At 45.6% G+C, this 144179-nt stretch overlaps 1 protein-coding gene across 2 annotated transcripts; it reads left to right on the forward strand.

Annotated features, from left to right (window-relative positions):
* The first annotated feature begins 37069 nt into the window (after positions 1-37069).
* Positions 37070-113739, forward strand: LOC119436322 (NCK-interacting protein with SH3 domain). Of its 2 annotated transcripts, none has more exons than XM_037703141.2 (12): positions 37070-37282; positions 37568-37686; positions 38144-38187; positions 47347-47582; positions 48446-48580; positions 48809-48970; positions 66636-66722; positions 66986-67124; positions 74984-75064; positions 80134-80346; positions 106396-106571; positions 112645-113739. In XM_037703141.2, exons 1-12 carry the CDS (start codon positions 37094-37096, stop codon positions 112828-112830), a joined length of 1767 nt encoding a protein of 588 aa, XP_037559069.1. In that variant the 5' UTR covers positions 37070-37093; the 3' UTR covers positions 112831-113739. The 2 variants fall into 2 exon arrangements, with proteins under 2 accessions (XP_037559069.1, XP_037559068.1); XM_037703140.2 differs by having other exon boundaries at positions 37071-37282; positions 37568-37704.
* The last annotated feature ends 30440 nt before the right edge of the window (positions 113740-144179 follow it).

Genomic DNA, 144179 nt, shown 5'->3' on the forward strand with positions numbered 1-144179 from the left:
CGGGGCTGCTTGTCCTAGTGCGTATTACGTCACCTGTATTTGTTTGAAGCTTGTATTCTCACCTCGCCATTGCAGCGCCATTCCTATCTGTGATTACTGTTACGGTGGCTACTAGCACTGTAGTTACGCATCCAATGCGATACATTTTTCGTGCTATTTAAATTACAATCAGACACTGGTAGCTTTGATGGTGGTAACAAAAGCAAAGCAACGCGCGTTAGCAAGCTGGGTGCGTGCCAGCTATATCACACTACAAATGTAGCGATGGGTTCTAGCCACCATAACAGTGTACTGCCAGGTGGGTATGGCACTGCTGCGGAGAGGTGAGAAAACAACTTTTGGACAAAATACGGGTGACGTTTATCGCAACTGGGCGAGCAGCGCTGCACTCTTCCTCGAGAACTACATCCCCACGCACGTGGACAACGAATGGCCGACGGCATGCGCAGTATACCTTTAGTTATGCTTCGGCCACACACTCCGCTGTTCGCATTTAATTTGTCCTCGATGGTACATCTGCTGAGGCACAATAATGGCACAGTTACCCCCATTGTCGGCATGTAGCTGGTGATTTTGCTTGAAATGTTTTGTTTACGTGTAAACGTGTGAATGTGAAAATATAAACTGCAACGCTTAAGGTGAAATCCTTAGATGGCTCAATGGTCGAAAAATCCGACGTCCAGCGTCGCAGCACCAAAATTCAATGGCACCGAAATTGGGGATTGAACCCTCGACCTTTGGTGTTAATTAGGTCGAAGCGAATTAAGGCATAGTTCATTAAGATAGAGTTAATTGAGGCACTCTAACCCACAGACTTTGTTGGGAGTCGAAACCACTTGGAGATATGGAGGAAACCGGCCACATCTCCAAATTATCTCCAAGTTGGATTCCAATTGACATGGTGAAGGTAGAGTCAAACCCACTACCTTGGGTGTTCATTAGAGCGAATTTACTTACGGCAAGTTAATTACGGCAGAGTAAATTAAGGCACTCGAACTCTCGACCTTTGGTGGAAGTCGAACCCACGACTTTTGGTGTTAATTAAGACAAAGTTAATTAAGATACAATTAAGGCACTCACACCCTCGACTTTTAATGGGAGTATAGCCCGCAACCATTGGTGTTAATTATGACGAAGTTAATTAAGCCACGGGTAATTAAGGAACTCGAGCCCACAACTTTGGTAGGAGAAAACAATAGAAGTAACAACGCCTGCGAATAAGAATGACAAATAATTTAATTAATACTTCGTGAGTGCGCAGGCTTGTGCCTTCATCCTTTTCAGTGTTCGCTAAAGTGACTGCCAACTTTTCTATATAGTTATAGCGCTCATCAAAATGTGAAAACTGTGCTAAGAAAACCGTAAATCCGCATTTTGATCATTATGCATCATTACAAATCCTGCAATGGATAAATGAAAAATAGTGAGTTCAGTAAGCACTAGGTAAAGCACACCAGTGAAACTCACAATGTCATACCAATGTTACTTTTTTATTTATACAACTGATAAAGCTTTATTACAAAAATGATCGGCCCCCAGCCACGCACATGTATGAAATTATTCATTACATGTTCTCGCTGTATACAAACAGGTTAAACGCGGATCCAAAAAAAAAAATCACGCGTAATCAAAAACAGATTCTTGAAAATTAAACTTTATTAAAACACAAGTGACGAGTAGGCACAAAATGACTAGTAGGCACAGTGCCACAATCATAATTAAAAAGAATAAAACTGATAAGTAAGAGGTAGTATCACACACTAATTAATGACCAAAAGTGCATGGCCTGCTTGCCAGCACCTGCTTCTGGGGCCACCGGATCCAAGATAGAAAGCCAGTACTTTCTAGCTGCATTGAAACATATATGGTAAAATAAATTCCACGCAAGCAGAATCCAGAGATGAAATGTTCATCTTGATAGGCAACTTGGTCAGGCAGCTTCTCAGATCACAAAAGTGCCAATAACATAATGCTGCCAGAGATTTAGAGATAGGCATTGCAAATGAGAAATATCCCTGACACTTGAAGAGGAACGCCGGAAACCAAGCGATACAAACATGTGCGAAAATTAACCATCAAAACATTGCCTCCAGAACATTCCCGTAAGCGCTCCGCAAGGCGAACAAACGTACCACAAATAGCAGTCTGAAGCACAGCTCTAAATTTCAGCACGCAACTGTACAGTTCTGCCTAGTATATACGTACTTGGGCCATGGTCAACCGCACAAAAGTCGGAAAGACACAAATAAAACACACGCTGCTCGCGCCCAGAACATTGCTGCGCACTTGCATCGAGGTACAGTGTACTAGAAGGTGGTACACTGTAATACGAGACACGTGTTCAGCGTGTTGCTGAATTGATATCAGTGGCGATGCGAAGTTAAAGCTATTGCGAGTTCAAGCTTCTTTTTTTCTTTATAAACTGTCGTAATACATCAGCAAGTTAAAGGTTACGTATTTTCAACAGTGTGCTATTGATATAATTGAAAAATAAAGCATCTTTGTATGAGAAAGAAAATGACGTAACCGAGATCGAAAGCATAGCGAAAAAAATGGCGAAAGTATTGAATTTTGCGCGCGATGTCCGGCAGCAACGTTACTAGACCTCCAGCAGTGCGTGCAAAGGTCGTGCTAAATTGCAAAATAATTAATTTAATGCTTTTGCTCTCCTAGCTTTCCATTGTTAGGCATTAGAGACAATTTGCTTGTATTTCTGCGGCATAGTGCGTGCATCGACTCAAAACGCACAATGTACGATCAATGCACGAGAGCTTTGAATGTGCAAGAGATGTCCAAATCATAAGGACATTCGACGTCCTCTGGATGACCCTCGACTGCTACGTACTAGTCGAACACACTATAGATGTAAACTGGACGTCGTTAAATGTCTTGGATATTTGGTCTTTTGTGGTACATCCAATGGATTTTGTGGTTCACTGGGAGGTGACGAAGAGTTGTTTGCTCGGAAGGAAGGTGAGGGGCAATCATCTTACAAACATCGTCCGCAGGCGTCGAGCACGAAGGAGTGGGTGAAAAAGGTCCGTTGGTACTCAGGAAGGATTCAGAGGCCAAAGAAGAGATCTCAAATTTTCCCAAAGGAGTGATATGCACTATGGCGATACCGTGTGGCAGCACATGCGTCGAAAATACAAAATTGAGGATGGGCACGCGAGCGCAGTTTTAGAAGATCTGGATTATGGTGCTCGGTAGGGCAATATTGCCCGACAAAACCACGTCAGTAAGCGGCGACACGACGTACTCGCCCTCAGGTACGGGAGGACAGGTCGTCAGGAGGACATTTGTAGCCGCCTGTGGAGACAGCCGTCCAAACTCAGCAGAGCATAAGCGGTGAGAAGTAGTGACTCGGAGACGACCACCGAGGAGGCGACGACCATCGGTGCGGCAATGACGAGTGATGTGTCCAATACCGGAACAATTAAAACAGAGGGGTCTATCATCCGCTGTGCGCCAGTCAGCTGGGTTGCGACGGAGTGGCGGAAAGCTTTGCGTCTGGGAGCGAGCGGCCGGAGAAATCTGGTGGGTGTTCGTATGGCGGACCGAGCAGAGAGATGGCATGCCCAAACTCGCTATTTCTTCCGAACGACCGCTTGTATAAGCGAGATAGCGGGCATGCTTTCCCAACAGTCGGAACAAACTGGAGCGGGAGCCATGGCCTCAAGCTCATGGCGAACGATGCGCGTTGTATCTTCCGGCCCTGTCGGCTGAACGATCCGCGGTGGGTCATCGCACGAAGATGACGTGGTGGTATTGGGCAATCTGTCTAAAGCGAGCGACGCGGCGGCCCTTCGCTTGTTCGAAGCGCCGGCACTCCTTTATAATTGCATTCACAGTGGCACAATGCTTACACATCAGGAGATTGAAGGCATCGACTGCAATACCTTTTAGTATGTGACCAATCTTGCCTGCCTCGGTAATGTTGTTATCAGCCTTGCGACAGAGGGTCAGGACATCCTGTATGTACACGACTAAGGATTCAGTTGACATCTGAGCGCGGCACGCAAGTTCTTTTTTTGCTGCCATCTGACGACCGACAGGTCTGCCAAGCAGGTCTCGCATTTTTTCTTTGCAGACATCCCAGCTCGTTAGGTCAGCTTCATGTGTATCGTACCATTGCTTCGCAGTTCCTCTCAGATAAAATATCAGGTTTGCTGGCATCATTGTTGGGTCACACCTGTTGTCGCACACTCGCTCGCACACACACTCCACGAGTGTAGAATAATGTATATTTCCAACAGATGTATATGGCTAGATGTAGATGTAGATACTTGAGATATACTGGCACGTACCCACTCCGGGGGATTGGCCAAGAACCGGGTACGTAGAAATGAAATGTCTAATGTGAGGCGTCAGCCATCCCGCACTGCCTGTCTCCTGTGTCTCTGAACAGATGGCAGCACCCGCAGCTGCTCCATTTAGCAATTTCGTCCTCAACCTACTAGAGGGCGCCTGGTGTGAGACGCCAGTAGGGTGCCTCGATGCTCAGCGCCGCCGTCCAGGGTGGAGACAACCCCGCTGGCGCCGCCATATTGAGTCACACGAGCTGAGACTCAGCTACGCTTGCGTTCATAAATAGTGTTATTCGCGGCGCACTTCCAAGTGCTTTGCCTTGATGAGGATTTTTTTATCGGTATCGCATCTGCACATCTTTATAACCAATAGCCGTTAACTCGTCGAAGGTCCAAGACGTAAATGTATGGCGCCGGGAACATGCCCCAAGTTGCCTAATTCAATTTACATTCAACATGCCGCGTGTATGTTTGAAATACGCACTATTTTTTTTTTTGCGCTTCGATGCTTGGTATATAAGGTTCGCGACCCCCTGTGTGTGGAAGTTTTTCTTTTTCGCTGTTGTATTTTGGTTTACACGTCACGCCTCCTTTACCGTAGCCAGCCACTCGCGCACGGCGGTTAGTTTCCCTTGCATTGCGCGTGCTCTTCGCGTTCGTTGCAATTATTTGACGATATCTGCGCGCAATTTTGCTTTTTTTTTTTGCCCACAAAACTGTTTGCTGACAGGATTAAGCTGGTGTAAAAATAACTGCGATGTGAAAATAAGGTTTAGTTAGTGCTGTAGAGAAAAATGTAACGAAACTTCTCTGTGTCAATCTTGCGTAGTACACACAAGAAACCAAACGATGCACAAAATACATTTACTTAGTAATGTGTAGTACAGTCAATCATGAAAATGATATGTACATGAAAAATTATATGTACTGTGTGACGCCTGAAGGTTAAGTTGAAAGACGAGATAAAAAAAAATCGCAAGGTGGGCTCGACACACACAATTCGGGATAGGGAGTTTTTTTTTATTCATTCATTACATGGGGGGGGGGGGGGTTTCAAGTGACTACATCAACCTTATCACACACAATATAAATCGAAAACAAGAATACAAACAATAAAACGCAACCGCGGGTAATATTAATCAAGATATCCCGCCAGAATACATCAGCTACCATCGAATACATCGCATCAGCCAAACACATCGATGGCGAGTACAGAACATTTTATAAATAACCATTATAACACTGATAACTACATTGAAAAAAATAAACAACACTCCATACATATCGCGTACAAAAACCGTAAATGAAACTAAGACAGTCAAATACAGATTAGCAATGTTTTTCACTTCGAAAATATAGTCCATGATGATGTAGGGCTGTTGACTTTAACAGACGGCGCCTATCCTGTCGATTTCCCTCGTACTGGTCCTCTTCAAAGTGTTTCTTCTAAGTACAAGTAAAACAACAAAAGTGATTATTGATATGAAAAGTTGCCTTGTAAATACAGAGAACCCATTACAGTGCTTAAAAATAAATTTTTGCAGACGTAATGCTGTATTACCTCGCTTCACACGTTTCTAAAAAAATGCACAGGCTACAACAGACACCATGCCAGAAAGCGCCGAAACATTTTGATCCCATGATGCCCCTTAACTCTACTACACCTGCGCATACCGTGCACAGGCATTTAAAGGCCGTCACAGTACCCACTACGATCGGGAATGAGCAAGAATGACCATGGGCTTACGAGCACCACGCTACAAATATATTCGTCTAAAAAATCTGCTATATAACGTAACAACCTGAGATCCGCAAGATATCTGCTGAGAAATCAGAGAAAATCACAATGCTTCGCTTGCCACGTACACAACAGCCGCTCTCCCCAGAAGAAGCACTGCGTTCTTTGGCCCCAATTACCAGTAGCGAAAAAAGAAACTGAGAAAAAAAAAAAAGAAACAAGAGTACTACCTGGAGTTGGCAACTCTGTGCGCCTCGGAAACGGCGTCAATGCGGACGCTATATTTGACCGTATTTGACGATGTTTTTCCCCGTCAAATTTGGCAGGCAGTCTGGCAACATTGACCCCAAAGACTGGCAACATACTTATACAACACCAGTCAGAACTTTGCCGGACACACGATGTGTGCTTCCCGTGAAAAAGTAAAATAGGTGGTTTACATGACGATTTGTAGCTAATGTAAGACTATTTCGCGGCGAAGCATTTTCGTCAGTCCTTAAAATAAGAGTACTACTCGCATAGACTGCGCCGATCAAAACGGCAAAAGCCTATGCGACGCGCGCTCGCAAACCATAGGCTATTCAGGCAGCATCGGTGCAGTGCTTAGTTCGTGAGCGAACGTAGGTACGTGAGCGAGGATGAGAGAATACTTTCTTCTTTAAATGAAAAACACGGTGCGATAGTCTAAACTTTCTTGACACTTACCTCGCAAATGTAGGAGGTATCCGTTGCCTTCCAGTGATACCGCTTTACTTGGGCTTCCCATCTCTTCCTTCGCTCTGGGTCCCGGGGGAAGCGTATACAACGAAGCCCTTTACGCGTCGATCCGGTGCACTTGGGAACACAACAGCCCGCCATGTCGACTCGATGCACTTGACAAGCTTGTCATTCATGCGGCTGAACACTGTCCAGCAAGTAGAAGCGTCAGCGAAGCATCCGCGCGCACTGTGTCTCGAACTAAGCACCGGCACCAAGCACTCGCAACCGCTCGCTGTGACTCAAGATGGCGTCGCAGCGAGAAAGCGGTGGCATAGAGAAAGAAAAAAAAGTTAAAGAGTGGACACTCCCATAGACCCCGGCGCGTATTTCTATTTCAGCCCCCGTACAGCGCTCGACCGCTGGCGCCGCGCTGCGCCGCTCGCGCGTACCATGTTTCTAGCCGCCGCCGTTAGAACGGAGGAGGCGTTTACGGAGAACACGCTGGGTTGGGGCTGACTAGCCTGCTGTTAGGGGATCGGTGGTATTCCTAAATAAACGCATCACTGTTGTGATGATCCAAATATAATCTCCCTATCAGGGAGGGAGCAGTCTACCTGACTGGAGCAGTATTTTTTTATTTGGGGTGTTGCTACGCTGCGCTCCGCAACACCCCAACGACCGCCGCTTCGCGTCGGCGCCCGGCACCACGGCTTCCGCCGTGGCGCCGGGGTTCAGACGACCGCGCTGGCAAACAGAGAGGAACACAAAAGGAAAAGCGTGATATTAAGATTAAAAAATAAAAGAAAAAGAAAGAAAACAGCGAAAGCTGGACTCGAACCCGCGTACACATAATCCCGAAGCGAGCGCCATAACCACTCGGCCATATAGCCACACTTGCAAAGCCGGCAAGCATGCCAACCATATGATTGCGTTCGAGCGCCCTCGGCGAAAGCAACCACCTAAAAACGCGGTACGCACGAGCGGCGCAGCGTGGCGCCAGCGGTCGAGCGCTGTACGGGGGCGCAAATAGTAATACGCGACCCCGGCGGCCCAATCGACTCTAGCGCACCTGGTGGTTGGTGAGAGCAACTGGCCTGCGCTTCCCGTTTCGGTTTCACTGGCGCGAATTTTGGATTACTGTGCGCAACCGACGTTTGGCTATGGCGAAAGTTAATGATTTCAGACCACTTTTCTCCGCCCAAATAGCAATGCTATTGTTTGTCATTTTGATTTAGCGATTCCCTATTTGTTTTAGCTCAAAACTGTGCTTGCGAATTGAGGTCATGACGTAATCTTTATTTCTACGAAGTTATAATAGAAAGATATGCAGGTAATCATAATTCACTACGGCTTTATTCATCGCGCTTTTCTTTTGGAACAAGCGGTCAATCTATATATCAATCAAAGAGACAGAGTACCCGCAATGTTTTTATTCCAAGGCAAGGTAGAGGCTGAGCATATAAAAAGCACAAAATGAGAAGAACATCGCACAGAAATGCAAAGTAGACAACAAATGCATCTAGACTTACAAATAAATTCTAACAAATAGAGTGAGAACACAGACAACGCACACATCGCTAGAGTTGGCAGTAGCCGACAAGCTGGTGAAGAATGACGCACTGGGCAAGTGGGTAAGGATCTATATGGATCTATGGCAAAAACTCAGCGCACAAAGTTGATAAAGAAGGAAGAAGTGACGTATACACAGCAATAAAGTCCCGAGTCACGACTCGGGTTAACAGAAGTAATGCACAGAAAAGAAAAAGCGTACAGAAACCACACGACACAATATATCAGAAAAGCAAAAATACAGTGTGTTGGCTGTTCTTAAGAGCAACTTGCCCAAAATGAGAAAAAAAAGCGAACTTGATGCTTCAACGTTGCCTGTTCGTCCTCGGAAAGGTAGGGCAGCTTGCCCACAATGTGAAAGACAGACTTTATGCTACAACACTTGCAGACCTGTTGCCTCTTCTTATGTGTCGCTCTCATCAAAAACTTAGAGCCCAAGTTACTTGCGTCTGGGCGTTGCTGTGACGCTTCCAAGTTGAAATAGATGGTAGTCATCACTTATCCAAAATTGTGGACCTTAATTGGTGCTACAAAGCGGTATTAGAGGGCTAACAGCCGATGGAAACCACTTTCGCTCATTATTTTTCAAAAAGGCTGCACACAGTGCATTATCACTGTCATTGTTTTTCACAAAGGCTGTACACAGTGCGTTATCACTGTCATCATTTTTTACAAAGGCTGTACACAGTGCGTTATCACTCATTTTTTTACAAAGGCTGTACATAGTGCCTTATCACTGTCATTGTTTTTCACAAAGGCTGTACATAGTGCATTATCACGGTCATTGTTTTTCACAAAGGCTGTACAGTGCATTGTCACTGTCATCATTTTTTACAAAGGCTGTACATAGTGCCTTATCACTGTCATTATTTTTCACAAAGGCTGTACACAGTGCGTTAACACTGTCATTATTTTTCACAAAGGCTGTACACAGTGCGCTATGACTCACAAGCTATGATAATAAAGGGGCAGCGTCCGCAACCCCATCAACAGCTGCAGTTTTGGACAATCTTATGAAAAGTTTTGATGGGCGTGGTGAGGAGGTTGACGAGAAGCTAATATACGAAAGGCATGAAAATGTGAACCATGCCCACTTCATACTGTGTTCCTTACCCGCTTGAATATATTTCAACACGCGCTTTTGCTATCGTTATATTACTTGAGCTGGAGAGATAAAGTGCACATAGTGACCGACGACCCACACTAACGTGCAGAGTTCGCCCGCATATGCTACAAAAATACAGAGAGGCTACCAAGCATAATTTCTTTTTAAGGTCATACTCTTCATAGTGGGTAAACAAAAGAATGGACATACATAACGAAGGAGTGGTTAGTCCCGTTGAACTTGATAGAGGGCCATAATGAGGTCTGATGTAACGAAGTAATGACTATAACAAAGCTATTGCAGGATTCGGTTCAACTTGAATGCTTTTGTGTAAAGCAGCCGCTAATTGCTAAGCTTTGAACTTGTCAAGCTGTATACCTGAAATTGAAGACTGGAACCTAACCCTATCTAAGTTTCGGTTCACAAAACGCACATGCCAACATAAACGAACCCGGCAAAACATTTTCAGAAACTTCTCGCGACACCCAGCAGAGCAGAAATGAAAATCGCCAACACTTGAAGTCAACTCAAAATCCAATATTTTGGAGGAGGCAGTTGCCTCTGTGGTGCTCTCATCACCGGAAGGTAGATGAGGGTACTACAGTGGAACTGCAGATGAATATTCGCTGCTTCTACCGATTAACGTTCTAGCTTATCAACTTTGTCCAGATATAATTCTACTGCAAGAAACTTGGTTATCTCCTGAAAAATTATTTTGTTTACGTGATTTTCGATCGTTTCGCCTAGATCGTCCATCTAAACGAGGGGGCTTGTTAATTATGGTATCAAGCAAGTTTTGCCATAGGGCAAATATATCATTCCAGCTGATGTCTCCAGAATGTGAAATTTTAGCGGTAGAAATTACTCTCCCTGGCAGTAGGCCTTTCTCGGTGGCTAATGTATATTTTCCTTCGGGTGTTCAGGATACACGCTCACTAGACTTAGTTCTGGCAAAATGCGGTAAAGAAATTGTATTGGCAGGAGACTTCAACTCGCATCACATATCCTGGGGAGACAGATTAGACCAGTGGGGTAAGCGTCTGTGGGACTGGGCAACAAGTAATAATTTTCTATGTCAAAATTCGGGATCAGTTACATTTCTTCACGGACAGTTTAGATCTGTGCTGGATCTTACATTTTCGGGTCCAGGTCTTTCCATATCATCATGGGAAACAGTGGATGTTGGTACAAATAGTGATCACGTTACAATTGGGTTTGAAGTCATAGGTTCGCAGTCCACCGTGGAGGCTCGAATCCACTCAATTGTGGATTACCATAGATTTAAAAATGTCTGCAGACCAACAATTGAAAATCATGCATTGAACGCTGAGGATATTTGCTCAATCTTAGAGACTGCGCGCGAAACATCGGAATTCCAGTTGAAAGCTAGCAAGAACACTACTGCTACGCGTTGGTGGAATGACGACTGCTCGCGGGATTACAAGCGACGGAAAGCTGCGTGGAAACAACTCATGCAGAACCAGTCTCCGAGAAACTGGAATAACTATAAATTTATGGCTGGAACCTTTAAAAAAACGGTATCTAAGGCAAAAAGGTGATTACAATGTCCGACATCTTAAATTTCTTTCAAAGTCAAATAACAAGCGTGCACTGTTTCGGTTTTTAAGATCACAAAAATTTATTCCGCGTCCCTTGAACTTGGAGTCAATAGTTTTAACCAAGAGTGATAAAGTATAATCTCTATAGGTAATTGCGATAGGTTTGGAGATCCGATTCTCCACCTGTTTTGCCTCCTCTCCTCAAAGACAGGGCACATTTGAAGATTTCGAAGAGATTTCTTTGTCAGAATTGTCGGAGGCTGTTTCATGTTTACCAGCTGCAGCCCCAGGTCCTGATGGACTCACTACTAAGATGCTTAAACTTCTATTTGACATCGCTCCTAACGTTCTGTTAGATACTGTAAATCACTCAATACAATATGCTTCGATCCCTCCTGCGTGGAGAATCGCGAAGGTGATTCCACTGCTTAAAAACCAAAACAAAGGGTATGTACTAGACAATATTCGGCCGATCTCTCTAACATCAAATTTCGCAGAATTAATAGAAAGATTATTATAGACCCACATGATTAAATTTGTGACAACAAGAGAACTATTGAGCCCCTGTCAAATTGGATTTAGGCCAGGGATGTCAATCTGGTGCGCACACGTCGACCTAGAAAGCAGAATTCAATTGGCTCGCTACCACAACCAATGTGCAGCTCTAGTTACATTAGACATTTCAAAAGCATACCGTAGTGTGGAATACCCTATTTTAACAGAAAGGATGCAGGAAATTAGAAATCCCGGCCGCGGCGGCCGCATTTCGATGGAGGCGAAATGCAAAAATGCCCGTGTGCTGGCGTTTTAGTGCACGTTAAAGAACCCCTGGTGGTCAAAAGTAATCCGGAGCCCTCCACTACGACGTGCCTCATAATCAGAACTGGTTTTGGCACGTAAAACCCCAGAAAGAAGAAGAAGATTACCTGATTACTTCGTAACGTGGACTGCTGAGTTATTGCAGGGCAGCGAGTTTTGTCGCAAAGTGGAATTGCATCAGGAAAATTCAGACAAACACACGGGGTTCCACAAGGCTCAGTGTTATCGCCGCTTTTGTTTAATATCTTGCTAAGCTCCATTCCTTGTCATCAGAATATATGCACGTACGTTTACGCTGATGATATAGCGTTTTTTGCTTCGGCAAATGATATTCAGTCACTTTACGAGTACTTACAGGAATACTTATGCGAGTTGGAAGCTTGGCTGGATAGTATCCACTTGTCTCTTAATGTAAATAAGAGCGCTGTTCTTGTCTTTCCGGTACAAGACCCATTTACGATATCCCTTTCGTACCGCCATTCTACTATTCCACAAGTGGAAAAAATCAGATACCTAGGAATTATTTATGATGGAAACCTTAACTGGCGACAACATAATGAAAATATAACTTCAAAAGCTTCCCGTGCAATGGGGATATTGAGAAGGATTAGCAATAATCGATGGGACATGCGCAGAGACACACTTATAATGATTTACCGCATGTATATCCGGCCAATACTATAGTTCGGCTGTGTGATATTCTCTGGCTCCCCTGCTCATAAACTACGTCCACTACTTTTGCTGGAAAGGGAAGCACTTCGCATATGTCTGGGGCTGCCGAAGTTTGTAGCAAACGCCGTGCTCTACAAGGAATCACGACTTCCTTCCCTAGAAATTAGATTTAAAATATTCACTGTTCAAACATTCATAAGGCTCTATGAATCACCAATAAGAAGATCCCAGTCAATCTTTATTAGTCAACCAGCTTTATTTTTTGCAGTCTCGTGGCCTCGGTTTCACACGCCACAGGTGAATAAACAGAATCGTTATTAAGTCCGTTAAATGTACGTTTAAATGTTATAATCACGGTAAGCAGTATCCAAAATTCATTGGTTATTACTTATGATAACATATACCTCAACCATGCGAAGCAACTTCCCTGGCATATTCTTAACGGCTTACTCCAAGATCACTTGGACAAGCTCCAAATAAACGTAATTATAACTACAGATGCTTCGCAGAGTGAGGAAAAGGCCGGGGTTGGAATTTTTTCATCTGCATTAGATTGGTCTTTTTCTGTTCGGCTCCCCGACTACACGCCAATATTCCTAGCGGAATTCCTAGCTGTTGTCTTAGCTTTGCGTAAGCTACAGCCTCCCACAACAACCGCGTAGTATTAACAGACTCTATCCTTGCGCACCTCACTTACTGCTCCCGGCGAGTCACATATAGTAAAAAATTTGCACTCATTGGTTCCAAGTCATTTGCGGAGGAGGAGGAGGGAAAACTTTATTTTCGTCAGATGCAGAGTTATTTAAATTACTGGGTTTCTTCTGCTAGGCGGCGTGATCGAGGTGGCCGTAAGCCCTTGACTTTCGGCGACCTCCAAAGCCCAGTTGACAGTCCGGAGCTGGACCGCGGGATCCGAGCTGGACACCGCTACCTCCCAGTCTGAAGTGTTATTAAGTTCGAGTTCCGCCCTAGGTTTGAGCCCGGGGCAGTCGCTCACTATATGTGTCAGGCCCGCTTTATAGGCGTCGCAGTTCTTGCATTTAGGAATTTGTGATTAGTATGGGTACCTGGTCACAAAGGCATATTTATGAATGAAGCGGCAGATAGCCTGGCAAAGGCTTCTATTACAGGCCCTGTGTGTTCCCTTCTTCCAACGACGGGTTTCATAACGTCTGCCAGGTTTAGAAGGTACAGCCTTATGGCATCAAAATCAGATCTAGCATCATCCACCGAACTGCACCACTTACAATTCCCTTGGAGCAGGAACTTTTGCAAATCCAGACAAACAGAAGTGGCATTAACAAGACTGCGATGTCGAGTCCCCCGCCTAAATTTCTAGATGCACCGATCTGGTCTGGCGATTTCCCCTTTGTGCCATTTCTGTAACGCATTCGAAACGATCCACCATTACTTACTGGACTGCCGGCGTTTCTCCTCCCTAAGAAAAAGAACATTGCAAATTGCAATGCGACAGCTCGGCCTGCCATTGAACACTCCGGAACTGCTTTCTTTCGGAGCTTCTGTGCTTGGACACTCACACAGGAATGTATGCATCGCCATAGAGAAATTCATTGTTGAATCAAACCGGTTCGATTGTTAATCATATTATTTCATTTATCATTACCTTATTGCCTCTTGTACTATTATGCCTACTTTTTATATATTTATTGTCCACTGAATCGTATTAGAATTTATTCGCTTTAGTATATTTACCAAAATTAGACATTTACTAAATTTATTCACTTAGCACGTATATAAAATCTGCCCGACTCTTGGCCGATCCCCGTGAGTGGGTATGCGCCAAAGATGATAAGGTCATCATCATCATCATCATCTGGCGGAAGGCCGATTGTCTGTCTGCTTCTCTTCATTACAATGGCGCAGCCGCTCAACGAACCTCTGCTCGACGACCCGTCCTCGTCCACCGTGTTGCAGAGCGGGCGCGTCCTCCGGCATCTTGCGGCGCCTGCTCCAGCGCCGGCCGCCCCGCTTGGACGCGCACGGTTCCTCGGCCTCGCATCTCGTCTGTACCGTGCCTCTCGTTCCAACTCCTCAGGTCATGGATTCACGACCCGTCGCTATGCAAACCACATTGCCGCCAAGGGACGCCGTACACGCTCCCTTGGACGTGGATTCCGCTGCCGCGACTCCAGCGCCTACTGCATCATCGGTGGACGCTGTCCGTAACCTCTCGACTGCGGCCTCCAGCGACATCGCTACGTTCACACAGGTCATAGAAGCGCTGTCCAAACGACTGGCAGACGTCACGGTATCCGTCACTACAGCCCTTGCGCGTAGCGCACTTCCTTCACCATCGCCCCTGGAAGTTCCAGAGTTTCGTGGCTTCGAGGACGATCCAATTAACCTTGTGGGTACACGCAATTAATTCATTTGCCCGTAGACACGCCTAGCCGGAAGACGTGACGATGTCGCTCGCCTGAAAGCCGGCTTCGTGATGCCGCCAAGGCGTGGCACAAATATGACTGCTCTGCGTACACCTCCTGGGCCGAATGGAGTGCGGCTTTAGTGACTGCTTTCAGCCAGCTCCCTTCTGCCTATGACGATCGCTTCATGCGCACTGCGCTCTCACCGACAAGCACCAACCGAAGTAGTGGCTCTCTACGTGTATGAAAAGGTGAAGCTTCTCGAGGACTGCGGCATCACCTGGCTCTCTCCTGCTGCTCGACAGTATGTAGTCGACGACTTGCTCGACTCTACGCATGCCTGCCATCCTCTCTGCTCAGCCTCCGGAAACGTCACCTTATGTTTTTGCTCGAAAGGCAGCTGAACTGCAGCAGAGCACTCGCCGTCGTATTGCTGTGGGTATGCCGGAGGCTGGACCTTCACCGCCCGCCTCTACACGACGCGCTGCTTCTCTTACGGTCGTATTGTTCACAATGCCAAGGATTGCCCTCAGTCGACTAAAACCCGGATCCATTATCAGGCCTGCCAATCTCCCGTGTTACCGGTCATTGTGGAAGGGATAGGCGACCTGTTTGCGCTTGTGGATACCGGCGCTGCGAGGACGGCGCCACACCAACGTCATGCTCCCGACACCACCCGCCAATGGACGCAACCCCCGCTCTACGGACTCGGAGGCATCGCTATGCCAGTGGGCATGCTCGACATTCATGTCTGGACGTCGGCCGGGACAAAATTTTCCAGTGCGCGCATGTTGGCCCAAGTTTATAAGAAGATTAAACCCATAAAGTTCCAGAATTAAAAATCTAACGCACGCCTTTTGAAATGTCAGTGCACCTTTCGCGTCAAAAGTTTATGATAACTTCGTATCCATCAAGTTTCGGAATTGAAATCCATGCGCTCCTTAGATTCCGCGGTTGCTGCGAGATGCCGCGACGCGCCCGCGCGCTATCGAAAAGCCCTTGAAACTTAGTGCTCGGCTGGGCTCCTTGCGTTATGTGACTTCAGGTGCATGGGCGTTGCCACGAAATCCAGCCCGAGTTCACAATTTTTGCGCCGAAATGTCTTTTCAAGCGTCAAAAAGATATTCCAATAGACAAAATCCAGAATTATTCCTGGCGCCGGTAGTTGTTTTGGTCGGCGGTGAACGACAGCACGAAAAAATTTCGGGGGGAGGGCGTGAAGCCCCATAAGCCCCCCCCCCCCGGCTACGCCCCTGGCACGAACCTTCGGTCGCTGCTCGTGTCGCGCTTGCTCACGCCAGCGTTTTGACATTACTTGTCTGTGGTCATCGAGTGGGATCTATTCATGTTTGCTTGTGCGCGCTGACGCCATGCTTGTTAATTCAGTTAGTAAGCGGATGTGTCCAAGTTTATGCAGTCGATAAAACTACTATCCTTACTCCGTATACTCTACTAGTAAATTTGCTATCGCAAGTAATGCTTCACCTTTCGGGGCTAACTGCGACTTTTTTAAAGAGCAGACGATGATGGTCGTCACCAGGTGGGCGGCATCCTCAGTCCAGGACGCTGTGGTCCCTCGCTGCCCGTCGTGCTCTATCCACCAGTCGAAGCTGCTATTCAGGGCACGAGCTGGTCAGCAGGTTCTCCCACTGATCCGGAGTAGGGGGTTGGGGGGTCGGTGGCAGTGCGTTGTTGTGCGCACTCTCCCATACCATATGGTAGAGTGCACGGCGTTGAGCATTTCTTGCAGACGTAGTCATAGCATGTGGGATACATCGCCTGGAAAAATGTCCCGTGCGGGAATGTGTTTGTCTGTATAGCCTTCTCAATGCAATGGCGTCTTCTCTTGTCAATTTGAGGTGCGGTGGAGGATAGCGTCTTCTGCCGAGTCTGTAATGCGCCACGATGTCGATGTATCGTCTGGGTACGCCTTCGTCCGGGTCCCCCGCGGCGCGGACCCCCGGCGTAGTGTCAATTCAACAGGCGGCCGTTAACGCGCCAAAGTGCTCGGCATGTGGTGCATAGGCGGAAAGCTTTTATTGCGATAGCAATTATATGGACACGTTAACCGGACTTCTGCCGTCGGCGTCGCCATCGCCGTGAGGTTCCCTATAGATAAAATCTTCGCCGCGCGCAGTATGCCCGAGCGGAAGCGTGCGGGGACGCGCGCTATCGCGGAGAGCGAACGCACTCAATCTCCCACGCGCAAGCAAGGAAGCGGGAAGCCAGCGCCGGAGGGAGCGGGGGGGGGGGGGGCACTTCTTACTCTGCCAACAACCGCGCTCGTCGCTCGCCCGCACCGTCTCTTATCTCCACACTGCTCTCACCTTTATGCGCCGTGCATTCGCCGCTCAGTTTCCGTTGCAGCGATAGACCAGCACGTACCTTTGCCCGCTGCGGCGTATGCGCTTGCTGCCAGCGTTTTGACAGTCGTTGTCTGCAGTCATTAAGTGTGATCTATTCATGTTTGTGCGCGCTCACACCACGCTTGTTCATTCAGTTAGTAATAGTCGGGCCACATTTTCCCAACGCACGCTACACATGCAATGCTGCCCGGATCGGCAGTGCAGCGCTACAGGTTTGTCCCTTCGCACGCGCTGCCCACGGGAAGCGCTTCTCATCAACACCACCGTTTCACACGCGCCTTCTCGTGGTCATCGAGTCTCTCTTCATGTCGGTCTACTTACGCCGCAGCACACCTGCTTACTTAATCAGCTCATGTTTAATACAATTCATATTGCTACCAAAGCCGCTCACCTTACTTCGTATGACATTGCTGTGTTGCTATCGCATTCATTGCTTCGCCCTTAGGGCGCAACTGTGACATTTTTTTATTTTGCTGCGGGGGGGGGGGGGGGGGCCCTGACCAGCTTTCCGAACCGTACCCATGTATGCATATATATATATATATATATATATATATATATATGTGTGTGTGTGTGTGTGTGTGTGTGTGTGTGTGTGTGTGTGTGTGTGTGTGTGTGTGTGTGTGTGTGTGTGTGTGTGTGTGTGTGTGTGTGTGTGTGTGTGTGTGTGTGTGTGTGTGTGTGTGTTACCTTTCATAAAAAGTACACTGGAACCTTCGTGTGACCTCAGAGTAGGAGGCCTGAGTCCCCTCGTACCACCAAGAGAGTGGCATCTCTCCGATGAGCCATGAGACAGGCGGATTCAGTTAAACACGTTAGGGAATTATATTTGTTTTGTGCACATTACGTCACACAAATACACAATATTGAAGAAAGCCATGTAATGCTTCGTAAATGTTTTAATAGAAAAGATACAATGAAGAAATCTTTTCCTGGCGAAAGGTCAGTTATTGAGAAGATAAGACATATCATATATAAAAATTAAACGATATATAACAATTTCTGAACACAACTTATGATGAATTATTAGCATAAGTGTAATGTGATTCCATAACGCAATAGTTTAATTACTTGTCAAAGCATGCAATATGCCACTGGTTTCGTTTTTTTTCCGCAGGCCGAATAAAGGATTATAGAGAAAAAATCATCAGGTGACCAAACAAATAAACATATTTCCAAATAAATCAATAAGCCAGCGATATCTCAAAAGCGCGAAAGGACTCGATAGCAAATATAGGAACAGCGTGCATTGTGTTATTGAGCGGCAAATGCAGCATATGACGAATAAAAATTTATAAGGAAAATGCACAGCATGGACTGGCGAGTTCTGCAAATAGCGCAACCACGCGTCTTTTCTTACCCAAATGGCCTCAATCTGCTTGCCCTATTATGTACCCCATTTTAGTTCTTTTGTATAGCATTTTGCGTTGTTTTCTAAGCCAGGTGGTTTGCTTTGACTTGTAAGTTGGTGCCTTTCTCTCTCCTTTTACAGACATCAGTTCGTTGTCTGATGCGATGATTTCAACATTGAAAAAGTGTTTGTTTGGGCACTTGATCTGTTAATGAAGTCGTCGGCAATCTTATTCAAATTGATTTTGAGTGAGAGTTCTTTGTGGGCGTGCAAAATTGTCAGATGGTTCAAACGGGCTTGTCCTGTCATCGACCGCAAGTACATTTTCAGTCGCCGAGGCAAGGAAAGGACTTTCGGATGTGGTCGACGAGACCGATATGGCCAACGCAATTTTTTTAGCTTAGCCATTTCCGGCAAAGCGTTTAGCAGGTGGTCGCCCTTGCCCCCCGTAAACATGTGTACGACGTCCTCGAATGTGTGCAATGATGCCGACCTTTCCTGGCTTAAAATGTCAATCAACATATCTCTGTGCAAAATCAGGCGTCCTGGTTCAAGTTCATCACCGTAGAACTTCCCTGTGGCAAACTGCTCAATGTGGGACTTATGCTGCCACATATCACGTGGATACCTGGTGTTTAACGAAGGCAGCACTAGAGTCAAGTACTTCATAGAACCTCCGGCGGTACATATCACTCGCTGATGGAAACACGTGAGCTGAGGAACCTTCTTGACAGCGGCATGGAGTCTTGATGATGATGATCCACAGTACAAATGGCACATACCCACCGTGGGGGATCGGCCAAGAATTGGTCTTCTTTCGCCCAGCGGCTAGAACACACGGGTCCTCAACTTCTACTTTTCCTACATCTGCCATATACATATGTGGGTCACGCGCTTCATTTTGGAGTTAATCTGCGCCGATTTCAAGCTTGGGCCATCTGAGATGGCTGGTCTCTTCGCGTGCGCTGTCTCCCCGCGCGCCTAGCGCTATATGTTTCCGCTGGTGCTTATACGGTGGAAAATACGCTTCCTTTGCAGCGTCATACGGGTTCTGGCGAAGTACCGATAAGCGAGGTGCCCACTATTGGTTTTGTCGCTCATGCTGTGTTTGTAGCCGGTGTACATTGCAACGTCCGCAGCCGCGGTAGAAGCGAGCTCGATGCCCGTTTCTATGTCTCCTTACATCGCGACAGCAATTGTATTGACACTCCTGGCAAACAATACCAGGAATCTGGGACATCGCCGAACAGCGCCTCTAGCGGCCGCCTCTGAAAACATGCGCATTTTCTATGGGAGAGCGTCGTTTTTCCCAAATAACTAATCATAGAAGCTATCTTTCAAAATATTACCGTGGAAATAGGCTCTAGGAGCTTAGCCCGACATCTCATGCAAGCGGTACCATTAATTACGACAGAAAACCCGTTCCAAATTGCGGGCGAAGTTCGAAGTATGGGAGTCTATGGAAAAGGCCAAATTTTGGAGGCTTTTTTGGCCAATAAAAAGCAATTTGCGATGAGCCTATTGCATCGATCGACGTATTATTGGGGATTTATCAACTTCAATGACTCGGCTTTCAGCTAGTTGCAGCAGCAACTCTTGAAATGGCAAAAAAGTCGTTCCAAAATGGTAGTTTTCATAACAAGGTCGCAGAATTTATTGTGGTACGTATATAAACCTAGTTTTTGCCTCCGGCAGCACTCAAACCGATAGCTGAGCGTTCTGCGCGACCACCGATTAGGATCGCTGATACCACGATTGGCAGTTCGCAGGTTCGAAGCCAGCGGTGCCGCTATTTTTTTATCACTTTGTCGCTGCTTAGTTTGGCCGTTTCCCGCCAGATGGCATATTCCGAAACGCAGGTCATTTAGTTGCGGTTCTTGTTTCGTTTCATTCTACTGTACCAACGTCTTACTAAAAAAAAAAAATAGCTGGCTGGTTTCGTGAACATGCGAACGTGCTTCCAAACTTCTTTTGCACTTTAGGTGTAATGTATTTTAGACAATAAACCCAACTTTGTGTTTTCAAAGTTGATTTCTTTCTTAAGGCAAACATTTATGAAGACACTACTAAGAAATATTTTTGCCTATTCAGCTATGTCATGGAAAGGCGTGTTTGTGCGACTTTTGTTCAGCCTGAAACGTACCACAAAAATAAATAGCTTCCCGTGAGTGCAATTAAAAGACGCAGAAGTAGAAAACTTGGCTGCAGCCCCAGCGTAGTATTCTTACAAAGGAATACAGAAGCTATTTGACTGAGTATATTTGCATTATATCAAAGCAGAATTTTTGCGTACCGGATCTTCGGTGCAAATGAAGGCTGTCCGAATTATTTCACAAGCTTTTTTGCTTAGTACAAACCAATACCTCGAAACATAAACATTCTATCCTCAATACGCAGCGCACGTGTCTTATCATTTGAACCACCTTCACGAAATTCCCGAAATACTAAAGGTCTTCATATCCTTTTACCACGACGTACGCAGAGGAGTATTGGAAATAATGCGAAAAGACACCGGGGCGTGTTAATGTAGTTTGTCGTGTTAAAATAGAGAACTATTCCAATCACAGACCACACCCTTTTTGAGTTATGCCCACAAAGCGTTGCAAGAAGACATTTTTTTCGGCTAGAATCAACAAAGTTACTATGGCATTCTGCTGTTCTGTTCTTAACTAACTCTATTGCTGAATCAGATCGCAGCACCATGATATAATTACTGGTACAATTCTTCAGTAATTCTGTAAGAATTTTCTCCTACGCTAAATTTAACGTGTTTCGACAATAGAAGAAACATGAGAAAGGACCGTGAGGCTTGCAGAAATGTTCCCTTATTAGAATCGTTTATCAGCCATATCGGTACGGTGGTATTGTCATGATCACTCCAGCGTCCACGGACACCATTTATCACTTTACTGCCTGTAAAAAAAATACAAAAGTGTCGTTCCTTGTTCGTGAGTAGCACAATCGCAGCTGATCCTTTCATATGGGCCCACTAAGCTACACCTTCCCTTTTCTGCCATGGTGCCACAAGAGATGTCAATTTCACCCTTGAATTTCTCCCTTTCAGTTTTCTAGAAAGTATAGGGACGTACACAAGACGAACAGGCGAAGTTTTGAAGTAGTCCTGAGATTTTGTAAAATTTCATAGGCAATGTTATTATCCTTTATTTGTTTATATATTTATTACGCCTGATTGGTGATAATAATGACGTGCTACATAATAGTTCAGTTCTTCTACTTAATAAGTCATGTCTGAATCTGCTGTCCTGAAAATTAACCAGGTGTAAGCACTGCATGACGTTGGCTGAAAGGCCATTCATTAAAAAAAATTGTGTGCAGAATAAAGAAAATGCAGGTGTTCAATCGCACAGTCGCCGCCAAAAGTTTACGCGGCCGAGGTTCTGCGAATAAGTTCATTTTCAACGCAGCTACCCCGCAGCCAGTAAAACTATGCAAAACTTTTGTTTTGTTTACTCTAGACCAGTATACGCTGTAAATCCGAATACTACGATGCGTGACTAAGACGTAGAAATATAAATATTTGTTCACCTTCCGGGGTACGAAAGCTTGTGACGCTGACTATACGTTCTGAAGGCGAGGTTGCTTTTTAGCTTATTCGTGATGACAAGCGCCGGGCTCTTGGTGATGGGATATTGGAGCGTATAATTGTAGAACTTGTGCAAGCTCCGGCGACTTCACGACGCAAACCTAGCGATAGAAGCTCAGAAGGAGGAATAAACATTTATTGTAGAGCCAGCACTTTATGATGGCCGGGCCTAAGCCTCCCATGAGGGGACGTCGAGGGCTTGCCTCGCCGCCGCCTCACGGGCGTGCTGGGTCGCCCAGGTTCGGTCGTCGAGGGCGGAGCTCCGCAGAGCCTCACGCAACCTCGACGAGGGGGTCGTGGTGTTAATGTATGTGTACAGTGCTGGGCACTCCTACAGCACATGCGGAAGCGTAGCCGGGTGAGTGTCACAGCACCGGCAGTTAGGTGTACTGTAGACTTCAGGGAATATAAGGTGGAGGCGGGCGAGTGAAGGGTACGTATTTGTTTGTAGCAGACGCAGGGTGGTAGCCTGCGCCCAGCTGAATTTGGGGTGAGGTGGGGGGAAAGATCGGCACAGCATCCGTTTAGTTTATTAACACTGATGATAGATGAATAGTCAGAGTAAATGAATGTTACTGTCTAATTCTGGACAGACTCGAGTGTAATGTATACGTTCTAGATCACTGTAGGTTCCATACTAATTCCATAGTACGCATTCCTATTCGAATTTTGGCCTGTCTTAAGCCTACCGAGTCTTAAGTAATCAAAATAGGTAGGAAATTGCTTCTTGGGATGTAGCCGAGGCCATGGTAGATGTGATTAGTAATGCTCTATATGTGAGTAGGCTGACCGGGATTATTACATAAAGTGCGCCAACGTACCTACGTAAAGCCATGGTGGAAATTATGGAGCCCTCTATTGTAAATATATTGAAGTCATCTGAGAGTGTCTCTGGTAAAAAGTTATAAGTTTATTAATATGAGAACTGATTAGCCTTCTGTTAAGCTGTTAAGGAAAATGCCATGTACGAAGTGCTATTGTGGTTAAAATTACAACGTTATCCTCGCTTCCAAAAGAAAGTGACTGTACAAGTCCATTTTTCTCGGGCGTTCATGTCACCTAGGTACCACCGCCTGACCCAAGACCTTTATGTTTTAAAATCTGCCCCGATGACGTAAGTTACGTTGCGGAAAAAAATAAACACCCTTTCTAAAGAATGGACCATAACAGCTTCCCGACAAAGCGCAGTACGTTGCCGCAAGTCGTCATTTGTGATAACGATAAGAGCGACAGCCCGTCGTTAAAAATGACTTGTCACTCCCCGGTTTTTCTTTTTTGCTCAAGGATGCAACTAACCCGTACAAGGGTAATCCCTCCCTTCGCATGATGCTTTCGACCTTTCTGGTTCTGGACAAGCGCGTTGTTTGTGTATATTTCAGGCGCTTGGCATCGAAAGGCTTAAACCTTTAAACAGCGAAAGGCTGTCACAGTCGCTTCGGTAGCTGCACGGAAAGCGCGGACAATCAGTCTACTTTCAGCATACGCGCTCTCAACCAAGACATATTTGCGAGAAAGGGGCTCCTATATTACCCATAGCGAGAAATGTATCCACAAATTACACCTCATTATCCCGATGTGTTTATGAGCCGCACTCTAGGCCTGTATTCCGTGTTATGACAAAAAATATAGTTTGTACAGTGTCAGTAGCCTAAACATAAAACAGGAAATTGAAGTCATCACATCAACTATCATATATCATAAATTGAAAGAAATAAAACTGAAACTGTACTTCATAATACTCGCACTGCAAACCTTTATGCATGTGATTCATTTCAATTTCCTATCTGTTCCAGGGTAGAAATATGCTGTTCAGTTGGTAAACACAGATTTGCAAAATTTGCTAAGAATTTTTGCCTCCAACATATGTTCCTATTGGTCATGCACATTTCTATCTATCAAATATATGGTCGAAACATCACAAAGTCGAATTGTGAATCATTTAAAAGTTAAACTGCCTTCTCCACATAGAGGAAATGCCGTAGGAATTTGAGAATGTAATAATACACAATTATTTGGTTGCATAAACTTCCTGGCTATAGGCATGTAATGAAAAGCTCAAATGTATTACACGGCTTTGTCTTTTGGCAGCAATTTCATTCACTGCATTTATAAAGCAATGTAAGTTTTTTTTTTATTTTAGCGCGTGAGTCCAAAAACACATAGCAACTTATTTACCAAAGCGATATAAGTTTCAAAAGCTTGTTAATTAGGTTGTTATTTGAGCAAATAAAACGAGAGACTTTCTTGCACAGACAAAATAAGCGGCTAAGAGGAACAACTGACTAGTTATTTCAGAAGAATAACTGAGTTTAGCTACGTAGTGTTAAACTATGTAGCTTTAAATAATGCGCAAATTTTATACATCGCCGGATAGGGTTCATTGGAGATTGCTGGGCGAGGCCTTCGCCCTGCCATGGACATAAATATAGTCTGATGATGATGATGAAACATTGCCGGAGGTGACCACCTCTCATCCAAGAAATATTTTTTACAGTTTAATAATTTATTTATTTGCGCCGTCAGCACTCGAAGGGATTACGGAAGGAAGTGGGTTGAGCAGGCTAAACAAATAATGCAATGATTAAAAAGTAAGTTTCTAATCATGTAATTTTAGCTGGTGGTACTTGGAAAAAAGTTCAGTGCGCACGACGAAGGCAGCTTTACAATTATACCATATTACCTGACCTTACAAAGAATTTAAAAGGAACATAGTAAGTAATTAATAAATTCAGATTACACAACGTACTAGGCTATACAGCCACGCTGACAGAACATGCATTTATGCTAACCATATGATTGCGTTCGAGCGTTGTCGTATTCCTCCACAGCTGGCGCGTTTGCACGCTCGTGCTCTGCGAGGTGAACAGGTTTTGCGTGCTATGAGAGCGAGAGAGAGAGAGAGAGAGCGACGCATTCACGGAGCAGGTCTCCTGGAACGCGGTGTCGGCATTGGAACGCGGTGTCGGTGTTGCAAGCTGCGCTGTGCAACGCGCAGTGTCGGCCGTAAGTCCGAGACGCGCGAAAAGAAATTATCGTCCACATGAGTAATAAGATGAAAAGTTCGCGCGCACTTCCGGAAAATGCTGGGCTACGATCACACAGCTTCGCTGTTTCAAGCGTTGCGCGGCCGAGTGCAAGGTTTTTTATCAGCAATAAGTCTGATATTATTGAACCGGGATGCAATTTTTGTGGATGATTGTGTACTGTGTGCAAGGGCATCTAATGAGTCATTGTTTTTATTGGCGGCCGACTTGAAGCGCGTATAAAAATGTTGTGTCACTAATAGCATGGCCCTAAACATAAATAATTATGTAGACATTAGCTTCACTACAAAATGTTACAAAATCAGATATAAGTATTTGTTAAGTGGCCAGTTGAAATAAAAAAATAATTCACCTGTCAAATATTTAGGTCTTATGCTGTCAGAGGATGGCTCTTGGTCATAACATCTAAATACCGTAGTTAGAAATGCCGGGCATGCCCTTCACTTGCAACAAAGTTTAAAACACATAAGTATTAACGTAAACGAGCAGCGTAAAAAACTAATTTTACCAAAGTTGGTGTAGGCATCCCTGTGTTGAATGCGGTTTCTGATGTGCATATCAATGCAGCATTGGGTGAACGTTAAAGAACCCCAGGTGAACTAAAGTAATCCGCAGTCTCCCACCACGGCGTGCCTCATAATCAGATTGTGGTTTTGGCACGTAAAGCCCAACAATAATTTTTTGTATATTAATGCTCTAGAAAAAGTCCAATTCGTCGCGACACTGTTCGACCTGGGGATATACAACCACTTTCTAAGTGCAAGAGGAAAAAATAACTTGACTGGATCCTTTTGCTTGAACAGGGAAGCAGGTTACGTCTTAAATTGTTTTACTCAATCTTTCATAATCATATTGACACGTATACACGTTTATCTTTCACCGGTGACCACTTTTCACCGGCTAACAAATGTTAAACGTAATCGCTAGGCACAGGACGCGCCTGCAGGTATCGGAAGTTTCTGGAACGTTATCGATGCTTCTATCCGTTGTCTCTTCTCACCGACGCTCATGTCATCTGATTGTATGAGCAACGCGAATTATTTAGAACTTTCTGGAAGACACGCGGGTACCACGGATTATTCTGGGACCTTCGATGACTCATGTATAAAAGCCGACGCGTTTCGCCGCTGATCAGATTTCAACGATCGCCATCTGTGTTCGCCGCTTTCGTTGTGCTTCGAGTGTAGCTTGATTTTGTGGGCCTGCAAGGGTTCGCCGTCAGCGCGCCACGTCCACAGCTTGGCGAGCGGTCACGTCACATCGCCGACTACCTCGCCAGAGCCCAGTGGCAATCACGACGACCCTCACGCTCACCGTCACCAGGCCGCTACATCTCGCCGCATCGCCGGCTGTATGCCGGCCCAACCCGGAGCCGATCTCCTAGCCCTTACCCGGGGAACTAAAGGCAGCAACCGATGGAGGTGCGGTTGCTGTACGACGCAATGCTGAAGATACTCCGCCGCCGACGAACTAAATTCGCGACTCATCATGACGAGGTATCGGCATAGCGCCTGGCAAGAGCCTTGACGACAACACTTCGCCGCCGAAAGTAGACATACCAACGCGACGTAGCAGCAGCGCAGCAAGCCGACGCAGCCGTGATCCGACGCCACGACTTAACCGTAACGCCAGACGATGGTCTACCGATCTTGATGTGCTATTCGATGGTCATAACGTCACCGCTCTCGTCGACACTGAAGCCGACTATTCCGTCTGCAGTGGCGAGTTCGCCGCCAAGTTGAAGAAGGTGAAAACGGCCTGGCAAGGACCCGATATCCGGACAGCGGGAGGCCACCTAGTAACGTCGGCTGGAATCTGCCCAGCGCGAGTCACGGTAAACAACGCACTTACCCGGCGAGCTTCGTAATCCTGCAGCACGGCTCCAGGGATGTTATCCTAGGCATGGATTTTCTAAACCAACACGGTGCAGTCATCGACTTAAGGTCCAAGTCGATAACGCTTTCAACGCAAACCGCGACACCACCGGATACAAACACCAGTTACCATGCCTTGAATGTGCTAGAACAAGTCACCGTTCCGCCTCGCTCCAGCGTAATGATTTCCGTCGGTACCGAAGTGCCTACAGACATGGAGGGTGTCATCGAGGGCGATCATCACTTACTGTACGACCGTGAAATTTGCGTCGCTAGAGGCATAGGTGAGCTACATGAAGGCAAAGCAAGAGTGATGCTTACGAGCTTCAGCCACGAATACAAGCACAATAACAAAGGCACCATGGTCGCCTACATCGACGAAATAGTACAATCCAGCGGTGCTTTCGCTTCACGGATTCTAGTGCACCTGCAACGATTACTGTAGTACCTGAACCAACTTTCGCCGTCAATCAGAACCTTCCCAATCATAAGAAAGAATAGCTAAAAGCTCTGCTCCTGCAATGCAAGAACTGCTTCTCGTCGTCGTCAAAAGTTCGACAAACCTCTGTCGCCAAGCACCGCATCATAACCGACGAATATGTCCGTCCACTCGGTCAGAGCCCCTACCGAGTTTCGGCGCGCGAACGCGAGGCCATAAGGCAACAAGTCGACGAAATGCTACGCGACGACATCATCCAGCCATCCAAGAGTCCGTGGGCGCCCCCGTGGTGTTAGTAAAGAAGAAGGATGGAACGCTACGTTTCTGCGTCGGTTATCGTCGCCTCAATAAAATCACGACGAAGGACGTATACCCTCTCCCACGTATTGACGACGCCTTGGATCGACTCTACAACGCAAAGTACTTTTTGCCAATGGACCTCAACACCGGCTACTGGCAAGTCGAAGTCGACGAGAGGGACCGGGAGAAGACTGCCTTTATAACACCAGACGGACTGTTCGAGTTCAAGGTCATGTCGTTTGGTCTTTGCTGGGCACCTGCGACTTTCCAACGCGTCATGGATAATGTACTGGCAGGCTTGAAGTGGCAGACTTGCCTCGTCTATTTGGACGACGTCGTTTGCCTCAAGCTTCGAGGAACACCCCCGGCGCCTTCAAAAGTTCTTCAAGTTATCAAGACCTCCGGACTCACGTTAAAGCCAGAAAAGTGCCGCTTCGCATACGAGGAGCTCTTGTTTTTGGGCCACGTCATCAACAAGTCTGGAGTTTGCCCTGACCCACAGAAAACTGCGGCCATCGCTTACTTTCCTCCGCCCGCCGACAAGAAGGCAGTCCATAGATTTATTGGACTGCGCGCCTATTACAGGTGCTTCGTGAAGGACTTTTCACGGATCGCTGAGCCACTGACGTACCTCACGAAGGCCGACGTCGAGTTCAACTGGGAGACGCCACAAGTCGAAGCATTTGAAGAACTGAAGCGACGCCTGCAATCGCCGCCAATACTTGCACATTTCGACGAAAAAGCCGATACCGAAGTGCACACCGACGCAATCAGTGTAGGACTCAGCGCTGTGCTTCTGCAGAGGACTGATGGACTAGGAAGGGTTGTAAGTTACGCTATCCGGTCGTTGTCGAAGGCGGAAACAAATTATTCCACAACCGAAAAGGAATGCCTCGCCATCATCTGGGCTACATCAAAGTTTCGCCCCTACCTCTATGGCAGGCCCTTCAAAGTTGTGAGCGACCACCACGCCTTGTGTTGGCTAGCTAACTTGAAGGATCCTTCAGGTCAACTCGCACAATTGAGTCTGAGACTTAAAGCATTCGACATCACCGTCGTTTACAAGTCCGGGCGAAAGCACTCTGACGCCGACTGCTTGTCTCGCGCCCCCGTTAAACCGCGGCCACAGGACCACCAGGATGACGACACTTTCTTGGAACCCAACAACAGCGAGCTGACCCGGAACTAAGGAGCCTTGTAGACTGCCTGGAAGGCAAGACTGTCATTGTGTCCAAGGTGTTCAGGCGAGGATTGGCGTCGTTTTTCTTGCAAAACGACATTCTCTTAAAGACGAACTTCTCAACTGTTCGAGCCAACTACCTCCTCGTGGTACCCTCAGCATTGCGTCCAGAGGTTCTGCAAGATCTCCATGACGACCCAACGGCTGGACACCTCAGTTTTTCCCGCACGCTCGCGAGGATCCAAGAAAAATACTACTGGCCTCGCCTCTCTGCCGACGTCGCCCATTACGTAAGGACATGCCGAGACTGTCAGCGACGCAAAACACCGCCGACAAGGCCAGCCGGACTTCTACAGCCGATCGAGCCACCTCGCCGACTGTTCCAGATGATCGGGATGGTCATACTGGGGCCTTTCCCGACGTCGACGTCCGGGAATAAATCGATTGTCGTAGCTATGGACTACCTCACGCGCGAAACAAAAGCCTTGCCCAAAGGCAGTGCCGCCGAGGTAGCCCGATTTTCGTTGAGAACACCCTCCGGCGTCACGGCGCCACAGAAGTCTTCATCACCGACAGAGGTACAGCCTTTACGGCAGAACTAACTCAAGCCATCCTGCGATACAGCCACACAAGCCATCGCCGAACCACCGCCTACCACTCGCAGACGAATGGCCTCGCCGAGCGCCTAAATAAGACCATCGCCGAGATGCTGGCAATGTACGTCGACGTCGAGCACAATACGTGGGATGCCATCCTTCCGTACGTGACCTTCGCATACAACACGGCCGTGCAAGAAACGACGCACATAGCGCCGTTCAACCTGGTCTACGGAAGGAAACCGGCAACGACGCTTGACGCCATGCTACCGGACGTCACCGACGAAGAAAATCGCGACGTTGCCACCTATTTGCAGCGTGCCGAAGGTCGACAGCTCGCCCGCCTGCGCATCAAGGACCGGCAGAGGACCGAGAGCCGACACTACAATCTTCGACGACGCTACGTCGAGTACCAGCCCGGCGACCGTGTTTAGGTCTGGACTCCGATATGCCGACGAGGACTTAGCGAGAAACTGTTACGTCGCTATTTCGGACCATATAAGATCATCTGACGTATGAACACTGGACTATGAGGTCGTGCCAGACGGCATTTCGCAATCACAGCGGCGCCGGGCACGTCGTGAAGTCATTCACGTGGTGCGTCTTAGCCCTTTCTACACCCGCTGACGAACTTCGGTACTTTGTTACTTTGTTATTCCTTGTTGTTTTTTTTCTCTCTCTCTCTGGGGGGGTACGCATGGTTTTGTTTTCGCTTTCTTGTTTGTAGCATCGGCACGATGCTTTTTAAGGGGAGGGTATTGACACGTATATATGTTTATCTTTCACCGGTGACGCTTTTCACCGGCTAAAAATGTTAAACGTTATCGCTAGGCACCGGACGCGCCTGCATGTATGGGAAGTTTCTCGAACGTTATCGATGCTTCTATCCGTGTCTTTTGTCACCGACGCTCATGTAATCTAACTGTATGAGCGACGCGAATTATCTAGATCTTTATGGAAGAGATGCGGGTACCAGGGATTCTTCTGGGGCCTTCGATGACTCATGTATAAAAGCCGACGCGTTTCGCCGTTGATCAGATTTCGACGATCGCCGACTGTGTTCGCCGCTTTCGTTGTGCTTCGAGTGTAGCTTGCCTTTGTGGGCACATGTTCGCCCAATAAAGAATCAGTTTCGTCATACACAGTTTTACGACTGTTTACTTCAGCGTCACTACTACATGACAGTATGGGAATCTGCTGATCATACCATCTGAAGTAGAGCACTGCACGGGCCGGTTATTCAGGTCTGGGCCTGGCCCGAGCCCAAAAGTACCATTCTTTGGCCGGCCCGGTTCTGTTCGACCCATTAGCTTATTTGCCTTTACGAAGCTAGCTCGCGTTCTCGATTATTGTGAAGATAATGTCATGTGATCAACGGCCGCCAGGCGGTCTTCAAGCTGCATCATAGCAGGTTTTTGCCCTGCATCCCTTCTTTCTGGTTGCTTGATAATTTAACTGTGAGAGAAATAACATTTCATTACTAGCCGAACACCCACAGATTATTATGTGAATATTTGGTATGACAACAAACCATACAATGGACAGTTAGGAAAACAGGGAGGGATCAGGCTGGCAACAACCACCGGGAGTGGCAGAACCCCGGCTTACATTTAGGGATGAAGTTGTAGAAAAGCACATCGGTTGATCACCATGCTCGTGGTTTAAAGTGTGCGGCAACATACTATAGCGAAGGCATAGGTGAACACTACCGTACACGCCGCCGCCCACCATTTAATCTCACTTTTGAATCTCATATAGTCATTCCGATGTACCTACAGTGATAGAACTCGAGCCAATAATTTTGGCGCGAATGTAAATTTAGATACGCTGGTTACTGGCTTTCAGAAATACTATAATACACGGCCACTAGAAGCTTTTTTTTTTCATTAAACAGAAATTGTTGACCCACAAGGCTAACGCTCATCATATATTTTTCACGCGGAACATGCCATTCTTATTGCTTTATTCGGTTTCATTATAATGATGTCAATTTTTCAATCGACAATTTAGGCATCCTTGTTTAGAAATATATGCAAATTTAGACTCTCTCCAATTGTGTTTCAGTACAGTGCATCCACAACGTAGGCTTTCCTTGTTTTTTTTTCTCCGCCAGATTAAAGTATGATTTGCTTGCTTATTCACGTAAATTCACAGACAACGCACCTAGTGCTACAAAAACATATACAAGGCTGCGAACACGAGGGTCGAGCCACTTAACGAGTGGAAATAGCATTCAAAATACAAATTTACTGAGGCAATAAAGTGCTCTGCATTTCTATTTTGTTTTTTACATTTCCCTCCCCAATGTTGAGAAATTTGTAGCATCCGCGTAGACTTAAAGCATTTGTCTAAGAACAATATACACTTGAAAGTCTCAGTTTAATTAGTTGGGCTAATTGTGAATTAACCTATGGCAGAATATTCAACTCGCTAGAAAATATAACAAAGAAAATTAATGGAAACCAGTAGTAAGTTGCCCTCTGCCTTAGGACACAAAAAAGTAGCAAATTAACTTTTCAGAATTTATTTGCTACAATTTTATCAATGTACTCTAAGTACTTCTTGAAAACTTATTTAATTTTTGTTTTTCCGTTAAAATGATCACGCCGAAAATCTAGATATTTTTTCCAGCAACAAAATATTGCAGTCGACTCTGCCTCTAGGCACGACTTGAAAAATGTAACGAGCTCTATCGAAACTCATCTCATTGATTCCCGTTAAGGATAGCTCGGATACCTGACACAGTCTAATGAATGTTTTTGCAGCGAGTCTCGCACCAATCCAATAGTTTTCAATTTCTTTAGCGCGACTGCAATGCATATATATATTTCTAACTCTTTGTCAGGTTAATTCAAATGTGTGATGTCTAGCAACTCATGAAGTGTGCCTTTCGCCGCTATTCCCACCCACCCAAATTTGTTTATCCTGGTCGATAGGCGGTGCCGCTGTCGAAATCATACCGCTACCTCCATCAAACTTTGGGTCGTCCGTCACATGCCTGAGCACGATCACCTCTAGGAATTCGAGGTGTTAATAGGCTGGGAACATTGTGGACAAGAGTTCGTTAGTGTCGCGAAGACGAAAGAATTCCTGCAGAACCGATGTTAAGATGACTATCGAAGTTATTGCGATTAACATTCACACGATCTAGCGAACAAGAAGCGACACATTGTGTTAGCTAAGACACCTTTATTTAGAATCCGTAGTGTTTCTCCTGATGTTTCAAGTGAATCGGCTATATGCGGCCGTACCCTGTCTCCCTGATTGACCCGCTCTGTTATGACTATCGCTCGCCAATGTTACCTCACGATAGTAGAACAAGGACCGCAGGCCGACGGTGCATGCAGTGACGGCGATGGAATTACGAGGTAGGAATGATGTCGATAGAACTACGAAGGCATATAAGGACGACGGCATGACGGCGATGAGATGATTCTGAAGTGATGGCGATAAATTATTGCGACGAATAGTCATGACACCGGTGTTCTAATCCGGATTGATTGACTGTAATAGCACAATACGGAATGAAATAGAAATTATGCTGATGGAACGGAAGGTGGTATGACGACCAACGCATTTAGTAATTTTTAGCCAACCAGACACGCTTCTGAATAACCATACCAGCCTTCTCCCTTTATTTTCTCCTATTCCTTCCCAAGACGCTTTGCAAACATATCCTCTGCCGTTGAGCTCAGTACGCCAGTGCTCCAGCTCATTAGGGCACGATCACACGTTTACAAACGTATCTTGACAACAAGTATATTATTCAAGCTCGAACTTAGGGGGAACATTGAGCTTGGGGGCTCCTATCGAAATACATGGGAAATCGGAAATAGTTTCTCAGAGCAACCAATGCACCAAATTTGATGAGTTATGTTGAATTTAGAAAAAAAAGCTAAAGTGTAGTGATTGCATGGGATATTTTATTATAGGCTGGCTAAATTTCTTGCGTCAAATTTGAAAGAATTGCCAAATTTCAAAAAAGAAAACTTGGCGTATAGAGCCATGTAGCTCAGCAGCTAAAAATGATATCGGAATTCTGTAAACTGCACCTAATAATACATCGAAAGCGAATAGCAATCATATATCATACACCATCCTGAAATATACCACTATGCTGTGAATGTTGCATTTGCAAAACCCTTCCAAACATTATAACAAATTCACTTAAGTTTTAAGGTAAAGCAAAAAAAATTGTTCGCTTTTGATGCTCCAACGGGTGCAGTTTATAGAAATGCCCTATTTTCTTTTAATGGCTGAGTTGGGGATTTGTAAACTTAATGCTTCTATTTTTTTTTTCAAATTTACGAATATCCTGCAATTCTTTGAAAACATTACACTATCTAAACAAAAATTCTATTTGCTGCAGTCTCTGCAATTTAACTTTCCCTCTTAAATGCAACACATTTCATTCAAATCGGTTCAGCGGTTTTCTCATAAAAGCATTCCTGCATTTTACATGTATTTGATAATCCGGCTTTGAAGATAGGCCCGAGCTAAAGCTTCCTCTTAAACAATGGATCACGCCAGTTTTATAGCAAACCCATGAAACAGAACCCTGACGTATACGCAAGACCGTGGCCACAGTGGTGCATAAATAAAAAGTCTCCTCAAAGAAAAAAAATATATATATTCAACGGAAGCTTCGCGGGAGCCGTTACCTCGGCCACGCGAACCTTATCTCTCGAGAATGCGGACGAGCTTTCTGGCGAGGTGTCTAGCAAAACCGTCGATTCATTGTCAGTAGAGCAAGTAGCTGGCCGTCTTAGAGATAACGCTGATACACAAGCGCGCTGTTTCCAAGCACCGAGGTGAAGGCACAGCTTCAGGGTGTGTTTCTTTTTATTGCGCTTTCTTTAGTTGTGCGTCATAGCATACGTCATAGCGGGAATTTCGAATTCTTTAAGGTCGATACGCCACGTGGTGGCGAAAAAAGGAAACTGTACGAAATGTCCCTAATTCCTGGTATTGTTTTCGCTGTAGTCGTCGCCGTGATATTCCGTATGAAGTCCAAAAGTCATATAAGTGAGCGACCCATACACTGTGGGTGCGAGAAAAAGCGCGTAACACTGAGCCGAAAAGGTTGGCGGCTTGATCGACAGTAGAGAGTTTTAGATTAGGGAGACGCAAGCGTTGGGGCCCGCTAGCGCTTGGGGCCGCGCTACTGCGCACGCGCAGGCCGGTCTGCGCGTACGCAGTACCGCGGCCCCAAGCGCTAGCGGGCCCCAACGCTTGCGTCCCCCTAATATAAAACTCTCTATTATCTTCCCACGCGGTCAATATTCACGTTAGTTGGAGGTCACATGATCAAATGCGCGCATGGGGAGGAGAGCATGCGTCTTCTCATCTAGCCCTGCCGCAGCTGCGAATGACTGTGCGCGGTTGACGCTTACGTGGCCCACGTGCCGTATCCAATTGCTGGTAATCATTTCGGGGTGCAATGATCAAGGGCGAGCAGGGATGGCTGCTAACTTCATGCGCGCTGTTTTCCTTCTTAGGCTGTTTTTCCGCGCCCCAAGTGTTGCAGATCGCATAGCCTAAGTTAAGAGACAGGGGTAATTGGAGATCGCTGATAGAGGTCGTCCTGTAGTGGACATATAGATATGCAGATGATGATGATGATGAATACAATTTTCGGAGTCGCGGCGAACCGCATGGCTGTACGAACCGTTGGTCCCCGCTGACGACGTTCTTCATAATGTCACCGTTGTGATAGCGACTGCTCGTGGTCATCCAGCGAGATATTTACAGGCTTACATGGTCGGTGCATTGCATGATGTTTGTTATTTTAATTAGTAAGTAAATGTTACTACAATTCACATAGGCGATATAACCAACATACAGACTCGTGTGAGGGCCGCACTTTTTGCCGCAATTTTGACAAGCCTTACATGGGACCGGGCCATTTTATCTAATTTTTTACGCTACGAGTATGAAATCCGCCTTAAACCTCCGCGATCGCCTCCTCTCCCGATATATATTCGTGTACAACTTTAGAAGGCAGCATCATTTGACCCTCAAAGGCGGATGCACACGAGCATCCACCAATGGGCGTGCAACTGACGTCATGAGCCGGGCGGATTGGCAGCGCGCGCTTCGAGCTGAGCCGAGTCGCGTCAGCGGGACGTCAGCGGGACTACACGGATTTATACGGGAAGAATCTTCCTTCGTGTAATTGTCTTATGCTTCGCTATCACTAATACTGCTTCGCCTTTGTGGCGAAACTCCAGCCTCTTTTTTTTTTTTTTTAATTCTGAGTCCCAGTGAGAGCTCTTGCTGCTCTTCTGCGCATGACTGCTGTTGATTCTGATTTCGAGTGAATCCGGCTTCGGTTACTAAGTTAATTATATATATTTATGACCTCTGCATGCACGTTGCGATGTTTCCATCCCCAATAAATGTAGTAAATTATAATATTATAAGTTTTTTTTTCATGAGTCGCTAGCATTACCTACTGGAAAGAGAAGCAATGCTGAGACACATCTCATTCACGTGTATTTCACACACCGTTGATAAAAGACTCTGCCGAAGGGGTCACTGATCGAAAAAGACCCGCAGACTGCAGGTCTTTTTCGAAAAAAATCAGTGTCAAAAAAAGTGGGCAAAGCAATCTGTAGCGAGTTGAACATACAGCATAATATTGGTTCTCTAGACATAGGCTACCCATATCATTAGAAATAATTGTTAGTTGGCTACCTCTTTCTCTTTAAAAATATAATAAACTTTTCTTGTGTACACATTGAAATGTGTGTCTGTGCATGGTGTTCACACTGGAAATTAAAATAACAGATTGAAGTGAAAAAATACGGATGAGGTAGCCGCCCGTTGGTGCTTCTAATGCGCTTTTTTTTTTTTTTTTTGCCAGGATTTTCAGAAATAAAGCAAAAGTATGAATAAAAGCCGCGCACGTCCGCGTCAACAATGATGCAAGTAGCTTTTAACCACATTAACATTTTAATGGAAAAGGTAGAGACAACTCAAAAGAATCCATAAATGATTTGGGTAACAGGATTCTGGTAATGACATTTTAGGAGTGGGGGTGCAGCCCCCCCCCCCCCCCCCCCCCCCCCCCCCCCCTCCGTAGTCGGCGCCTATGAATTGTGATGCGTCGTTCCTGCGGTTGCAACACTTGACCCATGGCTCTGCGATACTCAAAACGGTTGTAAAACGTTATACCATAGCTTTTTTCTCAGTACTCGCATCAATACTACAGCGCGGCAAAGCAACTGTGAGTACTGTAGTACTGACGTTTCATCGAGCGGCCGTGTTGCTGTGAGTACTGTTCAGTTTATTCAGCGATAGAAATAATATGTTTCGTTATTTATTATCACAAGATGTATTACAAAATAATATTAAACTTAAGTTGCAAATAAAACATTTCTAGCCTCAACTTTGCATTGCGATTAGTAGGAAGTTTGTTTTAAGTAGGCTGAACTAGGCGGACGTCCGCCGGCACAGTACTCAACCCTGTCATCGCATCAGATGCAATGGCGTCTGCCTATCAAGCAAAATCTTTGTACGATTTTGACAGCAAAGACAAGAGGCTGCTGAGCTTTAAACAAGACGAAAAATTTATTGTTATTGAGCAACTATGCAAGGATCCAAACTGGTATTATGCTGTGAGCGAGAAAGGGATAGCTGGATTTGTTCCAGTCACCTACATCCTCCGGGAAGAGGCGAGTAGCATTTTTTTTTTTTTTTTTTTTTTTTTGCCTATTCGTGGATGTTTTGGCCGCCTCTGAAACGGGCACGTTTTGTTTTTTATTGAAGTGCTTCCAAAAAGTGTGCGCTGTTTTGTTTTGTGCGTGGTTTGTGCCCTGTACAAATACTGTCGTTCGCTGGACGGCAGTATTTTGCAAACTTTTCATGGATGAGATCAGCCAAAACGTCCTCTACTTTCCTTCGGAGAGTGGTAGTTGACCACTGATTTCCTTGTAACTTTTGCACTACACACACCGCAGAGCGAGCGAGAGGAGTTCCTGGAGCTTGTGGAGAAAGCACTCGAAGCGCTTCAAAACAGCACTTCGAGCCTAGACGAAGGAAACACCAGTTTCATGAGCTTGCAGAGGAAAGCCCTTAGGTACAGTAACGCTCTTTTGTAAGTTCCCCCTTCACACTTTTTTGCTTCTTGGCTATCACTTATTTTGCGTGCTAATTTCACTCGTTATTTGGATTCTTCATTATCTTGTATAGTTGTCTCGGAATAATTCTGAGCGCATTCGGCCTTCCAACATGCACCCTGATGTGCTAATTAAGTAATTTTTTCCCGACAAATTAGATGACATTCATAGCTACCTGCTTGCAAGATCAATGCGTAGGTCTTAGCTATTAAGCATCGCTATGGTATAAAGTAATTGTGGAAAATGCAGTGGGGAACATTGTAACTTGAAAAGTAAGCAAGTTCTTTGACAGCTTATGGAAGTAATGACTATGCAAGTGACAGGGTGCACAATTGTGCAGCAGGTAAAGTTGCAGCTCATGCTTTATTGCAAATGAAAAAAAAGCACCTCTGTGTTACAATCTTTTGTCTTTTTCAGACGACTGCATCACCTCAAGGAGAGTTTACGAAGTACATGTGAAGGTTAGTCATTGCTTTGCCCTGAACTTCATATCAGCTGCATGTGTACCTTTTCTCTGACTCTTTACCTTCAGGCGAGGGCACTGCAAACTGCTGCTATGCTGCACTTTTGCAGCCCTTTTATTGCATTGTTGCATGTTCAAGACTGGCTTGTGCACGTGTGACTCAAACCACAAATGGGTGCCTCATGAGCCGTTGCTGCATTTACTGCCCACTAGTTCTCAATTTAACTGAAGATATTCTGGTTGCAAACAAAGGCAGCTAAGTAGATTTGGTGTGGAGTGTAACGTTAATATCTGTGTGCTGTAACAATAATACAGTATCTACCCGAGAAGAGGCTGATATGTGGCTAAAGACTTAGCTCGATGCAGTAATCACTTGTTCCAGCAAAAGGTACAACTTGTCTGTTATTCAAGCTGCAGGATTCGACATACAATCAGGTCTTGGCATGTCCATTGTGTGCCATTAGCTGCACAACTATGCATTTGCCACATGAGTTTTGCTATGCAGTATCGTTGCTTGATTCTCATATTGTAAATACTGATTAATTGCCTGGTTAACTGATTGTGTTAACTGTAGTGGAGTTAACACTGTAGTAGTGTAACACTGATTGTGTGAACTGATATTGTAAATACTGATTAATTGCCGTGTTAACTGTTTGATACTGATTGTGCCTTGTGAAGAAATGGCAACAAAGAAAAATCTGAATGAAATGGATGGCACAGACACCTGAAGCTGCTACATTGGTCTTTACTGTGCATCACTGGTTCTGGGAAGTAGGATAAACACATCTTAATACCTCTTTGCAGTTGTTGGAGGACATCAATTATTTTTGTTGTTGTGCTTTAGTACTTCAGTGATGAGGAAAGTGTCTGGTATTGGAGATGCATGTTAATCTACAGCATGTCACATTGATGACCAAGATCACAGAAGCATAACTGCGAGTCAGCCTACTTGGAAGATTCATTTTTAAAAATGAATCCGTTCAGATCACAGCATTTGAGCTTAATAGTAACGATCATGCTTGACATTTTTGGAAAGACATGGGGGTAACTTAAAGCTTGAGAATAAAAAATTGTTGTTCTCTCTGTTTCTCTTCTCATTTCTGAATCACTTGATTTTTGTTTTTGTCTTCTAATATATTATACTCCATCTCACAAGTCATTTGCAGCACTGCCAAAGGTACAAGGCATAAACAGTTAATATCCTTGCACAGCGCAATATAGTTCCAGCCTGAATTGTCTGATTATTGGCGGTATACACGAGTTTTATTTTTGCTTAGTATATGATACGTTACAGCAATACACGACATGTTAGGATCTTTGTGCATGCACGTCATAACCGTGAATTACTGTGTGGCAGTGAGCACACGACGTGGCGCCAGTGAACACATCTCGAGGGGCATTCAGCCTTCCTAGTTGGCTTAGGAGCCCTGCAGCCTCTACAGGGCTGCAAAGGACTTGGGAGATACAGTATAGATGCAGTTACTATACAGCCATGTTATGAAAGTAGCATTTGACTTCACATGTCATAAAATCTGGCATTTTGTTGACAAGCATGGTGACCTCACAGTTTTCCATGTGATGAATTTCTGCTGCCCATTTGAAATCGCCTACACAGGTATCCAGAAATATGTAGTTATGCTTGCTACCTCTGTTCATGTGACATAACATTTTGCAGTTGGAGGCAGTTGATACAAAGTCAATGAGCCTCCAAAAGAGTCACTGCTGCTGTGCTGTGTTAACAAATGTTAGATACAATAATTTATAGGTATTGAAGTGAGCTTCTGAAGAATGTACAAAAGTTAAGCTGTGGTAGCACAGACGATTACACTGAACTGTTACAGAATGACACATGGCTGCCTGCCAAAGTTGGCCCAGCTGATGGCTACAGTTAAATAAAATCGGCGATCACAATATACTATGCTCATGTAGGATGGTGATGTGGGATGTGCAATGACAGCTTTTGACTTAACACTACCTCAATATATGCTGCTGTAAGCAAATGGACAATAAGGTTAGAGAACAATTATGCCAACACAGTCTCATCTGAAGCGACCTTTTTGCGCTGTAACAAATGATTAGTGAAACTAAGTTGTGGAAGTTGCTGATTATGACGGAAGTCTGTATTTACCCCAAAAGCACATCTGTAGCTGACTGTTAAGTTGTAGCCAGTGGCAGTGCATACAATACTTGGCCTGCAGACATTGCCTAAATCGTGTGTCAAGGCAAAATGTGTAGCCACTGATCATATGCCTTTACATATGAAATATCTGTTGACTGCATCCAGTGCTTGAAGTCTCCCTGTGCTCAAGGGGAGCTACCAGGCATACATGGGCTGTTTATGTGTGTGTGCATGAATGTGTGTTCAGTAGTAGTTCTTAAGATCTGCAAAATTAGTTGATGTTTGAGTCACTTCAGTCATGTTAGTATACTGTCAATCAGTGCTTTCTACTGGAAAAACCTCTTCAGAGTTCAAACAGTGGCGTATTTGGGCAGTGCACATTTTGTTACCTGTATTACAATGCAGACTGCTTTTGCATTGAAACAGACTTCATTTCATGCCTGACGCCACAGAAGCTTGTTTCTTCACTTCCTCACAGCCTTCTGCTATAAATATTGTGACGCACATCTGCAGGACGCAGAAAAAGCAACTTAAACATTCTGTCATTCTGTGCTATTCCTTTATTCAAGCAATGTGACAATGTGGTTCAAGCAATTCATTCAAACCTGCCCCAAATGGAGTGCTTTCTATGTGTCCATCCAGTTTATTGTCTGCTGTTTCAATTCATTTGCATCTTTTTTATGGCCAAGTGTGCCAGCAATATTTGACACTGATCTCTCTCTCGCCTCAGTGATCCAAATTTGATGGCCAGGTAAAAGTACATACCCGCCCCTCCTCCCCCTCCATTCCATGTTTCCGCAGACGTTAAACACCGGTAGCATCCTTATAGAGGTGCTGCAACTTATCTAACAGTAAGCAAGTGGACATGCCTCAATTTAACTGTTTGCAGTGCAAATTTTAGTGACCAGTTGCACTCAGAAGTGGCAAAGCTACATTTGCACCTTCTTATACACCACTTACACACTTAGCACAGCAGTTTCTTACTTTGCGAAGGGCAGAAGTGAAAAAAAAAATTATTGTGCATTCAGTTCTACAGAATTGACATTTGAGCACAAGTGGAAGGGAAAGGTGCATTCTGGCTTAATGTTTCTTATATTTTGTTCTACTCAAGACCCCCAAAAATGTGCCATGGAGTGCACTGTTGACTGCCATTTTTACATTGCCACCTAGGCAGTGCAGCAGGCCTTCATACATGAAGCATCTGAAAACTGCACTTCCAATGTCAGCATGGTTCAGATGATCAAAAATTTGTTATGCTGAACTTTCTTAGTTTTGCTACTATTTATTTAAAATGTCCCACACTGCCTTAAGCAGCTTGTTCTGAGAATATTCTTTAGAATCTGTGTACCAATAATCATCTAGGAAAGTCTGTATGTACAGAAGGCTTAGTATGCGTTGCATTTATCTGTGAAGGTAAAGCTCTTTTCCTTGTTAATGCCTTTTTGTCTCAAGGCATGTATTGTGGTATTTTTATAGCACAGTATTGTAGTAAAACTATGCGGATTATTTTTTCTAACCTTCATATCTCCTAATAAAGCAAATGAGTTGTGTGAAACTCCTCAATGAAGAGGGAATTTCATGGAAGAAGAAATCCGCCTGAAAATTACCCAAAGCTACAAGGGTCCTCAGAGAAGTAAAAGGAACCCTGCAAGGGGAGCCTGTATGGGCTTTTCTTGTAACTTAATACTACTTTCAGGTAGACAACTTTTGCTTCTGGATAGTTCTGTGGCACTCTTACTCAAGTTTACAGTGCTCCCACTCCTGCGCCAAATGCGCCAGATTGCGCCATACAAGATTTCCTGCGCCATCCTGATAAAAATACGTGATTTTGCGCCGAAGTGCGCCAAAATTAGCGACTGCGCATTATGTGTGTGGCCGCAGTGGCCCGCAGACGTGCGTAGCACGCATGACTAAAGCGGCTTCGTAAATAGAACTTTACGTTATCTATACGTCGGTGACCGATAATTCTGGCTTAATGGGGACCACCTAAAAGTTCAAATAATTGGGATCAGTCGGAAATATCCAAATTCGCCAGAAAAGAACTGAATTTATTCCGCCAGTGGCTTAAAAATACATTTTTCTCGGTTGACCACTTTTGAAAATACGTTCACTTTCGCGGGATTTCGTGTCACTATAGTCAGCGTCGGCATACTTGGTAGTGTGCCAGGATCGCTATCATCCGTCGACGTGTCCAGTGCTAGTCGCGAAAGTGAAAGTATCCCTGAAAGGGGATCGTCCAAATATAATGCTGAAGTTTGTCAATGCGGTCCTGCGCGCACATACGCTTGCCTACGATCTGGCCAGTCCGTAGCTCTGCCATTGTTATGCCGTCGCCACAAATAGACAAAAGTACAATTAATGCATGCACTGAATCTTCAACCTTTGGCAACAGGACGGCGATTTTGTAGCAATGCCTTTTTCGCTGCCACTCCGTGTGCTTCGTCAGCACGGCGCTCCGCCTGCGTTATATGGTATAAGCCAGCAGATAACGGTGGATGATAAGGGCGGCATATAGAATCGAGCGGAATGCATTGCTACAAAATTGCCGCACAGGAGTCGACCGCGCTCTTATAGAAAAATGATGGCGTCTTTTTTTTTTGGAACAGTCACTGTCCTCATCGGCAGAGACATCGAGGGTGTAGTTAGCACCGCTTAAATCACTTCAGTCACTGCCACCGTGTCGCTAGTTAACACATCAATGAATAAACGCTGGATGCGCGGAGCCAACTCAAATGCACTCCCGAATGGCTTGCCAGAGTTCGCTTGCCCGATGGTTCGGGCACGGTCGGTGCTGGATTAACTAGGCTTTGCTAGTTTCGGTTTCCAGGAGGTCGGCAACATGGCCGACCACTATGCTGCGGGCCAAAATATTGCTATTTCCGCTCAACACGGCGGTCAAATTAGCACGCAGTCGTGCAGGCGGAGTCCAAATTATATAGAATGGCGTACCTTAGGGTGTCTGAAATTTCGGTTGTACTTACCTGTATACTTTATGGGCCAGTGATGGTGCCTCAAAGTAGTGCGAATAATCGAGCTTGTTTGAATTGCTGGTGTCGAAATAATCGGTAGACGCCAGTTATGAATCGGCCAGTTGCTGAACAGAGGCTTCAGCTTTTAGAGGAAAAACAGACCATTGAAAAGTACCTGGTGTCGTCTGAAATAGTGACTGAGCATTACGAGGGGCTCATCAAAGCTGGCCTGGCTCAGAAAAGCATTGATGACATTGAGTCTGGCCAGGTGTTTCTGACAGATGCTAGAGCCTTGCTGAAAACAAAGTGTCAGCTGTCAATGAAAAAATCATATGATGTAAAAGGCAACATCAGAGCAGCTTCGCTCAACTTAAAATAAACTAATTACACCACACCGTGTGAACAGGTTTGCTGTCTTCATTTAAATTAAAGGGAAACTCATGTATTCAGAGGCAAAGCAACGTTGTTTTGCAGCAAGCAAATACTTTCTGGAATAACGCTTGTCAATTTTAAGTGTTTGGAATAGCTTAGGACGTGTCCAGCAGCTGGCATTTATTAGCTCCAAAGTGCTCCGAAATCTGTATCTGGATGCTCCAAACTGCTCCAAAATTAAGGTTTTGCTGCTCCAAAAATTGCTCCAAATCGCAGTTCGTCAGTGGCACCACTGAGTTTAGTATAACTTTCCTGGTTAATCCTATAACTGTCACTTCTGTAAAGCTTACCAACTAAGGCATGATACAAGTTGTTTGGTCTTTTGGGCCACCTTGTATGGCAAACATTGACTGCCGTACCCAAGTAGAACAGTTGTGGTAATCTATCTGTTATGGTGGCTTTGGGACTGTGGTATTCTGAAGCTGAGCACAAGGTCATGGGATTGATTCCCAACAACAGCAACGACTGCATTCTAATGAGAGTGGAATGCAAGAACACTCATGTACCATGCATGCCTCAGGTGTGCCCCAAGTGGTCAAAATTAATCTGAAGTCCTCCACTGCATAATCTCTTAAACGCCACTGTGCAGCTTGATGACATGAAACTTCATAATGTAATTTTACCAGTGGTAATTGAATGTTGTACACCATCGTCCTTAGAACACTAAACTGTTCTTGAGAGCAGGAGTTGGACCTTGACCATGTAGTTTCCATGGAGCATTGAGAATTGTATTTTTGAACCTTGTTAATTTAACTCCCAAGCCCTTTTTCAGAAAGGTGTGCTAAATTTGCCAATTATTTTTTTATTCCAGCAAAGAATTGCTTGTCATATCTGTGTTTGAAACATATATAAATGAATTGTTTATCTCCTATATTCATCTGAAATGAACACAAAGGAAATAATAACACAAGAGAAAGGAAATAACAATCTTACCTCCATAGCATGCTTAGAGTGCAGCACGTTGTCTCGACCTACTAGACAGAGCGATTATTGGGAGGTTCCTCGATGCCGAACAAACTATGGTCTCCATATGCTGGATCATTCACTCCCACACATACTTAATAAATTCAATTTTTCATTAGAGCGATTGTGCCTTTTTGTTGCGACAGGATATGTCCAATCTTTTTTTACTGACATAATGTATTTCTTGTTGCATTTTCTTGTTGCAAAAAATGCGGCATGAAATGCAGCATTTTTTTCGGTCTTGTGTAATTTTTTTTTTTTTTTGAGGAGTGCAAACGTTTCTGCATTTTCTTTTTTGTATGATTATATTCCTTATTGTGCCAATTTAACTATGTATTTATGTGCCTATTTACTTGTTTACGTGACTTTACGAAAGTTGTCACTTTTCTGCCTTGTATTGCTGGGATGTGGGGCCAGTCAAGCTGCGTTTATATTGCAGCTTTTTTTCCCGCATTCCACACCACACCTTGTATCTTTGCTTCATGTAAGAATGTAAAAAAAATGTAAACTTTGTAACACTGTGGTGAAATAAACTTCAAACTTCAAATATCAATGAAAGACATCTGCTTTGAAAAAGAAACTTTCCCTCTGCACATGTGTAAGGTTTGAGTGTAATTATCTGAACAGATGATAATGAAAGTGATCAAAAGCATTGAATATCTTCAAGTGCCGAAATTAAATGCGTGATGCAAACTGGTTTGGTGAGCACTGCTCATCTCTGGCAAGCAAAGCAGAAGCAACTGTGGCCTGGATGAGTACAGCTCGTCTTTGGCAATATTGATACAAAAACTATTACCAGGAAATGTGTTGCTGGGTTGTTTGTTGAATGAATTTAGTAAAAACAGTGGCACAAGCAAGACTTTGGAGAAGATGCTTGTGTTCTGTCCTTAATGGCTGTCTCTCTTGTGCTATTTCTTCCTTTGCATTGCTTGTATTTATTGTGTTATCCTGAGATCTTTTTTGTTGTGTGTGTGTGTGTGTGTGTGTGTGTGTGTGTGTGTGTGTGTGTGTGTGTGTGTGTGTGTGTGTGTGTGTGTGTGTGTGTGTGTGTGTGTGTGTGTGTGTGTGTGTGTGAGAGAGAGAGAGAAATGTTGGTTTTAGTGTGCTCTACACCTCATACATGCATGCAGTGTGGTATGTGAATGCATATCTAGTCTGCAGCACTATTATTTAACATAGTGAAAACTTCTGCTCTACCATAGCAATTTTTCCTATTCATATGAGAAATGCCAAATGAATGGTGATCTAATTTCACTGTATTGAAAGTTGGATATGGTTGTACCTGCATATTATATGGTGGCAGGAAGTGACGACTGACTGTGGTTACTGTTAATTTGCAAGTAGCAGGCTGAGTTCTTGCTCAGGTATTTGCATATTTGGTCAAGTAGCTTAACCCTTTGTGGTCCGAAACTTTTACCCACTTTCCGGCTGTTCTGGTCCAAAACGATTTTGTCAGTTTGTGGCACCGCTAACAAAACCACCAACTGTGGAAGAAAAACTCACAGGATATTTATTTTTTCTCTTGCATTCTGCAGGCAACTCCTGTACCGATATTTGAGCAGCATGTGATACCGCTCGAAGCATTCTCCAGGGTACAGGCCTGGGTTGTTACTGCAGGTTTTGCAGAAAAACACTGTTTCCCTCCTGCCTCCATTTGTATTTCGATCGCTACAAGCGGCACAATCCTTGCTGCTTCGGCCTGGGAGCTTGTAGATGAAATGGCTCCTCCCATCTAGCTTTTCCTCGCACTCCTTCTGCGCAGACGGGCCTCGCTTTTTGGCTCTAGCCCTCATGTCACCCACCAGCTGTAGGATGAGGTTTATGGCGGTACTGCAGGTGTCGCTGTTCTTTCTCACCATGATTCTGCAGCTGTGTGCACCTCAAAATAAAGCTATTGACAATGGAAACCCCTAGAAGCTTTCACTAAATGCACCACCGTAAAACGCACGTGGTGAAAATGTGGTCATGCTTCTCAGCGAACCGCGCGAACGTGCGCTGGCGCACTTAAGTGAGAACGCTCTGGTATCCAGAAGCCGTGCTGAATGTTGTGCTGCACCCTAGTGCAAAAAGAAGTAAACTTCAACAAACAAAGTTTATTTATCCCTCAAGAGATGGCGCATCATGTATACAAAGAATGCGCACGAATCGCGGTGAGAAAAACCGTGAAATTTAACCCCCGAACACCCTTGTCGGGCAGTGCCCGACAGCGGACCGCTACGGCCGTGTTGCGTTGCCGGGCCCTGCCCGACAACGGACCGCAAAGGGTTAATTTGTTTGTTTTTTTTGTTTTGTTTTTTTACATAGCGCTTGCATCTGACACGGACATTTGTTTGTTTGTTTGTTTATTTGTTTGTTTGTTTCAATGCATAGCACTGCGGCTTTCATGGCATATGACTATTACCAAAGACATGACACAAAAGCTTGCACCGTTCTAGGAATGTTTTTACTGTTATAAGTTAGGGTTTTGGGCTGCCAGGAATGATAAATTATGATTATTCTTGTCAAAAAATTATGCATTCAATAATTGTTTTTCCCTCAAAATTCAGAAGTTTAATCTTATCTCGTCTAAAAGGCATGCTCTCACTTTTCTCTCAGTGAGAAGCAGCTTTTATTTATTTTGAAATAGGGTGTGTAAACGGCACTAAAATAGTGGGAATTTTTCTCCTGCTGATAGGGCCACTGCGGGACACACCACGAGAGACTGCTTTGGGCCACCAGTCACCTAGCGATTTTCTACAGGAAGAATACTCTCGCATCAACTCGGACTGGATCTCTGAAAATCTTGCTGGTGCTGACCTCTGTTCTTTGGAACCAAGTCCACGGTCCCAGCCAAGCAAGCGATCAGCCTCATTAACTGCTGCTGTAGAGGATCCCCACCTGCCAACCCTGGCTGCCGAGCTGATTGAACAGGTAAGTTGCTCTCTGTTCAAACCAATAAGTAGAATGAATCATATTGCACGTCCAACCTTTCACCAATGACTCGTGCTATTGTTCACTCAGAAACTCGCAAAGCCTCATTTAAAAGCAAATGCTAGCATGATGAAGCATCTCCAACATTGACTAAGAGTTCAACATGAATCAGTTATTTTTACTGTGTTACCTCAAGTACAGCCTATTGCAAAAAAAGTAGACATTGTGGACCGTTGGCGATGGCCTTAGCTTTTTTGTGGTAGGATGTAAATTTTGCTCAGCAACCATCTTCTGTACCTCTCAGCTGTACAGACTAAATCAACCAATGCCATATTTTCCAAGCTGAGCTAAGTATTGTATTTGCTGGCACATACCATGACAAGATACTTTTGATGATCCTTAAAATGGGAGGCAAAAAGCAATAAATAAACATTACACTTTAAGTGCAAGCTGTTACTGCAGGCTATGGGCAGAGCTCTATGCATGATTCGCTACATTGCTGTGCAGAACCATCCACGCACATATACATGCTCACAAAAATAAGGAACATATTTTTGTGAATACAGTGTGTTTGTAAAGAGTAGCATAGAAGATAGTTCAGGTGGCCTGCAAGTAGATTCTTAGTTTTTTCTCTATGTCAGCACCATTCAGCTTAAGGGATTTATAAGTCCTTGTGACAAATTATCAACTGATTTTCTTATAACATGGAATTCTTGAAGCATTTTTTTAATGCACTTCATGGAGCCTGTTGTTTTTGTACTGCTACTAGATGTAGGGATGCCTTACTCACCATTAGCAATAAAAGGATCTGTGTCCAATCATTTTTGATGGCAGAGTAACCTTTGTGGTTCGTGTGCTTACAGGTGCGAAGCCAGACACAGCTGAGCCATAGCCTTTCACGAGTGGCTGTGTTGGCTGTGCTTCGCTGCCTTTCCACATCCTTGCCAGACTCACCCTGCCCTTGGGAAGCTCTTCTGGACAGTGTACTCAAGGCTGAGGTCTCCACTCTTTCTCCTATAGCTTCTCATTTTGGTGCTAAGTGAATAAATTTGTCATATATCTTTTATCCTAGGTTGGCATTGTTGAGTTCAGCTGTGCTAGCTTTTCAGGCCAACAGAAACATGTTATAGCTGCTGTAGCCACGCATAGGCTTGCTGTAATTGCGTTTTTTATTCCCTTCAGTTGAGGCCTGTGGGATATTAACACGACTGCCTTACCCATCACAGGAGTGTGAAAAACCCTTGGTGGCCAGCCAGGATGGAGATAGGCTCCAGCTGATTTTTCGAAGGCTGTGGCACTGCAAAAATGATGACCAGCAGCGCAGTTGGCCAATTCATGAGGATGAAGCACTCATCCTGGGTCTTCTAGAAGAGCTGTACACCATCTTGGTAAGCTTTGCACATGAGTAGCAAGCCACTTTTTGTTAGTCTTGTTTACTTTCTTCAATAATATGTTACCTATGCTCACAGTGTAAGAATAAGTTAGGGGATGACACTGCAGCCGGCGCAGCGTCCAGATTGTGTTCACCGCCTACACTGTTTCCGTTTCCTGGCGACAGGTGGTGCTAATAACCAGAGGCTCACTGATTCCTGCTGCGTAGCTTACCGATGCTGAGCTTTGCTCGTTTGTCACGCTCGATATCGGGGTTTGAAGAAAAGTATGCACATGGATGAATACACCGGGATTCTGCAGTAACCAGACTGATTACTTAAGCGGATGTGCAACTGATTTCTCACCGGTGTTTCTGTAATAGCTCCGATAGCTAGCGTACGTTGAAGCATGTATATCGATCGTATTTTCTAGTTGCTCCCACCAATGCCTCAGCAAATTAAAGCAAAAGAAAAATAAACTTCTTCAAAGCACCTTGAACCATTGCATCTCGAAGCTTACACATGTGCTTGGTTACAAACTTCGCTCGGCACTACCCCTGCGCAGTTTTCCGCTTAATGTAGAGGCGATGGCGGCTATACTTTGCGCCAGTACAATAAGCCATGTGCAGTACAGCTTGATGAAGTGCATGTCACGCGTTTAAATCTAGTGCAGCTCCTAAAGCAGTTATATTTAGTGCTCCTGTTGCCTATGAATGTGCATAATTTTTTATCCTACTCTGCCATTTCAAGAGAACTGTAGGCGCACTTATATTAGAGGAAAAAAAACACGCCTAATTATTAGTAGGTCTGGCGTTGTGTACAGTGCTCTTATACTTGTCATATACTATACAGTAAAAGCTCGATGATAAGATCACGGCTAATACGAATTTCCGGATGATACAAATTTTTCTGTGGTCCCGGCCGAGCCCCAATACTTTGCAACGTGCTAGAGAACGGTTGTTACGAATCAATTTCCGGCCTGCGTCGGTTGATACGAATAAACGCCGCCCCCACCGACGGCCGCGAAAGAGAACAGCGTGCAGTCACGCGCTTTCTCCCGTTCTCTTTTGGTGCGGAGGCGCGGACGCGGCGCCGGACAGCGCGGACTCCGCGACTGGGCGCGACGAGTTTGAAGCGGTGGCGCTTTTGTACTTTTCCTCCTTTTCGGCGGCCGCCCATCGGACGGAGTGGCTGCTGTGCTTCGGGCCGCGTTCTTTGTGTTTGCGCCATTTTACCTAGTCGCAGCGAGCTATGTCTACCGAGATAGGATTGTCTACTGAGATAGAAGGACATTAGAGACTTTTTCTTCAAGAAATAAATGCTTTTTACATACATGTGCCTGAGTGAGTTCACCTCTGACTCTTTAATTTAGCTACAGTCGAATCTCGTTAATTCGAACACGCTTATTTCAAACATACAGCGCACCGGCAATGCTCTTAGCAGCGCGCCAAATCACGCGGCGGCACCTCCGACCGGCATTGCTCCGACACCGCCGTAGAGCAAAAGCTCAGGAGAGACCCCTCAATGCCGTGCGCGAAGGAACGGGGAAAAAAAAAAAAAAACCCGCGGCGGAAATTTCGCCCTCTCTCAAATTGCAAGGTCGCCGTTTCTGCATCGCGCCGGAACAAGCGTGTACGTGCCGACTAGTGTGTTCTAGACAACCGTATTCTAGCATACACTAGTGCCGACGTCTCAGCCACGCGGATAAAATGGCAGTGAATCCTTCTCCTCTATGCTTCCTCTATTTTCTAGTCGCATGTTGACCTTGCACGCTGCGGCAGCAGCGCAGAGGGAAGCAGCGGCGGAGGCGCAGTCGGGCCAACGAAACTGCCCACGCCCGCACACGCTCGCTGCCCGTTAACGGCAGAAAACGAAACTTCAGGGAGCGGCTAAAATAAGCTGGCGCCAGCACGGCGGCGGGCGCGCACGGAGATGTGCGCACGGAGTCGAAGGTGAGAAAGCTACGAGGGAGTTGAGAGGGAGGGAGGGAGGGCGAGGGGAGCCACAGAAGCGGCGGAGTTGACGCGGCCAAATCCGCTTCCCTGCCGCCCTCCTCCCACACCTTCGACGGTCTCCGCGTGCACCCGTGTGCCGGCGCCGCCCACTCCCTGAAGCTTTGTTTTCTGCCGTTATCGGTAAGCGACCGTTAGCCGGCCTGGGCAGTTTCGTGGCCCGCGCTTGCTATGCGCTTGCTCGCCGCGATATTTCACGACTCGCACCGTTCGTGCATCGTGCTATGGTGCACGAATACTTCAAAAATACGTCCTTTTAATTCTAACAAATTTTCGGGCCCCTTCGAGTTCGAATTATCGAGATTCGATTGTAGTTTTAATTGTTTCGATGATACGAATTTCGGCTAATACGAATATTTTTCGTGACCCCGTGAGATTCGTATCATCGAGCTTTCACTGTAATGTTAAGAATGGTATGCTGAAAGAAGGGCGGAACATATACTTTATTCTGTCACAAAACTATACATTACATGGCACAAACTCTTTAAAAAATATATTCACAGGAAATTTAACAAAAATTAGTATATTCTGTAAAATTGGCAACAAAATTCAGGATGAACGTTGCTAGCTTTTTTTTTCTCTTGAGCTTTTTGTTTCTTCAAGTTCATGGTTATGGCCTTACAGTGCTGCCTCATTCTCATTGCTAAGAAATAGTGCAGAATTTGTGCAATGACCTCTTGTTTGTGTTGAGCATGTGGAAAAGTCGCGCTCTTTGTGTCAAGCACATGCTTCACCGTTTCCCAGTATACAGACTGACTATCTGCATTTTTTTTGCAAAGTACTCCTCAACTGCTCTCAACAGCTCAACGAGCTTCAAGTTGGGATACTTCAGCAGAGCTGTTTCCCGGAATGGTAAAAGCAGATCGGCAACAATACAATAATACACAGCACACGTGGTCAGCAGGCTGCAAAACTCTTATCTGCTCACGGAATCGCCCGTCACCACTTTTCTAAACATTCAGGTTCATGCGGAGCCTTGAAAAGCGACACACGCTTCGTACAAGTCCGATACCCCAATTGGCAATTTGGTACAAAACATTTCTTGCCCATTTTGAAGCGCAGCAAGCCTGAGCGCAGCTAATTGGCGCTCGGCGTCACATGCCACGGTGTGGTATGTGACATCGTGGTGTGGTATGTGTTGAATGAATCCCAGCAGAATGCAAATCAGCCTAATACAGTAGAACCCCGCTGTTACGTTCCCGGGTGCTGCATTTTCCCGGCTGTTACATCGTTTTTGGCCGGTCCCAGCACAGCTCCCATAGAACCCAATGCATTGGTAACCCCGCTGTTGCGTCGCAACTGTGGGACCGTTCCCGGATCATACGTTGCGAAACTGCCACCCCACGCCGGCCCAAGCGGCCATTTTGACTTTTCATGTCGCTTGGCTGGGTGGCTTGACGACGGCATTGGCCACCTAAAGTGCCGGGGGTGACAACTATGGCGTATTTTCGGTTTCCGCCTGCAAAAAGTAGTAAGCAAATTAGTTTGGCGCATAGATGTTCCGTGTAATATCCAAGGGCGATAGCGCCGTTGTCGTGCGCTGTATGCTGTATGTGCGAGTGAAAGCGTGCGAGGGGAGCCGACGACCGCGTCTAAATCTCGTGCGTGCAAGAAAGAAAAGCGGGGAGGGAGCGCGCCTTCCATTGCGCTCGAGGCACCCGGCGAGAGAGTAAGGGGGGAGGGCGGGATAGCGAGCTGCGTTGTACCCTAGCATGAACTGCGTACTGCACAGCGGCGCGCGGGCCGTATCTTGAAAGCGATCTGTGTTGGGGGCAGAGTCTAGGCAGTGTAGGTGCATCAGCGGCTCGTAACTTTGTACGGGCTGTGTGTTGTTGGTGCTCAGTTTGCGTTGAAGCGATAGACAACAGCACGAAGGTCACTTTGCTCGCTGCTGCTGCGGCACTTCCTCACGGCAGCATTCAACAGCGCATGTCCACGCTCATCGAGTGTGATGTGTTCATGTTTGCCTGTGGGCGCTGGCACCATGCTTGTTAATATAGTTAAAAAACGAATGTTTGCAAGTTTATACGGATGATAAAACTGCTATCCTTACATTGTATAGCTGTATACTAATTTGCTATCGTAATCAATGCTTCAGCATTCGGGTGAAAGTACAACTTTCTTTTCACACGTAAGAATGAAAATAACATTGTGTGCAGTTCAACACTACGCTCATTTCTCAATTTTTCCTATTTCTCGGCTCTTGCATTTCCCAGCTCTTACGTTTTTTTTATGGTCCCATGAAAAACGTATCAGTATGGCAGTGCTTGTAACGGTTCCAACTGTAATGCACTCACAGGACTCACAGGCATAACACAACACTTTCTGAGAACATGGCCAGGCCTTCACACACATACAAGTTTCAGCAAGTACACATACAAGGCGGGTGGCGCCAGCCCCTGGGCTCCCATACTATAACACCATCTGTATTCTTGCGGCGAAAACTACTGCTGACTCAAGGTCATCTGCGAACACAATCTGTCCGCACTCTCCCTCAACGGGGAGCGGCGAGTGTCAGCACCTAACTTATTCTTACACCATTCTATGCTTTAAGGTAGGTTCAGGGTTGGAAGTGGTGCGCCATTTGTGCCATCTTGCATCAAACCACCAACCTGTGCCAACTTGCGCCAAAACACTAACTTCGAATGAAGTCGCTCAATTTTGCGGTATGTACGTGTTCAATGGCAACCAGACAGCCATGTGTTAGCTAGCATATCACCATAAAGGCCAAGCTAAAGCAATCCGTTCCAGTGTCTGCGTCTTTGGAGTGTGGGGGTGTCTGGTGGCACATTGTAACTTGGCAGCAGGAAAAGAAAAATCCTTTGTGCTATACAATGCATTACAATTGTTTATATAAGTCTTGCGCGTTTGCGTCACGTGAGCACCAGCTAAAAATGATTTGAACTGGCACTCTTTTTATAATGTCGAGCTCTAAGCTCAATGAATCAGTTGTACGGTCTGTTGTTATCCATTTTAGGGCTCACTTGTACGCCCTATTGGCAAATTTCCGTCGATTAATGGCGAACACCATGCAGGTAACGTTAAAATATATTACGCATGTGCACCACGCCCGGTTACCGGGTTGGTAGTGCGGCACGCTGGCAAGCAAGCTGCTTGCATTCGTGAAACATCTTGACCAGAAATATCCAATGGCAACCGTAATCGTCACTCAAATTTGCAATCCGGGTACTCTATATTCTGCACAGTCACACCATACAAAATCACTTTTGCAGCCACAAAACGCAAACTGAGGATGCAAGGTTTTGGTTTTAGTCTACCGTATAGCAGCCGAATGGCGGCCGTAGAGGGTCGGAGAGTACGCGAATGACAGAAATTGCGTTAGCGGCAATGATGTTCATGACGCAACTTGCGCAGATCAAGTCCGAAAATTTTAAGAAACCATTCAATGTATCGGTCAACGTTTTACATTGGTTTTATGTGGCAGCCCTAATAATCGAGCTTGTGCAAAATATTTGTCGGCGATGCTGATCGGAAAGCCACAGAGCATTTTTCCCCCATTTATTCTTTTCACAAATGAATTTTTTTTAGTGGCACGAGCACTGAGTGACACTCTTGTTTATTGCGCAGCAACTTCTGGTTAGGGACTGACTTCCAGTTTGTCACAGAGATGGAATGAAATTAAAAGTAAATCGTAAAAAATAAAAACATGTACTAGATATCGATGGTTCTACTTATGGTTGATGATAGATATGACATCGGAGCACAGATTTAGTACAGTAAAGAGTTAATTAAGTGTCAGGAATAATTAGAAACAATTAAGGAAAGTCTCATTGCCGTACATCAATGCACACAGTTGTACACTTTAGATATCCACCGCATCAGTACAGGTTCCCGTGAAACTCCCAAGACCAGAAGTGATGTCATCAGTGAAGTCACACTTAAACCAGGGGTACCCGCTCATTACTAATTAAAATAAAAACAACCTAGTTAGAGCTACCCACCACCTGACAGAGTAAACGCCTGCCTAACACAGCGGAGGGGTGACGTCACTTTCTCCTCTCTCGCTTCTCCTCTCCCGGCATGCACCTGTTCCGTCGCTTGCTTGTGCGCGCCAGCTGTGTGCCGACGCTCGTTACATGCTCTCACGTCAGCGGTGGAGGGCGTAAGGTGCGCTTCGTGAGCCGTCCGCTACGAGGCTACACGTCGTGCCCTCCTTCGCTCCTTCGCCCTCTCCTCTGTGCGTGGCGGTTTCCCGCCAGTTCCGTTCGCTCCCTCCTCCGAGTTTGGTTTCCTGCCCTACACCAGGGTACACCAACACCGAGGTGCGAGTGCCACTAGCAGACACCTAAGCCAAGGATTAGGGTCGTTTCTAATTTTTCTTTCTTCTCGTCAAGTTATGTGGAATACTGGCAAACATGCTATGACCAACTAAGTAACTTCGCATTTATTCTATGGTGCTCTGCTATTCCAACTAATATCCCTAAGAATTTTCAAACATAACTGAGGGCATAACGTGAACAGCGTTCACTGTATGTTGATGGGTGTTGTCAGTATTTCTTCTTCATTGTGCACGAATACGTCTAATTAGCTAACTTTATAAGCTTATCTAATCGGCAAGATGCCAATGAAAAAGTTGCAGAGGATGTTGAAACATGAGCGATAGCTGGATTTAAAGCAACCTAGGATTTGCATTACTTATCCAATATCCTTATCCAATAAGTGAGGTAATGAATGTTAGCTAAGTAAACTTGATTATTAGGTAGTTGCCTTGTGCACAACATAAAAAGCACTCGACTAGCATTAACAAAAACCTATCAACATATACAATAGGTGCTGTTTTCGTAAATCATGTGGTTACTTTTTTTTTCTTCGCCACATTTAATTGGCACGTCCAGTATGTAACCTAATTTTTTTTCCTTTAGTGAACTTTCCTCCTCCTCGCGGGCGTCCGCAGAACTGATTCGCCATAATGTTATAGTGTTCTGCAAAGTCAAATAAAGAACATCTTGTCTTGTCTGTGTTTCAGTCATGTTGATCCTTACCTAGCGTGCTCCAAAATGAAAAATTCCTGCTCCAAACCTGCTCTATTGTGCCAAATTTGCTGCTCCCAGAGCTGCTCCAAAACACCCTTGGCTGCTTCCATTCCTGCAGTTTTACATACTTATGTTTATAATGTGCTGCACTGCAATGGCGGGAACTACATGGACATGCACAAAAGGACAGCTACAGAGATGGACACAAACTACCAATTGAGTAAGAGAGAAAACGAATTTAGTGCTGAAAGGCAGTGATAGATGCTGTTCATAAACAATAAAAAAAATGATACAGAAGCAGGGAAGAATGCTAGTAGGCTAGCAAACAGTAAACACAAGACTTAATTCATTGAAACATGCATTTTCTGTCCTGACATTGCTTTCTGTTTTGAGAATTTTTACTTCCTGTCAATAAGGCTGACTGCGTACTTCGCACTGTCCAAATCTACCTGCAATCTGTAAGCTTTTATATCTTGTAGTCTAGTAAGGACCGCATCCATGTAAATGCCTCACCCCTAAATTTCTATCTATGTATTTAAGAAAACCTACCGTATTTACTCGAATCTAGGCCAACTCTGATGTTAAGTCGACCCCCCAACGTCCAAAGCCAGAAAAAAAAAAAAAAAACTTGCCTCGAATATAGGCCAAACAAAAAAGCGAGGACAGGGTTCACAAAATGAAAACAGCATGCCGTAAAAACCCGTGTATAATACGGACCCGCATATAATACGAGGTGTTATTTGGGGATAGCAATAACAAAAAAAAAAGTTTTCACCTGCATATAATGCGAGCGAGGAAAACCAGCAGAAAGCATTTACAATCTAATCTCGTTAATTCGAACGTGCCTAATTCGAACTGACGCTGTGGTCCCGTCAAAGTTATATGTATTGCTATGGGTGAAAACGCCCGGTAATTCGAATGCAAAAGCATTGGCGCCGGTTAATTCAAACATACGGCGCACCGACAATGCCCTCAGCAGCGCTTCAAATCACGTGGCGGCGCCTCCGACCGGCATTGCTCTGACACTGCCATAGAGCAAAAGCTTGGAATAGACCCCTCAACGCCACACGGAGAAAAAGAAAACGAAAAAAAAATGCGCGGCCCTGCGGCGCAGTTTCCGATGGCCTCGGCAGCTAAAATAACTTTCCTTTTAAAGGCAGCTGGGTACTACTTTCGCGGTCCCGACATCGTGCGAGATAGACTAGCGAATGTGCCAATTCTTAGCGTGGTCAAAATGGAGCCCGTTGAAAGCAGCAGCAGCCTACAGACGCCACCGCAAGATGACGCATACTCCGCTACGAGTCTTGATGACGATAGCAGTGAGCAAAAACGAACCCGAAACTGCAAATTTTACGCTGAAAGCTTTGGGATCAGCATATAATACGAGGCAGAAATTTTACATGGTAAAATTTAGAAAAAAACCTCGTATTATATGCGGGTTTTTACGGTATATTGAATATAAACGTGCCAAGCTCATTCTACGTCGTCATCGCTGCTAGCCTTGTCGCTATCTTCCTTATTGCTGCCATTTTCAAACAGTGCACTATATTCAGTACCATCAAGCACATTAGAAATGCTGCACTTCTTGAAGTGGCTCACGATCAAAGTTCCTGGGTAAATGTCATCCTCCTTGCGGCGCACGCAAAAGGCATCTCCCTTGCCCCCTCCAACGATGGATGTTTTCCTCATCGATGCCGAAGTCCCACCCGGCTTGAACGTTTGACGATGCCTTTGGGGTTAGCACAACTCTTCGTTAGAAAGCGGCACTGTAGTGGCATCGCCTGTTTGGTGCCATTACGATAACGCCATGCCGCACGCCGACACTACACCATACCGATACTACCGATACGACACAGGTCAAAATGGCGACGTTGCTCGTGTACTTCAGTTGGCTACTGGCACGGCTAGTGGTGGCTGCGAAACTAACTTTTCTAGATGGCGCTAACTATGTACAATATTTATCAGTTTCAGTTAAAAACTGACGTGTTTTTCAAAATCCTCGAATCTAAGCCGACCCTAGAGCTTCCTATATGATTATTTGAAAAAAAAACTATCGGCCTAGATTTGAATAAATACGGTACTTGGATTTAGAAAATTACACACGTGTTGGTTGCACGCCCCTTTCCGAAGCGTGCACCACATCATCTGCAGCTGCATGGTATCGATGTGATGCATAGAGATTTATTACACACCATATCGAGTTCATCTTTGCTTCATTTGTTGCTTCTACAATTGAGTCTGTTAGAGAGAAGCACATCAGCATCGACATCGCCATGAAATTGGTATCCCAATGCCCTGCAGCTTGTCCTGTCACACTTTCTTTTTGTTTTATCACTGATTGATAAAACGCCCAAACAGATCAACATAGATTTTATAGAAGCTTTTAATATGTTTTTAGACAGATTTGGGCAGCAAGTGAAATGTAAGTCTTGTTGACAGGAAAGGAAGTCTCACTGCTAACAAGAGAAAGTAGTGCTGGGACACTGCGTGTGCACATGTGCACACGAATTAAGGCCGTTTCACATGATGCGATTTCCATCGCATGCGACGAAAATCGCAGTCGCAGGGCTATTTTCGGCTGCGACCAACCGGTTGGTCGCAGCGTCGCAACATTGCCGCAATCGCTGCGATTTTCCGTCGAAATTGCGCCGAGAGTTATTTCGCGATCTGTTTTGGAAAATGGTGGCAGTCGCTCAACACAACGTTTATAGATACTTTTTGTCTATAAATATTGGCTCAACAAGCCTCGAACAGTGCAACTAATTCAGTGGAGCCTTGGATTGCGCAATCGGTACGTAACATCAGCACCGACACGCGAACAGCGCAGATAAAAACTTGTAGGTCAGATTCGGTTCTGTGATTTCTATGCGTTTGTTGACACGCTACGTTGCTAATCACGCGACGCTTTTTTTTTTTTAGGTTGGCTTTGGGTGCTGATAGTACGTACTTTTGCATGATTTTCCGTTATTCACACGTGCTGTGAGTTGGTAAATACTACGAGGTGTCCCTCACGGGAAGGCATGCCCTTCGGATGTCCCAATTTTCTGGTTGTAGAGACAACTTGCGATATACGAAAATGCCACAGTTTTAGCACGGTATGCTTTTATTGATGAAATAATTTAAAGAATATGCAACTACGGACAAATGCTACGGTCAATAGGTCACGCTATATTCGCGACCATTTAGTTGCAGTCGGTTGGTTTGGGCTTTCATGCGCATTTTTCCCAATTAATTATCTCATTTCAAAGTTTTGTTACTTCCGCTGCGAGATGCGACTGCTTATAAAGCTCGCAAAGCGAACGTACAAACTATATATCGTAATGAATGTTCTATAATAGCATATTTAACGCTTTGACTGGGAGTAAACAGTATTGTCAATTTGTTTTCGAAGCAATATTTTAACAGTGTGTTTCTCATTTTTCTGATGCATCATTTTTCTCCTGCACAAAAACCAATAAACCTTCAGTGTGTTGCAGACTTTGTATCCTTACTGCATCTGTATTAACCCTCACATTAAAAGGTAATTGCATATTTTGCTTACTTCAGTGCATCGAATTACTTTTGTTTATGCTGGTTGTAACATATCACAGTACTGCTTCCCCATAGAGAAGCTACTTCCCCATAAACTTCCTTGCCTTTTCTTGCTTCTTTGTCTCTACTTCCTGTAAAACACATGCAATAATGTGAAAAGCAGACCTTGTTTTTCTAAGCAGTAGATAACTCAATAAACAAAAGCAGATCAAAATTGTGCAGTGAAGTCAGCCGGTTGCATTCCTTCGTGTGAATGATAGCATCTTTTCAAGTGTGGGTGGTTCTTGCATGTCTACAGCTCATAAAGTGTGCAGACTCATCACGAGGCATAGGTCTTGCCCATCAAGATGGAGGCAATGTTGCTAATGAGTCTGCAATTACATGTATTACTGCATAAACTCGTATAATCATATCTCATCATTACTCAGTCGAGCTTGCTCAGAGTCAGTCACCAAAATTCTACTTATCCGAGCTTGCTCCGAGTCATATTCACGAAAATTATGCTCGGCTGAGCTTGATCTGACTAATATTCACAAAGATTCTTCTAAGGCAAGCTTGCACCGAGTCGTATTCACCAAAAATCTACTTAGCCGAGCTTGCTCTGACTCATATTCACCAAAATTCTACTCAACGGAGCTTGCCCTGACATATTTATCAAAATTCTACTCAGGTGAGCTTGCACTGAGTCATATTCACCAAAAATCTACTTGCCAAGCTTGCAGTGACTCATATTCACCAAAATTATACTTAGATGAGCTTGCTCTGACATATATTCATCAAAATCCTACTCAGGCGAGCTTGCACTGAGTCATATTCACCAAAAATCTGCTTAGCCGAGCTTGCTCTGACTCATATTCACCAAAATTCTTCTTATCTGAGCTTGCTATGACTTATATTCATCAAAATTCTACTCAGGCGAGCTTGCACCGAGTCATATTCACCAAAAATCTACTTATCCGAGCTTGCTCTGACTCATATTCACCAAAATTCTACTCAACTGAGCTTGCCCTGACATATATTCATCAAAATCCTACTCACGCGAGCTTACACTGTCATATTCATCAAAAATCTACTTAGCCGAGCTTGCTCTGACTCATATTCATCAAAATTCTACTCAGGTGAGCTTGTACTGAGTCATATTCACCAAAAATCTACTTAGCCGAGCTTGCTCTGACTCATATTCACCAAAATTCTACTCGGGTGAGCTTGCTCTGACTTATACAGTTAAACTTGGATATAACGAAATTGACAAATTCCCGAAAAACTTCGTTATAAAGAGGATTTTGTTATATGCAGGTTTGGCACGAAAATTTGAAAAAGAAACGCTTGCCGTGTTTACTCGATTCTAACGCGCACCCATTTTCCGTTTTGGTCGAAGCACTGAGTGTCCTTGGAATGTCACACCAGGTACCGGATGCATGGACACTTGTCGTTTCGCACAAGCGCGAGGCATCGGAAACGAAGAGCGAGCGTCATGATGATGTCGTAGCATCGTATAGTGTTACAGTAGAACCCCGCTGTTACGTTCCCGGGGGCTGCGTTTTCCCGGCTGTTACGTTGTTTTCGGCTGGTCCCGGCACAGCTCCCATAGAACCCAATGCATTGGTAACCCCACTGTTGCATCGCAACTGTGGGACCGTTCCCGCATCATACGTTGCGAACTGCCACCCCGCGCCGGCCCGAGTGGCCATTCTGACTTTTCATGTCGCTTGGCTTGGTGGCTTGACGATGGCATTGGCTGCCCAAAGTGCAGGGGGCGACAACTATGACGTATTTTCGGTTTCCACCAGCAAAAGTATGTCGCTTGAGATCCGTATGTGCTATCTAAAGATGGTGCCCATGACGCGTTGTGGCCCTAAAATTATTTTGGCTCATAGATATTTGGTATAAAGTCCAAGGGTGATAATGCAGTCGCCACGCGCCGTATGCTGTATGTGCGAGGGAAAACGTGCGAGGGGAGCCGACAACCGCGTCTAAATCTCGCGCGCGCAAGAAAAGCAGAGAGGAAGTGCGCCTTCCGTTGCGCTCGAGGCACCGGCGAGGGGGGAGGGATAGCGGGGCGGCATTGTACTGTACTCTGGCATCAACTGGGTACTGCGCGGCGGCGCGGTCGCGCAGGCCGTATCTTGAAAGCGATATGCGTTGGGGCAGGGTCTAGCAGTGTAGGTGGGGCGGCGGCTCGTAGCTTTGTGCGTGCTGTGTGTTCTAGGTGCTCAGTTTGCGTTAAAGCGATAGACAACAGCACAAAGGTCACTTCGCTCGTTTCTCCAGCGGCGCTTCCACACGCCGCCAGCGTTTGACAGCGTGTGTCCGTGCTCATCGAGTGTGATGTGTCACAGTGTGTACCAGCGCGTCGGCAACATCAACTGGAGAAGGAGAGAGTGCCGGCTTGGTGGGCTATGCCAGCTACAGCCAGCGGCAGGATCAGGTTTGAATGAAGGGAGGGGGAAAGGTCACGCCCGCGGCGGCAAGATCGCCGGGTGGAGGGATGCAGGCCCGCCACGCACACGTGCGCTCGCTTCGCATTCCGTCGTGGCGGGGAAGGTGCGTCCGGTTGCTGCTCGTGCAAAAATGACAAAATTTGGGGCAAAATCTCTAGGTTGTCGGAGAGGAAAATTCGTTATATCGAGGGGGTCTCCCACTGTCACTTCGTTACATAGAGGTCTCAAATACATGTGCTTCTATGGAGTAACAGCGGGGTATATAAAAACTTCGTTATATCCAGGAATTCGTTATATGGAGGTTCGTTATAAGCAGGTTTAACTGTATTCATCAAAATTCTACTCAGGCGAGCTTGCACTGAGTCATATTCACCAAAAATCTACTTGCCAAGCTTGCTTTGACTGATATTCACCAAAATTATACTCGGATGAGCTTGCCCTGACTACCACGTGACAATATTTACTAAAAGTTTACTCAGCCGAGCTTGCTTTTTCTCGTATTCACCAAAATTCTACTCAGTCAGGCTCACACGAACTCGGACTCATGGTTAGTTCGAAGCCTTAGTGAGCCGACGTTTGAGTGAGTTCACCGTGCTATGTATACATTACACTATGGGACCTGTGCGGTGAATAAGCAAACATTGCATAAGAGTACGTGTTGCATCGGGTGAAATAAGGACAACTGTACACACTGCAGTTAGTTTTCTAGAGTTTAACTGGCCGTTGCGTGAAAGCTTTGCCTCATGTCAATTCAAGCAAGTGCTTTAGATCTGTATCATATTTTTTGCCAATCCTGCTGGCTGTCCTGGCCATTACTGGGTGGCCACATTTTGTACATTTCAACACAAAGTTGAATAAATGATATATAAAAAAAAAGATGCTTGCATCACTGCAAGTATAACAATCAGAACACGATAAAAACACATGCACATAAGATGCACACAAATGATAAATGCATAAACAGACGTTATCAGCTAGCCACTACCTATTGAAAAAAAAAGAAAGAAAAAGTACGGGCCAACGACCACGCATAACCATTCCCCTTGCCAGGTACATGGGCTATAGGAGAAACACACGTGGAACCTAGCAGTTACCTCGAGGTAGCAGCTATGGATGCTTTTGCATTCGCACCTAGCCACTCAACCACTCAAGTGTGTTCAGTGAGTACTTGTACTTAGGCACACTTTTTGTCTATATCTTAAAAACTTAATGTAGTCTCCTCAAAAATTTGAGAATGTTTGGATTCTTAGGCTTGCAAAGGTAAATATTTTTATTCCATTCTCGCTCATGGTAAAAGCTCATACAAAAGCTTAGAGATATTGTCAGTGCCCCTCACTTTCCCTCAGAACATAAGTAGTCTGTTATTGAGATTCTAGCAGCTTTTCAACAGCAAGACAGGGAATCAGCTTCCCCTGTTTTCAGCATTGGGTTAACGCAGGCAATTCAGGGAGGCATAAAGTTTTGCTAATACAGTCGGTTCAGGAATACCAGATTAGATTGTACCTTGACGCTTTCCTTGCACTTTCTAATTTTGGTCAAATAATCTAGTTTGAAATGGCTCCAGTTAGCTTGCTCTAACATTGGTCTGATATAGGTTAAGTACATGACTAGCTTAACAGACTGGGATGCTGGCTTTCATTTCCAGGAAAGGAACCATAGTGCCTGCTCCAGTTGCATATGTTTTTGGTTATCTGGGGTTTTCAGCGTCACTTTATTTAAGACAATGTGCTCAAGCAGGTAGAAGCACACGTATGCTATTAGCGGATAGTTTCGATAGCTTCTTACTTTGCACTTGCCACTATGAATACAAAATTTTAGCGTTAGATTTTGTTATTAAACAAACATACTCCTAACAAGGTATTTTAATGTTAACCGTGGGGCTACGCGACTGGGCTACGTACTGCAGAATATTGATTTAAGCTTCTTGATACAGATTCACAGTGTACTAACCACACGAGACATAGCACGAGAAAGTAGACGACGCCCATGTCTGTTAGAATGATATGATTGTCGCGGTTCGTTTATGGAAAGCGACTTAAAGTAATATCGCTATCCGTGTTTTCTATTCAAATGAAGGATGAGAGCGTTTGATCTCAGAAGTGAAAGAACGTATATTTGCATAAAGAAAGCAGAAACATAACACAAAAACAAAGGATAAAAAAATAAAGCGCACTCTACACTGCATTTAACAAAGACGGTTCTCACAAATTAAGGTCGCCGCAGTTCTAGTGCTACAGTTATTAGGTGTGTCCGACTACACAAGCACAGTAGAATGAGAGCGGGGTGTGGCTCACCAACAGTTTGGGCACATGGTCGCGTCGGTGAGGAATGTCGAGCCGTCGTAGAAGGAAGGCACTGGTCGCTCCTTGAGCGAACTTCAGGTTGTCACGAGAAGGGACCTTCTGCTGGCACAGGAGGTTAGGCAGTCCTGGTTCTGCCTGTAGAATCTGGAAGCTCGAGCCCGTGGCCCGACAGCTCACTGCAGTCACGCGGTAGGACCGTGTCCTAGCTCCGGAGGCTAGGCAGACAAGGTTCTGCCGGTAGGAGTTTGGAAGCTCGGGCCCTCGGCCCTACGGCTTACTCCCGCTCCCGGCGGACGCTAACTTCTTCGGCGCTCGCTTTCGTCCGAACGCCACCACACCGTTCTAGGGTCTCTCCCACATCTCTTCTTCGTCCTCCCTTTTCTCCTACGTCACCCATCGTGCATGGCCCTTAATGGTCGCTTTGTTTTTATTATTTTGTTTTGACGGCGCATCGATTTCACGCGCGTCGCTTCTTCGTCGTCGGCTTCTTGCTCTCGATGTCTTCACCGCACCGCTCTCTTTATCTACTACACTGGCTTCGCGCACTGTCACAATGATACTACGTACACAAGTGACTGCAGCTCCTAAAAAAATGTGGTGTCGGCTTTTACGCCTTTCGAAATATACAGAGAGCACTTTTATGATTAATTACAGCACACGCGCCGCGACGGACGAACCGGGCTGGCGCTAAAATTAAAGTTCACGACACAAATTCCATTGCACGTTCAGTAATTACACACAGGTCATTTGCGGCTTCCTTCAGGGGCAGACGTGAGCTTTTAGGTTGGTGCTTGCTGCTAAGTTTGGTGCAAGAATATTGCTAGGAGCAGGAACCGCTTACGCGCAATCATGAGCAATATACACACATCCTTTTTTCAGAAGCTGACATTAAGCACGGGTAGCGCTAGGGTCTCTGCGTTGACATGACGACTTAGCTGCAGCCGAATTCCGAATACTGCATATGCGATGACAACAGCTATAGGGGCTTGTTGATAGGTCCTCTTGTAATTTGTTGTACCGCAGGAAGAACGACAAGGGCATAAAACACACACGAGACAGCGCACAGTGCTGAACGATCACCTGCGAACAGCTGTTTACCGTATTGAACCTCATAAACTGCTGTTGCGCACTCCAAAACAAATTAAACTTTGAAGCGTTTTAAATTACAAAACGCACATATCATTTGGTCCTAATAAAGAGAGGTCAATTATATTATAACACGCACGTCTTTTTCATTACATTAAAGGAATTATGCGGCGTGTGCAACAAAACCTGGCAGCAAGCAACCCTGGGCGTCGCACCAGTTGCATTGTTGAAATTGCTGTCATGGGAATGAGCCCTCAAAAATCGCATTGCGACGCGTACGACCGCACCGATTTTTTTCGCTCCAGTCGCAGCATGTGAAACGGCCTTTAGCCTTGCAGTTCCTCTTTATTTATTTATTTCTGTATATTTATGTGGGGGGGGGGGGGGGGGCACTTTGCTTTCTCTTCTGCTTTTTCTTCATCCTTTATAATATGTGTGCTACTTCTGTTGTCACCTTTATGTGGCAGATAGGATTCCTTTTATTATTCAGACCCGCCAACCTCAATATTTGAAAAATACGACAGTTGAAGCCAAACCCACTAAATTTTGGTGAAAGGTACTAAAAATTGTTTTATTACTCAAGGTGTTAACTGCGTAGAAACCACTGCTTTGATCCACAGATGTCTTTTTTTTTTTTTTTTAGATCCACATCTGTAGGGGCACTGCAAACAGGCACTGTGGTCTGTAATGGTGGCTGTAATGATATGTACCACAAACAGAAATATTCATGAAGTTTATGACCTACTGTGGGGGGCTTAGTGATTATGGCATTGCGCGGCTAAGCACGAGGTTGCAGTATTAAACCTGGGCGCGTTTCGATGGAGGAGAAAAAGCGCTCGTGTACCATGCATAGTGTGCACCCCAGGTGGTCAAAATGTATCTGGAAACCCTCACTACGGCGTGCCTCATAATCAAATCATGGTTTTTGCATGTAAAACCCCAGAACTTAGTTTTAATGAAGTTTATCAAATATTTATGTAACAGCAGCCAAGCTTTCGGTTGCCACTTACATTTGTCTTATCTAGTGGGGGCGGGGCTCGGTGTAAATTTCAGTGATCAAGTGGGTCCAAAAAATGTGGCTCTGAAAAATTGGGCATTTTATGATAGATTTGTAAAACATGGCAGGTGTGTGTATATGTATATATAATATTTAGCAGCTAGTACTTCTTCCTGTCATTGTGCTTTTCTATGCATCCTTTGTGTAGGTCTTGCCATTGCAGCAAAACAAATTTTGTACTATTTTATACTGTGTTCGACCTACCTGCCCAGTGTGAAGCTTTTGCTAGTTCTAATGCTTTTCTTTTCATTTCATGCAGGTTGATGCTGATCCTCGAGTCTCCCGATCAGTTGTGCAAGCTGATGAATATGACTGTGTCTCAACTCTAGCCCTTTACTATCAAATGGCAAGTGTGCAGTTTTCTAGGTCTGCAGGATGTGTACTGCCAGCCTTGCCATTGTTGTGTTAAACCCAGGCACTAACAGGTGCTTCGATTTCACGTAGCAATGAGACTTGGCTGGCTAATGGTTTATGCTTGGTGCTTGACAGGGCCTGTGGGATGTGTGTGTATTTAACCTATGTGTGAGACTTGAGTCCTTCTCTGTTGAACCGTTGTTGCTGCCTTTTCGTTTGTTTAGCTGAATTGAACTGACAGGCAGATATTTGCAGGAACCACGAGCCTCATTGCGTGTGTGGATGCTGCGAGTGTTCCTGACGCTGTGCGAGCTGGACCTACAGGTGGTCTCACTGCTGTTGCACTCAGTGCTGCCTATGGAGCTGGCACGTGACCTCCAATCAAATACTGATGGTCAGAAAACACCATCTTTGCTCCCTTGTATCTTACAAAATTGCACCATACCTCAAACACCATGTCGGGCATGTTGCCATTGTTCACTCATTACACCATGCATTTGGCGCTCTTTGGCCAGAACTGGCCCTTGCACCAATGAAACCCATTAATCACCATGTCAGGCATGGAGAGCTGAAAAACAGCTATTGTCTTGCTAATATGATGGTCGTTCAAACATTGTCATAGACCAGAATTGAGTCTGTGTGCAAAAGCTTGTCTTCCTAAGCCTAAAGCCTAATTAGTGAATACAGTTGAACCTCGTTATAACGAAGTCAAATCCAGCACAAAAATGCCTCCATTATGTCTAGGGGTGTGCGAATAGTAAATTTTGAGACTGAATCGAAGACCAATAGAATAGTGCCAGAAGTCAAACGAATCAAATATTGAATGCCATTCTAATAGTTTTTGATTAATCAACAGCCGTTTTCACAATTAATATAAAACAATGTTCACACTCTAGTATTCATAGCGCTAGCAAGTTTGTCATTGCATTGCACGTTATGAAGAATTGTTCATTAGTTGCACAAATGTAGCATTAGGAACAAGTAAGCAGTTGTTTGCATACACAGGGGGGACTCTTTGGAAAGTTTGAATGATTGCTGTATGGGGGGGGGGGGCTGGTAGTCTGGCTCCTTTAGCAATGTAGCCAGCTCCACTGCATAAGTGCTCATGTTTTTGCCTGTGTGGATGAAATTCATAGTACTTTTGCTCCAATATTATGTTTGACTGTGCATATCTTACATTTTGATATATTTGAAAAATATTCTTATCTGTGCATAGTGACTTTTCAATTTGAAGGCCAAATAATATAGAACACTATTCGATTTAATACTCAAAAGTTTTGAATATTTGCACATCCCTATACAGTGAAATCTCGTTGATACGATCTTCACGGGAACCAGAAAATAAAGCATATCATCCGAAAATTGTATCATCCCACGTATTATCCAACCAAATCGTATTATCAGGAAAATAAAAAGAAACGTATTATCCCGAAAAGGTTATTATGCAGATCGTATCAATGAGATTTCACTGTAGTCGGGTACAATTTTGGAAGACGGGAGACACCCTGCCCAGATGACCAAAACGCAGCAGCCAATTGCCTCCGCGACTAAAGAAATAGTCCCACTCAAAAAATTGTTCTTCTAGAATGCGTAATTCTTGGTATAAATAAAGGCCAAACTACACGCATGCGTGCCGGCGCGCGAAAGCTAGCGCCCACGCGTCTCACACATGTGCAGATGGTGCAGGATAGATCATACGCATCGAAGCATGGCTCGAGCACAGGTATCTAATGTTTATGCACGCTAAGAAGCAGCATTGTCCAACATGGCGGCACCCATGGCTCCCACTTCAGCGGGAATTCTCGTGATGACTACGTTCTCACTTGCGTTCATCACCAGTAACTATTGAAATGAGCTTTCGCTTTCTCTAAACTTACCCGAAGCGTTAGTTATCAGCGCCTAGTGAATCCAATTTCCGAGATTGTTCTGAGATTCCGGCGCCCGTAGGCCTAACAAGATGCGTCCGCCCAGTAACAACAGGATGGTTGCTAATGGATTGTCTTGGCTTGGGTATTTTTGGCGCGAGGCACCAGATGAAACAATGTCTACCAAGGCAAAAATGGGAGCCAAGTAGGTGCGCACTGGCGTGCGTCTTGTAGGTTCAAACCGCCATTACTCGCCAGGCACAGCAAACGCCAGGCACGTGGGCACGAGCTTTCGTGCGCCGGCACGCGTATGTGTAGTTTGGCCTCAAGACTTTTTTATCTTGATGACTGGTTTGGTAGAGCTCTCGTGATGGGAAGGCTGCAGCACATGCCGGATCGCAAGAGAAAAATAACCCTGTGTCCTCTACAACACTGTGTACCGTCTGCTTTTTAGCTTCATTGCAAGGGACAAAAGTAGAAAGAGCAGCTTTGCATGGATTTTGCGCTGGTTTACATGTACACAGCATTCTACTGGTGCTAACATATGGGGCAGTAGCTTGGAGGTTAAAAAAGAAGCTCGAGAACAAGTTAAGGACCGCACTAAGAGCGATGGAACGAAAAATGTTAGGTGTAATGTTAAGAGACAGGAAGAGAGCAATGTGGATCAGAGAGCAAATGGAGATAGCCTACATTCTAATTGACATTAAGAGGAAAAAATGGAACTGGGCAGGCCATGTAGTGCGTAGGGTGGATAATCAGTGGACTATTAGAGTTACAGAATGGGTGCCAAGAGAAGGGAAGCACAGTCGAGGACGGCAGAAAACTAGGTGAGGTCATGAAATTAGGAAATTTGCAGGTGGAAATTGGAATGAGCTAGCGCAAGACAGGGGTAATTGGAGATTGCGACCTTGTGGTTTTGGTACGTAAAACCCCATAATTTTTTTTTAATCGCGACCTTCGTTCTGCAGAGGACATAAAAATAGGATGATTATGCCGATGATGACATGTACACGGAACATTTACTACTTGTTTTCCGAGCTTAAAATGAATCATTTGGTATTTTCCAAGTACTTAAAAAAAAAAAAACTATGCATTTATCGAAACCAGTACAAACCTGGGGCGAGAAAATGATCGAGGCAGGAAAGGTACAAAAATGCTTCATTCATCGTTCTAAATAAATACACGGATGCTTGTCTCTTGATGTGTTCAATAGCAATAGATTTATATTTTCCTGGTTTTGTGTTTTCACAAACTTATTAAGAATGTGATAGGTTTGATGTTTTGTTATTTTCGTTCTCTTTCACGTTTTTTTTTTTTTTTTGCATACCTGCAACTTTTTTTTCGCCGGATCACAGCTCGGAACAAACGCACGCAGCACAAATGGTGCATCGTAAGCTCGCAATAATATTTTAAGCATGATAGACCACCACAAACTGTTTAGGAATTCACTCTGATGAGGGGCAGACGCACACAGCTGACGCCATCTTCTCTGTAGGCCACTGGCCGTCCGGCTCATCACGTCAGTCTAGAGTGCGTGCCCATTGGGGGAGGCTCTTGTGCATCCGTATTTGTGGAGCAAATGCCGCTATCTTCTAAAGTTGTGCCTGACTGTAGTTACATCCATTATTCATTGTAAGCATATATTTGTTACACGCCAATATCGGCAATAAACATTTCATATTTACTTCTTTATATTCAATAATTTGTGATGTCTGTGTGTGTTATATTGAAGCTTGACTGTATCTGAAGTACCTTAGTAACAAAGAGTATTTCGGTATGTGTATGTCTTGTCACATCAAAAATATTTCTGTAATTGGGGTGTCTTGTTGTTGGCCCATTTCACTAAGCTTACTCCCAAGCTTGATCAGTGTGCAGCATAAGGACTTGACAATCTGGGCTTCACTTGCTGTAACACAACATTTATAACAGCAAGACCACAGTTAAATTATATAATACAGTAGGATATTGAGGACAAAATTCACAGGGTCACTTAAGATATTGATATAAAGTTTATATAATTAAGAACGGCTGAAATTTGTATGTTTAGCTAGCAGAAGGGCATTCACTCAAATTTATTCACAGCTGAAAAGGTCCTGCTGAGTAGTAACTCAAAGGGGAGGGGCAGGGGGATTTCAGTTCCATTTCATAATACCATCACCATCAGTGAAAAGCTACCTGATAGATGTCGCTCAATCTTGCACTTTGATGCATTATCTACAAATTCCATTTTAGTCAGGCATGTTGTATTTGCCTCATTAATAATATGTATGTGTGTTGCCTGTGATTGCACAAAGCACATCACTGGCAGTTTAGGTAGCACTGTAGATGTTTGGTGGTTTCTGCCTCCACACTATTACTTTTCTCAGTTCTACTTAGTCAGTGCTTGCACAAACTTAGTATAAAAGTGCAAGCGTCTATGGCCCGAGATTGGCCCGAGCAGCCACTCATATAGGCATGCACGCAAACTGAGGTGAAAGTGCAGCAGAGTGGCAGCTGATGTTTCGCCCTCAAGAAAAAAAACTAAACTTCTGCTGACTTATCAAACTTGAATGCAACTACGAGAAACGACAGTGCAAAATGATGTCCGTTATTAACCCTTTCCCTACTGTAGACGAGCTGAGCTAGTCCGCATGGTTTGTACCGCTCCCACCGAAGACGAGCTGGGCTTGTCCACGCTGAAACAAGCGCTTGCACACTGCTGCCTTCAAGCTAGGCTGATAAACTTTGCTTAGTTCTCTTTGGCTTCAACAGATGGCGCAGTAAAAAAATAAAACTGCACTCAAAGCTTACATCTTGGCTGAAAAACATTTCGATGCTGCTAACTGGGATTTAAAAACGGCATCCTCCTCTGTGCGTGCGTGTGCCTGCAATGGCTCCACTCCAGAAAAAAGGAAGAAAAAAAAAGTTTGCTTGCGGACGTTTTGTCGGACTCGGACAGTGAAGAAGTTCGGTTCTCCTCCGAGAGTGGCAGCGACGATACTGACCAGCATATCTTCTCAGAATCATCGGATTCTGACAACAGCGTCTCGACGTGTTGGCAGTGGACGCTGGTAGATCTAAAAAACCCCCCATCGCTGCCTACTAGGTTTGTATTCACGGCCGCGCCTGGCATAAAGGTACCTGTGACAGAGGATGGAAACTGTGCACGGCATTACTACAGAAAGTCAGGCAGTCTCCGGTGTGCAGTGCAGTGAAGCCAACCTTCTCTCCATATTTTCAAAAAAAGATCTTTTGCGTGTATCTTACAAATAAAGTGCCTTTACGGATATATTTTGGTTGTTTCAAGATACATAGAATTAGGCAAATAAAAGAAATTTGTATTTTTGTATCATTTTTGGCCAAAAGTCTCGGTAGGGAAAGGGTTAAAGCTTGAATTCCTGCATACCTTTGAACGGCAAAAATGACTTTCAACTTTCTTCGTCGGCTTGCCATTTTGACTATACTCTTTCTTCAGGGGCTTTACTAACTTAGATTTCAAGTCAGTAACACACCTCACTCAGGCGCAAACACAAAATTCAGTCATATGATTATGGTGCCTGCGGAACCATGTCCAATGGGGATGTGCGAAATTTTTGAGACCGAATCAAACACGAATCGAATAGTGCCAAAAGCAAATTGAATATTGAATACTTTTGTAATAAAAAAGGGTATTTTCATCATCGATATACATATTTATGAATATTCACTAGTAGTCAATTCGAAGACCGAATCGAATAGGACTATACTTGATCTAATGGGAAATTTTCAAGTATTTGCAGACCCCTAATTTCCATTTGCCTTGGTCTTTCTTCACAGCAGCGTAAATATATATATATTTTTTTGAAACCATGGTTAAGCAAACATTGTTATATTGAGGCTAATGATACGTGGAATTCTATTAACATCAAGTTATGAAAAGTTAGACAATTTGTTACATCGAGAATTTCATTACATTGAAGTTTGTCACGTCAAGGTCAGCGCCTCCTCTAACTAGATGCCTGGAACGTCGCTTCCTTTCTCATTGGAGGCGCCCTGCCAGGCGTTGTGAGCCGAAACCGTGGAATAGCGCTCGTAAACTTTACCAATGGAGTTGCATGACTCCCGTCGGCGCAGCTTGCTGCCGGCAAACTGGGTCGGTAGCTTCTGCGCTCGCGGCCAGCACAGGAGGCCACAGTCAAATCCGAGTTGATCCAAAAGACTGGGCACGACAGCTGGCTTCAGCAGCCGCTTCGGAAGTCTTTCCTGAAGTCCGCAGTGTGGAAGTGCTGACTGCACACTACAGAGCACTAGAGGGTAACTTGGTGGCACTTAATCCTTACTCAAAATTGCCTTAGCCACTGGTCACGCAAAGTGCTGTCGGAAGGTATTTCATGGAAAGACATGCCTGGGTATCTTTTTCTCTTACTAGACGAGCATTTTGGCATGCAGCAGTGGTGCATTACTGAGCAGTTAGAATGGCATATGGCTCAATAAAACATACTTATGCATGAAAGCATAAAAACAAGGCAAAAGACTTTCTGAAAAACGAACGCGGCAGTAAGCACCAAGCTGGTGGGGGGAACAGGTGAACTTATTGTGGCTGGCAGGGAATAAGCACACCGTCTGCAAGCTAGGTGAATTTATTTGACACTTTTCACCACGCTGTGCCCTTTATTTTTTTATGATATTGTTTTTGTACAGCCAAATGTACGGTGGCAACCTAAGTGAACGCGGAAATATAATAGAACCCCGCTGTTACGTTGGCAGGTGCTGAGTTTTCCTGGCTGTTACGTCGTTTTCGGCTGGTCCCAGCATAGCTCGCATAGGAGCCAATGCATTGGTAACCCCACTGTTGCGTCGCAACTGTGAGACCATTCCCGCATCATGCGTTGCGAACTGCCACCTTGCGCCGGCCCGAGCGGTCATGTTGACTTTTCGTGTCGGTTGGTTTGGTGGCTTGACGATGGGATCAGCTGCCCAAAGGGCCGAGGGCGACACCTATGACGTATTTTTGGTTTCCAGCAGCAATAGCATGGCCTTTGAAATCCGTATTTGCTATCTAAAAATGATGTCTATGACGCGTTCAGGCCCTAAAATTGGTTTTGGCGCGTAGATGTTCTGTACAAAGTCCAAGGGCGCCGACACCGCATGCCGTATGCTCTATGTGGGGGTGACAGCATACGAGGGGAGCCGATGACCGTGGCTAAATCTCGCGTGCACAAGAAGGAAAAGCGGGATGGAAGCGCGCCTTCTTCTGTCGCACTCAAGGCACCGGGGGGGGGGAGGGAGGGTGCGTTGTACTCCGGCATCAACTGCTTACTGCGCAGGCTGTATCTTAAAAGTGATCTACATTGGAGGCATAGTCGAGGCAGTGTAGGTGCGTCGGTGGCTCATAGCTTTGTGCGTGCTGTGTGTTCTCAGCGCTCAGTTTGTGTTGAAGCGATAGACAGCACGAAGGTCGCATCGAGTGTAATGTGTTCATGTTTGTCTGTGCACGCTGACACCATGCTTGTTAATAAGCGAATGTTTACGAGTTTATACGGATGACAAAACTACTATCTTTACTTTGTATAGCTATCCACTAATTTGCTATCGCAATCAATGCTTCGACTTTCGGGCGAAACTGTGACTTTTTTTCACACGTAAGAATTAAAATAATATTGTACGCAGTTCACCACTACCCCCATTTCTCAATTTTTTCGATTTCTCAGCTCTTGTATTTCCCGGCTCTTATGCTTTCTTTTTCACGGTCCCGTATAAAAGACGGCATCAGCAAGGTTCTACTGTAGCATAAATTGTGTGTGCTTACACACAGATCGCAACGTGCTGTAATCGTCTTCTCGAGTTTTACCGGCGACACGCTGCCAGTGTGTCGTAAGCGTCCACCGCAAAGGGCTCTAGTGACTGTATGAAGTGGAAAGGAGGAAAAGGGAAAGCGGAAGGGTAACTGGTTTCTGGCTCACGTCCCAGGCCTCTAACTAGATATAGTTAGAGGAGACACTGTCAAGGTTTATTAAAACTGTAATAGGGCTATAGTATAACACCACTGTTGAATAATATGTTTCAAAATGCATACTTTAAAACACTGTTTTAAAAAGAGTTACAGGCATTGTATACTGCAAGTTAAAATGCATTTTAATGTTTTCAATCTATTCCTGAAGAGCATGCAATGGTTTCCAATAAACTCTGTGCTAATGACGATTTGCATTTTAAGTCTGAGCTTCCAAAAACGTTCGTTTATTTTCATAAGCTGCTCAGGGCATCTCTTTTATAATATGATGGTGAAGTGAATTATGCACATTCACGTGCACTATGAGAATGTCATCTAGTCTTCACTGTCATCAACTAGTCTTGAAATTAAGTGAATCCGTACTTTAATTTTTCATTATTACACTTTCCTAACTTTAGCTCTGTGATTGCTGTGTTGCAGACATAGAGCGAATGAAGTATACAGCTCTTCTTCTGACCGTGATCTTCTCTACTGGAGAAAAGCCACCGAATAATGTCTATGGTATGACCTGTTTTCTATGTTCCTTTCTTACACTGCTCTAATGTATACACATTTATGAAAGACATTCAATTTCACAAGGACCTTACAACTTCGAAGCATACAGTAAAAACTTATGTACCTGCTTAAAATGTGCAGACTGTTAAAGCATAGCTGGAACAAATCCCTAACCCAGTCTTTCTAGAGCCTAATGTATTGGCCCACTGCTTATGCAGTAGTGGCTTGTCGTATGCCTACCAGTTAGTGTGAACCACAATCACTTTTTGCTGCCATGTAAATGTTAACTGCACCGCTAGAGTGGACTAGATTGGGGGAGTGGGTCTAACGCAGGCTCCCTGCTGAGGTTTTTTTTTTATTGAAAAGTTGGTGGCGCCACCGTCGCTTTCTCCTGAATAGGCGGCCCCGCGCGCCGGCCGGACGCTTGTCGCGTCGGAGACCCTACTGCAGCTGCATGGAGCTTTGACAGGCAGGTACTCGGTGGCGGTAACACTGATATTATTCCCCACCGATCTATTGTAAATAAAATGGAAAAAAAAGCAGCAGAAACAATGCAAATGACGCAACAATGATGGTGCGTCGAGCAGACGACAGCTACTCAGCCGGTGAGCTCGCCTCAGCCAGTGAGCGCTGCCAAAGCAGCTGGAGCCAACATTTATTGGCCAGAGATTCAGAATGAGGCGACGGCAGCGCCGCCACAATTTCAAAGTTTTTTGCTGCACCTTCGGCGCTTGCCAAAAGGTGTCCGCTGGACCCACTCCCCCATTCTAGTACACTCTAGCACCGCCTTGACTCGGGGCGTAGCTGGTGCCATGCTGTGCTGCAAAAGATCTTCCGCCTTTTCGGAAAGCTCAGAGACCGGTCTACCAATGATTCCGGCATCGGCACGAGTGCATCGATGTCTATATGGATAAGCATCGGAAATACATAAGGCATGGTAGTGACCTCAGCAAAGAATATAACCATTGAAAGGTGCACCACTTCATGTTAGCTGCATTCCAACTGAGCAAAAGGTCGCGGTATCGAATCCCGGCCACGGCAGCCACATTTCGATGGGGGTGAAATACAGAAACCACCCATGTACCTAGATTTAGGTGCACAATAAAGAACCCCAGGTGATCCAAATTAATCCGGAATCCCCCACTACGACGTGCCTCATAATCATATGGTGGTTTTGGCACGTAAAACCCCATAATTTAATTTAAATAATTTACTTAACCAAAATATGCAGAGCTGTGATGCTCCACCACTGCATTGCATTGCCTGCAAAAAAAAAAAAGACTTGTAATTTTCCTCTTCTACATCTCAAAATGGTTTTAACAGGTCACATAGCGTCAGAAGAGGTAAATCTGCTTTTGTGATTGAAATTAAACCTCAAAAGGATTCTAAAATGAGCAAATGTGCTCTGCTATCAAGTGGAGAGTGCAGAAGATTATTAGGTAACTCGATGGCTCTCGATACTTACAACACTGTGCTGTAGATTGCCTCGATGATCGCCTCCAAGCTCCAGTGTACCTGAAGCATATATGCATCGTATGCCTCTATTGAAACTGAAGTCCCAACACAAACTTCACGGCCGTCACAATCCTTCCTGTATGGTCTGTTGTTGAGGTTTACATCTTTGGAGGAGTTGTTCCTGATTCATGCATCTGATTGGCCGGAGTACTACAAATATCACCATGTCATCAATAGCCTGAACTGCCATTTAGGATGTATTTGCCCTCTTGCAGGGGCACAAAGTGGCAAGAGTTACCAAGCAGTGCACAGTGGTGTTGAAGTGAACACCAGTCGAGTGTTGCTTGCGTAAACCTTTGTTCGATTATATGACTGAGGTTGCTAGGTCATACAGTCGACTCCTGTTAATACGAAGTTCACGGGAACCACAAAAAACGGCACCTTTATTAATTTCAAAGCCTGAAGTGTTTTAGGAAAAATAGTCTGCCATCTTTGTCTGCTTCTGCTTCCCGAATCTAGCTACAACAAGCATGTTTTGCAAGCAGTAGACGTGTCGAAGTGCTTCTTCGGTGTTGTTTTCTTCAACAAAAAATCACTGCACGAGGGCAAGACCCGCAGCTACATTAGCAGCTCTCGGTTAAGGCTCGTTTTCGATGTTGTCATTGGCGTCGCTTTCATGAATGCATTCATGGGGCCAAACGATCTGCACAATTTTGCTGTCCATCAGTAGACCGCAAGTTTCCACAGTGCTGTCCACGGCGACGTACTCTTCAAAACGAACGTCACCAAGAGTGGCGCCAAAGCTACCGTTGTCGAGCTCACTTATTTGCACTTCACCCGGCGGACAAGAAGCATCCCGTGAAGTTTCCACGAAACCACAAGCCCGGAAGCAGTTGGCGATGGTCTCATCTTTCACGCAGCCCCAAGCTCATGCTAGCATGTGGATGGCACTAAGTAAACTTACTTCGTATTTCGAGGAGTTGTCCATGCACAAAATCATACGCTCGCCGAGATGCTGCCTGTACAGGACCTTTACGTTTTTATTGTGCCTTGGTCCATCGGCTGCAACACCGACGTCGTGTATGCAGGCAAGTATGCAGACAGCATTCAAGGTTGGTACATTCATGTGGGCACTGCATTGGTCCACAAGAATCAACACCTTGTGGTTCGATGACGCGAACTTGCGATCAAGTTTGGTGATCCAATCTCTGAAAATGTCGGACGTCATCCACGCCTTCCTTTTTGAGGCGTGTAGTCCACAGGAAGCGTCTTCACGCCTTTAAAACACCTAGACTTTGCGACCTTCCCGATCACAATCAGGCGACATCGTTCGGTGCCTGTCATCTTTGCCGCAATCAGAACCGATACCCTTTCTTTACTTTGCCCCCAGCGCAGTCGTCGTCTTTGAATGTCAGGGTCTTGTCTGGTAGCAGCCGGTAAAAAAGCGCAGTCTCGTCTGTGTTAAAGATATCTACCAGCTGATATTCGCTCAGGTACTCGCGAAGCTTTTTAGCTTTCTATGTCGCGCATGTTTCCTCGTTGACTGACGCCTTTTCTCCACACACGCTCTTGAAAATCAGGTCATGCCGATATTTGAAGTGCGTCAGCCATCCATCCGAAGAAGTGAAGTCGTTGATACCCAACATTGCTGCATTTTGAGTGTCGTAATTGCGACGTTTGATAATGGGAACTCGCAACTCCTACCGAACATGTGACCTGGCGACGAAAGTCGAAGTCTTGAAAGAAGTTGACAAAGGAAGTACCGCCATACAAGACATTGCATGAAAGTATGGCATTAAGCCTGAAACACTCTCGAACTTCATCAAGAATAAGCGTTCAATGTTGGATGCTTTTGAAAATGACAAATTCAAGATGTCGCGGAAGCGAATGCGCACCGGTGCCTACCCGAAGTTGGAGAAGGCATTGCTGATTTGGATCAAAGAAGCTCGAAATAACAAACTTCCTTTCAGTGGGAGTTAGTTGTGGCGAAAGCCTTATCGCTTGCAGCAATGTTGGGTATCAACGACTTCGCTTCTTCGGATGGATGGCTGAGGCGCTTCAAACATCGGCATGACCTGATTTTCAAGAGTGTGTGTGGAGAAAAGGCGTCAGTAAACCAGGAAACATGCGGGACATGGAAAGCTGATGAAAAGCTTCGCGAGTACCTCAGCGAGTACCTCCACACACGCTCTTGAAAATCAGGTCATGCCGATGTTTGAAGCATGTCAGCCATCCATCCGAAGAAGTGAATTCGTTGATACCCAACATGGCTGCAAGCGATAAGGCTGTCGCCACAACAGCCTCACCACTGAGAGGAAGTTTGTTATTTCGAGCTTCTTTGATCCAAATCAGCAATGTCTTCTCCAGCTCCGGGTAGGCGCCGGTGTGCATTTTCTTCCGCGACATCTTGAATTTGTCATTTTCAACAGCATCCAATATTGAATGCTTATTCTTGATGAAGTTCGAGAGCGTGTTAGGCTTAATGCTGTACTTTCGTGCAATGTCTTGCTTGGCGGTACCTCCTTTGTCAACTTCTTTCAAAACTTCGACTTTCGTCGCCAGGCCAAACGTTCGGTAGGAGCCGCGAGTTCCCGTTATCAAACGTCGCCACTACGACACTAAAAAATCAGAAGCGTGGAAACATGCGCGGAATGAACCCAAACTACGGCTGATGCACTCGACGAAAGACAAGAGATTAGATGAAGCCAACGAAGCGCCGGCGTTGACTGAACAATCTTGCAGCTTCAAGAGCTGTGGCGCTGAGGACAGCGGTGATGGCGATAACAGTGCGCTGCAGACAGCTGTGATGGCAACAACACCAGTACGGTCACGTAGCTGTTGTGGCACATGAAAATTTTCGCATTTTATTGAAAAATTACGGTCGCCTCGAGGTTCTCGATTAAAAAATAACTTCTAATTAACTGATATTATGAGATTTTAACTTCGAATTATCTAGCAATTTTTTCCATAGTGCTGCATAAAAAACTGGCGGGACCAGTCCTTCACTTCTAATTAACCGAAAATTCCAATTACGCGACTTCGAATTATCGGGAGTCGACTGTATAAAGGGGTACATTGCAGTGGAGCTGCTTAGTGCAGTAGGTGACAGGCAATACATTACAGGCATTGCTCTGCAAGGCTTCATGGCTTCAGTTTTCAGTGAAGAACTACCTACAAAAAGAAGACTGCAAAAGCATGGCAGGGATAACATTTAATTGATAACTCTGCCCATATGAAGCACATTCAAAAGCCTTTTGGGAAAGATTTGTGGAGGTGATGCCCTTTAATGCAAGGCATATTCCACACCCTTCTTTAAAGTTGAGTTTAATGCAGTTTCAGTCATCAAACAAGGATCTTGGATAAACATAAATTGGACATGGGTATCAAACTCTTATGTAGAGGCTAAAGCAGATATGTTCCCAGTAAGCAAAAAAGGACTGCTTACTGGGAAAGTATTGAGATCATTACTGTGTAAGCGAAATTTGATAACTCTCTGAAGGTACTGCAAGGAGTATACAGTACTGCCTTCATATGATGAGTTAGTGAAGTTCAGTGCATTCATGTTGTGAAATCTCTGCTGATATATGTCTTATTCATAATCTTCCTCACTTTTCATGTAGAGCATGTGGGTGAGCGGTTTGTGACATTCCTGCTGGACACAATCGAATCTGTTGACATGGAGGAAGAAGTCGCAGAGCTTTCACTGGGCACACTTCTCTCTCTCAACCTGCACCTTCAGTCTGAAGCAGACAACTTTGTTCTTCGGACGCTTGCGACCCGCAAAGATGCCCGGGCACTTACGGAACGACTCATGCTACTTGTCAATCGAGAAGGTGGGTGTACCACACACTGCAGTTCTAGTATCACAGCTCTTATTACCCTGACACAGCTGGTACAGGTGAAAGATATACAGTGGAACCTCGTAGATACGATTCTGCATGATACGTTTTTTTTTAGATGATGATGCATTCTTTTTTCCTCGATAATACAATTTAGATAGATAATATGTTGGATGATACGATTTTCGGGTGATACACTTTATTTTCCGGTTCCCGTTAAGATTGTATCAACGGGATTCCACGGTGTCTGTGCCCTTGCGTTTCAGTGCACAAACTTATAGGTTGTTTGTCCCTCGTACGGATAGTCTAAAATGTCTATTTCTATACATATACGTAGGGTCCTTCGTTTTAACATAAAACTCGATAAATCCCAATTTTTGCATGCTGAAGAAAGTTTATGAAAATCAGGTTAAACCCAATTTTTCCCTTAAGCTTGCCTTTTTGTAAAGGATAATAAATTCAGGTGTTGCAGCACTAATGAACACTGACCTCCTTTTGTGAGCAAGTGCTGAAGTTATATATGATATTATTTATTTTATTCTATAAATATATGGTACATGCTTCGTTTTCACTTAACAGTCAAGTGAAAACCTGCAAGTATAACGTATTTTCAACACTGGCTGGTGTTAAGTAAACAGAAGCTTGTTGCTTTTATTTTAGTAGCCACATTTACAGGAATATCACAACAGCGCATGACATCATATTTTCTGCACATCGCATACATGTAACGGTAAAGCAGCAACAGTAAAGGGAGCGAATTAACACAGCGTTGACGTTGCTCATCATTGAGAACAGTATATCTGTGACATTGACAGGATGTTTACCAAACTACGTTACGTTCAAAGAAGGGTGGCTTAGTTGGTATTTCATTGATTTTGTTGCAAGAGCGTATACTGGGAATCAATAGAACAGAACAACAAAGTCCGACAGGTCTAGGATGCACTTAGAAATGATCCCAATGCATAAGATGATGTAAGTGAACAAGGGCTTTAAGATAAGGAAAAACAAAACACCTGCGAGGCATGCCCATGTGCACTACTTAGTTCTACTTTTTTCCTCTCTGTTAAAAAAGTGCAGACAACAAAGTAAAGAACCAGTTGCCAAAACCATCTGTATTTGTGGTTTTTTTTTATGTGGTTTGTCTCTGACAATGAGGATTTTTAGACGTGTGTTTGTCACATGATTTGCGAGCAGCTCTCTTTGCCATCACATGTTCCCGTGAGTGATTTTGCTTGCTTAAATAAATGTTTTTATTGCGATAGCAATTATATGGACACTCCAGGTGCATTTCTGCCATCACCGTTGCCGTGAGGTTTCGCATGAAGTCCAAGGGTGATAAAATTGTTGCCGCACGCCGTATGCTGTATGTGCGAGCCCGAATATGGGATTTTCCAAAGTCGACTTTTTCGCGATTTTGCGGTTTTCAAAGGCCGCGTCCCCCCTTAATGCACATTGTGTTCCCACGCATCTACAGGGATTAGAAGTGCTGCGCCAATTGTGCCGTCTTGCGCCAAACTGTCGAGCTGTGCCAGCCTGCGCCAAAACAATAATTTCAAATGAAGTCGGCAAGTTTAGCAGGATGTGCATTTTCAGTTACAACCACACAGACATGGCCACCTAGCCCTGCAATCCAAATCTAAGCGTTGGTGTCTTAGGAGTGTGGGTGTGAGTGAGTGAAATAACTTTTATTACAGGTCCGGCGAGGACGCGAACTCGTCGCGCACCCGGCTAGTCCCACGTCGGGACCGGCAGGTCTAGCCCACCAGTGGGTGTGTGGCGGCGTAATTGTAACTAGACCGCAAGAAAATGAAAACCGTTTTGTGCTATACAATGCATTATGAATGTTTGATATAAGCGTTACGTGTTTGTATATATGCGGGCCAGCTAAAGATGAGTGGAACTCGCGCTCATTTCATGGGGCAGTCGTGAAGGAAAGCCGCGCTGACTGAGTAAGTTCGTACCGTTTGCTCAGCGTGTAGTTAATCAGTTTCATTACACATTTTAGCACTCGCTTTCGTGCTCTAGTCGTGCATCTGCATCGATTAATGGCCAAACGCCGTGCTTGTGACGTTCTAAATCAATTGCACACGTTTACCACGTCCGGTTACCAGGATGATAGTGCATCACGCCGACAAATGACCTGCTTACTTTCATGAAACTTCTTGGTTACAAATATCCAATGGCAACCGCAATCGTCACTGAAGTTTGCACTCAGGCTACACTATTTTCTGCATGGCCACACCACACAAAATCAGGCTTTTGCCGCCGCAGAAAGCAAGCCTTTGCAGAAGCAAGGAAGCAAAACTTTGTATTTAGTCAACCTTAACGGCCAAATGGTGGTCGCAATTAAAAGTTTGGCGAAAACGCGAAATTGCATTTGCGGCAACAATGTTCACGACGTGACCTACACACATCGAGCCAGAAAATTTGAATAAACCATCGTTCGGTGCACGAAATACCGGTTGCCGTTTTACATTGGCTTTGTGGTGCCTGTGGCAGAACAGCAAATAAGCCCGAATAATCGAGCTTATTCAAAATATTAGTCAACGGAGCAGATCGGAAAGCCAGTGTACATTTTTATTCCTTTATTGCTTTCTAAAATATCTTTCTTTTTCTCGGCAAGCGATGTGAAAAACTGGCCAACACGGATTGACCAGTATGTCGCATCACATTTATTCTGCAGTAATCTGTTATCTTAACTGAAGGTTGCCAAGAATAAAAAAATTACCAGAGTGTACTACGCGAACAGCATTCACTTTACCTTTATGGGTGCTGTTCATGGTGGCCAATATGAATATTTCTCGTTAATCGGGCACGGATATGCTTAATTAGCCAACTTTGTAAATTTGCCTGATGAATGAGATGTCAATAAAGCAGTTATGTACAGTCGACGTCCGATTTCCCGGACCCTCAAGGGACCGCGAAAACGTCCGGAAAATCGGGCAGTCCGGAAAAACGAATGCACGTGAAAACGCACATTTTTGGTAGGTATTTTTCGCTGACGGAGAGGGTCACGGCCGAAGTACAAGATTCTCATTGCTATTCAGCCAATGCATCGTTTAGGTGGCTCTGAAAAGAGCCGTTTATATTAAAAAAAATAAAATAAATACGACGTGGCCGGCGCTACCTCATAGGTCAGCACTTGGGCGCAAAGAAGTCGCTTATTTTCTTTTGCACGGTCCGCTTGCCCGCGATCATGTCTGCCTCAATTTCAGTCAACGTCATGTTGCCGCCGTACACCGATGACAGTGTCATCAGTGCTCGCGTCAATTCCGAGCTCGTTGGCTGTGTAGGAGCTGGCTCTTCGTTCTCGGTGTCGGAGTCGTCGGAATCCTCCGTAACTTGACGAATGATTTCGTCATCGGTCAACTCCGCACATAGCTCGAGGTCTTTGTCAGCGTCGGCGAAGCCCTCAAAGGTTATCCCGGCTGGAATCGACACGCCGGCAGCGCGCAGATCGTCGAAGGCAACGTCCGCGGATGGCAGTTCGTCACTTCGTCAGTTCGTCCACGGAGGGCAGTTCGCGGATGGCAGTTCGTTCAAAGGCGCGGACGAAGACGAAGGAGCAGTCAGTGCCATCGCTGTAAACGGCGAATCCGCTCGACGAAAAGCGCAGCACGAAACAGCTAGGAACTCGGTGGATGCTGAAGGTCGGGAAACGTGATCACTGAAGATAGCGCGCAGCAGCAAACGATCAACCGCAGACACGACCGCAGAGCTGGCAGAGCTGACAAAACACGTGAACGAACACAGTGAGGTTTGGCTTGGCTAAGCTACGGCTGGCAACGGATTGACACGTGCGGTTTCGAGGTTACGGCAACCGCGGCGCGGTGCGGCGGTGCTGCTGGCCACACCTGCGATGCGAGTATGGTGGGTTCGAGGATATGCAAACAACCAAAATGGCGGCGTCGGTGGTGACTTTGGGTCGGCGGTTAACAGTAAAAAGTCCGGGAAATCGGATGGCGAAGGCTATAAGCGTCCGGAATTTCGGACTTTTTAATACATTGACTCTATGGGGAACTTGACGGTGCCACAGATGAGTCCGGGAAATCGGGCATGTCCGGAATTTCGGGCGTCTGGGAAATCGGACGTCGACTGTATTACGTTGAGAAATGACTGATAACAGAATATAAAGCAACCTAGGATTTGTGAAGATGGTTTTATTTAATGCAAAACAAAGGTGCCATGAAATAAATTAGAAAATTCACGCAGGAACTCCTCTGGGAGTTGTCTAAGTACAGTAAAACCTCCATAATTCGAAGGCCGCTGGACTATGAAAATTCTTCGAATTAAGCGGATTTTCGAATTAACCGAAATGAATAAAAAATTAAGAAAACAAGCAAGAACTTGCCGCAAAAAGAAATCGCCTTTATTTTCCATGTCCGAGAAAGATTACTCGAAGTAATCACTGATGCGGGATTACTTGGCACGGTAGTTTGCCGCCCCAAGTGCTATGCTCTCTAGCTGCTTCACAACACGTAGCATATAAATATCATCCGCACTGCACACAACAAAGTTGCGGATGATGTTCGCGGAATCGATAACTGTCGCTAAAGTGGGCATGCGGGTGCTTGACTCCAAAAATTTGCACTTCCTGGATATTCCGGCTTTCAAAAATGCACCGTCAGGGTTCCCATTGAGTTCATGCATTTTCGCACTCAATTTTTCGGAAGAATTGAGACCTCAAAGTTCGATTTTCCGGGCTAAATCACTCGTTCCGAGCCACGCTACCCAATCTTGGAGGACACCATGTTGGATTTTGCACTGGCTTAAATTCCAGTGGCTCGCTCTATAGCCTCCAAGATTCGGAGGCGCGCGATATCAATAAAGAGATTGCGCCATCCTCCAGTCTCGGACGCCACGCCCGCTCTTCCTTGGCTGACAAAACGTTCCAGAGTACTGCACTTTTTCTTTTTTCTTTCTAGTATATGCGGTCAGCACTATCGTCATAAACATTTATTGTGGGATGTTTTTTTTTTATTGCGATAGCAGTTATATGGACACGTCAAGCAGATTTCTGCTGCCGCCGTCGCGAGGTTCCGTATAAAGTCTAAGGGTGATAAAGTCGTCGCCACGCGCCGTATGTGCGAGTGAAAACGCGCGGGGGACGCGTGCTTTCACGGAGAGCGATCGCACAGTGGAGCACAACCGCGACTTCTTCCGTTGCACCAAAGGCCGTGGGGGTATGAGAGGGAGTGGGGGCGACACTGTGCTGCTGCATCAAATGCGTATCTTGCAGACAACTGTTTCCAGCTCGTCAACAGACTCGCTAAAGTACGCAGTTCTTCTGCAGGCCGCCCAAGTTTGGGCTTTGGGCACTGGAAGCAAATGCTTTGTAAGAATGTTGATTGATGGTGGCAGTCAACGCAGCTTCATCACGGAAGAATTGTCTAGGAAGCTGAAAGCCACTGTGTTAACAGAAGAGCAGCTCACCATCTCGGGATTTGGAAACATTTCAGCACCGCGGAAATATTATCGGAAAGTACGAGTCACGCTGCATAGCCAGTGTGACTCAAACTCACTTGATGTAGAGGCTATAGAAGTTTCCGAAATATGCAATGACTTGTCAGCATTGACTGAGACAAATGTACTTGAAAAGTTGAAAAGCAAGAACTTACCTTTGGCTGACGTCAACGCAGTTCATGTCTCGCCTGAGCCTGGAATAAGCGTGCTTATAGGTGCAGACTATTACTGGCAGCTCGTCAGCGGAAGAATTCATCGACTGGACGACTCCTTGACCGCCATCGAAACTATCATCGGATGGACACTTCATGGAGATACCAGAAGTCCACCTAAGTTCTACAAGCCGGAAACCGTAAGGAACTTCAACGTATGCCTAACGGAAGCCAATGTTTCCCAGCAACTGAGGTCTTTCTGGGAAGTAGAACATCTGGGACTGACTAACGAAGAGAGACTTTCGAAAGATGACGAATCCATCCTGAATAACTTCGTGGAATCAACTATTAGACTCAATGGTCGCTATCAAGTTGAATTGCCATGGCGCAGCAATTCTTCCAAGCTTAAAAACAACCGGGATGTCGCGTTAAAGAGGCTGGAGTCCTTGCAGAGAAGGCTACATTGAGAACCAGAGTTTCAGAAGGAATATGACACTGCTATTAGGAGCTACTATAACAACGACTTCGCTGAGAAGGTCACAACGGACAGTACGAGTGAACATATCACGTACTATATGCCACACTGAGCAGTAGTGAGACGCGACAGAGCTACGACGAAAGTACGGGTGGTATTCGACGCCTCTGCTCGTGCTGCGGACTCACCTTCACTCAACGATGTCTTGTGGACAGAGCTGAATTTGAACCCCAACATCCTCGACTTATTGCTGAAGTTTCGCAGCTTCAAGATTGGAATTTCCACCGACATCGAAAAAGCATTTCTGAACACGACCGAAACGCGTTTCGTTACTTCTGGTTTGAAGAAGGGTCTTCCAATATTGAAGAACTGTGCATGACAAGGGTTCCTTTTGGCGCCTGCAGCAGTCCCTTTCTCCTCGCTGCAACTCTGCGACACCACTTCCAACTGGTAGAAGACAAATACCCTTCTACTGCCAAACTATTGAAAGATAATTTCTACATTGATGACTTGGTCATTGGAGCACAGAACAAAGAAGAAGCGCAGCAAGTCGTTAGCGATTGCTTCAGTATCTTGAAAGAGGCAGGAATGCATCTAACAAAGTGGACGACAAATGATGGACACTTACAAAACTTTTACAATAGTAGAGACGTAAAGGTACAGTTCGATGTAGAAAACGAAAAGAAGATTCTTGGTCTCGTTTGGGATACCGACAGACATCTTAAAGCCATCACTAACAAAGATGCTTGAATCATTGAGCGAACAAAAGGTTACGAAGAGACAGATCTTAAGCTTCGCCTCACTCATGTACGATCCTTTTGGATTCTTGGCGCCTTTCGTGCTGGTAGTCAAGTTATTTATACAAAGGCTGTAGTTAGAGAAATACACCTGGGATGCGCCACTTCAGCCTTCTTATAGAGTGGAGAGCGTGGACTAAAGGCCTCAGAACTGTTAATCAGCTGGAAGTTAAGAGACATTTTGGTCAATCCCTCCTGGACAAGATTGTGCAGGTTACCATCCACGCCTTTAGTGACGCTAGCCCAGTTGCGTATGGCGCCGTGCTTTACCTTCAGATGTGAGACTTCAAGGGAGACACAATAGTTCAGCTTCTGCTAGCCAAGTCGAGAGTCGCACCTCTACAAAAGATAACTGTGCCATGATTAGAACTGATGAGAGCCCTCGTTGCAGCTCGACTAACTGCAACAGTGAAACGTACCCTAAACCTAGAGGGCATTGAAACGGTTATGTGGACAGATTCTATGATCGTGATTCATTGGCTACGCCGTTCAACGAAACGCTGGGAACAGTTCGTAGCAAATCGAGTTGCACAGATACTCTCCCTAACCGATTTGAACATGTGGAGACATTGTCCAGGTGATCAAAATCCAGCGGATTTACTGTCTAGAGGAACCACTGCGGAGCAACTCTTGCAAAGTTCGATTTGCTGGAAAGGACCAAAGTTTCTCTATACTGAGACGACTTTTGACGAGCCTTGCTACACCGAGTATATAGTCGAAATAGAAGAAACTACCTTAGAGCCACAGCAATTCAGGATACAGTCGGCCTAGAAGAGGAAACTACGTGTTTGCAAGCAGCTGCTCGACCAGTGCTTACAATTGTAAACATCAATGACTACAGCTCTTATAACCGACTGATGCGTATAACTGCATAGATACAATGATTTACTAAAAAACAGGTACACAGACGCCAGAAAGAAGGGACCTTTAGACGCAACTGAAGTACAAGAGACTGATATTTATTGGATATGTTGAACACAATATAAAGTATTTGGACCGGATGTCAGCAGAATGGACATTACACTCCAGCGGTTCAGACCATATCACGACGAATTAGGGCTTCGCTTGAGAGGTCGCCTTCAGTTCAGCAACCTTCTGGAAATTTCCAAGCACCCCATTCTGCTGACATCCGGTCCAAATACTTTATCTTGTGTTCGACATATCCAATAAATTTCAGTCTTTTGTACTTCAGTTGCGTCTAAAGGTCCCTTCTTTCTGGTGTCTGTGTACCTGCAATTTTTAGTAAATCGTATCCATGCAGTTATACGCATCAGTCGGTTATAAGAGCTGTAGTTGTTGATGTTTACAATCGTAAGCACTGGTCGAGCAGCTGCTTTCAAACATGTAGTTTCCTCTGGTGCCGTGACCAGGAAGCGGAGCCGAAGTAGAGAACCTCTTGTTTATTCGACGCTAGCGAAAAAACCTAAAAATGTGGGCGCGCGCTCGTGTCCACGCTCGCTTCTGGCTTCGTCATCTTCTCTTCTTTTTCGGAGCATAATATTCAACAGGGTGCAAGGGGAACTGGCGACGCAATCTCCCACGTGAAAGGAGGAAAAGCGGGAAAGCAGAGCGGGAGGGAGGGAGGGAGTGGTTGTGGCTTCAGCTCTGTGAGCAACTTTGCGCGGCGCCGGCGGTCGGGCACACCGTATCTAGAAAGCGATCTGCAACACGGCTTCTACCTTTGTATGCGCTGTGCTTTCGCCGCTCAGTTTCCATTGAAGCGATAGACCGCACGAACCTTCGCTCGTTGGCACCAGCGTTTTGACAGTAGTTTTCTGCGGTTATCAAGTGTGATCTATTCATGTTTGCTTGTGCGCGCTGACACCACGCTTGGTAATTCAGTTATTTTTTTTTTTTTCTCTAAAGTTTCGGTTGCTATTTTGAACGTGGCGTGTACACTGAGCAGGTGTCTCGGAGACCCATGTATTGGTGATCGGCACTACCTCCTGTGCCTTCGCGAGAGCTAAGTGGTGCGAAGCTCGTTTCTTTGATCTCCATGGTCAACTCCGTTGGCGGAGATCGCCAACGTGGTGACGTTCGTGTCGGCTGTACACGGAGACGTCACTGCTGTGCAAATCCAAGCAAGTCGATCCCCTCCAAGCGTAGTATGAGGCAGGACATTATTAGAGATTTTTTTAAGCCGCACTACGGGGCCTAATAATTTTTTTTTTTCGGCTGAACGAGCTTTTAGGACTATTTTTCAGTCCCCCCGACCTCGGAAAATTGGTTGGCAACTGTACGGAGTGCCCTAACCTAACAGCCGCACGTTGCTGCCAGCCGGAAACTTCGAATTATCCGAATAGAGCCGCGCGGCCCATTCAAGTTATCCGGTAGAATTTGCATCGAAAATGATGAGACCGCTCAAATTCTTCGAATTAACCGAGTTCGAATTATCGAGGTTTTACTGTATGCGTAAGCATTGTGCCACTTGCGCTTCTCCACGCAGCCCGGTGCCATTATCAATGTTACGAAATGTGATACGACCAGTATTGATCCTTTTCGCGGAGCAGTTTCTTCTCGAGAAATGAGATGGCACTTTCAGTGGTGCGCCGCATGTTGCCTCAGCGAAAGCGCACGAATACGAAATCATTACTACATCTGCCCTGTTTCTGTGCGATCAACTGTCGGAAAAGCAACTGGGCTTTCGCTCACGCACTGTGCTCCATTCATGCTGCAAAATGCAGAGTGGTGGATTGAAGACGTGTGCAGTAGTTGGCTGCAAAAATAGTGACTGGCATATTAAGGAATGGAATGAATATGTGTGACCAAGTTCACGGACTGTTGCAACATACGGACAGCCTGTGTGGCCTGCCCTTCTCAATGTACGACTTTCCTCGTGGATAAAAAAATTTCACTCATCCGCCAAATTGTATCGCTAATCTCAAAGAAAAAGACTTCAACCCCGGAACATCGGCAAGAGTGAGTATCTTCGCTTCCTGGCATAAGTTTCGCGCACATTATCTACACACATCTACCCCAACTCCCATGCAAATTTACGCCCACTCTATCGCTAACTTATTAAGAATATGTGAATGAGCGCAGACTTGAATCAATGCACCAAAGCATGGGTGACAGCAACTACACTGACAGCACACGAATGGTCAAAGCAGAATGTTTTGGGACGGTCCACAGGAGTAAGCGAGTTACTAGCGATAATCAATCTTTGCTGCGCGCTATTACAAAGTACAGAACAGCTACGTTTCAAGCCTTCTGTGCAGCAAGAACAAATCTATTGCAAGTGAGCATGCCAACGAGCTACTAGGCAGAAAATAATCAGATAGTGAAGTTTGTCGGTGCCCAGTCTCTGAGTCAGAAACGTGACAAGCCGCTGCTTCTAAGTATTTCCCAAATAAAGAACGAAGACCAATGCACACTGATCTTGATTCAATTCATAAGCAAAAAGTTTGGATAGCTTGGAATACATTACAGTCGAACCCACTTATAACAATATTCAAGTGCCACAAAAATTCCATTGTTATAACCGGGTTGCACGAAAAAAAATCAAAATAGGGGGATGGCAGAACTGTTGTGAGAGAACTAATGGCAGGGAGGCCAGTGCCCATCCCCACCACCTTCCTCCATCTGGCTGCTGATGGTGTTGACTCGTTTAACTGTTTAACTCTGCTTCCTGCATGCTCTGATCGTGTTTAACAAGTCTCGGCTGTTGGCGTTCAAGAATGGCACTGGTGTTGTAAAACCTCGTTAATTCGGAATTTACAGGACCGAAAAAAAAAAGTCCAGATTAACCGTATGTCGAATTATCGAGGGTATCAAGAAAACAAACAAATGTTTTCTACGTCAACACGCTTTTACTAACAGAATGAATCAGCAGAATCAAGTTTCTATTTTGTACAAAAGCAGTGCGGAAGCTGCAATTCTCGTCATCTCATGACTGATTAGCGCTCGCAGCGGCGAAGGCCTCTTGACTTCTTTCACAGCACGGCCGCAGCGCGCGTCTTTGTCTAAGACACGCTTTTCACTGCCGCGCACACATATCTAATATCTTTTCCCGGGGTCGCCACCCATCGCGATGTAGACGGTGCTCTTCATCCTCGACAGCTTTGCAATGAGTAAAAACGAAACTATTGCTTGCCGCAGCCGCTGTTGACGCGATCATGGACGGTGACCTTGCGGTTCTAAAGGCACACGACCGGCCAACGCGCGCACGTAGTCAAAACGAAACTACCGTTTGCTGCAACTGCGGATGAAACCGCAGTCACTATCGATGTCACCATGGATGGTGACTACTCAGTTATGAAGACGCGCGTACCGAGTGAAAATGAAACTACTTTATGCCGCAACCGTTGCGGGCGAAAGTCGCGGCCGCTATTGACGCGATCGTGGATGGCGACTACGCAGTCATGAAGGCACGCGGCCAACGTGGTGCTATGCGCGGCAGTAAACACAAGAATAAAGAAGCGTTCCGGCGTTGCTGTCATTCCAGTGCGATTTTCACTGATGACTATGGCGATGCGAACTCTGTCCCTTTGTTTCGGTGAACGCTAACGCCGTTTTCGCTCTATTGCGTAGCACATTTGCTTTGCGTCGCTCCGCCAACCCAGTGCTATCACGGCTACCACCGCATTGGCGTGGTCCATTCTTGTTTCCGAGGGTGGTGCAACATAGAGCTATGGGCGCAGCCCATCCGTGTTCGGATGGGTGGAAGGTCAACAGGAGAGAGGTGTGCGAGGCTGGAGATGCGGAGAAAAATGGAAAAATTGGAGGGCGCTTAAGCTTCGCCTTTAAGAGTGGAACACGATAGCGTTATCGTGCCCCATTCGCATCGCATATTTCTTTCAGTGGGCTTTAGCAACACCGAACGTGGCAAAGCCAGCTTACAAAGACCAAGCCTACACCGATCCCCTTGAAGTCAGCTTCACTTTTAAACAGAAATGCATTTCTGGGAAGACGTTTTTCCAGGGGCAATATAAGTCGTTTTATATTAAAATGCAAAGGCCCTAGCACCTTTTTTATTATTATTTTATTAATTGTTTGCTATTGCCCCGACGTGCGCGTGTCCAAAACGCGTTAGGCAGGCGAAGTCCCAATTTGACATGCCGAGGATGCGAGTGCCATCTGGATTGCACTTTTGCAAGTAACCTACCCGTGCGTGCCGCTGTTATGAATGCTGGTAAAAGGATTTGTGGTTTGAGTTTCCTCGTAACACAATTGTTTTCTCGTACATTCAATTACAATTCGACGCCACCATGTCTGTAGGTTGTGGTTAAGTCGTACTTTACCATTTTTCTTACGGATTTCACTTGAGAAATTCAATTTTATTGCGATAGCAATTATATGGACACTTCAACCGGATTTCTGCCGTCGGCGTCGCCGTCGCCGTCGCCGTCGCCGTCGCCGTCGTCGTCGCCGTCGCCGTCGCCGTCGCCGTGAGGTTCCGTATAGATAAAATCTTCACCGCGCGCCGTATGCCCGAGCGCAAGCGTGCTGGGACGCACGCTTTCACGGAGAGCGAACGCACTTAATCCCCCACGCGCAAGCAACGAAGCGGGAAGCCAGCGCCGGAGGGAGGGGGGGGCACTTCTACTGTGCCAACAACCGCGCTCGTCGCTCGGCCGCACGGTCTCTTATCTCTCCCGCGCGCAAGCAAGGAAGCGGGAAGCCAGCGCCGGAGGAAGCGGGGGGGGGGGGGGGGGGGGGGGGGGGGGGGGCGCACTTTTCTTCTGCCAACAACCGCGCTCGTCGCTCGCCGCACCGTCTCTTATCTCCACACGGCTCTGACCTTTATGAGCCGTGCATTCGCGGCTCAGTTCCTGTTGAATTGTTCACCAAAACCTTGCACCACGTGGAGGGCCTGCGCGGTCGGGGTGATTCGGTATGATTTTCTCCTTCGCTAACACCTTGCGCCACGCGGAGGGCCTGCACAGTCGGGGTGGTTGGGGATGATTTTCTCTGCCACGGATGCTGACGGCGGATTTTCTGCGACACGGGGTCCTTAACGCTATCGCCTTAAAACCGCGTGGCAGTGTGCAATGGCTCGGAATTGCTTGCTTTCTTTTTAACGCGACAGCATTAAGGGCCCCGTGTCGCAGAAAATCCGGCATCAGCGTCCGTGGCGGAGAAAATCATCCCAAACCACCCCGACCGCGCAGGCCCTCCGCGTGGTGTTAGGGAACAAAAATTGAATTTCTCACAGTGAAATCCGCCAGAAAAATGGCAAAGTACAACTTTACCACAACCTACAGACATGGTGGCATTGGACTGTAATTTTAATGTACGAGAAAAAATAATTCTGTTATGAGGAAACTCAAACACGAACCCCTTTTCCAGCATTTCTACCATACCAACAGCCGCGCGCTTGGGTAGGCTACTTGCGAAAATCTTATCCAGATGGCGCTCGCATTTTCGGCAGGTCAAATTGGGACTTGGCCTGCCTAATGCGTTTTGGACACGCGCGCTCGTTGGGGCAAAGATCCTAGTGCCTTCACATTTTATGTAAGACGACTTATATTGCCCCTGGAAAAACGTCTTCCCAGAAATGCATTTCTGTTTAAAAGTGAAGCCGACTTTAAGGGGATCGGTGTAAGCTTGGTCTTTGTAAGCTGCCTTTCCCACGTTCTGTTTTGCAGTGAAGCCTACTCAAAGAAAAATGCGATGCGAACGGGGCCGATAACGCTATCACGTTTCACTCTTAAAGGCGAAACTTAAGCGTCCTCCCATTCTTTTTTCTTTTCAGGGAGTTCGCATTCCATTATCTTTCGGCACGGACACCCAGTAGCCAGACTTCGACGTTATAACGGATAATGCGTCCTGGGGGCATTGTAGTAAGCAGGTTATTTCACCATAGAAAACATACGAAAGTTGACAGTGCAACAGCTTTTCATTGTTATAACCGATATATTGTTAAAACCGGCATCGTTATAAGTGGGTTCGACTGTATTAGCATCACTTTTAAAACAAGCACATATGCGCTGCTCGTGCCATTTGGACACACCTTAATGAGCTCCGAAAGCGCTTTTACATGTCCTCTGAGGCTGTGGCCAAAGCTTCATGTCACCCACCCAGTCAGCGTCTACGATGTCTCCCGAAACAGGTTTCCTGAGCTGCACCGGGCATCATGTACATCCATTGTGACCACGAAGGCAACAGGGGGCAGCTGAGGCAAGCAATGGACGCATCAGCACGTGATCAAACATGGCAGTGCTCATGGGATCGCCACGAAAAGGGTCAATAAACGATCACTGCGGCTACACGAACTGCTGTGGACGGTGGCGCAAGGTTAATTAATGACGCAAGCAAACTACTGCAGGTGGCGGCGCCAGGTGCGCTGATGACATTCCTATCATTATAAACCATTATCGCTCTTTAGCGCCTTATCCATCCGCGTCGAGCCATTATCAACTGCATACTCCAACGACGGCTGCGTATGGCAGGGCCGCGCGGGCCCAACTTGAAAGTGATCTGCGATGGGGGCAGAGTGCGCCGAGTGCTGATAGCTTTGTGTGCGCTGTGTTCTCTTCACTTCGTTCGCATTGAAATGAGACACAGCGCGAAGATCAGTACACTCACTGCTGCTGCGGCGCTTTTCAAGCGACGCTTGTTTTGGCTCAAGTTTCGGTAGCGTTGTTGTGGCCACGCAAAAAGACCCGGCTGCTCCGGCGCCGGATCACGTGATGTGCGCGGCCAATCTGGGCTGCGATTTTGTGGCGATGCCTTCGGCTCGATTATATGCCTCTCATATCATCCACCGTTCACGGCCGGCTGAACGCTTTGGTGACACATGCAGGACGTCGTTCTGACCACTGACAAAGTGCGAAAAGGAATATCATCGGAGAAGGAATCGCTACAAAATCGCCGTCCAGGGTCGCTTGGTGTGTTGCGGGGAGGGAACGAGAAGTGGGTTGGCGAGTGCTCTGCCGGGCTTCCCTCGCCTCAGATCAGTATCGGTGACCAGTTGGGAAGGCCACGCGTGGTGCGTTCCACTGAAGAGCAGGCTGCGTTTGAGCAACGGTGCCGCGAACTTGCCCGGAAAAGGGCTCGTCATCGACGTGCTGATTCTAGCGTGAGGGCTTTCGAAGCCCAGGTGAAACATTAACGAAGAGCCGCAAACGTCGAGTTGCAGGAGCAGGATGTTGAAGCCAAACGTCAACGAAGAGCCGCTGACCCCGAGTTGCGGGAGTGCGATGTTGAGGCCAAACGTGAGCGCCGTCTTGCCCTCCAGCAACCCAACAACGGTGGTGCTCACCTCGGCAACGCTAGCACCAACTTCCCCGGTGCAGCGGCCAGGTTTCAACGCGAGTTTTTCAACGGGAACTTCGGAGCCAGTTGCAGTGCGTGTGACAGGTGGTTCGAGCATAACGTGGTACTCATCAGTGCAATTCGTTCCAAGGAACACCGAAAAAATGCACAAGCTTCGCTTAGCCCCATTTTCCGGTAGGGGAAGGGGTGGTCATTTTTTTGTTTTATACATTGATTTTTTTATAGCGGTGCTGCATATGGCGTTGCTGTGCGGGCCCTATCTTGAAAGCCATCTGCGATGGGGACCACTGTGCCGAGTGCTGATAGCTTCCTCTGCACTATGTTCTCGCTGCTTTCGTCTTACGTGACGGACAGATGATTTCCTTCACAGGGTAGGCATAGAAATGCTTTCGCATTTAAAAATAAACTAATAAAAAACCCCGCTGTGACCGTAACAACGCTTCAGCACACCGAAGGTTGCATTGATCTTTATGCAAGCCTCGTCCAATAGTGGCACTGGGAACGAGGGTCCGCGCTTTTTACTCGATGTGTTGGCAGTTTATGGCACTCATCTTCGGTCCTCATCAAACATGAGGTAGTGCGCTCTTGTAACGGTTCATTTTCCAAACCGTTGCAAGACTCTAGCCCAGGTTTGCACGTTCGTAATATACACAATGCACTAGGGGCACGATCTTGTACGTGTTCCAAAATGGAACGGAGGCCGTCCGTTCCATCGAGCCGCACACGATTGGTCAATTTGATCGTCGCAGTTCAAATTGACCAATTGTGTGCGGCTCACGGTTCAAATTGACCAATCGTGTGCGGCTCGATGCAACGGACCGCCTCCGTTCCATTTTTGAACGCGTACAAGATTGCGCCCTAGATGACAGTGCTTCTGTCTGAGACTGCTTTTATTACTTTTGTGGGGACGCGTTGTCACGTGGGTTTTTTTTTTTTTTGCAGGCTTTCTTCTCTCTTTCTTTTTTGTCAGAATAAAGGACCTCACAAGACCTAGATTGCTGTATACACTGTTATCGGTCATTTGTCGACGTATTCCACAACCTTTGCATTGGTACCTTATTGAATATGTGAGGTAGTAAATGTTACCTCATTAAACTTAAATATTATATTTAGTTGCTTGTTCACAATGACAAAATTTTTTTAAAAAACGAGCTAGCATTAACAAAATCCTATTAACATGGAGCGGGTGCTGTTTGCGGTATGCCCTCGGTTATTTTTTTTCTTGGTCACATTTATTGGCACATCCAGTATGTAACTTACAGGTGGTTTCTGAGAAACCTGTGTGGGTTTCCTTTGTAGCTTCATGCTACAGTCGTGTGGATGCCAATTTTTCGGTCAGGAATTTTGCTTGCCTAGCGGGCTTCTGCGGGCAGATTTGCCACGACCTTGTACAGTTAAACCTGCTTATAACGAACCTCCATATAACGAATTCCTGGATATAACAAAGTTTTTCTATTCCCCGCCGTTACTCCATAGAAGCACATGTATTTGAGCCCTCTACGTAACGAAGTGGCAGCGGAAGACCCCCTCGAAATAACAAATTTTCCCCGCCGACAACCTAGAGATTTCGCCCCAAATTTTGTCATTTTTGCGCGAGCAGCAACCGGAAGCACCTTCTCCGCCGCAACGGAATGCGAAGCGAGCGCACGTGTGCATGCGTGCGAGCGTGTGCAAGGCAGGCCTGCATCCCTCGACCCGGCGATCTTGCTGCCGCGGGCATGACCTTTCCCCCTCCCTTCATTCAAACCTGATCCTGCCGCTTGCTGCAGCTGGCCTAGCCTGCCAAGCCCGCACTCTCCTTTTCCAGTTGATGTTGCTGACGCGCTGGCAGACGCTGTGACACATCACACTCGATGAGCACAGACACGCGCTGTCAAACGCTGGCGGCATGTCGAAGCGCCGCTGCAGAAAGGAGCGAAGTGACCTTCGTGCTGTTGTCTATCGCTTCAACACAAACTAGCTCTGAGAACACACCGCATGCACAAAGCTACGAGCCGCCGACGCACCTACACTGCCTAGACTCTGCCACAACGCAGATCGCTTTCAAGATACGGCCCGCGCGACGCCGTGCAGTACACAGTTGATGCCAGAGTACACTACAACACTGCCCGGTATCCCTCCCCCCTCGCTCCCTCGCTGGTGCCTCGAGCGCAACAGAAGAAGGTGCGCTTCCTCCCTGCTTTTCTTTCTTGCGCGCACGAGATTTAGTCGCGGTCATGGGCTCGCCTCGCACGTTTTCACTCGCACATACAGCATACGGCGTGCGACGACTGCGTTATCGCCCTTGGACTTTATACGGAACATCTATAAGCCAAAACCAATTTTAGGGCTACAACGCGTCATAGGACACCATCTTTATATAGCAAATACGGATCTCAAGGGCCATACTTTCTCTGGCAGAAACCAAAAATATGTCATAGTTGTCGGCCCCGGCACTTTGGGCGGCCAATGCCATCGTCAAGCCACTAAGCCAAGCGACATGAAAAGTCAAAATGGCCACTTGGACCGGCGTGGGGTGGCAGTTGGCAACATATGATGTGGGAACGGTCCCGCAGTTTTGACGCAACAGCGGGGTTACCAATGTATTGGGTTCTATGGGAGCTGTGCCGGGACTGGCCGAAAACGACGTAACAGCGGGGTTCTACTGTAACACTATACGACGCTACGACACAGTTGTGACGCTCGCTCTTCGTTTCCGATGCCTTGTGCTTGTGCAAAACGACACGCATCCAGTACCTGGTGTGACATTCAAAGGGTGAGTGCTTCGACGAAAACAGAAAACTGGTGCGCATTACAATCGAGGGCGCATTAGAATCGAGTAAATACAGTAAGCGTTTCTTTTTCGAATTTTCATGCCGAACCTGCATATAACGAAATCCTCTTTATAACGAAGTTTTTCGGAAATTTGTCAATTTCGTTATATCCAGGTTTAACTGTAGTGTGTGGGTTCTTGGTGTCTCACAGGAGACCAACCACCGCGGGTTCGAGCTTAGCGAGCCACAGGGCCGCGTCAGCCGTCGCCTCCAGCACCGCTCGCGCGCGAGCTCAGAGGCCGCAAGGGGCTACCGAGCGACGCACGCAAAAACACAGTAAAGCCCTGAGTTGACGGAAACCGTTTACTGAAACCGTCGGCACCAGCACTGCACAAACACCCGCGCGGCGGGGAGCCAAAGGGGTCCCGCACCAGAGCGAAAATACAATAACAGGCGCCTATAGCACGTCGCGGCGAGAGCACAGGCTCAAGCTGGGACACGCCGCTAGGAAAAGTCCCGGCGGCTATGCTACTTGCTCTGGCGATAACCAATGGGTCAACTTGCGAGAGCACGGGCAATATCCTTCGGCTTAGGCTTTCGGCAAGTGCGGCTCGGCGAGGTACGACCTCGCGCGAGCACTAATGGCACCGCTCGTCGGCTTAGCGTCGGGAAAGGATCAGCACAAAGTACGCGCTCCCCGCACGGGCAAAGGCACCGTGCGCGAGCTCCAGTCCTAGTCACAAAGGTGTCGGCGGACGAGAGGAAAGCATGAACGTACCGTGCGCTGGTCCCGGAGAGAAGTCCCGAGGCACGCTCCGCCGCTAGCAGCCGACAACCGGCCGCGTAGTGACGTCAGCGCCCCGCCCTCACCACAAACCGCCGTGTGCGCAGCGCCACCGCGGGAACCGGTTAGGCGGCGCGGGCGGAGAAGGAGGCCAGCGGGGAACGATGGCGAGGGATGGCAGAGCAGGCGAAGCCCGCGCAATCATGCCGGCGCAACCCTCAATCCCCACAAGTGTTCTGCACTCAAATAAAGAACTTTTTTTTTTCATCTGTCTGTATTTCACTCATAGTGACCTTTACCAAGCTGCTCCAAGATGCGTATTTACTGCTCTGAAACTGAAAATTCATGCTCCAAACCTGCTCCAAAGTACCAAATTTGCTGCTCCCAGAGCTGCTCCAAAACTTCCTTGGCCGCTTCCATTCCTGGTCTATATTGTTGGCGGTCGCATAATCTCAAGTTTCCGAGACCCTGGTGCAAAGCGTTCGCTCACATTGTGAAAGCAAGTTCGTGGTCCTCGAGTGAGATCTGTTCATGTTTGCTGGTGCGCGCTTGACACAGTTAAGAACCTTACTTCGTGTATTTGTCTCTTTGCTATTGCCATGAATACTCTGCCTTTCTTGCAGAACTAAAGTTCCTTTTCTCTTTTTTCTTTTTTTGATCAGGATTATTCATATCTTTGTACCCTTTCGTTTTAATTTGTGGGCACCAACTGCAGGCACCAAGCATAGTCAGCCATGGTGTCCAAGATTTACAACACCGCACGGTGCAACACGCGCAAATCTTGGATGCTGTGAGCCACATCAATGCATTGCTCTCAGTGTGATCTGCACCGCACACGCTGGTGCTCATAACCAATTATAGCCCGACCTACTTGCAATTTGCAAGTGCTTACTAACAAGATACTATGCACCAAGAATGCTCTGGGACTTTGTTAAGTTGTTTTTACTGCTGAAGCTTTAAATCCTCAAAGTAACAGAATTTGCGCTTTAACTAAGTTTTTTGCTGCAAGTGCAACTTTGTTATATCGAGGTTTGACTGTATAACAATTATCGGTTATAGCAATAGGATTTTCTTGGCACTTGAATATTATTATAATTGGGTTCGACTGTATTCCTTGGAGAAAGAAGCTGCTCAAAACTTTTTTTATTATTATTTGTACTAGAGACTTGAAAATACAGGCAATTGGAAAGGTTTCCATGCAGATTTCAAATATGCAATTAGGTTTTCTGTAGCTGCTGTAGTTCTCGAGTTATACTCAATGACAAAAATATAGCTATCTTTACGAGCACTTCTTTATGTACTAAACTTCCACAAAAAGTACCATGCTCTAGCTTATTTAGCTATTTGTAGATTGCACAGAGTGCCAATACCTAGCCAAAAATTAGTTTGAAAAAATAAAGTTCACTACCAATTCTTACACATTTGAAACTCAGTGTGACAAATGTGAATGTAACAAATGATTAGATATAACAAAATAAATGTAAAATGGTTCTCATCAATAGTATCAGCATGTAACAAATATATTAGGAGTGTGCGGATCATTTTTAGGGTAAATAGTGACTATTCAATTTGAAGACCTAATCAAATTGGGCAATATTGTATTTGTTATTCGAAAGTTTTGAATATTCGTACACTCCTAGAACATATGCCTTTAACAAATATCGGATGTAATAAACATGCTTTCATGTCAGCTGTGACCTCATTATGATTAGATTTAACTGCGTATGGGTTCCTGTAGGCCGTTCATCATATCTGTGCTTAGCTCCTTGCTTGCCATTAGGGGGGTTTGGAGAAAGAGCAGCCATCCTGAGAAAGTGACGTAAGCTTCAAGTTAGAAGGGGTAGGCAGTGCTGCCTATGTAACAGTTGACACCTCTTGATATTTCCTTTATTTCTTGCTTTCCTTCTAAATCAAGAAACTGTTAAACATATTACATCATTGCATTTTTTTGTTGATTATGAAGAAAAGCACTAATTCTTATAAAGCTAACTTTAGCCTTGTGCATCTGTCACTCATGTGCATTTTCTTGTTTTGCTTTGTTTGACAACATATATCTGTCTTAGAAATGTTCTGGAAGTCAACTGGTTTCTAGTCAACAACTTGTCAACAAGTCTTTTTTTTTTTTTTTCAACATTAAGGGTGTATTTTTTTAGTTTCTTCGGCAATGTAGGCCTCTTCATTTGAGTTTTATGTGCTTGTTAACAACCTAGCTTCCTTTATTTCTCCTCCTCTCACTGGATGGCTTGAAAGTATTATATATCAACAATAAATACTTAAAAGATACACCTACTGCATGCAATGCCAATCAAAGTTAATAAAATATCATGTGACTTCAGTGTTCAAAATCACTGTTGCATACTGCTTAGTCAGTAAGCAAAACACATTTGTGGAACAGATTAAAATAAGAAGTACTCTAATGTCAGCATTGACCTTGGAGTTGAGTCATCTTGAAGACTCTGGTGTCTGTGCTACTGTAGTGACAGCAGCATTGGCGTCGCAAGAGAATTATGTAGACGCGAGGCACGAGCAACTGGCACGCTCCGGCACGGGCTAACGTTCTGAGACAGATGCAAAAAATGGTACGTTGAGAGATCGGGTGTCTGTTTTTCTTCTCCCGCGAGAGCCCTGAGGCTTTACCGGTCTATGTGGTCACTCGTCAGCACAGTTTGGTGACCTCGGACGGGATACTGCCATACGCTCCTTGGTAGAGATGACCATGGACCAGACCAACGCTTCAAGAGCTCAAGGCCAGAACCCTTTCGAGGAACGCGGTGAGCCCTCCTCTTCGGCCATCGCCGTCCGCCTCCAACAGTACTGGGACCAGCATCCCTCGGCGTGGTTTCTTCAGGCCGAATCGCAATTTCAAGTCGCTGGTATCTGCTCTCAAGCCTCAAAGTTTCATTACACCGTTGCAGCGCTCTCGCCCGCCGCCATTGACGAAGTAGCAGATTTGTTGAACGCCCCATTGTCTACCGCCACCTATGACGATCTCAAGGCAGCCCTGCTACAGCGCACAGCAGCTTCACAGCATTCCCGCATCCAGGAGCTTCTGTCCACTGAAGAACTCGGCGACCGACGCCCTAGTCAAGTTCTTCGCCGAATGAGGCTGCTGCTTGGAGACAACGCGAGATCCATCGACGACACGCTGTTATGCGAATTGTTTTTGCAACGACTCCCAGCTAACGTGCAGATGGTCCTGGCCACAGCCTCTACCATGGATCTTACTGGACTTACCGCTTTGGCCGACAAAGTCGTGGAAGTAGCCACCCCAACCATCACAGTCACGACATCGTCACCGGGTGACAATACAACTGCTCTGCAAACCCTTTTGTGCTCTTCAGCAGCGCAATCTCTGCTCGACTCCTTGTGTGAGCGCCTGGAACGCATCATCTGTGCAGCAGAACATCGCCACACGTCATCTCGTCGCCCACGCAGCCGTAGTTCCAGAAAATCAAGACGCACGATTACCCACAATGAAACATCACCTACAACGTCTGGCGTTTGCTACTACTACCGTCGTTTTGGAAACGACGCTCGTCACTGTCAGCGTCCCTGCGCTTGGCAGGGAAACAGGCCGGCCGACCTCTAACGGCGTCGAGTGGTCCAGCCCAACACACAAGTCGCCTTTTCTGCGTGACGGACAGAGTTACGCGACAACTGTTCTTAGTCGATACAGGAGCTGATGTCAGCATTCTCCCCGCCCACCACTCCGACTGAAAAGCGACACCTTTGTCGTTTTTGCAAGCCTTCAACGGCACCAGGATTCCAGTTTTCTCGTCACGCTCCGTCATGCTAAATCTTGGCCTTCGACGAGCGTTCTGCTGGATTTTCCTGGTTGCAGACATACGTCGTGCAGTCATTGGAGCAGACTTCTTGCACAACTACAGACTCCTTGCCGACGTCCAACGACGCCGTCTCATCGACTCCGTGACCCAGCTATCCGTCCCCGACGTCTCATCATCAGTCACATCGCCAATCGCGCCTATTTCTGCCATGTTGGACGAACCTTGCGCCGCGCTCCTACACGAGTTTATCACCTTGACGTGCCTGCCGGACTGGACGCAACCGATGCAACATGACGTGTGCCATCACATCGTCATCTCCGGCCCACCAGTCTATTTCCAACCCCGGCGTTTGTCCCAGGAGAAACTCAAGATCGCTCGTGCCGAGTTCGAACATATGCCGCAACTTGGCATCATCCACCCTTCCTCCAGTAATTGGGCATCACCATTTCACATGGTGCCTAAGACGGGACACTGGCGCCCATGCGGTGATTACTGGGCACTAAACAATGTTACAGCTCCTGATCGCTATCCTCTCCCGAACATTCAGGACTTCGTTGTAGCGTTGCACGGTGCGACAGTTTTTTCTAAGATTGATCTCGCTCGCGCCTATCATCAAGTACCGGTTGCTGAATAAGACATTCCCAAGACCACCATTACCACACCCTTCGGTCTTTTTGAATTTCTCTGCATGCCTTTCGGCTTGCAGAACGCGAGCCAATCGTTTCAGCGTTTCATCGATTCCGTCACCTTAGGCCTGCCTTTCGTTTTTGCATACATTGACGACCTTCCTGTCGCAAGCTCTTCTGCAGAAGAACATCTTCACCACTTCCGGTTGTTGTTTTCATGCCTTGCCAGTAAAGGAATTGTCATCAATGCCGCCAAGAGCAAGTTCGGTCTACCCGAACTCGAGTTCCTCAGTCATATCGTTGACACTAACGGCATTCGACCACTGCCGTCCAAGATTCGCATCATCGAAGACCTTCCCCGACCGACCACACTCACCAAGCTTCGCCAATTTCTCAGATTCGTGAATTTCTACCGCCGATTCATCCCCAATTGCACACGACTTATGGCTCCACTAGATGCTCTGCTGGTTTACAAACTTAAACAAGTGCTTCAGTGGAATGAAGAGGCCACCAACCACAAGAGTCAAGTCTGCCCTCGCCGACGCCATGCTGCTTAGACACCCAAAGCCAGACGCACCCACTGCCATCATGACCGACGCTTCAAACACCGCCGTTGGTGCCGTTCTGCAGCAATTCATCGACAATGCGTGGCATCCACTCACCTTTTTCTCCAATAAATTGAAGCCTGCGCAGTCCCGCTACAGCGTGTTCAGCCGTAAATTACTCACCGTTTACCTGGCTATCAGACATTTTCGCCATTTCCTAGAAGGACGTGCATTTACTATCTTGACAGACCGCAAGCCCCTTGGGCACGCAATGACCCATTCGGCGTTATACTCACCCCGCGAGAGTCGACACCTTTCCTACATCTCGTTTACACACATGTGGCGGAACGAGTTTACAACAATGTTCCGCCACATCAAGGGCACCAACAACGTTGTAGTCGACGTTCTGAGTCGCGTCAATGCCGTTTCCATGTTGACGTCGGAGCCTTTCGTCATCGATGTCGACTTAATCGCCAGTCAACAGCGTGATGACACCGAACTTCGTACACTTTGGAATTCGTCAACGTCCCTGAAATTACAGGACGTCGTTATGACTCCAGATGGTACGACCGTCGTCTGCGACTACCGACACACCTAAACCATACATTCCAGCATCCCTTCACGGACGTCTATTCGAAACCGTGCTCGACCTGTCGCATCCTGGCATACGCGCGACACAAGCTTCTTTCTAGTCGTTTTGTTTGGCCTCGGCTAAACGCGCAAGTTCGCAATTGGGTTCGCTGCTGTTTGTCGTGTCAACGCTCCAAGATCCAGCATCACCCCATTCCGCCTGCCAAGTCTTTTCTTCCACTGGATGCTCTTTTTGACACCATACAACTGGACCTCATCGGCCCTGTCGCACCTTTGAAAGGTTTCTGCTACATACTGACATGCATCGACCGCTATACACGGTGGCCAGAAGCTACACCTATATCTGACATCTCAGCGCCCACTGTTGCAGCAGCTTTCGTGTCTACATGGATTTCAAGGTTCGGCTGCCTATCCACAATAGTCACCGATTGCAGTCAACAGTTTGACTCGGCACTCAACGAGCTACTCAAGCTACTCGGAACGACACGTTTTCACACGGCTGCTTACCACCCGCAGTCCAATGGACTTGTTGAACATTTTCACCAGCACCTCAAGGCCTCCCTTATGGCGCATGAATCGCTGGAGAAGTGAGTTCTACATTTGCCTCTAGTCTTACTTATCATCAGAGCTGCACTCAAGAGCGACCTAGGTTGCTCCTGTGCTGAGCTCGTCTACGGCTCTCACCTACGCCTTCCATGCAATTTCTTTTTTGCCAGGCGTTAACACTCGGATTACTCCAGGTCGGGGCATACCCTAACCTCGCGCTGTTACACAGAATCTATCCAGCGATACAATTGACCAATGTTTGCAAGCTATGCTCAGACCTAGCTGACTTGGAACATATGCTCTCGCGGTGCCCCGCGTTACGCGACGATGATGATGTCACGTCGTCAAAATGGGAGGCTGCCTTAAGCAGCCCCGATTTTGAAGCACAACTATGGGCTGTCCATCGGGCCCGCGACGCATCAGAGAGGCTCGGCCTTTCTGTACCGACGTGGGAGCGGCTCGCTACGGGCTGACGCGTGTTCCGAGGGACCGTAATAAAGTTTTATCATACCATACCATACCAACAAAACACTTATGCCATCATCTGCCGACTACGTTACCGAACTGCAAGCTTTCTTCAGCCAGATACACCCCGTGCCTACATGTTCACAAGAAGCAAGGTCTCCATACGTTTCTCCCGCACTCACCTCTGCTACCCACGTTTTCGTGCGTAACTGTGCCGTGCGGAAGCCTTTGCAGCCATACTACTCCGGGCCGTATTGTGTTCTCGAGCGTCATCCGACGACTTTTGTCGTGAACATCAACGGCCGATCAGACACAATTGCCCTGGAACGTCTCAAACCTGCCTAAATTGAAGCACCCGCGCCATGGGCCCCACCAATGTGCGACGCAACCCTGCTGCATCCTTCGACACCGCCTCCGTGCGTGACACCCAAGACCAACGCCAAGACATGCCGCGTCACGTGGACTTTCCATCATTCATCGAACTTTCCTCCTCTCTAGGGGGGGGAGCCCTCTGTAGCTGCAGCAGCATCGGCGTCGCATGAGAATTGCATAGACGCTCGCGTCTACACGAGGCACGAGCGGCTGGCACGCTCCGGCACGGGCTAGCGTTCCGAGACAGATTTAAAAAATGCTATTCTAAGAGATCGGGTGTCGGTTTTTTTCTCTCCCGCGAGAGCCCTGAGACTTTACCGGTCTACGTGGTCGCTCGTCGCCACACTACCAATCAATTACAACTATATTCCCAACTTCAATCACAGGGCCCCTTTAAGAGGCCACCACTGATGTGATATATATCCTGTGCAAAGAGCGTGACATGCTTCTCTATTTCTTTTTATCTCTGCAGATGACCCTGCTCGAGTGCTAACCCATGAAGTTGCAGGAGTTCCCAACTCGGTGCTAAAGATGCTTTCTGAGCTGTTTTCAGACAGCACAACAGCTGAACTTTTCTACTTGAATGATGTTGCTGTCTTGGTGGACATTGTAGCCAGGCAGCTAAGTGACCTGCCGCCTGGTGATAAGGTAGGCTGTAGATGGGCATTCTGCACTTTTCGACTAGACCTACTTGTAGCAGCCCTTGCACAAATGGCACAAAACTAGAATGAACATAGTAAAAGACAGGACAGTGCTTTTCTTGTGTGTGCTGTTAGCTGCTTTGTTCGCAAATTACCAGTTGTCATTTGGCTTTTTCTCTGAGTCATCAGCTGCAAGTTTCTTTTCAACACATTTTAAGAATGCACCTTGTGCAATTGTAGTGGTGGTTTGTATTGGTCATGATGCCGAAAGTTAGTGCAGACATTAGGCAATTCAATACTTCATTGGCAGGGTGTCATCTTTTAGCTCGATCTTTATTTCACAGGTCTCATGTTGAGACCTCAGACCTGTGACCTGTGAATTCGCCTTGACGTTGCCTTTACTCGATAATATGCAGATCTCAGCGACCTTGGGGACAACTCAAAGTGGAAATAGTATATGGCCAGGTGCCTGAAACTCTGCAGCATGTATTTTGCAACTGTCCTCCCTATGTGAGAGAGGCAGACATTGACCTCTGTACTGGCAGGCATTAGAAGGCCAGCATTATCAGAATCTTCTATTTTGAGCATATGATGTGACCTCATAGCAGCAAAACACACCAAGTGCATTTGTGGATTATTTGCTGGACTTGAGGCTTAAAAGGACCACTTTGTTATGTGGTAGTTGTATAATATGGATGCCTTCTTTTTGTCCTCCTCCTCATTCTTTTTTTGTCCAATTTCCTAATTCCACGGTGCAGACTGGGAATCCAAAGCATACTAGCTCAGGCCAACAGCTCTGCCTTTCCTGTAAATTTTCTCTCCCCTAGCTCATGTTGAGTTATGCAAAGAACATTCTCTGTTATATGAGAATGTTTCCAGTTTGATAAGGATAAAGGGTGTGACATGTCGTGGCTGTACACAAGCATGATGAAAGACGAGTGAAGACGAGTGGAGAAAACACACTATACGTAGAGTGAAGTTTACTAACGTATGTGAATTTTAAGAGCAACAGCTAGTGGTCTATGGACTACCTGACTTGTTATTTGCAGCATTTAGTGCACTTGCGGACCATTTTCATTCGCCTATACTTCATGAGTGAGTCCTTGAGGTGTTATACATGTATCCATTATTTCCACTTGGGCAGCATGCAGTGCCTGCATGGCACCATTCATTTCATGTGAATGTGTCCACCATGATGTGTCCGCCCACACTCCCTGTATTAGTAGGAAGGTTAAGGGGAGTTGCACCTCAGAGATCCATTTTTATTGATAATAAACCTAATAGGATATAATTTATGTACAATATAGAGTTTATTCTCCTATTTTTGAATACTATTTTAGCATTGATAATAAACCTAATAGGATGTAATTTATGTACAATATAGAGTTTATTCTCCTATTTTTGAATATTATTTTAGTTTCTCAATATGTTATTTGATTATTTTTCTGTACCACCTGGAAGTAGAAAAAATAGGGTTTTTTGTGAAAGGTTTCAGCTTTGTAACAGGCCTGGAAGAATGTTATAAAATGGCCTAATTGCTATTTATAAGCAAATAATTGCAAGGTACACTACAAAATGATTTTCTTTCAACTTTATTATATAAGAAAAAAAATTTAGTCTGGGCTATAGTTATCAAGTAGAACATTCATGATTGGTTTTCTAAAGTTAACATGACAAGATTACTCTATATTACAGTAAAGTCCTAAATACTTACAGTCCTCAGAACCTTGTCCGTGATGAAATTTACTTAGCTCCTGAGACACATCTACAGGCACAGTAGAAGGCTGCAAGCAACCATGGTATTGATGATACATGGGTGACATCAGCCCATACTTTGTATGGCCATTGGCTTAGCAAGAAATGCCACTCTTTATAGTAACAAATTAACCTTTCTCTCCTCAATAAAATGTGATATGCTTTCCTTATATATTGGGTACAGCACACTTGATCAACCGGGCAACTGGTATCCCATCAATACTGGGCATTATCCTCTTGAAGCCCCTCATACATTATACACTAGAGGGGGCCTCGGAAATAAAAACCACTGAGGAGGTGGCCATCACCATGGCAATATCTTTTACAAGAGCCAATACCACAGTCAGCGACTCCAAAGCGGCTATCAGAAAATTTGCAAAGGGCTTAATCGCCCCTTTAATGAATGAAATCCTAAGCAAAACCAAAAATCCTAGACCCGTACAGCTCATCTTTACACTAGCCAACTCAGCTCTACCCGGCAACGAAGCTGCCCATAGCATAGCTCGAGAATTCACTAGCTGAGCGACAGGACAGCTGCCGGAGGGGGTACCAGGTGTAGTGTTGTAGGATACCACGATATCCCTACAATACTACAAACTACGAGGCCACGGTACCAGCAGCACACAAATCCCTAAGTATATGACAAGTAACCTAGTGGAGGCTGCAAACAAACACTTTTTCTAATCCGTCACTACTACACAACATTTATCCAGATCAATACTATACAGTAGAACCCCACTGATACGTTTTTCACACGACCGTAAAAAAGAAACGTAAGAGCCGGGAAACGCAAGAGCCGAGAAAGAGGAAAAATTGCGAAATGAGAGTTGTGGTGAACTGTACACAATTTCATTTTAATTATTACGTTTGAAAAAAGTCGCAGTTTCGCCCGAAAGCCGAAGCATCGATTGCAATAGCAAATTAGTAGACAGCTATACAAAGTAAGGATAGTAGTTTAATGTCCGTATAAACTTGTAAATGTTCGCTTATTAACTTAATTAACAAGCATGGTGTCAGCGCGCTCAGGCAAACATCAACACATTGTACTCAATGAGCGCGGACCCTTGCTATCAAAACGCTGGCGTGACGAAGCACCGCAGCAGCAGCAGCAAGCGATGTGACCTTCGTGCTGTCTATTGCTTCAACGCAAACTGAGCGCTGAGAACACACAGCATGCACAAAGCTATGAGCTGCCGACGCACCTACACTGCCTAGACTCTGCCCCAACGCAGATCGCTTTTAAGATACAGCCCGCGCGGCCGTGCAGTACGCAGTTGATGCCAGAGTAGAACACCGCGCAGGCGCGCACTTTTTCCACGTCGTAGATCGCTTTCAATATACGGCGCCCACGCGACAGAACAAGCGTGCTTCCGTCCCGCCTTTGTCCTTCGCGCCTGCGAGATTGAGCTGCAATCGTCGTAGGCTGACCCTCGCACGCTTTCACTCACACATAGAGACGGCACGCGACGAAGGCGTTAGCGCCCTTGGACTTTATATGGAACAGCTATGTGCCAAAACCACCGTGTAAGATATATATATGTGTATATATATATATGTATATATCTTACACCGTGGCCAAAACCAATTTATAGCACCAATGTGTCATAGACACCATCTTTAGATAGCAAATACGGATATCAAAGGCCATGCTTTTGCTGGCGGAAACCAAAACTGCGCCATAGGTGTCGCCTCCGGCACTTTGGGTGGCCAATCCCATCGTCAAGCCACCAAGCCAAACGACATGAAAAGTCAGCATGGCCGCTCGGGCCGGCGCTGGGTGGCAGTTCGAAACGCATGATGCGGGAACGGTCCTACGGTTGCGGCGCAACAGCGGGGTTATCAATGCATTGGGTCCTATGGGAGCTATGCCGTGACCGGCCGAAAACGACGTAACAGCCAGGAAAACGCAGCACCCGGGAACGTAACAGTGGGGTTCTACTCTACTAACTTATGTGCTAAATGCAAAGAAGCTGCAATTCTGTTCCGTTTCCTCTGGGCATGCCCCAAGGAGAACAGAAGAGAAGTAACTACTACAGTGGGAGACCATGTTGCTCAGCTCAGACCCTGTTGTCCAAAAAAGGACCATTGCACGAGCTAAGGAAGCCGCCAAAGTCCAAGCACAACAGCCGTTTAACAACGCCACCTCTGGCACTCTAACAACCCTCTTTGCCAAATAAAGTTTCTACTCACTCACTCACGTCCTTGTGCATGTGCATGCAAAGTAGAAAAAACAGTGCAAGATTGAAAAAAGTAAAAGGAAGTTGGAAGTTCTTTTAAGATGCTTATTACTATTTAAATGATCAATTTGCATAAAAATTGACCAGAATGCAGACCAATCTTTCCAGAAAAAGTGTAAAACTTCAAAATTCTTCTGCTATGTAGTTGGTATGTATCCTCAGAACCCTTGCGAGCTTCCTCCTCCAGCCGGGCTTTCTTTGCTACACTGCAATGGCAACATTTTGCTTCAGCTGTCTGTGTTCCAGCTATTCTTTTAATTCTTCTCTGGTTGCTCAGAGCGATCAACTCCCGAGTTGGAAGGACACCCAACTCCTGTAGAACCTCCTCAAAAGCGTTTGTGGCCTTTGTTTAACCACAGCATGGCTATAGAAGTGGCCATCTCCACAACTGTGTGAAACAAATTTTGTTTTGGGACACAGAAACCAAATCTTGCTGTTGACTCACCCTCACTTGGCCAGGCAGTGCCAAAAATACATGTATCTAAAATAGTTCTATAATTTCTGTGTGCTTGCTGTTTTGCCTGCTGCTGTTATGGCTGCTGCTGTTTTGGCTGCTGCTGTTGTAGCAAAAAAAAAAAAGTTACATTGCTGGTCCCTAGAACAAACCTGGCAGTTATCATCTTTTCAATAAGCATTTTTGATGAAAATCCCGGAGTAACTCGGGCAGTAATTACTGAACCGAGAGCAGCGGTGTGTGCACTAGAGGTAGCATTGAGAAAGGCTTTGTGCACAGCCTGTGCCTGGTGCTAGTGGCTATGGTCAGATGACACCATGTGCATACGTGTAACACTGTCTGTACAGCCTACCAATGCTAGGCTGCCATTTTGTTTGTTTAAAATAGTATATTGGTTCACGAGGCCAAGATCACCATGGCGTCATTCACAGTATTTATTCGGGATAACATTGAAGGTGATAAGATGGTACTATGACACCAAGACAATGCACATTCCCTTTTTTTGTCGCCAAGGCACTCAAACTCTCTTCCAAAAGCCCACTTCAACCTGAGAAGTGAAATTAAAGTAGTGCTTAGTACCACTGTGGCCTTTATGGTGTGATGCACAGCTAGATGACTTAATCTCGGAGGCCATTGCAGGCACCTTCTTGCAGTTGCCTTCAAATGGTAGCTAGTTATGTTAATACTAAATAATGTGGAACATTTTCTGCATGTTACAATGCACCGCTTGCACCCACATGCAGAGTACTATGCTGGTGCACTGTATTCATACGAGCACAGGAAGCGTAATGGTGATTTGGTAACCCTTCAGTCACTTCTGATGGCCACTTGTTGGAAAAAAACACCTGTCGAGCTTAGACTGCACTTAGTTGGTAGGCTGTCAGTGTAAGCACTAAATTTCTTATAGGCTCACCAGTAACTATTAGCTACAATGGCACATTGCCAATGGGCATTTGGTTGCTAGCACTTTGCCATGCTAATGATCAGTGGCGCACCGACGGGGGGGGATTCGGGGGTTGTAACCCCCCCTTGAGGCCGACTTAAACCCCCCTTTTGTTTAACCCCTTTTCTTTCCTTAGGCATTTGAGTACTGCAACTAAGATGTAAGACGCGCAATCGTCTGCACACTCGCAAAAAGTGATTTTTTTTTACAATTTCCCGTGAAGAAATCGAAATTAGTGCTGTTTAGATGGCATTGGCAAACTGTCAACCCCCCCTGGCAGAGATCCTGGGTGCGCTACTGCTAATGATATTAAGTTATAGCTGAAGGATTACAACTTATCTTGGGCATGTCATAGATTACTGTCATTTGTTGGTGCTACTGAAGCAGTAATACCACGTATAATTCTGGCAGTGAACGACAAGGGCAACCAAGGGGCTCGATTTTCTGTTGGACACAGCCGCATGATGCAAATAGACATTGGAGCCAAAGAAAGCATTGGGGAAATTACCTGTCGTTTTTAATTGAAATGTAACAATAAGGTAAAGAGAAATAAGAAAAAAACAACTTGGCTCCAGTGGGAGCTAAACTCACATGTTTGATTCTGTAATTCAGCAATAATGTAGGCTTGACATTCTATTGCACATGCCATGGAAAGTTAATCTGCTTGTAAACATGTCTTTTTCACTTGCAGCGACGACTTCTGTATCTTTCCTTGGTGGAGCACTTACTTGGTTCCACTCAGTATGAAGGTCATCGTCAAGTAGAGCTTCGACGCTGCTTTGAGGGGGCACTCGCACACGATGAGTCATCAGCTGAGGAAAAGGAGATTGTGTGTCGCATTCAGATGACCTGGCCTCAGTGGTTTCGTACAGACTAAGCCACCAATCATTCGGCGAGACATCTACCAAGACTGCTGGCAAGCCTACCTGTGAGGCTGCAACTTTAGCAGCTGGCCCGTCCTGCTGCCCCCAATTTTTGTTTATTTTAATGTACAAGTGGTTGGATTGTCCTGTCTACTTAAGAGGAAGCTTTAGCTCGGGCCCAACTCCGATGCTGCCTATTCAAATGCATGTGAAACGCAGAAATGCTTTTCCAAGATAACGACTGGGTCGATCTTAATTAAATTTGTTGTCCTTGAAAGAAAAGGTTAAATTCTAGTGACTGTTGGAAGTGGAATTTCGATTAAGGGCCTGAATATTCTAAAGGGAATTTTAGAAAATAGGTACGTTTGAAAAGAATAGAAGCACAAGGTTTACAAATTCGTAGCTCTGCACCTAGAACAGATATCGCAGTTCTGTAAACTCCATCTATTAGAGCATCCAAAGCGAACAAATTTGATATGTCAATTTATATGTTATGTGAATTTGTCACCTTGTTTACAAGGGTTTTGTAAAAGTCCTACTCACAAATTAGTAGTTATTTGTGAGCCATGTATAATATATCGATTTTGTCCACTTTAGGCTTACTATTAAGTGCAATTTACGGAATTGTGATATCATTTCTCATTCCTGTGCTACAGAGTTGTAAACTTGATAGTTTTTCTTTTAAGTGCAACAAACAATCAAATGTGGTGCAGTGGTTGCCAAGAAAAACGATTTCTCCTTTCCCATGTATGTAGATACGAGCCCCCGAGCTAAAGCTTCCTTTTATAAAATATGATTATTTAAATTTGTTTTTAACCTTTTTTTTGTAGTAACTGGGTTACCTTAATGGTTTCCTTTTTTTTTTTTTTTCTGGGACCAAGCTTTTGCCTGTATCCTAATTTCAAATCCTCACCCCTTTTCTTCCCCCGGGAATTTCATATAGAGATGTCTTTCAGTGAGTTAACTATGCCAAAAATCACGAGAAAATAACTGTGCACAATATTTATTGCTGCAGCTAAATTTTCTGTGCCTTCTGTTCCTTCTTTTTTTAAATGAAGGTGTGGCATGTCTTGTGTGCTTGCTTTATGGCATGTTTATTGCTTTTTTAATTAGTCTACTTGCGCCTGGTAAAATACTCATTTTACCAGGCTACTCGTGTTTCAAAAAAGGGTGTCGGGTGAAGGCGACGTATGTGTTGCTGGTCCGTCATCGCGGAAAAGAAGCCTTTCGCTGTCGTCCAGCTCTTCGGATGATAGTGATTCAGGCACCATAGTTGACTTCGATTCTGCGATAGCGATGACTTCAAAATTAGCAGTTCATCAGATGAAGAAGACTGTTCAGAAGACACTATTGCGAGTGCGCGTCATTGGCAGCGCATCGTCATGAGTGACATCCCCACCAATCCTCCTCGGTTTCTATTTTCAGGCGTCCCCAGTAAGGCGTTCAATACAACATCGCCTGATGGCTTGATAAAATTTTCCGAACTGTGCTCTTGCTCTGTTTTTTATTGTTGATTACCAGCAGGTAGCTGCCCTCCTTTATCATGAGCAATAATAAACTTTAGCAGTTTTGCTAATTTGACTTAGTATGTGCTCTAATATTTTTTCAACATTGAAAACTTGCTCTTTAGAAGGATTATTCCTCATCAAAATTTTAAAAATAAGCAGCTTGGGAATAGAAATTGTCAAAATAATAAAACGGTTAAGGGGTTAGTTAAGTGTATGAGATACAAGTTTGAATTTTCATTCGTACTTTCATTGGTTATGGGATATGATTCATTTTGGCATTGCTTGCAGTATGTATATTTTTTTAAGAACCAAAAGATATTTTGTTGTTTCAGATGTACATGGGCATATTTTGGGTGCTGAATTCCAGACTATCTGTTGGTTATTTGGAATCATAAGTACTGGTTTCACAAATACTTTTACTACAGACATCACAACCTTAGTGTCTAAAAATATGATTTTATAAAATATGACACAATTATATTTGTAGAATAGCTGTGGCTAAAGCTTTCTGGTCTGTAGCTTGATCATCCATTTAGTCTGTGGCTATATAAGAATGATGAGAATGGTCAGATTTAGTGACAGCAGTGGCAGTTAAATTCAACATAATGAAATATTTCTTTTGGCTAGAAACTTTGTCGAAGTTTGAAATTGGTTAGGTAGTTCCTATGCTGTGGTAGAATTAACAAAATTTTCATATTTTTCAATTTTGTGAGTGGGCATTTGTGAAGAAAATTTCACATTTGCACAATTTGCAAGAGCAGTTCCCTAGTTACTAGTTGTACTTTTCTAGCCCATTCACACGTGGTCGGCCCTGTGAAGTGAGGCCTCAAACCACTGCAGCACAAGCACATCATGTCTGCCATTGAAGTTAAATGGACACAGCTGTCATGAAATTACAGAACTCTGAGCTTGCTTTGTTTGACGCATTCTTCAAGCACAAAGGCAGTGCACCTAGCACAGTTTTCAACAACCTATGATGCAGCAGTGCATTTTGCTTACAGCTTCTGTGACCTGCGAAGTTTTTTTTTTTTTTTTTTTTTTTTTTTATACACCGTGCAGTTTTTTTAGTTGAAACATACATTAGAGATCACCTGTTGCCGATAGCAGAATTCTGTCACATTAGCTGGAAATGGACATCACTTGTGCTGAAATTGCAGTGTGATAATTAACAAAGTTTCACTAAATGCAATTATTCACTTTGGAGCACATCTAAGGCTCATGTCCCAATCACAGAATTGAATCAGAATCAAATTTTATTACTACATACGAAGTTGTAGTAATAAATAGTTGTAGTTACAACATGTAATATACAGGGAGGAGGTCTCGGAGTCGGAGACTGAATTGGGACCTCCTGTATATGGTATACACGAAAGGAAAAGTAAACTTAGTTAATGCAGCGACAGTAATAAATACAACTATAAAAACAAATTAGAAAGGTAGCAATTATATAAATAGTAGAACACAAGTTGAAGTCATGAACCATGAAGTCATATTCATCGCAAGAAAAATTGTTAGTGGCACTGCGGAAAATCTAGTGTTGATAGGTGTTAAGTGGAACATGAACGCATTTTGAGGACTGATTTCTTGTAACTGGTGCTAAGCACAGGATTTCTGCTAGGGGAATATGACTACTGCTTGGCTTCAATTTCTCACTTGTGACATGGGCACCAAAGTGAATGAAGTTAATTGGGGAACTCTTGATGATTATATAAAATAACTTCTCTTTATCATGTTAGTAATGTCCACATCTTCAAGTAGTCTAGCTGACGTAACAATTGCGCTATCTGCCACTGCAAGGAAAATTGTCTCAGGTATATTGAAGGGTTAGTGCAGTTCACCCAATATGGAAAATGAAATGATGAAAACTTTCATTACATCCCAGATTTTCAAAAATTGAGGTTTGTTGTATTAGTGTTCAACAGCAACTATTGTTGGGCACCAGCATCCTATATATATATATATATATATATATATATATATATATATATATATATAAATGCTGTTTATAAGGCAGCTGTGAGAATTTGGTTCTTTTCTTGTTTTCTAGTCCTGAATACAATAAAAGGAAATTCTGTATCCTACAGCAAAATGCCAATGATGTGACAATCATTGGCTCAAAATAGCTTGTGTGATCCCACTTTATGCGTCTGCCTTTCATCCACAATTAGATAATGACAGTGAAGAGTCGCATATGTCATGGGATGTAAAAGGCATGATGATGACAATCGCATCTAGACTAGTCGAGGCAGTACGTTTGCTGTATTTAGGCAGTGTTTACCGATGTTTGGTTGGTGTGCAATAATGGGCCAGATGTGTGGGGGGGGGGGTTTCTACTCCAGAGGCAGCTGGGTGTGGCGCTGCGCAGGCCCTATCTTGAAAGTGATCTGCGAATGGAACATAGAGTGCTGATAGCTTAGTGTGCGCTGTGTTCTCGCCGCTTAGTTTGCATTGAAGTGAGATGCAGCACGAAGGTCACTTCACTCGCTCACACTCTGCCGTTGCTGTTTCTGTAGAATATTATTCTCTTTTTTTTTTTTTTTTTTTCAACTCAAAATTTGTCATGTGTGAAATCTCTATGTTACTAGTCTGACAAGGTTGCTACATACTTGTACAATTCAGCAGAATTGGATCAGTTGCACTTGTGATTTAGGCACTTTATCTTATATTGTTTCTAACCTGAAAAAAAGTGCTGTGTAGTATAGGATTAAATATTATAAGGTTTATCTATTCTTTCCTTCTGTTCTAGACCTGATATGCTGATATTCCAAAAATGATACTAAAATCAACATAGCATTGCAGTAATGAGCCTCAGCTGGTTAGATATGGCAACACGAAATATTGCAACCATCCTCTATACCAAACCATTTTCTGCTGCATAAACCCATGCAAGCAGCAGGTCAATACCAAAAATATATCATATCGGCATAGGATGCAACATGATACAGCCATGCCAGTTGTTACCATGGTGCCAGCCAAGGGAATTGCTTGTGGCACGTTCATGTTGCAATATTGAAATAACTGATACCATGAGTACCCAACGCATATGTGCATTTTTGTTTAATGAAATGCATTTGCCAGTATGATCAAACTTTGCACCTTTTAAACAGGCGGATGAATACCCATTCACTGGTAGAAAATGATTATGTGGCCCTCTTGTATTCTTGGGATATAAGAAAAATGGTTGTCCTAATCATGTTGGAGCCCATTAGCAAGTTTTTATTTGTTTGCAGTGGTAGGGTGAACTACAATAGAACTGCACTAGACTTTTTTTCACTTACAAGTGGTGCTTGCTACGTTTGTCTGTCTCTTCAAATGCTGTGACCCTGTGCTGCAGAACAGTACAGCTTCTCTTATGCTTGATGTGAAAAGAATGTAAGCAGGCATGATACACTTATGCCATCTCCTACACCACACTGCATCTGGCTTGGAACCATATCAGTGAAAGCAGGCAAAATTGAGACATGCATGCATTTTGACAGGGGGGGGAATAAAAATTTAATTTAATTCTGCGGTCTTACGTGCCAAAACCTCAATCTATTATGAGGCACACCATAGTGGGGAACTCCAGATTAATTTTGACCACCTTCTTTAATGTGCATCCAATGCACGGTACGTGAGCGTTTTTTTCTTTTTTTTTTTTTTTCATCTCACTTTCATCGAAATGCTGCCACCGTGGCCGGGAATCGAATCCGCGACCTCGTGCTTAGCAACGCAACACCATAGCCACTACGCCACCACAGCATGTGGGGGGAAAAGTGCTTAGTAGGTATTGTTTGCCATACATGTCAGCTATAAGACCACTGAAATTGTCATACATATTCTGTATAGTGTAAGGTGCAGTCTTGTTAGTTTCTATTTTCTAGTAAGCGCACTGATTGGTTGAATTGGACTTGGATTAGTAGGAGAGTGTCCTCTACCAAAGGAGTGTTGTAATAGGTCAGATACTTTTTTTCTCTCTCTCTCTCCAAGACTGTGTAAAACATTTGTCATATACCTCTTTATTTCGTCAATATATACTTTATACCTGTAATTTATGCCATCAAATTGCAAAACAATATATTGCATATGGTGATTCTCCAGGTGTACCTACAGGCAGAATAGAAGGCTGCAAGCAACTATGGCATTGATAACACATGGATCACATCTGCCCATACATAGTATACCTATTGGCTTAAAAATAAATGCCACTCTTTATAGTAACAAATTAAGCTTTCCCCTCAATAAAATGTGACCTGCTTTCCTTATATTTAGGATACAGCACACTTGATCAACCAGGCAGTTGGTATTCCATGGAGACTGGGCATTATCCTCCCGAGACCCATCATACATAACTCCACATTGGCTTCAATCTTTTTCAAATTCGGAACCATTTACTTAAATTATTCACACTGCATATGAAGTCAAATGCCTGAAATTATTCACACTGCATATGAAGTCAAATGCCTGTGGTAGTGTATGGAAATAAATTGTTTAGATATATTCTTGCCGGCAGCATTCACGAATATTGATGCTAATTTGACATTTCCATTGTGTCACAAACATTAAAAACTTAAAAAGCTACCATGAAGTGTATTTTGAATACCATGAAAGGACATGAAAATTCAGGATGCAGTGCAAACAAGGCAAGCCACCACAAGTCATTTCATCTTCCTCTGTTTTTGTAAACAAAAGCAGTTTCTGCTGTATCAAGTGTGAGGAGGTGGTCGCTTTGCCGGCTTACATGTTCATAACATACCAGTCTGTAATAAGGACCGACTTGCAACGTGTTTATGCCCTTGAGCTGTTTTCGAGTCTCGGGAGGTTAACTAAAGAGTGATTTTGGTGCATAGGTTGGCAAAGCATGGTATTTGGAATTAGTGAAGTTATTTCAACTGCTCATGCGCTGCGGTGCCTCAGTGGTTATAGCATTCTGCTTCCTAAGACGAGGCTGTGCGTTTAATTCTCAGCCACCACGGCCTCATTCCACTGGGAGCTGAATGCAAAGATACTCATGTGCAATGCTTTCGGCACACGTTGAAGAATCACACGTGGTCGACACTAATCTGGAGTACCCCTCCACAGCAATCTCTCATGATCCCTGTGTTGCTCTGGGGCATTAAACTCCATAAATCAAGTGGCCATGTGACCAACTCTGGCATGGCATTTTGGAATTTTGGTGCTATCTGCACACCACTGCTACTATCACTACTAAAGAGAGTCAGGTCACTCTGCATTCGATTCTGCAAGTGTCAACATACTTTTTTTTTTGCAGTCTTGTTTGTGGCATGCAAACGATTTTGGTTGTAGTGAAAGAAATGGACTTTATTCTTTGTATTCCATTGTTTCATATGTTTGCTGCTTGTGCACAGATGTTACATGCTGTAAGGGAAGAGTAGAATATCATTTAATATGGAAGTTCTATACATTTGTGTGTGCCATGCACATGCATGCATGTGTGATCTTATATTTAAGTGTAAGCAAAATGGACTTGCTGCAGCCATAGCATTGTTTAAGAGAAAGGAACTAGTTTATTTTTTTATTATTAGTTTGAAGGAGTAACATTTAGGACAGGGCAAGCTAGAAAGAGACACAACTGTTGGTGCTTTGTCTCTCTAGTCTGTCACACTCTTCCCTTTAAAATTTTGCCAGCACACCAGCCAGTCGCTTTGCCTGTTATTCTGCAACTAATAAGAATGCCCCCCGCAGTGTCTGCAGGTTAGTACTCTTTACCAGCCGTTATTTTACCATGCTAGCTGCAGTAGTGATGAAATATGTAGGTTGACATAGACTTTGTCTACCTTGACTGGATTTCCTGGTATTCAATAGCCAGTGTACAAGCTATGTGTCTGATACAGTGTTCCATGTTGACAAAAGCACCTTTCTGAACATTTTAAACATAATGTCCTTTTGTTAGCATTATTAATTTTCTGTACGATATGTGTGCAGAGAGATTATAAAACTGTGTTTAATATTCACTGAGAACATTTGGCATTGTAGTATAGTCATGGAGGAAGGAATGCTTAGGAGATGCCCCAGCCAGCCCGGCTGCATTGGAAAAATGTGTGGCAGAATTTGCGTGTCTTTTTCACAAAGGAGCACTTGGTCCAGTAGGCCAAACAGGTGTGTTGTCATAGCAATTGCTCCTCGATCACCTAGCTTCTCTGTGTGGCGCGAGTGCACGTAGATGTCGATGATGACCATGATGTGGCACTCGGTGCATCTGTGCTTGCATCACGCCTGGAGCCAACTGAGCATTCAATCTATGTGTAACACTGGCAATGTACAGCCTTCATTCGCAGAACTTTTGCTTTGACACTGCCTCTTGCAGTGCCAGAAGCCTCGGCAAAACGCTAGCTCAACGTCTGTAGCATGTCTTGCCAGCATGGAAGAAGTGAGGTGAGTGGGCAGTGAGAATTGGCCGGTGGTGCCACGGGGGAGGGCATTACAGAAAGGGCAGAATGAGAAACAGAAGGAAGGAGGCCTACCAAGCTCATGGGGCCTTCACATTTGGCATCTGGCTTCAGTAAAGAGACATTAGGACCTCTGTTGTTTTATTCCTCCACTTTTGTTGTGAACATAACATCTTGCATTGTAGCCTTTAAATGTGCTAATGAATATTTTCCTATTAGAGTTAACAACTCTGAATGTTCATTAAATCTTGCATTCATTGAGCAGCTAAAAACAAACTTTTGCTAGCTATACTTGTATACGACTACACACTCCATCTATACTCTGTTGACAAGTGCAGCAAGGGATTGTCTCGTAATCTTAAATTGTCCAAATGAATGAAGCCTTGCCAGTCTAAACCCTACTTCAGTACTTCTCACTTTACTGGCTTGGCCTATCTTCACATTCTTGCCAACCAGTCCCACTTGGGCAGTCCAGTGAAGTAAGACTAAGTGCAACAGGGACCTTTGTCAGCCCAACCTAGCCCAGCGTTGCAGAGACATATGAAGCCTGCACCAGTTGTACTACCAGAGCAGGCTGGCCAAGCGATTGTCCATAAATAGAATGAGCATGTAGGCCACGTGTAGAGTATGTGCAGTGAAAGAAATTTGGAAGCTGTTTTCTTATTGTACAGACGTACTGCCTTTCAGACTGCTAGGGATCCCATGTATTGTGATGTGTACCGACCACAATACCTTCTCTCTTTATGCAAAGATCATTTTGAGTCTGTGAGAAATAGCCTTGACAGCAGTCTAGCATCCTAAGAATGTACAAAATTAAAAATCATGCCCATTTTTATCTTAATATATATATAAAGCTTGTTTAAAAAAAAAAAAACAATGTGTTCGTTTCATTTACAGTCGGATTACTATTGCATTTCATGTACTTTGAAAGCCCTGTGGAAGGAGGTGTAAATGGATGCTTTCAGCTTTTGGCCGATCATTCTGTCCAACATGTACAAGGGCTTATTAAACAAGGTCTAGTCCGTAGAATAACACGATTGCTGATTTACCGCATTTCAAATGGCTCCATTTTTTGTGCGCCATGTGCCTAGAATAGCTCTAACCATGAGCATTCCTTCCATCAAGGCCTTAAAATGTTAGATTATTTATCTTGCAAGTAGAAGCAAAATAATGTTATGTAATATATTGCATTTTCTTGTTTTGCTTTCTGTTCTATTTCTTAAAATTGGCTGTCTAGGTTATGCTTGGCATGAAATAATGGTACAACATATGCCACTGCTCATATTTTTTGCTGCATCATAAAGCCTGTCACTGGTTGCTGCAGAAAGATGCTGGAGCTAAGCATACGTAATATCGCTTTTATGAAATGTCACTGCAGCAATCTAGTGTCTATATGACAGAAAATTATGTTCATTTTGCTATTGCAGGTAACACAGACTAGTGTCCGTACCTGCATGCAGATATTTGTTTGGCAGTGATGTATTGCTGCTGTCCAACTTTGTGAACATGATCAAAGCTGAGTGGAACTGGTCGAAGTTGGTGTCCTGCTCTTATAGAGCACATTTATTTAGATTTTCTAGATTTCCTGCTAGAAGCTCAGACTATGTGTGTAGGTTTGGTGCTGTTTGTTGTGGCACATTGTGGGCAAGCATGAAGGTATGTCAAGTGTGTTTAATAATACACATTGCCCTCATGCAACTAATGAAGGCAGTTTATCTGTGGCATGATATTCAACTTTATACCTGCCATTTTCAGTAAGCAATTCAACAAGAATTCCGACATCTATACCACTGTTCTCTTAACAACCTTACCACATCCCACGATAAGGCTGCATTAATGCTTCCACTTTTGTTGTAGGTACTGTGTAAAGATACGTAGAGAACATGTACTCTTTCCCTTCTATTGGAAGTGTACATGAATAAGTACCTTCATTTCTTATGTCATTTTAGCTTGTATATATTTGCCTTTCTGCATATGTATCATCAGTGTTATCACTTTTGTTCAGTGCCATGTTTTCACAGCTACTAGTTTATTACAGTACCTTAAAAGTAGCAGTTAAACGAAGTAGATTACTTAACCCTAATTCCTGTAGAAGGTTATATGTAAAGTTCACTACTTTCCTATTCTACTCATAATAGCTGTAGCACTTAAACGTCTATTTTATGTCAGTATCACAGAATCAATGTATTGAGTAGCACAAAGAATTTTCAGCACTATTCCTACTGCTTTGTTTCCCCCCCACCACAGACACATAAAATCACTTTTCCTTGCAGCATACATGAGAATGACGGATGCCTTACTCACTTTTATAAGGCTATTGTTGGATGCAGGGTTGATGTGATGCTCCATTCTAGTCTTCTGGCATATCTCCTGTGAGCAGTTGCATGTAGATCATCGTGAATATCTTCACCAGTGGTTTTGCAAAAGTGCGCTGCTTGTGTGTTATGCAATTTGCCTATCATTTGCATAATACTATGTGAACAAGCTGCTTTCTGTAGTTGCTGTTCATCAGATGTTTAGTTCACAAGTAAAAAATTCTGCAAAAAATTTGTCAAGCCTTGTGTGTTCTCACATTCATTACTATCCATCATTATGCAGTGTAGTAAAGTGTTACTACAATAAAGAGTATTTATTAGAAACATACTCTGGACTGTAGACGTCACATCCGGTGCTTTGCCGAAAGGCGAAAAGCGAAGCACCGATTGCGAGAGCAAATTAGTAGACAGCTATACAAAGTAAGGATAGTAGTTTTATCGGCCGTATAAAGTTGTAAATATTCGCTTACTAACTAAATAAACAAGCACGGTCTCACGCGCACAGGTAAGCGTGAACGCATCTCGCTCAATGACTGTGGAAACGCGTCAGAACGCTGAGTGAGAAAGCGCGGCAGGAAGCAAATTGACCTTCGCGCTGGCTGTCGCTTCAACGCGAACTAAAAGTCGAAAGCACAGCGCATACGAAGCTGCCGGCACTCGGCGCATGCACTTTGTACCCATCGCAGATCGCTTTGAAGATGGGCGCCCGTGCGCAGTAGCCGCGAGAGCAGAACGCAACCCCCCCCCCCCCCCCCCCGTCTCCTCCTCCTCGTGCCTCTCGCGGGCGAACGAAGACCGCGCGCGCTTCCGACTGCCTTCCTAGCACACATTCCCTGGCAGAACCAAGAAGGTAAACATTTCATATTTTGAAGAAATGTGGTCACTTTTTGGGTGATATATACCGAAAGTTCAGGTTACTTATGTGCTTTGAAAATATTTACTAACTACATGCTTTCTGTAAAATGTTATGCGTTATACAAGGCATTTAGTTGCTTTTCCTGGTTTCCTCGGTAAACTATGAGTCACGGTGTTTATATTTCGTTGAAGTAGGAATCGTGTACTGTGGGACGAGCAATAAATATTTAATCTGTGTGGGCTCATTGCAGCCTTTGTAGGAAGTTATTTATTCAAAACGCTTCTTAGACTCCTGAAACAACGGCACGAGGTACGAACTTCGAATTGCGTGAAAATAGGAATAAGGGATCATTTTTAGTGTAATGCGCTGCGAAAATTTCACGTACTTGTTTGTAAACGTTGTAAACAATTACTGAACCTTCTCTCCCACAAACACACATATTTTTGTTTGTCATACGGGGCTTGCAGTTTGTTTCTCTGGTGTATTCGGTGAACTAAACAAGATATCTTGTTCATATTTGGCGAAAATTAGAGGCACGGTATGTGTAATATGTAGGCAACGTTCCAAATAGGCGGGTTAAATGCACCTTTTTGCAATAGATTACGTATGCAACTCGTCCGGACCATTATTAGTGTGTTAAACGAGCAGCATAAAACTTATACTGCTTCCGTGGCATACTTATAATTACAAGCGAGATCATATTGTGCTAACATATGCCAAATTTTTGTGCGATGTTAAATGCGTGTCGATAAAATACAGGTTTTGCAAAAAAAGTTTTTTTTTTGTTTTGTTATCTTAAGCAAGCGTTCGAAAGTGTCAAGCTGCCGGTAGCAGCTACGTTTCCCAAATTCCCAAAAGCATTCTGCATTTCACAAACTTAATATTTAGAAGGAATGGGCGCAGGAATAGAATATATTGCAAAGTTTTAACATTTGTGGCTTACTTGGGAGCGTTATGAATAAATACTGAACCCTCTTTTTTTTTTTTTGAGAAGTATATTGGGTTCGCCTGGTGGCCGGTGCCCTCGGTGACATAATCGAGTCAGCTTCTTTGTGTTTCTTGAGAGTAAAGACAGGGTAACATGTGATATGTCGCAAAAGTTCAAGGTGGGTGCATGGGTAATTGAGGCTGTGTTAAATTACCGATGTAAGTGCTCTAGAGCGTTACGAGTGTATCTAACGAACGGGGCAAAATTTAACCCATTGTCTTGGCAGAACTATACATGCCACCGAGAGCAAACTTAGGAAGAATGGTTGGAACGCTATGAAAATCTCTGCGAAGTTAAGAGAGTTGGATCAAACACAACTTTTCTAAAAAAATTGTCAATCAAGTTTTATAACGGGTGATATGGCCACTATCAGCTATGCTTCCCATTGTCCCGACATAGCTGTAGGTTCAAACATGTTTATATTTCGTGGAAATGTGAGGGGTGCATGGTCATGGTAACTACGTTTTTTAAAATTACAAAATTTTATGTTCATGGTCCAGTTAGAAGCCTTCCAAATAATTACTGAACCCTCGTTTTTCTTCCATATTTTCATGCGTCATAAGATGTCCGTAGTTGGTTTCTGAGAGATACTCTGTGAACTAACCAAGTCACCTTGGTTATATTTGACAAAAATAAGAGGCGCGTTATGGGAAATGTGTAGGCTAAGTTTACAGTGAGTTGACAAATTACGGCATTTGCAGTAAATTACGCATGCATGTGATCCGGAGCTTGATCAATGTGTTGTACGAACAAAGCAGAATTTATCGCACTGTTCTGGGAGATCTGGGGAAGAAACTGCGATACAATCTAGCAAAAATAAGGGGGGGGGGGGGGGGGGGATGCTACGCCATCAGCTATAGTTAAGGGGGGACGCGGCTTTCGCATCGCGAAAAATGGCTAAAAAATCGATTTTTTGAAAATCACATTTTTAGTTTCTGTAACTCGTATTCTATCTGATTCCGAAATATCATCACTGAAACCCAAGTAGAAGTGCTCTAAAAAAATTGTATCAGCCAAAGTGCCGAAAAATTTCGCGAAAAAACGGCGTTTTTCAGCAACGATATCTCCGGAACGGCGCAGCCGAGCGCCGCCATCTTGGTCTCGTTGGAAAGCGCATTTCTCAGTCTTCAAATTTGCCGCTTCAGCTATCTCCTCCATACAGAAACAAGCACACAAAAAGCTAAGTATTGAAGGTCGTGCCAGAACCACCGATTGGCCGCGCCCGCCACGTGATTCCAGCGCGGTTCGCCATTGGTCCTGTGCTCGCTCCGCGATGGCGTCGTCTGCACCGCTTGTTGTGGTCTCCTCGCAAGCTCTCGACAGTTTCCGTAATCACGACGAGTGTTAAAACGGGCGCTACGCGGACATCGAAGTAGCGTGGCCGATCCCGCTTTTTGTGGACGTCTCGGACCCGCGGCTAAGCATTCCGAGCATCGGCGACGCGGACTTCGCGACCAAGCTCCGGGCACGCAATCCTCGGACACGCGTCTAAGGGCCCATTCACACTTGCGACTAGGCGAGGTCGCGCGACCAAGTTAGTCGCAAAGCGACCAGTCGCAAGTAGTCGCAAATGCTCGCTTTTCTTGAAATGCGACTGTTTCGGGCCAGTCGCTCACTGCTCGATTTTTCAGTCGCGCGACCGCAGTCGCAGAACAGCTGAACCAATCAGATGCGAAGGAACAGGACGTCCGTATACGCTGACGCTTATTTTACGCGTCGATGACATTTCAAGCAGACGTGAACGGCATATCGTGAGACATTTCGGTTTAGCGACTCGTCGGTCGCATTTGTAAGTGTGAACATCGTTCGTCTTGAGTAGTTTTCTGGTCGCCAGTTGCAATCGGTCGCGCGACCTCGCCTAGTCGCAAGTGTGAATGGGCCCTAAGCCTTTCGCGCGTAGGCGTCTCCGACTCGGCGATCAAGCACATCGCGCGCGGACTTCTCGGATCCTTGCCTAAGCATTTCGTGCATCGGTGCCTCCGACTGCGCGACATCGAGCGTCGACTCCTCGAACCCGCGGATACGCATTTCGCGCGTCGGCACATCGTTTATCGAGTGTCGACTCCTCGAACCCGCGGCTAGGCACTTCGCGCGTCGGCACATCGTTTATCGAGTGTCGACTCCTCGGACCCGCGGCTAGGCATTTCGCGCATCGGCACATCGCTCATCGAGTGTAGACACCTCGAGCGTCTATTCCTTGGACCCGCGGCTAGGCATTTCGCGTGTCGGCACCTCGGACTGCGCGATTGAGCTCACCGAGCGTCTATTCTTTGGACCCGCGACCAGGCATTTCGCGCGTCGGCACCTCGGACTGCGCGACTATGGTCGTCGAGCGTCTATTCCTCGGACCCGCGACCAGGCATTTCGCACATCGGCACCTCGGACCCGCGCTTAGCACATCGGCGCCGACTCTATTATCGTAATGTCACGATATCTCGCAACAATAGCTATCATACCACCCCTTCATAAAGAGAACTTCATCATGAGCTCTGTTCACTAGGCCACTGGGGCTGGCACAGACACCTGCCTGCAGAAGTGAAGCATCATACAAAAGTACAGGCTGGAAAGCACCTAGCAGCTGCATTGCTGCCTATCTATCAGTGGCTCTCCGAACCTCCATAGCCATTGTCAATGGAAGATGATTCAGAAGGCTGCTGAGAGCCTTCATTCAGTAAGATGGTCGATTCTACCAAAAGAAAACAATGCCTCACTGACAGCACTAGAGACTGCTATCAATGAGGCAGTCTGCAGGTACAACGCTAGAACTACTGTATATTTATGCCCACATAGTTCTGCACGTCGCTTGGTTTGAAACCCAGGCACCATGCTCTTTGTAGAGCAGCAGTAAAGAATCCCATACAAACATGAAAAAGGCAGAACGAAGGCGCAGCAGACCAGAGGCCACATGTCCAAGAAGCCCCACATCACAAAACACATCAAAAATTTCAAATTTGGTGCGTGTTAGAGAACTGAAGAGAAGGTGAAACTTTGAGAGCCGTTTTCTCAAAACTTTTTTTTTTTTTTTTTTGCATTTCTGCTCAGTTTCTGGAGCTGATTTCTTCTTTACCGTTTAGCCTATTTTGATTGTTTTTTGTTTTTTCTTTTCACGTTCCTTGGACTACAGTGCAGGTAGAGACAGACTCGCATTTTTATCTTGACTTTTTATAAATTTATGGTGCGGCTATTCGTTAGCCCCGAATGTGTGCTTGGTACGAAGGTAACTTGAAAAATGACTATCTAAAAAATTTGTGTTGCGGAAAAAAAAAAGTAAGACTGTCACGGACCTTCAGCACGCATTGAGCTATGCAGTCAATACTCAACGAGCCTTCCATCATGTTTCTTAAGCTCCCCAGGCCCTCCAGAAAGTTCAAGAGAGAAAAATTCTGCTGAATAAAATGTTCTCAAGGTATCACTCTGAAACTTTTATGGAAGTATCAGGGAGACATTCTAAACAATTGTGCCAATTTTCATCAAAATCCATACAGAAATCATGGAAGTTGATTTTCAAAGCCACGTCCCCCTTTAATGTTCTGGCGAAGTGAAATGTATGTTGATGAATTGCTGGCTTTCTAAAATTCCTAACAATGCTCTGAAGTGTTACATGCCATCAAGGTTTCAAACGAAACCGAGCAACATTTTAAGATGTAGTTACAGGAAACTAAGAATCTTATTTCAACAGCTCGAAAGAAACAGCTTCGCTGGAAAATAGTTTTTAATTCCTCAAGTTCGCAAACATCTGCTGACGTTTTCTTTTTTTTTTTTTATGAACATTGTAAGTCTTATGTTGACTGTACGTTGGTGTGTATAACCTCAACAATACTGTTGCCTTAACTAGCGATAAATTAGTACTGTAGACTTGTACACCAAATAGTGTTTTTTGTTGAAGTATTAAAATTGCAGCAAATGCCTGATTTTATGAGCGAGGTATGGTGCTACTTTGCGGGGTCAGGGACTTCTGTCAGGCACTAATTGCCTTTTGTCACTGCATCATCTAGATATCTTATTCAATTTCAGGAAATATATTCACATAATTTGGTCCACCACGGTTCATCATGTGTAATTGGTAATCACGTGTATGTTTGGTAATTATAAAATGAGCTGACAGACCCATTTACTGGCTTTTTCTCTTAATTCAATAGCAATTTTTAAATTGCTAATGCATTATATATATATATATATATATATATATGTGTGTGTGTGTGTGTGTGTGTGTGTGTGTGTGTGTGTGTGTGTGTGTGTGTGTGTGTGTGTGCGTGTGCGTGCGTGCGTGCGTGCGTGCGTGCGTGCGTGCGTGCAAAGGGAGGTTATGTCGGGATCCGGTAGTTCAACAGGAACTTGTAGGTTGAGGACGCACGTACGAAAAAAACGATACCTTATTTCCTACTTTTCGGCTGGGGTCCGGCCTTCGTCACTTATATATATATTGTAAAGACGAAGTGAACTTGGCCGCTGGCGGCGGGCGCTGGGAGAGAAGACGACGAGGCACAGAATAGAACAGCTGGCCCAGGATTTGCATCGATTTAGTCTGGCGCCCTCCTCCTTGTGCTCATACTGTGGTGAAGACGAACTAGAACACTTCTTCCTGTCATGCCGCCGTTTTTGCTCATTAAGAAAACACGCTTTAGAAAAATTTCGCAGTGCTGGATTGAATATTACTATTCCCGATATTCTATCTTTTGGTGCCTCTTCTCTGGGACATTGTCATAGGGATGTTGGTGCAGCTGTTGTGGGGTATATAATTGAATCAGGACGATTTTCTTGCTAAATTCTTAGATTTTATCTGACTTTATTCCTTAGCCATTCAAAATTTCTCAACAGTGATCCTTAATTTTTAGACTCCTATAATTTTTCTTAAATTACCCGATTCTTGGCCAATCCCCCATGGCGGGTGTGAGCAGCTCTCGAAGGCAAGCAAGCAAGCAGGAACGGGTGCTGTCTCTGGTCTCTCCTTTAGCTTCTGCTTTACAGAAAAGAGAAGGGAGGCAGACCCAAAGACGGGAAGCCAGTCTGAAAGCAGCATCAGCCTTCGCACATGTGAGTGGGGGGCATAGGCGCCGACTACAGCGGGGGGGGGGGGGGGAGGGGGGGGGGCTCGACCCCCCCCCCCCTCCTAAAATGTCAGTACCAGAGTCCTGTTACCCCAACCGTTTATGGTTTCTTTTAAGTTGCCTCTACATTTTCCCTTAAAATGTTATTGTGGCGAAAAGCTAACTGCATCATTGTTGACACGGACGTGCACGGCTTTTATTCATACTTTCGCTTTATTTCTGAAAATCCTTGCAATAGGAAAGCAAGCGCATTGGAAGCACCAATGGCGGCTCCCTCATCCGTATTTTCACTTCAGTCTGTTATTTTAATTTCCAATGTGAACACCATGCACTGACACACATTTAATGTGTACACAGGACAAAGTTTATTATATTTTAAAGAGAAAGAGGTAGCCAACTAACAATTATTTCTAATGATATGGATAGCCTATGTCTAGAGAGCCAATATGATGCTGTATGTTCAACTCGCTACAGATTGTTTTGCACACTTTTTTTGACACTGAAAAAGACCTGCAGACTTCAATGACCCCTTCGGCAGAGTCTTTTATCAACGGTGTGTGAAATACACGTGAATGATATGTGTCTCAGCATTGCTTCTCTTTACAGTAGGTAATGCTAGCGACTCATGAAAAAAAAAACTTATAATAATTTACAGCATATATTGAGGATGGAAACATCGCAACGTGCATGCAGAGGTCATAAATATATATAATTAACTTAGTAACCGAAGTGAGGCCAAGCCGGATTCACTCGAAATCAGAATCAATAGCAGTCATACGCAGCAGAGCTTCTACTAGGACTCAGAAAAAAAAAAAAAAAAAAAGAGGCTGCAGTTTTGTCGGAAAGGTGAAGCAGTATTAATGATAGCGAAGCATAAGACAATTACATGAAAAAGATTCTTCCCGTATAAATCCGTGTAAGAGCCGCACCCCCAACTTGAAAGCAAATATATATATATATATATATATATATATATATATATATATTTTAATCTAACCGAGAAGCAATCGCGTTCAGTGCGATTCCGATGGCGCTCCACTGCGAATTTTCCCGCGCAGCGTACTTTCGCGCGTCGCAACTATAAAAAAAAGTCCGTTATAACTTCAGAAGAGAGGAGAGGCGCCCCGCTTGACCACTGAAGCGCAGCAGCCGATTTCCACCGCGACTAAATAGTCCCGCTGACGCGACTCTGCCCAGCTCGGAGCGCGGGCTGCCAATTAAGTCCTCTGTCGGCGGGGTCACCGGCCGCCCGGCTCATGACGTCAGTCTAGAGTGCACGCCCATTGGTGGATGCTCGTGTGCATCCGCCTTTGAGGGTCAAATGATGCTGCCTTCTAAAGTTGTACACGACTATATATCGGGAGAGGAGGCGATCGCGGAGGTTTAAGGCGGATTTCATACTCGTAGTTGAAAAAAATTAGATTATATGGCCCGGTCCCTTGTAAGGCTCGTCAAAATTGCGGCAAAAAAGTGCGGCCCTCACACGAATCTGTACGTTGGTTATACCGCGTATACGAACTGTAGTAACATTTACTCACTAATTAAAATAACAAACATCGTGCAATGCACGGACCATGTAAACCTGTAAATATCCCGCTGGATGACCACGAGCAGTCACTATCACAACGCTGGCATTATGATGAACGCCGGCAGCGGGGGCGAACGGTTCGTACAGTCATGCGATTCACCGAGACTCCGAAAATTAGATTCATCATCATCTGCATATTTTTATGGCCACTACAGGACGGCTTTTGTCAGCGATCTCCAATTACCCCTGTCTCTTAACTTAGGCTATTCGATCTGCAACACTTGGGGCGCGGAAAAGCAGCCTAAGAAGGAAGACAGCGCGCATGAAGTTAGCAGCCATCCCTGCTTGCCCTTGATCATTGCACCCCCCAATGATTACGAACAATTGGATACGGCACGCGGGCCGCGTAAGCGTCAACCGCACACAGTAATTTGCAGCTGCGGCAGGGCTATAAATGAGACGACGCTGCTCTCCTCCCCATCCGCGCATTTGATCACGTGACCTCCAACTAACCCGAATATTGAGCGCGTGGGAAGATAATAGAGTTTTAGATTAGAGTGACGCAAGCGTAGGGGCCCCCTAGCGCTTACGGCTGCGGTACTGCGCAGGCCAGTCTGCGCGTGCAAAGTACCACGGCCCCAAGCGCTAGCGGGCCCCTACACTGGCGTCCCCCTAATCTAAACCTCTCTAATGTCCATCAAGCCGCCATCCTTTTCGGCTCAGTGTTAGGGGCTTTTTCTCGCACCCACAGTGTATGGGTCGCTCACTCATAGGACTTTTGGACTTTATACGGAATATCACGGCGACGACGACAGCGAAAATTTGCCTGGGGTGTCGATACAATGGCTGTCGCATTAAAAGGAGAAATAGAAAACAAGCATAGAGCTCGCTTCTACCAAGGCTGCGGACATTGCAATGTGCACCGGCTACAAACACAGCATGAGCATGCACCAACGACAAAACCAATAGTGGGCACCTCGCTTATCGGTATACTTCGCCAGAACCCGTTTGACGCTGAAAAGGAAGCGTATTTGCTACCGTATAAGTACCAGCGGTAACATAACACTAGGCGCGCGGGGAGACAGCGCACGCGAAGGGACCAGCCATCTCAGATGGCCCATGCTTGAACTCGGCGCAGATTAACTCCAAAATGAAGCGCGTGACTCACATATGTATGGTAGAGGTAGGAAAAGTAGTTGAGGACCCGTGTGTTCTAGCCGCTAGGTGAAAGAAGACTCCACGCCGCTATCAAGAAGGTTCCTCAGCTCACGTGTTTCCATCAGCGAGTGACATGTACCGCCGGAGGTTCTATGAAGTACTTGACACTAGTGCTGTCTTCGTTAAACAACAGGTATCCGCGTGATATGTGGCAGCATAAGTCCCACATTGAGCAGCTTGCCATAGGGAAGGAAGACGAAGCATATATAACATTTGATGCCGTTTGTGGTTTCATTCAGTCAACAAAACGAATAAAATTTTAAATCCCTACTTTTACAATTCTCTGAGAGATATTGCAGTTTTAATGCATGGCATTAATGTTGTAAATTATGCAGCTTAGGAAAATTAATCTGTCTGTTCTGATTACCAAATTGCACATTAACTGTAGTTTCAGAATCCATATCTAAAAGTTCAGGTGCCCAATTCTTGGCCAATACCCCGAAGTGTACCGAGCCATGTGCTGAGGACATCATCATCATCATCATCATACTTCTACGGTGACGACCTTGAACCAGGACATCTGATTTTGCAGGATATGCTGATTGACATTTTAAGCCAGCAAAGGTCGGCATCATTGCACACATTCGAGGGGACGTCGTGCACATGTTTACGGGGGGCAAGGGCGAACACCTGCGAAACCTTTTGCCGGAAATGGCCAAGCTAACAAAAATTCCGTTGGCCATACCGGTCTCGTCGACCACATCCGAGAGGTCCTTTTCTTGCCTTCGGCGACTGAAAATGTACTTGCGGCGACAAGCCCGTTTGAACCATCTGGCAATTTGTTCACGTCATGAAGAACTCTCCCGCAAAATCAATTTGAATAAGATTACCGACGACTTCATTTCCAGATCAAGTGCCCGAACGAACACTTTTTTAATGATGGTGAAATCATCGCATCAGACAACGAACTGATGTCTTTAATAGGAGAGAGAAAGGCACCAACTTACAAGTCAAAGCAAACCACCTGACTTAGAAAACAACGAAAAAAGTTATACATAGGAACGAAAATGGGGTCCATAACAGCGCAAGCATAGTGAGGGCATTTGGGTAAGAAAAGACGCGTGGTTGCGCTATTTGTAAAACGCCCTAGTTTATCTATGCATTTTCCTTATTTTTATTCATCGTATGCTGCATTTGCCTCTCAATAACACAATCCACGTTGTTCCTATATTTGCTATTGAGTCCTTTCGCGCGTTTGAGATATCGCTGTCTTATTTATTTATTTGTTAATATGTTTATTTATTTTGGCACCTGATAATTTTTACTCTATAATCCTTTGTTGTGCCTCCGGAAAATAAACGAAACCAGTGGCATAAGGCATGCTTTGACATGTAATGAAACTATGGCGTTATGGAATCACACTATACTTATGCTAATAATTCTAGTCATAAGTTGTGTTCAGAAATTAGTATATATCGTTTAATGTTTATGTATGTTATGTCTTATATTCTCAATAACTGACCTTTCGCCAGGAAAAGATTTCTTGATTGTATCTTGCCGCGAAGAGCTGTATCTTGCTGAGAAGAGCTGTTACCCAAACCATAAAGGGTTTGGATAACAGGACTCTGGTACTGACATTTTAGGAGCAGAGCCCCCCCCCCCCCCCCCCCCCCTCGTAGTCGGCGCTTATGGGTCATTGGTCTCGTGTGTCGTTAAACGGCAACGTCTCTCTTTTCTGTCACGGTATTGTTGAGACTCGGGTAGCGTTTAGGCCGGTGATCCTTCAGCCAGAGGGATGAGTACGTCCGGGAGTAAGAGCGAGAGAAAAAACGGGTTTATTCTACATATTTACAGTGGCTCCAAATAGGGAAGCCCACTCCACGGGGGAGCACTTTGTAAGTCTCAGCTCACTACATGTCTGAGCACATATCAGAACACGTCAGGACACCCCACTGCACTCAAGCTGTCTCCTTATAAAACATCAGTCTTCCCTAGTTGACCCGGCTAGGGAATCAGATGACCTTGATGCGACCAATCAGAGGGGTCGTATTGTTCACCGAACTCCGCCTCTAAAAAAGCCCGGGATACATGGAGCGAACTTTCTCGACGAACTTCACGCGTCAAGTAACGACGCGGCGACACGACGCAGGATGTTCGCTGTGTCGCGATACATGCGGCGAACGCCGCCGCGCGTTGGCCGCCGTGTTGGCGGCGGTCCCGGCCGCCCGCTTCGAACAGAATTTGGCGTTGTCCCTGTAGAATTCACTTCGTTGGTAGCAAATGACTGCGAAAACGGCTTTCGCTTAGTCTCAGGCCGCTTCGACGACAGAGTATTATGGATAACCTTGAGTAGTTTTCGAGATCGCTTCTCGTTTCGAACGCGTCTAAGCCTAGCGAAAGAAATATCCGATGCCAGCGCCATCTATCGGGGAAGTCGGGAGATAGGCATGACGACAGCATGTGGCCTCTGAGATCAGAAGATTTCTGTTGAAGGTTGTTGTAGAGAGCTTGCACGGCTTGTCTGTTTCCTCGCAGATCAGCGGATATGGGATGTACAAATACAACGCGATTCCTGAGAGATCATACTAGGAACTACTCAATCGGTGCAGAGACATGCAGACACGGCAACACCAACGCGATTGCAGACGACGCGAAAAGCAGCGCGCGCGCGAAACACCAGCATGCATTGCGACCGGAACTGGTGCCTCCTGATTGGCTGTCGTCCACCGCTGCGCGCTAGACGCTTCCGGCGGCGGCGTTCGCCCGACGAAAATGTTTGGACAGGCAGATCGGCTGCGGACGGCAAATTTCTTGATGCCGGCCGTCGGACGTTCGCCGCCCGACGAAGTTCTTCCCTCGGACGCCGGTTATTCGCTCCATGTATTCCGGCCTTAAGCCCGACCCTCATGGAGCGAACTTCCCCGACGATGTTCGCGCGTCAAAAAGTGTAGCGAGACGCGCCGCCGTGTTTTCGCCTCACCGCCCCTCATGCGACGATCCAGCGGCGAACGCCGCCGAGCCGCTATCAATGTGGCCAGCCGTGAAGCAGGATATTACTGTTTTTTAAATGTAACCCACAGTAAGATTTAGCGTGTTGCGACACTTAATAACGTCATAACTTAGTGTTTTATAATTTTTCTTGAGTTATTTCTTCTACAACATACGCGGTTCCATTACGCTTTGAATTTCGCATACATAGGGCAACCAAGTAATTCTATGTGTGTGTGCGTCAGGAAAGTGCCAGAGGCAGCGCAATGGAAGCCAGGAGCGCGTTGTATTTTTACTTCCCATGTCCGCCGATCTGCAGCGAAACAGACAAGCAGTACAAGCTATCTATCATAGCCCCCGAAAGCTTCCCATCTCAGAGGCCATATGCCGTCGTCGCACCTATCTCCCAACTTTACCGACAGGTGGCGCTCGCATCTCAATGAAAATTTCTCTCACTAGGCCTATAGGCGCGTTCGAAACGAGAAGCGATCTCGAAAATTCCTCAAGATTAGCCATAACACTCTCTCGTCGAAGCGGCATGAGACTAAGCTAAAGCCGTTTGCGCAGTCAGTTGCTACGAACGAAGTGAATTCTACAAAAACAACGCCAAATTCAGTTCGAAGCGGGCGACCGGGACCGCCGCCATTTTTTACATAAGCTCTATCCCATGATGCAACGGCCGGAAGTGCCGCCTCCTGATTGGATCGGGCTTGTCGCCGCTCGCTGGACGCTTCCGGCGGCGGGCGAAAATATCTATCCCCTCCAAATCGGTGGCGCGCGTCGCGATTTTTGACGCCGACCGAAGAGCGGCCGCCGTCGGACGAAGTTCGCCGCTTGGACGCCGGAAATTCGTTCTATGAGGGTCGGGCTTTAATGTTTCACCTTCGAAGCAAGGACGAGGCAATCCGGGAACAGGGAGTTGACACTCCTTCCACGAAAGTCGGTGACTTAGTATCTTGCCCTCCACCAGTCATCTTGCCAGGGTCGGGAGAATGGCCTTCACGATAATCCCCGCTTCTAACGAAGGGTGGCGGTTGTGGTTGGTCGCTTCTAAGTGAGCTTCTTTGTCCGAACGTCACTGCCGGCGTCTGGCCGCGTCGCCAGGTAGGCGGCCGCTGATGAACGGGGTGAAATCGGGGGAAGCACCCAAAGAATGCGCACTGCCGAGTTGGGGCGCGTGTTTGCCCGTCTCGTCGGTGTCTGGCACTGTCGCCGTCTGGGCGACGCTCATGAAAGGGCCTGCCTCGGTGGGAAACAATCAAATAATGCGCCCGGCCGGTTCGGGACGCAACAGTATGGACTGTGACAGTCAAACAAAAGAGCTCATTTCGAGACGACGACAACGCCGCCCTTCGTGGAAACGATATCTACCGCGAACGCCCGTCTCCTGGCCTTGACAAGCTGATCATCATGGAAAGCTCCTAATTCTTACAAGGGGCCAACGTCAAGAATTTCCGTGGAAACCGCTCCAAGTTGAGGTTCCCAAGGTGCCACGCGGTTTCCCCGTATGCGAGGGCGTTTGCACAACCTTGGAGCCAGAATCCGGCGGAACGGTGCAAAGTCATGGGCGGGATTTTGCGAACGATTCCACTATTGTGATTGGTCTAGAAGTATAATAGTGAATTCCCCCTAAAATAGAAAGGGGGAAAAGGAAGTGCTTAAAGAAGTCGCAGTTTCACCCGAAAGGCGAAGCATCGATTGCGATAGCAAATTAGTAGAGAGCTATACGAAGCAAGGGTAGTAGTTTAATGGGCCGTATAAAGTTGTAAACATTCGCTTACTAACTAAATAGACAAGCACGGTGTCACGCGCGCACAGGTAAACATGAACACATCTCGCTCGATGACCGCAGAAATTTGCTGTGAAAACGCCGGAGTGAGAAAGCGCGCCAGCAGCAGCAGGAAATTGACCTTTGCGCTGTCTCTCGTCTCGCTTTAACGCAAACTAAACGTCGAAAGCACAGCGCATACGAAGCTACCGAAACTCGGCGCATGCACTTTGTCCCCATCGCAGATCGCTTTAAAGATAAAGCCCGCGCGGGCGCGCACTTCGCCTACATCGCAGATCACTTTCAAAAATACGGCGCCCGCGCGGCCGAGTTGTGAGTAGCAGCCGACGAAGCCGAATGCACGCCCTTCTCCGTCGCCTCGCGCGCGAAAGACCGCGCGCTTCCGGCCTGCCTTCTTACCTCGCGTGCGCTACATTGAGCCGCGACTGCCGGCTCACCCTCGTACGCTTTCACTCGCACACACAGCGTACGGCGCGCCGCTACGGTTTTATCGCCGTTGGACTTTATACGGAACCTCGCGGCGACAGCGATGACGGCAGAAATGCGCTTGGAGTGTCCATATAATTGCTATCGCAATAAAAGAGGACCTTCAGTGCTGTGAAGGTGCTCGTTCGGGCTCGTACATCAAAACTCTCAAAATGTAAATGTTGTAAATAAACCCGTTTTTGCATTTCTTGGACGTCGGCCCGGACCTTTGATCACCCAGCACCTGGTGCATCACCAGCCACGTAAATTCGTAATGACCGTTCGAACCCGAGTGGCAACAGTACACAATGCCACATACTTAGCCACCCAAGTTGGTCAGATATAGTTGGTTTCAAGCCCTGTTCCCTCAGCACAGCAGCCCGATGCGCTACCCATTCGACCGTGTACTAGTGTGACTAGGGTAGGCGAGAAAACGATTTGAGAGAAACTAGTTAGATAGAAACTAGATAGTTGCGCTTACATTTAATGCTAACGCATTAAATGTAAGCGGAACAACAGTGCATTGTTACCGCAAGTTTGACAGAGCGTATCTCGAAACACCCGGCTTCTAAAGAGGTAGAACACCCGGCTTCTAATCTGAAGGTCGTAAGTTAGAATCCTCCTCCATTCCACTACATTTTCAGGCATGGAGTGGCGCCTGACACCTGCTATAAAAATAATATTGCCGAGAGCTAGTGGGGCTATACTAACCCAGGTGCAACCAAATTAGGAAGGCCCACTAAGCTTCAACAAAGTCACTCCCTCACCAGAACAGGAATTGGCCTCCCTGGTGCAGTATTCGGCCACTACCTCCCTCATGACTCCTACAATTAACCCATGGCCCTCAGTCCCCAGCGGCTGTGGAGCACCTGACCAAGGCGGCGGTCAGACCTGCGACGCGGCACAGAGTGCTAAGAATCTCTGGGTCCGGACAGGCCTCCAATATAAACTGAACCTGGCAACGTTCAAAACGCGCACCTTCTTGAGTGAGGCTAGCTTAGCAGGGCTATTTGAGGAATTATCGGGCATTGCCTGGGATATTTATTATTGGCCTTAGTGAGGTTAGAAGAACTGGTGAGGCTTATACAGTGCTGATTAATGGCCACGTCCTCTGCTACAGAGGTCTTCCAGATAAGAGAGAATTCGGGGTAGGATAAATTTCTAATCCATAAGGACATGCTGGCAACATTGATGAATTCTACAGCATAAATGAGAGGGTAGTAGTCGTCATAATAAAGCTGAATAGGAGATATAGAATGAAGGTAGTACAAGCCTACGCCCCAACCTCCAGGACGATGATGAATAGAAATTTTATGAAGATGTTGAATTAGCAATGGGAAGGGTGAAAACTCAGTATACTGTAGTCATGGGCGACTTCAATGCAAAAGTGAGTAAAAAGCAGGCTGGTGAGCAAGCAATTGGCAACTACGGCATCGATTCTGGGAACACTAGAGGAGAGATGTTGATAGAATTCGCGGAAAGGAATAGGCTCCGAATAATGAATGCCTTCTTCAGGAAGCGCAGCAACAGGAAGTGGACCTGGAAAAGCCCTAATGGAGAAACAAGGAATAAAATAGATTTCATACTCTCTGCCGATCCCAGCATAGTGCAGGATGTATAGTGTTAGGTAGGATAAAGTGCAGTGACCATAGGTTAGTGAGGTCTAGGATTTCTCTCAATTTGAAGAGAGAAAGAATAGAGTTATTCATGAAGAAACAGGCTAACATAGACGCAGTAAGGGTAAAAGCAGACCAATTCAGGCTAATGCGCGCAAACAAATATGCAGCTTTAGAACAGGAAGATTGTCATGAGTGAGTGGACAGCGTCAAAGCACTGCGTAGGAGCGTCTGCTCCAAACACCACCGAGTCACGGACAAAGAAGACGATGTTGGCGGGTGGTGGCACGAGCGACCGGACGAGGGAGAAAGAGAATCGACCAATCAGTGGTGGACACGAAACCACAGGCTGTGGTACGAGGAACGAGCAGAGAGAAGAGGAGACTGGGACGCTCGAAGTGGGGATCGCTCGGAGACGGGGGTGCAAAGATCGCTGGTGTCGACGTCGGTGTCGTCCGGGTCCAGACCCGAACCCGAGAGCCTCAACAGAACCAGCACGACCCCGGCTGTCCCTGGAGAGATCCGCCGAGCGTAGGGCTCGGTTATTCCTGCGGCAGCTGCTGCTGCTGGCGTTCTTGTTCCTGTTGCTGTTCCTGTTGGCGTTCCAGTTCATGTTGGCGTTCTTGTTTCTGTTCCTGAGCCGCCGTGCGGAGGACAGAGGTCACCTGGGGGTGACCAGAGGCCTGGAACGACGCTGGCGAGAGGCGCCAGGGCGAAGCGGCGAGCCGAGAACCAGTACGTGCGCCGCTCAGCTGTAGCGGTCGCACTTGGACGGCCTTCGACTTCGACAACCTTGGACTCGGACGTCTGGGGTTGGTTCTACCGTGCGTCCGCGTCCCTCGTATGCCACTGCCCGCCACGTCACTACTGCCGTCAACGCAAGTGCTAGTGCACGCCGTCAACGCAAGTGCCCGAGTAAATAAGACTCGATGATTTTTGTTTCTTTGTTTTAGATTGAGACTCTTCTCGCGTGGACTAACGGGGTCAATTGTACTTTTGGTTTTTAGGTACTTTCTGCGTGCTGTTTAGTGTTTTTTTCCTCCTTTTTTCTTGCATTGAATATTAAGTTTGTTTTGAAAAAAAATGGCTTCGTCTTTCCTGAACTGAGGCTCGGCCTCAGTTAAACAATTCACTCCCGAGGAACCTGACATCACAAAATTGGCGTCCGCGACAGGACAGGACAAAGCCATTTGTTTCAGTTTACACCACCGTTTAGTCATCGCGATGAGTTTGTCAGAGCTTACGGCGTTGGGCGAGCGTATGGGTCTGCAGGGCGCGGAATTGAGAAAGTGGGTAGATGAGAAAGCCGACAGGGCGCAGGAGGAGGAGGCTGCCAAAGCACGTGAGGAACGGCTCGCGGAGCGCGAGGCAACCAAGCAGCGTTTAGAGCTTGAACAGAGGGCACTGGAGCTACGCCTTAAGTTAGCCGAGGCAGGAGGTGGCACAGAATTGGCAACTGCTAGCCGCGAATCGGAAAGAAGTCGTTCATCTTTTGTGAACCCTCACAACTTAATTCCAGTGTTTAATGAGAATCGAGACGACTTCGACGCTTATCTAAGGAGATTTGAGCGTGTCGCCAATGGGCAGGAATGGCCTAAAGAGAAATGGGCCACGGCACTGAGTTTGTGTCTGGATGGAGAAGCGTCGAAAGTGTTTGACCGCTTGTCGCCTGAGGAGTCGATAGACTATGACAAGGTCAAAATGGCATTGCTCCAGCGCTTTCGTTGTACTGCCGAAGGCTATCGAGAAAAATTTCGTCGCAGTAAGCCCTACGATGAATGAGACTGCTAAGCAGTATACGCTACTAGGCTTTTCAGTTTTTTCGACAGATGGGTAGAGATGAGTGTCCAGGGGAAATCTTTTGACGCGGTTCGGGACTTAATAGTCGCTGAACAGCTTTTGAATAACTGCCATAGTCGTCTTTCACTGTTTCTTCGCGAGCGGAACTGTCAGACGGTTGAGAAAATCGCAGAAGCGGCTGACCACTTCATGGAAGCCCAGCGACAAAACAACTTGCTTGTTTTCCGGGAGAAACAAGATGAAAGCAAGGAAAAAGACTGTGGTCAAACGGTGAGGTTGAACATCAAATGCTTTGTTTGTGGCAAATCAGGACACAAAGCATCAGATTGCCGCGTAAGGGTCAACCAGTCCTATTGCGGGTACTGCCGAAAAACGGGACATGACGCCCAGTCCTGCAAACGGAAAGGTGGCAATGCCAAAGAAGCATCGGCTTGTCTTTCTTCACCTGTCGAGGTTCAATACAAGAAAGAAGAATCAAAGTTTCATAAGGATGACGCAACAGAAGTGTCACCAAATCAACCGACGGGAGTCTGCAACTTAGCTGTTTTGCCAGGAGAAGTGTATGGAAAAACGGTATCGGTACTACGCGACACGGGCAGCAACAACCTCGTCGTACGCCGGTCTCTTGTCCCGGATGACGCGATGATCGGCACCAAGGCAACGCTGCTGCTCGCTGATGGAAGTACCATTGAAGTGCCGGTAGCGAAGGTCCACATCTCTTCGCCATATTTTTTAGGTCTTGCCATTGTGAAATGTTTGAGAACCCCACTATACGATGTAATAGTCGGGAATGTTACAGGATCACGGGACCCGACAGATCCCGACCCAGCCTGGAAGCCTCCTAGCAGTGCCAGCAACCTCCCTGGAAGTAGAAGGACGGACTGTGGAGAAAAGCACAACCCAGTTATGGTGGGAGCGAAAGTCGCGACTGAGCAGCGCACGATAGTCTTGGACTTGCTTCAAGTATCCAGGCAGGTGTTCCAAAAGGAACAAGAACAAGATGTGAGTTTAGACGTCTGCAGGAAGAAGGTCGGCAAAACGTTTCCTGGCGCGGGATCAACGGCACAGTCGTTTTACATGCACAAAGGGATCTTGTATCGCGATTACCAGTTTTGCCCCGGTAAGACGGTACAACAAGCGGTGGTCCCAAAGAAACTTCGTAGCCAAGTTTTGGTACTCGCGCATGAAAATGCATTGTCCGGACATGGAGGAATTAAGAAGACTACGGAGAAAGTACTTGGTGCATTCTTCTGGCCCGGCGTTCAAGCAGATATCAAAAGATATGTTCAATCTTGCGACTCCTGCCAAAGGACGTTTCCCAAAGGGAAACACGGCAAAGCCCCACTGTGTCGCTTGCCGCTCATCGATACACCATTCGAGCGAGTGGCAGTGGACATCATAGGTCCTTTGTCGCCAACTTCTAGTAAAGGCATAGATTTTTTTTTAGTTGACTACAAGCGTAACTGGTCTACCCTTTTTACTGTGTGTGTTTATTGTGCATGTGTCGCTTTGACACTTTATTGTACATGTGCCGCTATACCCCTCACTCTGTACGGCGTTTTTTTTTTTATGAAAAAAAACTTATCGCGGAGGGGACTCTTTGTCATGAGTGAGTGGACAGCGTCAAAGCACTGCGTAGGAGCGTCTGCTCCAAACTCCACCGAGTCGCCGACAAAGAAGACGATGTTGGCGGGTGGTGGCACGAGCGACCGGACGAGGGAGAAAGAGAATCGACCAATCAGCGGTGGACACGAAACCACAGGCTGTGGTACGAGGAACGAGCAGAGAGAAGAAGAGGAGACTGGGACGCTCGAAGTGGGGATCGCTTGGAGACGGGGGTGCAAAGATCGCTGGTGTCGAGGTCGGTGTCGTCGGGGTCCAGACCCGAACCCGAGAGCCTCAACAGAACCAGCACGACCCCGGCTGTCCCTGGAGAGATCCGCCGAGCGTAGGGCTCGGTTATTCCTGCAGCAGCTGCTGCTGCTGGCGTTCCTGTTCCTGCTGGCGTTCCTGTTCCTGTTGCTGTTCCTGTTGGCGTTCCTGTTTCTGTTCCTGAGCCGCCGTGCGGAGAACAGAGGTCACCTGGGGGTGACCAGAGGCCTGGAACGACGCTGCCGAGAGGCGCCAGGGCGAAGCTGCGAGCCGAGAACCAGTACGTGCGCCGCTCAGCTGTAGCGGTCGCACTTGGACGGCCTTCGACTTCGACAACCTTGGACTCGGACGTCCGGGGTTGGTTCTACCGTGCGTCCGCGTCCCTCGTATGCCACTGCCCGCCACGTCACTACTGCCGTCAACGCAAGTGCTAGTGCAGGCGTCAACGCAAGTGCCCGAGTAAATAAGACTCGATGACTTTTGTTTCTTTGTTTTAGATTGAGACTCTTCTCGCGTGGACTAACGGGGTCAATTGTACTTTTGGTTTTTAGGTACTTTCTGCGTGCTGTTTAGTGTTTTTTTTTCTCCTTTTTTCTTGCATTGAATATTAAGTTTGTTTTGAAAAAAAATGCCTTCGTCTTTCCGGAACTGAGGCTCTGCCTCAGTTAAACAATTCACTCCCGAGGAACCTGACATCACAAAGATAAAGACAACATATAGAGGTAATGAACGAAACCTTAACTAGGCTGACACCAGAAGCAGCAATTGAAGTGGGAGGTAAGGCACCAAGGCAACCAGTAGGTAAGTTCTCCCAAGTATCAAAGGACCTAATAAAGAAACGACAAAACATGAAAGTGGTAAACTCAAGAGATCAGATAGAATTCGCCGAACTGTCAAAACTGATGAACAAGAAGACAGTAAATTATAACGTGGAAAAGATTGAGGAAGCAGTAAAATATGGACGCAGCATGAAATCAGTGAGAAGGAAACATGCATGGCATAGGACAAGGCAAGATGTATGCACTGAAAGATAAGCAGGGTAA

Source organism: Dermacentor silvarum, chromosome 1 (assembly GCF_013339745.2).
Source record: "Dermacentor silvarum isolate Dsil-2018 chromosome 1, BIME_Dsil_1.4, whole genome shotgun sequence".
Classification (NCBI taxonomy): Eukaryota; Metazoa; Arthropoda; class Arachnida; order Ixodida; family Ixodidae; genus Dermacentor; species Dermacentor silvarum.

Coding starts and splice junctions, on each gene's coding strand:
- LOC119436322 (XM_037703140.2), top strand. CDS start 37,094: ATGGCGTCTGCCTATCAAGCAAAATCTTTGTACGATTTTGACAGCAAA. Junction 38,188..47,346: donor TTTACGAAGTACATGTGAAG/GTTAGTCATTGC, acceptor TCCTGCTGATAG/GGCCACTGCGGGACACACCA. Junction 66,723..66,985: donor TAGCCCTTTACTATCAAATG/GCAAGTGTGCAG, acceptor AGATATTTGCAG/GAACCACGAGCCTCATTGCG.